The 122,550-nt window shown below is 37.9% G+C and overlaps 1 protein-coding gene, 2 non-coding genes and 1 pseudogene across 12 annotated transcripts; 2 read left to right on the top strand and 2 right to left on the bottom strand.

The window, feature by feature from the left end:
• Positions 1–8,632: 8,632 nt before the first annotated feature.
• Positions 8,633–8,738, bottom strand: LOC119041996 (U6 spliceosomal RNA). Its single transcript, XR_005081141.1, has one exon. It is a non-coding gene; the product is annotated as a U6 spliceosomal RNA (small nuclear RNA).
• Positions 8,739–42,459: 33,721 nt separating this feature from the next.
• LOC128626925 (PABIR family member 1-like) lies at positions 42,460–74,515 on the bottom strand (annotated as a pseudogene).
• Positions 74,516–79,120: 4,605 nt separating this feature from the next.
• PABIR2 (PABIR family member 2) lies at positions 79,121–102,282 on the top strand. 10 transcript variants are annotated; one of them, XM_053662380.1, is made up of 13 exons: positions 79,989–80,079; positions 81,838–82,029; positions 82,158–82,248; positions 86,520–86,576; positions 87,113–87,156; positions 87,240–87,294; positions 87,567–87,668; positions 88,193–88,278; positions 89,048–89,109; positions 92,244–92,340; positions 99,550–99,699; positions 100,245–100,401; positions 100,490–102,282. In XM_053662380.1, the coding sequence occupies exons 3-12, from the start codon at positions 82,219–82,221 to the stop codon at positions 100,390–100,392; spliced, it is 831 nt and encodes a 276-aa protein (XP_053518355.1). In that variant the 5' UTR covers positions 79,989–80,079; positions 81,838–82,029; positions 82,158–82,218; the 3' UTR covers positions 100,393–100,401; positions 100,490–102,282. The 10 variants fall into 10 exon arrangements, with proteins under 10 accessions (XP_036991421.2, XP_036991420.2, XP_036991419.2 ...); XM_037135533.2 differs by having other exon boundaries at positions 79,993–80,079; positions 81,830–82,029; XM_037135526.2 differs by lacking the exon at positions 81,838–82,029 and having other exon boundaries at positions 79,121–80,079; positions 82,158–82,236.
• Positions 95,166–95,283, top strand: LOC119041997 (small nucleolar RNA U109). Its single transcript, XR_005081142.2, has one exon. It is a non-coding gene; the product is annotated as a small nucleolar RNA U109 (small nucleolar RNA).
• Positions 102,283–122,550: the final 20,268 nt, after the last annotated feature.

Here is a 122,550-nt window from a genome sequence, read left to right as displayed (position 1 = left end):
ATCTAAAAAATTGGAAGGAGGTGGGACTTGGACCATGTAGCTACATTAGAATATTCTCTACAGAACCTACCTGTATTTCCCACAGCAGAATGTCAAGTTAGTGATTATTTCATTAGAAAAATATTTGCTACGTCTATAATCTGGAGGTGATGATAAACAACATACCACAGCACAGCATTACTCTTCAGGATTAAATACCAAACAAATGACAAGAGTTGACCCAGACTGTGGGATGAGGCCTTGTCCAGTTACCACATCAAAGGCCCTTTAAGTAAGCCATATACAGGAAAAAGAGGACTCAATTAGGATACTGCTTTGGAGAGTCTTTATATAACTAAGGGAAAAAAGTAATGCAAATCAAGCTCAAGCTGGATGTTTATTTTATTCATTCAGTTTCTCTCTGATTTGCCCCTCTCACTTGGTCAATAAAAACATGTCAAAAATTTTACAGCTACCTTGGGCTGTGTCAGCTCAGTACCTACTAAAAACTGGGCCCACTTGAAAGATAAGGGGACTGTACAGATCAAGAAGTGCATTTTTCAGTGAACTAGACAATTGTTTTGTGAATCACTGACTTTATGAACCCACAAACCAAGAAGTTTAGGATATGATCTACTTTGTAGAAATGTTCTGATTCAATGAATAAAATAATTCATGTGGATATAGACAGAGTTTAGTCCCCAAGGTAGAGAAAAACAATGCAAAATCCATCCTGACAAAATGAAGTGTGAACTGTGCTAATGTTAAGGGAAAAAATGTGCTAAGCCCTGGGATGGATGGATAAATTACCTTTGCAGAATCATGTCATGGGAAGCAAGGTTAGGAGTGGATTTATTTAGAGAATTGAAATCAAAGTGCGCGCTCTCTCTTTTTCCCTCTCCCTCTCCCTCTCCCCTAATGAACAGGTTAGGGAGCTGATCACTGTTCTAGGTAACCTGTATCTTCTGCTGTTTTCAGATTATTAGGAAACAGGTGTTTTCTGTTTGTGGGTTTTTTTAAATCCTCACCTGAGGATATGCTTATTGACTATAGAGGGAGGAAGAGAGAGAGAGACATTGACGTGAGAGAGAAACATCAGTCAGTTGCTTCCCACGTGCACCCCAACTGGGGATTGAATCCACAATCTAGGCATGTGCCCTGACCGAGAATTCAACCTGCAACAGTTTGGTATGTGGGGCAATGCTCCATCCAACTAAACAACCTGGACAAGGCTGTGGGTTTTTTAACTTTATTGCTTAGATCAGTTTGGGGTTCGTAGCAAAACTGAGCAGAAACTAGAGAGTTCCCATATATTCTCTGCCCCCTGAAACACATTCATAGCTTCCATCATTATCCACATCCCAAAGTGGTACATTTGTTACAATGGATGAACCTAGATTGACACATCACCCAAAGTCCATTGTACATTCACTGTTCACTCTTGTTGTATATTTTATGGGTTTGGAAAAATGTATAATGACATGTATCCACCATTATAGTAACATACAGAATACCTTCACTGTCCTAAATATCCTGTTAGGGTTTTCTTTTTTAACTTAAAAAGTTTATTATGGAAAATGTTAAAAAATACAAAAGCACACAGAATAGTATGAAACTCTCCCATCACCTACCTTCAGAAATTACCAACTATGGCCAGTCTCAAAGAGACATTTTGCAAAGACTATAGGAACATAGCTATAAGCAGATGGGTATTACTTTTGTGGAAAAGGTTCCTTCTCAGTAATTTTTGAGTGATTGAATTATTTTTGGGGTGACCATGTATTAAGCAGTAACTGTGCTAGGCACTTTGCAATTGATATGTAGAGCCCTGTAACTCCAAGTGTAGCCTGTGGACCAGCAGCATGGGAGCTAATTGGCAATGAAGACTGGCCTCACCCCAGGCTGACTGAATTGGGGTCAGCAGTTTAACTAGATCCCCAGGCAATCTGTATATGCATTAAAAGTTAGGAAGCACTGACTGCCTGGTCCAGAGTAGAGACAACCTCCTAACAATCCTGCAATAGCACATCAAGGCAGAAATTATCATGCCCAATTTATAGATGAGAAAACTAAAGCTCAGATATTATTGACCTAAGATCTTGTAACTAATAAACTTAGATCTGTCGGGCTTCAGAGTTTATGATTTTACCATTTGCAGCATACTATCTCTCAGCCAGTTCACTTTTGGGGCAACTCAGTTAAAAAACAAAAGGATATAGTGGGTTTTATCCAACACAAAAACAACCGGTCATCTTGACAATAACAACAACAATAACAGAAAAATGGGAAGGAGGTGGAGAGGGTTGAGGGGTGGGCTGGGGTGGGGTAAAAGGCAGAAAGCTGTACTTGAACGACAATGAAAAAAATAAAGAAGAAAAACAAACTGCTGTCATGCAAGCAATCACTTGCTCCACTGAAAGACCTCTTTGCTTTCCAAGAATTTGTTATGGTATCATGTAGATAACTAAACATTTCAGAGCAGTCAGAAAAAAAATAACCCAAAACTGGAGTGGTCATCAAAGTTACTCCCTTGACAGTTATTGTTGATCCAAATATGAACCGAACTGCCAACCACAAGCTCTCCCAGAACAAAATATTCTTCTGTAAACCAAAATGACTGATAAATGCAATAAAAAATCAGACCAGTTTGACAACTGATAGGCAGGGAGGGCAGGTAGTTGACTGCTGTTTCACTTTCCAACCAGCTGGGGGGTCTAAGCCTATAGCTCTGTTAGAGTGTGAATTGCTTAAACTCAGAAGGAAGCTTTAAATGCCTGAGCACAGCTGGGCAATGCAATAGGCCCTTTTGTTTTCTGAATAATTTTTCGAAAGGGGTATTTACAGGGAAAGGTAGAAAAATTGTAATTCCTGGAGCATATCCCCAGTTTAGCAGGAACTTCTAATTTAGATCTCAGGAACTTCTTCCCTCTAATCCTAGAAGATTGGACCATTTCCTTCTCTCTGCTGCCCTAATGATACTGGGAACCTACATTAATGGATCAGCATGGCTACTTGGTTTTGCAATGAGCTAATTTGATAATTAATTAGCCTCTAGCAGGAACCCAATGAAGTTCTCAGCTGGAAGCTCCAGAGATCTAGTTCGGGGCAATCTGCCTTCACACACACACAAAAGGCCAGTTGAAAAGGCACACAAACTGGCCTGTGATAGTCTGCCACAGGGGTTGTGATTCACTTTCTACTTTACAGTCAGGTGGCCTGGACACAACTTGCTGTTGTGAAGCTGTAATCCTACTTAAAAGTAGTAAACATACTGGCTCAATGAGGCCAATTATCTTTATGCATAAAATCAAATTGCTAGTGTATCTTCTCTGCCTTATAAAAAACTATTTGGTTCACTTTACTCCACATTCTTTTTTTTTATCTCACGTTATAAACAGATGACAAGAGGAAAATTCTGAGATGTTCTAAATTACAGCAGCTGAAGAGTAAGAAACAGAAATAGTTAAGTAGTTAAATAGCTGTGGGGCAACTAACAAGACTGCTCACATTCCTGAATGTCTGCTGGAGCTTTGAATCAACCTCCAGGCATCTATTAGCCAAACACTAGATGCCACTGCATCACGTATATGCATGAACTTTCAGGACTGGCCTGTAACCAATAAAAAGCAGTAAATATTTCTTCCTTAAGGACTATGCACCTCCCACAGAGCTGCCCCTGCTTCACCTTTTCCTGTCTTCCATATCTGTAGCCAATGTAAATTCTTTCAAAACGATTTACATCTTTCTTTCCCAAAACATAATGTATAAAACAGGCTGCAAATTCAGGACAGCGGACATGTTGTCTTTTCCATCTGACCATGCTGCTGGTGGCTTAGACTAAATGTCCCAGGACCTAGTTCTTTTCTGGATAGCATTTGGCTCCATAAAACCTTCCATTAAAAAAGGTTTGAGCTAAAACCACATGATCATATCAATATATGGGGAAAAAGCTTTTGATAAGGTACAACACCCATTTATGATAAAAATACTCAGCAAAGTGGGAATAGAGGGAGCATTCCTCAATATAATAAAGGCCATATATGAGAGACCTACAGCCAACATCATACTCAATGGGCAAATATTAAAAGCTTTTCCACTAAGATCAGGAACAAGACAAGGATGTCCACTTTCACCACTTCTATTCAATATAGTTTTGGAAGTTTTGGCCACAGCGATTAGGCAAGAAAAGGAAATAAAAGGCATTCAAATAAGAAAGGAGGAAACAAAACTGTCACTGTTTGCAGATGACATGATAGTGTACATGGAAAATCCTATAGACTCTACTAAAAAACTGCTCGAACTAATTAATGAATTTGGCAAAAGAGCAGGATACAAAGTCAATATCCAGAAATCAAAGGCATTTTTGTATACTAACAATGAATCAACAGAAGCAGAAATCAAGGAAAAAATCCCATTCGATATAGCAAAAAGAAAAATAAAATATCTGGGAATAAACCTAACCAAAGAGGTAAAAGACCTGTATGCAGAAAACTACACAGCACTGAAGAAAGAAATCAGGGAAGACACAAACAAATGGAAACATATACCGTGTTCATGGATTGGAAGAATTAATATCATCATAATGTCCATACTACCCAAAGCAATATACAGATTCAATGCAATACCTATTAAAGTACCAATGGCATATTTCACAGACATAGAACAAACACTTCGAAAATTTATATGGAACCATAAACGAGCCCGAATAGCAGCTGCTCTTTTGAGAAAGAAGAACAAAGTAGGAGGGATCACAATACCTGATATCAAACTGTATTACAAAGCCACTGTAATCAAAACAGCCTGGCACTGGCATAACAACAGGCACATAGACCAATGGAACAGAAATAAACCCAACTCTCTACAGTCAATTAATATTCGACAAAGGGGGCAGTAACATAAAATGGAGTAAAGATAGCCTCTTCAACAAATGGTGTTGGGAGAACTGGAGAGCTACATGCAAAAAAAATGAAACTTGAGCACAGACTTACACCATACACCAAAATAAATTCAAGGTGAATAAAAGACTTAAATGTAAGTCGTGACACCATTAAAGTCCTAGAGGAGAACATTGGCAAGAAAATCTCAGATATTTCACGCAGCAACTTCTTTACTGATATGTCCCCTAGAGCAAGGAATGTAAAGGAAAGAATAAACAAATGGGATCTCATCAAAATAAAAAGCTTCTGCGTGGCTAAGGAAAACAGTATTAAATTAGCAAGACAACCAACTGTATGGGAAAACATATTTGCCAATGATACCTCAGACAAAGGTTTAATCTCCAAAATATACAAAGAACTTACACGACTCCACTCTAAGAAGACATCTAACCCAATTAAAAAATGGGAAAAGGACTTGAACAGACACTTCTCCAAGGAGGACATACAGAACATCCAGAGTCACATGAAGAGATGCTCAATATTGTTAGCTATCAGAGAGATGCAAATTAAAACCACAATGAGATACCACTTTACACCAGTCAGGATGGCTATCATAAACAAAGCAACAAACAACAAATGTTGGAGGGGTTGTGGGGAAAAGGGGTCCTTAGTTCACTGTTGGTGGGAGTGCAGACTGGTACAACCATTATGGAAAACAGTATGGAATTTTCTCAGAAAAATAAAAATCGACCTGCCTTTTGACCCAGCAATTCCACTGCTGGGATTATATCCTAAGAATCCTAAAACATCAATATCAAAGAACCTATGCACCACAATGTTCATAGCAGCACAATTTACAATAGCCAAGAGTTGGAAGCAACCTAGGTGCCCATCAGTAAATGTATGGATCCGAAAATTGTGGTACATATACACAATGGAATTCTATGCTGCAGAGAGAAAGAAGGAGCTACTACCTTTTGCAACAACATGGATGGAACTGGAAAGCATTATGTTGAGTGAAATAGGCCAGGTGCTGAAAGACAAATACCATATGATCTCACCTTTAACAGGAAGCTAAACAACAAAACAAAGAAGCAAGCAGAAAAAAAACAAAGACAATGAAATAGAGAACAAGGGGATAGTGACCAGAGGGGAGAAGGAAGGGAAGTTAAGGGGAAAAGGGGGAGGGATTTGGAGGAACAAATAGGAAGGACACAGGGACGAGAACTAAGGGGGGTGGAAAGGGGAGGGAGGTGGGGAGCAAGGGGCAGGGGAGGCTGGAATGGGAAAAATAGACAAAAAGCTGTACTTGAAAAATAACTAAATAAAATTAATTATAAAAAAAAGAAAATAAAAAGTCATTCCAAGGATAAAATTCGCAAGTTTTGCATAAGAAAATTCAATGGGCAGAGTTCAAGTAATCCTAGAGGCCTAGAATAATGTTTTTCCTATTCCATGTAATCTTTTATTTATTTTTATTTTACTTTTTCAATTCCTTTGCTCAACATTTTAAAACTTTTTATTAAATTTATTGGGGTGATATTGGTTAATAAAATTATATAGGCTTCAAGTTTGCAATTTTGTAATACATCCCATGTAATTTTAATTTTTTAAATTTAATCTTTATTGTATTTTTCCATTTGTAATTTTTAAAATATATTTTATTGATTATGCCAAAAAAATGTGGTACATATACACAATGGAATTCTATGCTGCAGAGAGAAAGAAGGAGCTACTACCCTTTGCAACAACATGGATGGAACTGGAAAGCATTATGCTGAGTGAAATAGGCCAGGTGTTGAAAGACAAATACCATATGATCTCACCTTTAACAGGAAGCTAAACAACAAAACAAACAAGCAAGCAGAAAAAAAATAAAGACACTGAAATAGAGAACAAGGGGACAGTGACTAGAGGGGAGAGGGAAGAAAGTTTAAGGGGGAAGGGGGAGGGATTTGGGGGAACAAATGTGAGGGATGCAGGGACGAGGGCTGGGGGGTGGGGGGAAGTGGGGAGCGCGGTACGGGGGGGGGCTTGGATGGGAGAAATAGACAAAAAACTGTACTTAAAAATAACTAAATAAAAAATGAGGGAAAAAAAGCTTTGAGCTGTAGAAGTTTATTTTTGTTTAACACAGATTTCATGATATTTTATGACCAACATTGCCCTCATGATAGTAAATATAACGGATACTAAGAATTGACTCAAATAGGCCCGAAAAGCCACCTAAGGTAAAATAGATAACATTTTAAGCTACTTTAAGAATGTTTTCCTAAATATTAATATTTTAATTTTTTAAAAATATTTTTATGATGTTACAGTTGTCCCATTTTTCCCACTTTGCTCTCCTCCACCCAGCCTACCCCTCACTTCCATAGTCAGTCTCCAAACCATTGTCCATGTCCACGGGTCCTTATGTATGTTCTTTGACTAATCCCTTCACCTTGTTTCAGTTAGTCCCCACCTTCCCCTCCCCTCTTACAGCTGTCAGTCCATTACATGATTCTATGTCTCTGGTTCTACTTTACTCTTTAGTTTATTTTGTTCATTAGATTCCTCTTACAAGTGAGATCATATGGTATTTGTCTTTCACCAACTGGCTTATTTCACTTAGCATAATGGTCTTCAGTTCCATCCATGCCGTTAGGAACTAAAGCTAGGAGTTCTTTCTTTCTGCTGCATAGTATTCCATTGTGTAAGTGTATTACAGTTTTTTAATCCACTCATCTACTGATGGGCACTTGGGCTATTTCTAATTCTTGGCTATTGTAAACACTATGCTATGAACATAATGATGCAAAATTCTTTTGAGTTGCTGTTTCGGAATTCTTAGGATATATTCCCAGCAGCAGAATTAATGGGTCAAAAGGCAGTTCCATTTTTAATTTTTTTGAGGAAATTCCACATTGTTTTCTACAGTGGCTGCACTAGTCTGCATTCCCACCAACGGTGGACTAGGTTTACCTTTTCTCCACATCCTCACCAGCACTTGTTGTTTGCTGATTCATTGATGATGGACATTTTGGCTGGTGTGAAGTGGTATCTCATTATGGTTTTAATTTGCATCTCTCTTATGGCTAGTGATGCCGAGCATCCTTTCATATGTCTCTGGCCCTCTGTATGTCCTCCTTGGAGAAGCATGTTTGGTTTCTTTGCCCATTTTTTAAATTGGATTGTCTTCCTGATGTTGAGTCTTATAAGTTTTTTTTATAGTTTGGAGATCAAACCCATGTCCGAGGTATCATTGATAAATATGTTCTCCCACTCAGTTCCCTTTTCATTTTGATACAGTTTTTTTAGCTGTGCAGAAGCATTTTAATTTTATGTAGTCCCATTTGTTTATATTTTCCTTTATTTCATTTGCTCTAGGAGATATACCAGCAAAAACATTGTTACGTGAGATATTTGAAATTTTCCTGCATATGTTTTTCTCTAGAATTTTTATGGTATCATGATTTATATTTAAGTTTATTGTTCAGTTTGATTTTATTCTGGTGTATGGTGCAAGAAGGTGGTCTAGATTCTTCTTCTTCTTTTTTTGTCATGGACCAGTCTAGTACTCTCAACACCATTTATTTTTAGTTTTAAAATTTATTATTGTTCAGTTATAGGTGGCCTACATTTTTCTCCATTGCTGACCTCTATCCAGCTCCCCCACCCCCACAGTCAGTCCCCCCATTGTTCGTGCCCATGAGTCCTCTATTTGTGTTCCTTTGTTGAGGAGACTGTCTTTACTACATTGCATGCTCTTGCCTCCATTGCCAAATATTAATTGAAAAAATATGGAACACTTCACAGATTTGCATGTCATCCTTGCACAAGGGCCATGCTAATCTTCTTTGTATCATTCTATTTTAGTATATGTGCTGCCAAAATAAGCACTGACAAAAAATTTTAAATAGTATTTTTAATACTGTATTTGAATATTTTAATCAGTATATTTTACTTCTGAAACTTTTACAATGACTTTTCTAAGATTTGTTTAGCTAACTTTTGGAAGATGAGGAGGGCAATTATTATTTATCGCTCTTTTCCAAATGAGGAAACTGGGGCTCCGAAAATTGAAGTTACTTGTCATATACAAGAAGGCCTCTCAGTGAGGAAGAGGCAGGGCAAAATTTGACATCCAGATCATAACCTGACCCTGTTTTCTTTCCACTTACCGTAGGTTAAAGAAAAAGACAGCACAAGAGTAGCCATGCAATTATCCCCTAAAATAAAATCAAGGCAGCTGAGAATGTGTCAGGGTTATTAAATCAATTGAAAATATCTCTTCACTTTGGAAATTACAAATTACACTTGGGTTATTTGGTGAGGGGGAAAATGTTGAGACATGAGTAGCTGCATTCATCATGCATATTAAAGGCCTTTGGCCTGTGATGTGGACCCAGAGCAATGGGATTTGGAGTGGGGCACATAGCTATGTGCATTCTCTCCTTCAGTCCATCATGGCTCCTCACCTTCTCCTCATATATGGAGAAGTGATGAGTGTTCTGGAAGGAGGGACTCTGTATTCAGAAAGTAGGGAGCTGGGGCACTATTGCCCAGGCTTCAAGAAGGAAGAAGGCATTCACTGGAGTGCAGTGTTTCTTGGCCTGAAGTAAGATACACACCTCACCTCTACTTTTGGGTCTGGCTGTAGAGGTAAGCTTTAGTTTCAAGTCATTTCTTCTAAAGGGCACATCCTAAGATGTCTGAGTCTGGATTTGTGTATGTGCTGCTATCAAATTGAGAGTACAGTGTTCTTTGTGAGATAAAGAGCAAGTTAAGCTCATACACAATAGAAAGATTTCAGAAGAGTCCAGGGAAGAGGAAGATGGGGTTCCAAATTAATCCTAGCCATGGAACCTCCATGGCTTCACTTCTGTTAGCCCCCGTTGTCTTGCCATGACTTATAGATGGTATGGGCTAGATGTTATAGGCTAGAATGCCCTGTAAAGCTCTCTTTCCACAAGGGAGTCCTGAAAGTTGGGCTCCAGTTCAGATTATCTCAAGGAATGACCACTGTAGATATGTAGATAATACACTCACAATCAGCCCAGGAAATAAATTCCATGCATGAGCTACTTACATTTGAAAGGCTCAATTGTTGAATGCCAAATATTTAATCTACAGTTAAGGAAAGAATTTCTGAAATTTTCTGTGAGCTTTCCAGGTTTCGTGCATATCATGTCTCACTAGGTAAGAGGCATACGAAACGGAGATGATTTTTTTTGGATAGAACAGGGTATGATGGGAAAATCAGTACACAAGAGGACATTTTGTAACATTTAATTTAAAGATAAAAGTTTTGCTAATTATTGAATAAGTATATGGAAGGAAACAATGTCCTTGGTCTAAAATTTTTGTATCAAATAGCTTAGTACTCCCAAAATCCTGGATAAGGTTCTAGTTTGTGGTAGGGGCTAGATGGACACTTTGAAGAGATATTGTTGAGGAAATTTGGGCATAGGACAGGAGATTGGGCTGGAGAATCGTCTAATTCAAGCCTCAGAGTCTGTAAAAATTAGAGGTCAATTGACTTCTTAAGGAAATTGTACTATTTAAAGTACAAAATTATACAGATAGAGAACAAATTAATAGTTACTAGAGGTTAGGGATGGTGGGGATGGGGTGTGGGGTAGGTGTGACTATAAAGGAGTGCACCAGGGTGAATTTTTTGGTGATGGAATTGTTTCATATCTTGATTGTGGTGGTAATTCCACAAATTTATACCTGCAATAAAATAACTTTCCACACACATTGTACCTATGTCAAATTTCTGGTCTTTATATGGCACTATTATTATGTACAATATTATCATTAGGGAAGACTGTGTGAAGGGCAACTTATTGTAAATCTATAATTATTTTTTTGAGTTTTAATTTATTTTTATTGATTATGCCATTACAATTGTTCTATTTCCCCCTTCATTCCCCTCCACCCTACCCCCCCGTCCCCACAATTACCCCCCCTTTAGTTTATGACCATGTGTCTCAAGTTCTTTATATTCTATATTTCCCATACTAATCTTGCTCCCCAATCAATTTTTTATCTACTGTCTATGCTACTTATTTTCTGTACCTTCTCTCTTTCTATCTACTGTCTATGCTACTTATTTTCTGTACCTTCTCTCCCCTTCTCCTCCTCCCACTCCCCTATTGCTAACCCTCCTTGAGATCTTCATTTCTATGTTTCTGCTCCTGATCTAGCTGTCCTTTTAGTTTGCTTTTATTTTAGGTGTGGTTGTTAATAACTGTGAGTTTGCTGTCCTTTCACTGTTCATCTTTTTAACTTCTTTTTCTTAGATAAGTCCCTTTAACATTTCATATAATAAGGGCTTGGTGATGATGAACTCCTTGAATTTGATCTTATCTGAGAAGCACCTTATCTGTCCTTCCATTCTAAATGAAAGTTTTGCTGGATAGAGCAATCTTGGTTGTAGGTCTTTGGATTTCATGACTTGGAATACCTCTTTCCAGCCCCTTCTTGACTATAAAGTCTCTTTTGAGAAATCTGCTGACAGTCTGATGGGGACTCCTTTGTAGGTGACTGTCCCCTTAGCTCTTGTTGCTTCTAGGATTCTGTCCTTCATTTTAATCTTGGCTAATATAATGATGATGTGCCTTGGTGTGTTTCTTCTTGGCTCCAACTTCTTTGGGACTCTCTGAGCTTCCTGGATTTCCTGGAAGTCTATTTCCTTTGCCAGATTGGGGAAATTCTCCTTTATTATTTGTTCAAATAAGTTTTCCACTGGTGGCTGTTCCTGTCCCCCTTCTGGTACCCCTATAATTCAGATGTTGGAGCATTTAAAGATGTTCTGGAGGATCCTAAGACTCTCCTCATTTTTTTGAGTTCTTGCTTCTTGACTCTTTTCTGTTTGGCCATTATTTGCTTTCTTCTGGTCCACTCCATTGATTTGAGTCCCAGTTTCCTTTTTATTGCTATTGGTTTCCTGTGCAATTCCATTCATTTCAATTAGTTTCGCCTTCATATGTTTGTCTAATTTGTGGCTATAATCAACCAGCTCTGTGAGGATCCTGATCACCAGTGTTTTAAACTGTGCGTCTGAGAGTTTTGCTATTTCTTCATCGCTTAGATTTATAGGCTCTGGGGCTTTGAGATCTTCTTGAGCCATATTTGGTCTGTTCTCCCCCATTAAGTAGGAGGAGTGGAGCCTTGGACTCCCAGGTCGCTGGGTTGTGACTCTATATATGGGGGCGTGGTCAGAGCAGGGAAATGGCGACCCCCTCTGCTGTTTCTCCCCGCTGGTTGAGGAGCAGAGCCTTAGGTGGTTCACCAGGGTGGGGCCACTCAGGTCGCTGGGTTATGACGCTATATGTGGAGTCGGGGTCAGAGCAGGGAAATGGAGGCGCCCTTTGCTGCTGATCGCCATGGGGCCTGCTCAGTCCCATAGTCTCACCACCCACTCCCTCCCTTGTCTATCTGCGCACGAAAGCACGACCACCGTCAACCTGCAGCCCTGCTCCCTCACTGTTTCCCCCATGGTCGCTGGCTGAGTCGCTTACTAGGTCCAACCCTGCGCCTGGGTTCTGCGCGCCCGAGTTGGTCTGACCGAGTTTTTCTGTGCAACCCCGCTCCAACAGCTGCTGGTTTCACCCCTCTTACCGGTCAGGCTGAAGAATTTGTTGTTATCAGACTTCCGAAAAGTTCAATTTTCTGTGTTCTGGCTGTGTTTTCTGTTGCTAATATTTAGTTGTCTCTAAACTTGGTTGTGAGAGAAGGCACGACGTCTCCACCTATGCCTCCATCTTGGCAGAAGTCCTAAATCTATAATTATTTTAAAGTAAAAAGTTAAAACAATCTCAAGCGCAAGTCTGTGTTTTTAAAGTGCCCTACAAAAGCCTTCATTTTCCCAATTATTCTTTTGAGAGAGCCCTACCCCCACACACTGTAACTCCTTGATTCTTGAGAATTAGAACTATAGACTTAGGAGCAAACTTTTCCTTGTACCATCTTAATTTATTCATTGGGGGAAAAAGTCAGAGAACACATGTGCCCGTTTAACATCAAAAGATCTGATGTTTTGGATGCAAGTATTTGATTGGTAATGCATTGAGCACACTGGAAAGATTCTACATCTGACTAAGCCAGCTCTTCTCCCTGTCACAGAAAAAGAAAAGCAGAAATAAGTTAAATTTCTTTAATGCCTTTGATGTGAATAGAAGCATAAGGGTAGGAAGGAGAGAGAGGGGTATTATGGTTCTGAAATAAGAGGTACTGGCCACCACCCAAAGGAGAAAGGCTTCTTTCAGCTTAGAGGAAACTGTGTTTCTGGGGTTAAGAAATGTGGAGAAATTGCCCCAGACGGTCAGGCACTTGCAAGAATAACAATTCAGCTAGCTTCGGAGAGGGACAGTTTGAGTCAAATGTGGAAATGTGAACCAGCTTTCCCTCTCCACGTCCCCAAGTACAGTGAGCCAGAGCCCTTCAGTGTGAACAGGTGGTTGTAAGGGACAGGTTATAAAGGGATTTGGCATCTGGCACATGAAACTAAGCACTTGACTATAAGCTGTCTCATATTATTCTCTAATTTTGAGTCCCAGGGGCCTGGGTTCAAGTCCTATGAATGCCTTGAGAGAGTTCTTCTTTCTGTTTTCCTCCCCCTCCCCCTCTCCCCACAGTACCTAGCACAGGTTCGGGCACACAGTATGTTGTAAATGAATCCTTGCTGGCTAGGCTAAATGGAGCTTTCCTGGCTACTTCAGTGTTGTTGATGAAGACCCAGAAATAGGCATAAGGGAACATCAACATTCCATTTGAAAGATATGAAGGTAACATGCTAAATTCTTTACTTCCTTGATATATTGCTCTCATAAAACTGTCCAGGTGGTAAGGCCCATTTTTGATACAAATATAATTGTAGACAAATATTATATAGTTCAAGTAAAATTAAAGTCAGTGACTTAAATACCTTGACAAAATGGCTTCTTGATCAGCTTAGCAGGAGTTGAACAGGAAAAAATGAATTATAGACTGATGTGCTTATAAGCACAGAATTTAGAGTTATCAAATAAAGCAAAAAATCTAATTTGACCCAGTCACAACTATATTCCACTCACTGTCTTGAGACTATACTTTTATCTAGAGTAATTTGTGAGATAGTGGAAAGAGTAACAGATCAGGAAAAGAAGACCACACCTATAGTCCCAGATTTACTTATTCATTCACTCATTCAGTCAACAAGTATTTACTGAGTGCCTGCCATGGAGCCAGGCTCTATGCTTCAGAGACATGCTTCTGCTGTGCATGGAATTTTCTATCAGTAGTTGCATGATCTGTGGGAATTTACTTGACCTTTCTGGGTCTGATGCTCCCCACCTGACAAATATGGTGACAAATCTATATCATAATTATGAGAATTCTATGGTAGGGGCTAGAATCCTACAGACTGAATTGTTTTCTATTGTACTTTTTTTAATGGTTACATAAATAGTTTGTGATCATTTGAAAATTATTCCTAAAGTCTATTTCAGGGGGGCTGAGCATGTTCTTTCTGCTCAGTTTCCTTCCTTACATGTTTGGCAAAGCCAACCAAGACTAGAGTTAGCAGGAGTGACAGAGGGCCCTGTTACACTGGGCTGATGCACTATAGCAAATGGCACTCCACTTTGTATTATCAAATGAGTTGGATTTCAAACATAGTTCCTGTTGTGGGTTAAACTGACTTCCAAAAAAATATGTTCAACTCCTTGTCCTGGGTACCTGTGAATGTGACCTTATTTGGAAATAGGTTAAGATGATGTCATTTGGGTGGACCTTAATCCAACATGACTGATGTCCTTAGAAAGGAGAAATTTGGATACAGACACACACAGAGATTACATACAGAGATGCAGAGGAAAGAAGGCCATGAGAAGATGAAGACCATGTGAAAATGGAGGTCAAGGCTGAAGTTATGTAACCAGAAGCCAAAAAATGCCTGAGGCTACCAGAAGCTGGAAGAGGCAAGGAATGATCCTCCTTTGAAGGCTTCGGAGGGAACATGGCCCTGACACACCTTGATTTTAAACTTCTAGATTCTGGAACTGTTAGAGAATAAATTTCTGTTGTCTTAAGCCACCAGTTGGTAATATTTTTTAGGGCAACCTTAGGAAGCTAACACAGTCCCCAAAAGAAATAGCCTCACCACATACTTCTCTCTGCCCTCTATGCAGTCATGGTGCCCCTCCTTTTCTGTACATGAATCCACATAAAAATGATGCCTTGATCCCAGTGCTAAAATGTGAGGGTCTCCAGAATGGCAAAAGAGGTTGTGTAGAAAACGGAAATCTATTTTATGTTAGTCAAATGAGTAAAAATGGAAAGTAAGAGTACCTCTCACTCCTTTACCACTTCAGCTGCCAAGTTTGATTGAAAATAATAAAAGCAGGCAGGCATGGGGCCTACTGAGCAAAAATCATGGAGACCATCTTGGGAAATCCATGGAATTGATTTGTGGCCCTGATAAAGGCTAGTGGGGATTGCCACAGAACCGACCTCATCTAAGATTCCCAAGCACTATAAAATGTCATTGTGTTTTAGAACCAAGCTGCTAGCTTGTTTCCACCTAGATTCCATTCTTGCAGCCAATCAGAGGCTGCTGTCCCAGTTAAGGAGGTGTCCCTTTGTAGGAAATTTACTATTTGGCAACCACCATAGTAATAATTGATTCAGGCAAGAGTCATAAATGGATCCTAAAACTAATGAGTGAAAGTTTTATGGGAAGCATATTATTTATGTACTTGCAAAGTATCTTCCCACACATTAGTTATTAAGTACAAAGTGAAAAAGAGTATCTTTGCAGTGGAATGATGTGACAGACATTATCTTAACCAAGTAATCAAAGTTAACATCACCAACAATCATCACCTACCTTTTTATGTTTTACTTCTGACATAAATATATAACCTCTCATCATGAGGACACATCAGGCAAACCCAAATTAAGGGACATTCAACAAAATACCTGGCATGTCTTCTTCTAAAATGTCGATGTCATGAAAGGTAAAGAAAGGTGAAGGACTGTTCCAGATTTTAGGAGACTTCAGAGAATTAAGAGATATGACAACTAAATTCAATGCATGATCCTAGAGTGGATCATGAACCAGAAAAAAAATTAGTGGTGGAGGACATTCCTGAAACAATTAACAAAATTTGAATATGGCCTGTATATTATATAATAGTATACTGTATTGATGTTGTATTTCTTGAATTTGCTAACTTTACTGCATTTATATAACACAATGTCTTTGTTTTTAGGAAACACATCGAAGTATTAAAGGGCAAAGGGAAATAATGTCTGCAACTTACTTTTAAGTGTTTCAGAAAAAGGGTGTGTGGGAGGGTGGGGAGAGAGAACAAGATGCTAACAACATGAATCTTGGTAAAGGTATGTCAAAGTACTTTTTCCTATTTTTGTATGCAATTTTCTGCAAGTTGAAAGTATTTGAAATTTTAAAAGTTTAAATATATTATTTTGAGCATTTAGCCATATGCTGGATGACATGTTAGGTGTGAGATATTCAAAGGAGAAGACAGAGTCTCTATCCTTAATCCAGAAGTTCACATCTTAGGATAGGAGGGACCAATAAAGAGGTCAGCATAATTCATTGTGATAAAAGATGCCATGAGAGCACAGAGAAGGTATGTTAACCCCAGACTTCCAAGGGGAAGGGGGTCAGAGGAGGCACTTTAAAGAGGAAGTTATGGAGAAGCTTAACATCGAGGGAACTAATTAAGTGTGGGGTGCTAGTGGGACATGTAAGCAGAGCTTACTGACAGATTATGGGATATAGAGATGATGCCTGGGCCTGTTGACACAGGAAGAAGCCACATGCTTCCTGAGGACACAAAAAAGCATGGATTAGCATGTGTCTGGGGATCAGGCCAAAGTCACCATAGCCTCTGAGGTAACATAATCACAGACATAACAAAACAACTTGAACCCTGGCTGGTGTGGCAGAGTGGACTGAGTGTCGGTTTGTGAACTGAGGGGTCACCAGTTCAATTCCTAGTTGGGGCACATTCCCGGGTTAGGGGTGGGGCCCTGGGAAGGGGGCATGTGAGAGGAAACCAATTGATGAATGTCTCATGCAATGATGTTTCTCTCCCTCTCCTTCCCCTCTCTCTAATAGTAAATAAATCAAATCTTAAAAAAACAACAACTTGAGGCTGAAAGGCTCAACACAACTGTGCTTTCTGATGGGTTGACATGAAATTTGTGGTGCTGTATACTGAATATCATACAGATATCAGCCCTCAAATTAAACACACACACACATAAATATAAATATAAATATAAATATAAATATAAATATATATATAAATATATATATGATATATATATATGTAACTTGGATAAGGATATGACTCCAGATTAGTCAGGATTGCCAATAATAAACTGTGAGGTAGAAAGAGAATGTCACATAATCATAAGAAACTGAAGGAGTGATTTTTCAAGAACAGGTTAAGATGGCAACGTAGGCAGACAAGGCTCGCATCCTCACACAACTGCATAAAAAATACAACTAAAATATAGCTCAACCATCACTCAGAAGTGCCAGAAATTGAGTTGAATGAAAATCTGACAACTACAGAATAAAAGAAACCACATCCAGACTGGTAGGAGGGGTGCAGACAAGGAATGAGTTGGTACCACACCCACTTGTTGTGGATAAAAATTTGGGAGGGATATCTCATGAGTGAAGAGTTCCAGCCCAACACCAGGCCCCCCAGTCTAGGGTTCCAGTGGCAGGAAGATAAGTCCCCACAACTTCCGACTGCAAAAACCAGTGGGGATTGAGTCAGTGTAAGAAACTGTGGAGTCCCAAGCAGTTCCTCTTTAAAAACCCACACATGGACCCACCTACTCAGACTCATTCCTTCTGAGCTCCAGTACTGGGGTAGCAGATTGAAAGGCAGCAGTGGCATAGAAGGAGAAACTGATGTGTCTGGCATCAAGGTGAGCAGAACCCATTATCCCTTTTCTAAACCTTCCCTCCACAGAGCTACAGAGCCGGCAAGCTGGTGCCATATCTGAGACTCCATTAATATGGCTAATACTGTTTGACTTGCCTTGGAGATCTCCAGAGACTCTGCCCCATCTGACATATGAACCCACCCAATCTACTACTCTTTATAAATGGCTGGCCTTGGTTCTTGCCGCACAACTTCCTAAATGCTATCAAACATGAAACAGCTGGCCTCAGCGAGCCCCAGGCCCAGTACTAGCAGCAGCCAGACTACCTTAATAGCTTGGTTTCACTTGGGAATCTCCAAGCCCAGCAAAAATAGTAGCCATCTCAGATTGCCTTAGAGCTCAGGCAGAGTGGCCCAGGGCAAAACACAAGTGGGGACTGACCTTGGCCTGCACTACCTGGGATACCCCAGGGTCAGTGCACCCAGTAGACAATTACAGACCAGGTCAGAGCACCACCACACTGCCCCTGTACACCTGATCCTCCATGGAGGGTGGCAGTTGCTGGCAATTGGTCACAGCCAGTCCTTGTAGTTGACTGGCCTGGGCAAATCCATCCCATTGATCTGCCAACAGTGACCAACCCTCAACTACAAGAGGAGAGTGTACTCAGTCCACATGAAGGGCGTACCTCAAGTACCCAGGGTGATAGGGGAGGCTGTGCCAATGGACTCTATAGGACACCTACTACATTAGTCCACACTATCAAGATAGGGAATCAAAGAAGCGCTATCTGATATATAAAAACAAACACAGGGAGGCTGCTGAAATGAGCAGACAAAGAAAAATGGCCCAAATGAAGAACAGATCAAATCTCCAGAAAAAGAGCTAAACGAAATGGAGATAGCCAACTTGTCACATGCAGAATTCAAAACACTGGTCATAAGGAACTTAGTGAAGACCTCAGCAGCATAAAATAACCAATCATAAACCAAAGATACACTACTGGAAATAAAGAACAATTTACAGGAAAACATCAGTAGAGTGAATAAAGCTGAGAATGAAATCAATGATTTGGAACATGGGGAAGCAAAAACAACCAATCAGAACAAGAAGAAGAAAAAAGAATACAAAAAAAGAACGATAATATAAGCAGCCTCTGGGACAACTTCAAGCACTCCAACATTCTCACCACAGGGGTGCCAAAGAAGAAGAGAAAATGCAAAAAAGTGGAAATCTATTTAAAAATAATAAAAGAAAACTTCCCTAATATAATGAAGGAAATAGACATGCAAGTCCAGGAAGCACAGAGTGCCAAAGAAGATGGATGCAAAGAAGCCCACTCCAACACACATCATGATTAAAATACCAAAGGTTAAAGATAAAGAGAGGATCTTAAAAGAAACAAGAGAAAGGAGGTTAGTTACCCACAGCTGAGTTCCCATAAGACTGTCAGATGATTTCTCAAAAGAAACTTTGCAGGTTAGAAGGGATTGGCAAGAAATATTCAGTCATGAAAAGCACAGACCTACAGCCAAGGTTGCTCTACCCAGCAAAGCTATCATTTAAAATTGACAGGCAGATAAAGAGCTTCCAAGACAAGAAAAACTAAAGGAGTTCATCATCACCAAACCATTATTCTATGAAATGTTAAAGAAACTTATTTAAGCCCTGGCTGGTGTAGCTCAGTGGATTGAGCGCGGGCCTGCGAACCAGACAATCGCGGTTCGATTCCCAGTCAGGGCACATGCCTGGGTTGCAGACCAGTTCCCTGCAGGCCAGTTCCCAGCAGGGGACACACGAAAGGCAACCATACATTGATGTTTCTCTCCCTCTCTCCTTCCCTTCCCCTCTAAAGATAAATAAATAAAATATTTAAAAAAAAGAAACTTATTTAAGAATAAGATCAAAATCATGAATAATAAAATGGTAAAAATACATATATATCAACAATTGAATCTCAAAAGCAAACTAAGCAAATGAGAAGAACAAATACAGAGTCATGGATACAAAAAGCATTTTGATGATTTCCAAATGGGAGGGAGTGTAGGGAAATGGGTGAAGAAATGATGGGATTAATAAGTACAAATTGGTAGTTACAGAATAGCCATTGGGATGTAAAGTACAGTATAGGAAATAGAGTAGCCAAAGAACTTATACGCATGACCCATGGACATTAACAGTGGTGGGGGGATTGTCTGAGGGAGTGGTGGGTGCTGGGTGGAGGGGGGAAAAGGGGAAAAATCAGGACCACTTTAATAGCATAGTCAGTAAAATATAATTTAGAAAAAAGAACAGGATGAGCTTTAGTAGCAATGAGGATAAGGTAGTATCCAATTAACACAAGGTGAGGAGAGATTGTTGTTAATAGGAATAATCCTGAGAACAGTACCATAAGAAAGAGAAGTCAGTGAGGTAGGACTGCTGTTTGAGAACTTGACTGGGGAATGGGAATTTCCACTCAATTACAAGACACAAGAGCCAGGATGAATAAGTACATAAATGTTCCTAACAAGGGCCTGGTGGGAGCTCATTTTTTTCCTTTCCTTGAAAACTTATATTATGGAAAATTTACAAAAATAATGAGAACAACATTAACTTAGACCAAGTTAAATTGCCAAAATGGGACTATTTTTGACCTATAAAAATGGCAATTTCATGTTTCAGTTGAAAATGAACCTCCGTATACCCATCACCCAACCTTCAGCAATTTTTGACACATGGTTATTCTCCGTCACCCAAAACCCACCCCATTACCCTGGCAAACTGACTGCTTTGAAGCAAATTACAATGAAAGTTTTTATTTTTTTTAATTTATTTTTATTTTTTATTAAAAACTATCTTAGAGATTTTTTTAAATTTTTATTTATTTATCTTTAGAGGGGAAGGGAAGGAGAGAGGGAGAGAAACATAAATGTATGGTTGCCTTTTGTGCGTCCCCTGCTGGGAACTGGCCTGCAGGGAACTGGCCTGCAACCCTGGTATGTGCCCTGACTGGGATTCGAACTGCGATTGTCTGGTTCGCAGGCCCGCGCTCAATCCACTGAGCTACACCAGCCAGGGCGAAAGTTTTGTTTACTTAATTTTCTCAGTAGGTAATGTATTCACAGAACTCAAAATTCAAAAAGCATGTCACTTTGTACACCTTTAATATATATAATTTTTGTTAATTATACTTACATAAAGTAAACAAAAAGGCGCAAAACAAAAGGGCAAGTGAAAAGTCACCTTCCAAACCCTGCCACCTAGCAAACAGCTCTCCTCTGTTGTAGGCAACTGATATTAACGATTCTTTATGTATCCTTCTGAAGATGTTTTATGCATAAGTTAGGAAAGAAATTGCAAATTGACACTGATCTGCACCTTGCTTCTTTCACTCAACAAAATTTTGGAAATAAAAAAAAATTTGGAGATCATTCTATAACAGTGCATAAAAAGCTTTGTCTTTTATAAAGCCATACTTTATTTAACTAATCAAATCACAGCTGATGGACTTTTAGGCTGTTTTCAATGTGTTGCCATTATAGACAATGCTGCAATGACTTACCTCACATATTTATCTGGCACAAAAGCAAGCAAGTACATTTGTAGGAAAAACTCCTGAAACGCTGAATTGCTGTGTGAAAGGAAATGTGCACTTGCAATTTTAATAAATATTGCCAAATTGCCCTCCATCAGCTAGGAGTTATTTTAATGTTGTCTTCACCATTTTATCACACACAGTTTCCTTACTGCTCCTTTCTACTTACTCCCAGGGCCCCTAGGAGACCAGTTCAATACACAAATTCAGAAACACCTCTCCCTCTGACCTCAACTTCCTATGGGTCTCCTTTTACCACTCTCTGGCCTTCACAGCCACCAGCCTGAACTACCTCCCCACTCCTTTTCCAGAGGCCTTGCATGGCCTGCTGGTTTCCTTCCTCCTTCCAAGTCAGCCTCAAGATCAGCCACTTTAGCACACTAGTGTTGACCCCTGGACTTACTCTCCCCATTACCTTCTGTAGCACCTGCTCTGCCAATCCTCATCCCTGTGAAAACCTCACTATCCATTATCTTCAATCCCCACTCCCAGGCTTCTAATTTTTGCTGGAGAAGGTCATGACTGTCTCTGCTACAAAACCAGGTCAGCTAGGCTCATCAGGACTCCAAGGTCTGGGAAGCAATCTTTACATATACCTGTACTGAATTTCTCTCAGGGATTGTTCCAAACCCTCTTCCTCTCCTCAGATATTCTACCCTACCCTCATCCCTGCCCCTCAGTGCCAGGCCTAGTTTTAGATATCAATGACAGAACACAGGTCAACAAACAGAAACCCCCTGAATTACCCTCTCTTTGCCTTGCCCTTCCTTGCATGTCTGTATTTTGGCTTATACCTGCTTATCCCCTCACCCCTCAGCTTCATAGGAATGAGGGGACTTCCTCCTCAGAGTTGCTTCTTTCACCTATGCCGTTGACACCAGACTCTCTTGCCTTCTCATAAAATTGACCATAGAAACCATCCTCTTTCCAGCTGAGCAAGCTCTCCCCACCCACTGGTTGTTTCCTCCCTGTGAAAAACCTTTTCCCTCTGTGCCATTTTGAACCATACTACCATCAAACTTTTAAGATTTAGCTATTTTAAAAACTGCACAAGTAATTCATGCCTGCTAACTTCACTTCCTCCCCAGTCAGGCTCAAGATTTAACAGAAAATAATAAGCAAAAAAGAAGGAAATAAAACCACCCATAACCTCACATCCAATTGTTAATATTTTGATGCATTTCTTTCCAATATTTTTATATGCACATGTAAACACTGGTATATCTATATGTATCTTTTTCTTACAAAAGTGAATCATAGTATACACCCTTTTCATCATAATATATTTTAGACATGTCAACTTTGCTATATGAATTGTCTGACCATAGGTAAGTAATTTAACTTCCCTGAGTCCATTTCCTCCTGTGTAAAAAGAGCACTATTTTAAGTAACTACCTCGCAGGGCTGTTGAGGACTAAATGAGATCAAAATACATAAAAGCACATCACAGTGCCTGACACATAGCAAGTTGAATTAATGTTAGCTATTTTGATCTTCCCACATCAATAAATATAGCTCTACATAATAATTTAATGAGTTCTGTCACTGCTGTGTCTAATATGAGTGACTAAAGCACTGCAGTGACTCACCAACACATACTCATCTGGCACACGAGCAAGTTTATCTGTAAAATAAACTCCTAAAAGCAGAATCACTGCTTTAAAGGCTGTGTGCATTTGTAATTTTGATAGATGTTGCCATATACCCTTCATTATTTCTCTAACCTATCCATTAAGGCTGTTCCAAATTTTTCACTGATACAAACCTAGACTGTGAAGAACAATCTTACAAACTAAGTCTTTGCATAGAGCCATGATAATTTATCAGGGCAGAGATGGGGGAGCAAATGATGTGCATGGGAAACACCTAGTATCACTGACAGAGGGGAGCATGATAAAAGGTGATGCTGAAAAAGACAATGGGACCATATTCTGAAGGACTGTGAATGCCTTGGTCTTTCACTCTCGTCAATCACCAAATATTTAGTGACCACCTACATAATACTAGGCACTATTTAGTTTACTTACTGAACTAAAAACACAAAAAGGTTTCTGTTGGGGGTGCTGCTAGTAAAGAGCAACAAACAATAAAAATAAGTAAACTATTAAAAATGTTAGAAGGTGATAAGTGCTATAGAAAAAAGAAACACCCTGGCTGGCATAGCTCAGTGGATTGAGCACGGGCCTTCAAACCAAACAACCATGGTTCGATTCCCAGTCAGGGCACATGCCTGGGTTGCAGGCCAGTTCCCAGCAGGGGATGCGCAAGAGGCAACCGTACATTGATATTTCTCTCCCTCTCTCCTTCCCTTCCCCTCTAAAGATAAATAAATAAAATCTTTTAGAAAAAAGAAAGAAGAAACAGTAAGACAGGATAAAAGGGACCAGGAAGACTGGGAGTGGGGGATATTAATATTAATAATTAATACTAATATTACACAGTGCAACATTAAATAAAGTGGCCACTCCACTATGGAGTTTGAACTTATTCTAACAATGAGGTATCACTGGAGTGGGAATCCACTTACATCATCATCATCTTTGCCATATCTACATACCACCTGATACCTGATATCTAATGATTTTCTTTAAATATTTAAATTTATTTTAAAGGAAGCTTTGTAACACCAACATAAATGGAAACCTGGTATTGCATGCAATGAAGGTCTAGAAAGGAACACTGGAGGATACCTAGGACCAGCCCCTTTCTTTCAGCTTGTAAATAAGCACAATAACAGTAAACCCTATTAAAATTCTGTGTTTATTATTTCCAAAGTACCTTAGCATTTTACATGCAACAGATAATTTTATCTTCACAAAAACTCTATTATATAAGTACCATTATTGTCCCTATTTGTTTAGGAGGAAGTTTGAGCAAGTGATTAACCCTCCCAAGCCCAAGTTCTCTCCTAAATAAACGGGAACAATAATGGGGATATAGGAGAGAAGTGCCCATAGCTTCTGCCCACTCCATGTCATTCTTGGAGGACAAGAAAGGGACAGAAGTTCCCAAGTAGTTCATCCTCTGACCACTACCTCCCAAATTCCAACAATTGAGATTATAACTAAATTACTGCTTTAAAATGAAACACCTCCCCTAGAGTTAAGTTTTTATTTTTCTTCATTAGCTTTATTTTTTGAAAGTTAAACATTTTTATTGTTTATGATATTATACTTGTTCCAATTTCCCCTCTTTGTCCCCTTCTCACCATCTCACTCACCATTCCCATAGTCAATCACTGCTTCATGCTCAAGTTATTGGTCACTTTAATTTTCCTGTGAACTTTAGTCAGAATGTTCAAATTGATTTCAAACTGGCTAGGAGAGGAATTTTGATTAGAAGAAGGGAAGAAAATATACCTTTGGATAATTGGCCCTGGCATCTTTTAGAAGAGGGAAAACCTGGGCAGATTCTAGTGGGGGTCAGAGGGTTGGTACTTAGGCAGCTGGAGGGAAAGAGGCAGCAGAAAACAAGGAGGGAAGAAATGAAAGAAAGACAAACTGTATCAACTTCAGTTGTCTCTAATTCAAGTTCTTTGGGTGAAAGAACCAGAATATAAATACAATAAGTAATACAATGGTAGAAAGAGAGTGCCTAGACTCTGTTAATGTGCTTAGTCCCTCAAAGCATACTACTGCTGTTCAACTTCCTGAGAAGTGTGCTTTGTTTCTTAAAAAAAAAAAGACATTTTCATTCACAGGAAATAATGTGGGACTTCGACCACTCAACTGAAGAAATCTGAAACAGAAACATATCTTTCCCTGATTTAAGTTATCACTGAATAATGAGAATTCTACAAGTCACACACATGAATCCAGGTTCCATGAGAGGCTTACAACCAAGAAAAGTTCAATATAATGTAGTAACTCTGGAATGTGAACACTGGTACTGTCCTTCAATATTTGATTTATAAAAAGAAGACAAACCCCTGTATAGAGTAAATAATATTTTTAAATGACTTAGAGAAAATTGGAGAGTAAACTCCAATTAAAATCATGTAAACTCATGAAAACAAAAAATCTAGGAGCAATAGGTGTTAGAGTCTCTGGTGCAGAGTAAGTATTGCCTAGTGACCCCATGTAGCCCACAATGTAATGTGTTATGTGGATCCTATGTCAGAGGAAAATGGTATTGAATCTGTTTGGTGCAGACCATCAAAGAAGTTCCCAAAGGCAAGCATACAACCCCTGGTTATACAATGAAGGAAATGAGACATAAAAATCTTTCAGTTGATAGCCTAGTTGGTAGCACCACATTTTTCTAGTACACAAATGGCTTCCTTCTCCTGCCCAACATTTGAAAAATCCCAGACTCAGACATGCTGGCACTTATGTTGGAGTTCTTCTTTGATAAAGTGACATTAACAAAGCTTGTTGATTGATAACAACTGCTCCACAAACCCTTATATTTTGGGTATGGCGAAATAGACTAAGTACGTCCACTGTTTTGTTTCACCTTAAAAAAAATTCATTCTTGTCACCAAGATCCAAATGCTGATACCATTCCAGGTACTCACAGTCTCTAACCAATAAGGCACTGACAAAATTTTGTATAGTCAGACTCTTCTGCCAGTAAGTGAGGGAGTTTGGGGCCCACATGCACACAGATTCTCTTTATCAGAGTGTGATTTATCTATGAGTTTATCTTGAAGTCAACTAAAGGAAGTAGAAAGTCATATGAAGCTATTCCTAAGACTTTAGGAGCCTCTGGAAAATGGTCAGTTTATTTTCTAAATCAAATGGGATTATCTTTTGAAGGAAGCATGCATTTTAGTCAATAATGTTACTTTTTAAATATTTTATTTCTTTTTAGAGAGAGGGGAAGGGAGAGAGAGAAGGAGAGAAACATCAAAGTGTGGTTCTCTCTCAGGCGCCCCCCTAACGGGGACTAGGCCCACAACCCAGGCTTGTGCTCTGAGTGGGAATCGACCAGGCAACCATTTGATTTGCAGGCTGATACTCAATCCACTGAGCCACACCAGCCAGGGCTTATTTTAGTTTTTAATTATATTTTATTAATTATGCTATTACAGTGGTCTTGATTCCCCCCCTTTCTTTCCTCCACCCATCACCTACCACTCACTCAGGCAATGCCCCCACCATTGTTCATGTCCAGGGTCGTGCATATAAGTTCTTTGGCCACTCCATTTCCTATACTGTACTTTACATCCCTATGGCTATTCAGTTACTACTAATTTATACTTCTAAATCCCCTCACCTCTTTACCCATATCCTCACCTGCCTCCCCTTTGGCAACTATCAAAATGCTCTCCATATCCATGATTCTGTGTCTCTGTTCTTCTTGATTCCCTAGTTTGAATCTAGGCTGGCTGCTGCTAGTGCTGGGCGTGGGGCTCACTGAGGCTAGCTGTTGCTTGTTTGAGAGGATTTAGGAAGTTGTGCAGAATGAACCAGGACCAACCATTCATATGGAGTCACAGGTTGGATGGGCCCATAAGTTGGTGGGACAGAGTCTCTGGGGATCTGCAAGGCAGGTCAAACAGTGTTAGCCAGGTTGATGAGTCTTAGATATGGCAGGAGCTTGCCAGTTCTGTGGCTCAGTGGTGGGGGAGGGCGCAGAAAAGGGACAATACGTTCTTCCCTCCTTGATGCCTGGACCCTGGTTTATCCCAGTATGCCACTGGTATACTTTTCAAATTGCTATCCTGGTGCAGGAGCTCAGAGGGACAAGTCTGAATAGGTGAATCTGTGTTTGAGTTCTTTAAGAAAAACTGCTTGGGGCTCTAGAAGTTTCTACCACCAACTCAGTCCCCACTGGTTTTTGCAACCAGAAGTTTTAAGGACTTATTTTCTTGGCACTCAAACTCTGGGCTGGGGGGCCTGCTGTGGTGTTGGGACTCGTTGCTCCTGAGATATCCCTTGGGAATTTTTACCCACCACACGTGGGTGTGGGACCAGCCTATTCCATGTCTGTGCCCCTTCTACCAGCCTGGATGGATGTGGTTCCTTTTATTCTGTAGTTGTCAGACTTCCATTCAACTTGATTTCTGACAGTTCTGAATAATGGCTGTCTATATTTTAGTTGTAATTTTGATGTGGTTGGGCAGGATGCAAACCATGGCTGCTTATGCCAACATCTTGACTGGTAGTCCTCTAGCTTATCATTTTAAACAGTAATGAATAATTTCACCAAATACCAAAAATCATAAAATATAACATCAATTATTTGAATGGAAATATAATCTGATGCATTTTTTTGATAAAATAAACACATTTAAACATGTTTCCTCATTGATGGGTTTCTTATCTCAAGAAACATTTAATAATTTTATTTTTTATATATTTTTTATTTTTTTAATTTAATTTCAAGTACAGTTTTTTTGTCTATTTAATACAACAAATAATTTTAAAATGCAGAAACACAAATTTGAAACATTGCTTAAACAAATTAGTGTATGTAAACTATATAAATGAATATGTATTGCTGGTGGGAATATAAAATGTTAAAATCACTTTGAGAAACAGGCTGACAATTTCTGAAAATTTATTTATTTATCTTTAGAGGGGAAGGTGAGAGGGAGAGAAACATCAATGTATGGTTACCTCTAGTGCGTCCCCTGCTGGGAACTGGCCTGCAACCCAAGCATGTGGCCTGACTGGGAATCGAACCACGATCCTATGGTTCGCAGACCTGCGCTCAATCCACTGAGCTACACCACAGGCCGACAATTTTTTATAAAGTTAAATATGCATTCACCATATACTACAGTAATTCTACTAGGAATTTACTCAAGAATAATGAAAACACATTAACACAAAAGCTTAAACATAAATATTCATAGCAGGTTTATTCATAATAACCCCTATTGGAAACCCAAATGTCCATCAAAAGATGAATAGACAGCCCTGGCTGGTATAGCTCAGTGGATTGGGTGCAGGCTTGTAAAGCAAAGGGTCGTGGTTTGATTCCCAGTCAGGGCACATGCCTGGATTGCAGGCCAGGTCCCCAGTGGGGGACACATGAGAGGCAACCACACATTGATGTTTTTCTCCCACTCTTTCTCCTTCCCTTCCCCTCTCTCTAAAAATAAATAAATAAAATATTTTAAAAAAGATGAATGGATAAATTTTGCAATATACGTACAATGAAATACAACTCAGCAATGAAAAATAATGAACTACTGATACAGGAAGCAACATGGATGAATCTCAAGGACATTCTAAGCAAAAGTGACCAGACACAAAAAACGTATATATTGCATGATTTCTGTATAAAAGAGACATCTAATCTACAGGTATGGGAAAATGTAGATTTATAGTTGTGAGTATGTGAAACACAGAGTTTATTCTTGTATCATTAAAATCATAATCTGCATGCCTTTTTTCATATGAATAACTGTAAACCTACTTTTACCCACCCTGGTACCATGATGAAGAAAAGGAGATCAGTGTAACCTGAAGCCAGCAGTGGGGGTGAACAAGATTAACTACAAAGGGGCAGTGGACACTTTCTGTGATAATAGAAGTGGCCTATATTTTTATTGCAAGCTTATAAAGGGTACGATTTGTAAATATGTAAATTATATCTCAATAAGTTGATTTTGAAAATAGCGTAAATGGAAAACTCTTCCAAACCTCAAAATTTAAAGTTATTTATGCTTAGCAAGTATAAGCATGAAGTATGTTATGTAAGTTTTGTACCAAGATGCAGTCCTTACAATCAGAAAACTACTGTCTTGAAAAATCACACAGGCATATATGCATGCTGGAAAGGATTGGGTTTGATGCTATATGGAACTAGTATACAGGGTCCAGCAGAAGTAAGGCCTGCTTGAGTATGGTTGGTATTGTAATAATATGGCTGTAATAATTTATCGTTTTAACTTGAACATTTTACCTAAAATGTCATACTTTGAGTATGCTTGAGTGTGATGTTGTTGTGTTAAAGAATTACATGCTTATGATTTTGTAATAAAAATGGGTGTTGTTTGTGGCAGATCCTGTATACAGGTTACCAGGCTCTTTTAAATAGTGTCTACCATGTTTGAAGAATGGTAAAATGAGTAAAAGCTAAAGGCTTCATTAGGCTGGAAAGAAGACCAATGCATATAACTAGGTTGGTCAGAAATGAGATCAGATCAAGGACAAGAAATGTACTCTATAAGACCATGAACCCTGGCCTGTCACTGTCATCTTGTGGGGTGCCTTGCAAATAGACAGGCCAATCAATCTGGAGGTGACTTGATTTTGTCTAAGAAGTAATACAATAACTAAGAAAAAACATAGAAAATGTTAAAGAACAAGAGGGACTTCAGATTCTTTGGCCAAACTGCAAGGAATCTCTTGCTATCCCTATCAGAATGGAAGCTCTATCATTCTCCTTTAAGTGTTTGGTAAAAAGTTATACTAAGGTTTTAATAAATGCTGATGTGGAATATTTTATTCACCTACATAGCTTTAGAAATTTAAAGATGAGGGAAATATATAATTGAGTATCTCTCATATATAACTTCAGGATAAGATTCAGAGTACAGTTACACTGAAGTGGGAAGTATCCCGAAATTACTTTTTTATAGAGAGGAATCTAATAATATCACAATTTTTAGGGACTGATGAGATGTAAAAAAAGAATGTAGAGTATCGTGGTCATTTATGGGTGTCACACTTGAAGGATATTGACAAACTGGTAAATGATGGAAGGCCAATGGCCAGAATGGTAATATATTCTGGAAACCATCTCAGAAAAAAAGACTAGAATGGAAACCTAGAGGTGTAAAGATGTGTGGGGACATGGTAGCTGTTGGCAAATATCTGAAAGTCTATACCTATGGGAGAGGAGATGTATTTTGCATTACAGACTTTCTGTTATTTACTCACATAAAATATATATGTATGTATGTATGAGGTCTGTCCAGAAGGTATCTAGCCATGGAATATGCAAAATAGAGATATTCATTGAAGAAGATACAAAATACAAGAAACATTGTACACAGGACAATGATGTCTAAGTCCCCTTCAAAGTAGGTACCTTGGGACCTCACACAGTTCTCCCAATTGCCATCAGCTGCCCCACTGTATTTTCCTGAATCTTATGGATGGTCTGAAATCTTTTCCCTTTCCAAGGTGATTTTAGTTTTGGGAAAAGCCAGAAGCTGCAGGGCATCAAAACTGGGCTGTAGAAGGGCTGAGTCACCTGGGTGATTTGATGTTTTGACAAAATACTCTTCATGAGATGTGATGCATGAGTGGGTGCATTGTTGTGATGAAGCTGCCAATTACCAGTTGCAGCCTTCTAAATCATCCAAATAGTTTTTGTGGAGGAATGTTCAAGCTTAACCCAAAATTTGATGCAGATTTGTTGCTCTACTCACTCAGTTCTTTTGAATCGGAGGGGCACACAGTACCTATGCTTACTCAATGGTGTCTACTGCCCCTACTGACTAATACAGTAAAGTTGTCATTGTTCATGTATGCACATTCCAGTCCATTTTCCTTGGCTGCCAGGTTATATGGATATCATGCAAACCATTCTTGATATATTAATAGTGGCTGGACTTTTTCCAGACACACCTTTATACATACACATATGTGTGTGTGATTTTTAAAAACAAAAACCAAATCCCATCAATGATATTGCATTTTTACTTTACATTATAGTGTTAGCATCCTTCCATGTCAAGTAATATATGTCTGTGTCATCATTCTTAATGGGTGTAGATCCCCATGGAATGAACATACTGTAATTTATTTGACCCAATGTTTCTCAAAAGATATTCTACATAATGGCAATCCAATAAAATGACCCTCAAAAAAGAGAACTTAGATTAAAGTTTTAAAATGATCCATACCATATTCCCTTTCTTGGGTTTTCACAATGTTAAAGAAACAAGTCTAATTGAGTTTTCCAAATTTAGTTGACCATATATTGTCTGTGGCCCCCCTTATTTAATTTTTCAGGACACTTATTTACATTTTATGAAATGCTCTGAGAAATGCTGATCCTTTAGTGTTAGAGACTAGGTTTTTTTTTCCCCCACAAAACTTGCATTTTAGCCATTTTTAAGTTTACAGTTCAGTGGCATTAATTATATTCACAATATTATGCAACCATTCCCACTATCTATTTCTAAGACCTTTTCATCATCCCAAATAGAAACTCTCTAACTTCCCCTCTTTCCTCCCACCAGCCCCTAGAAACTTGTAATTTACTTTCTGTTTCTATACATTTGTCTATTCTAAATATCTCATATTACTGGAGCCTTGTGGTATTTGTCCTTTTGTGTCTGACTTATTTCACTTAGCATATGTTTTCAAGGTTCATCCATATTGTATCATGTTACAGAATTTCATTACTTTTATAGCTAAATAATATTCCATTATATGGCTATACCACATTTTTATCTTCTCGCTTGGTGATAGACATTAGATGCAGCAAGGAACATTGACACACCATTATCTGTTTGAGTCCTTGTTTTCAAGAGTAGAAGTGTTAGATCACATTATAAATCTGTTTAATATTTTGAGGAACTTCCAAACTGTTTTCCAGTCACTGCACCATTTTACATTCCAACCAGCAATGTACAAGGGTGTTAATTTCTCTATATCCTCACCAACACTTGTTATTTTTAATCTTTCTGATTACAGCCATGCTAGTGGGTGTAAGGTGGTATCTCTCTGGTTTTGATTTTCATTTCTGTAAAGACTAATAATGTTGAACATCTTTTCATGTACTTATTTAGGCATTTGTATATCTTCTTTGGAGAAATGTCTATTCACAAAGTCTTTTGCCTACATTTTAATTGAATTGTTTGTCTTTTGGTTGGTGAATTATAAGAGTTCTTTATATATTCTGGATTAAACCATTATCAAATATGATTTACAAATATTTTCTATCATTTTATATGTTGTCCTTTCACTCTCTTGTTTGTGCATCTTTTGGTGCACAGAAGTTGTTAATTTTGATAAAGTCTAATTTATCAATTTTTCCTTTTGTTGCTCATGCTTTTGGTGCTATATCTAAGAATCTATTGCTAAATCAAAGATCATAAAAATCTACCCCTGTATTTTCCTAAGAGTTTAGTGATTTAAGCTCTTAATATTTAGGTCATTGATCTATTTTGAGTTAATTTTTAAAAAATATTTTATTTATTTATCTTTAGAGGGGAAGGGAAAGAAAGAGGGAGAGAAACATCAATGTATGGTTGCCTTTTGTGGGTCCCCTGCTGGGAACTGGCCTGCAGGAAACTGGTCTGCAACCCAGGCATGTGCCCTGACTGGGAATTGAACCGCGATTGTTTGGTTCGCAGGCCTGCGCTCAATCCACTGAGCTACACCAGCCAGGGCTATTTTGAATTAATTTTTATAAGGAGTGAGGCTGGAGACCAAGTTTATTATTTGCATGTGGATATTCAGTTGTCCCAGCATTTGTTCAAAACATTAGGGTTTTCACAATTATAAATAACATTATAGTAAACATCCTTTTCTACCTGATCCATATTTTTCACTAAGAAAAATTCCTCGAAGCACTGCTATATCAAAAATGTGCACATTTTGAAGGCTTTTGATATAAACCACCACACTTCCTTCAGAAAGGACATTAGGAATCCACCACAGTGAATTCAAATACCACTTTTTTGACAGCCTTGCATATCAGAAAAACTTTTTAAGTTTCTGCTAACCCATGTGACATCGGAATGTATTCCAAATCAAGCTTAAGGGAATTTTAGTGAACTTTCCTCAACAGCCCCAACATTCTAGCCTCTGCACCTTCCTTTCCAAAGACCTCACGTTTATGAAAAGATTATCCAAGAATAGGACTCAATGTAAAACACTGCAGAGTTTAATATAAGTTTAGCTAAGGAAGCAATCTAAACACTTCTTCTCAGAAGAGAGACTAGAAATGCAAATTAGAATTAGGTTTCTCTGTTAGATAATGTAATTTCAAAGTATATTCTTCCTCAGCACAAAATCACAAACCAGCTCTTTGAAACTTTCAAATGTGTCCTTTTTTATTTTGTGTTCAGTGGGGAATTACCAAGCACAAGAGCTATTCCAAGAAATCAACTGAAGCCAGTGTTTTTGTTATAGCCACTTGCTAATTACTGAAGAAAAAGACAAAGAAAAAGAAAAAGAAAAAGCTATTTTGCTGATACTCTGTTTTTCAGTACTAGTCAGGTATTTCCAAATGCGTATTGGGACAGAGTTTTAATAGTTCATGTAGCTTTTGGTCCTCTCTCATTCACTTCTCTGAAACAAACATACCAAGTATGTCTTTATTTCATTTTGTCTCAAGCTGTAGTTACAGTAAAAGAAAAATTTTATGGTTAGTCATTTGTCAGTGGGAAGTTGTTATTAATATGGAAATCCTGAGAGGATCATTTATCCACACTAAACAAGAAACCAGGGGGAAATTAGCTTTCCACATTTCATCATAAAGCATGCATAATTCATAGAAGGGAGGAAACAATTGATGAGGCTGAACAAAATGAGTTTCTTGTTGCCAGAAAGAACAAATGTATTAGGTATAAAGCTCTCTAATTTCATAAATATTTTCTTAAACGCTTCTGAAGTTTAATGCCACCATGACTTTCACTGTCAAGCTAGCAAAGATTAAGGCAGATGTTTTTTACAGAATCAAAATTTTAAGAGACAGAAGGGAGGTTATAAATACCTGGTCCAACTGTACTTTTACAGGTTGGGAATCTGAAGCCCAGAGAGGTGATGTGACCTGCCCAAAGTCATACAGAGCTAATGACAGAGCTGGAGCTATGAGTCCGGTCTTCTGACTCCTGTACTCACTATTAGTATAATGTAGCTTGGCCACTCCCCTAAAAGGTTGACATGAAAAATTATGTTCTCAATTTACTTTGCTGTCAGTAATACACAGAGATCTCCAATTTTATACATCTATGTTATTGTTCAATGTATAAGACTCAGTTAATAACTGTATTAATTTAATGCATTTCTTGTGAGAGACCTTGGTCATTAAGTGTGCTACTGTTAAGAAAGTTCAGCAAGTTTCTGAGCCTCCAGACCCCATACCACTTGCTAAGTGGTAAATCAGGAGGCAAAGAAACATGGCCCAAATGAAAGAACATATCAAAACTCCTGAAAAAGAACTAAACAAAATGGAGATGAGAAATCTATCAGACAGAGTTCAAAACACTGTTTGTAAGGATGCTCAAGAAACTTACTGAGGACCTCAACGGCATAAAATATCCAGTCAGAAATGAAGGATACACTAATTGAAAAAAGGAACAATTTACAGGAAAACAATAGAGTGAATAAAGCTGAGAATGAAATCAATGATTTGGAACATAAGGAAGCAAAAAATAACCAATCAGAAAAACAAGAAGAAAAAAGAATCCAAAAAAATGAAGATAGTATAAGCAGCCTCTGGACAACTTCAAGCATTCCAATATTTGCATCATAGGAGTGACAAAGAAGAACAGAAAGTGTAAGAAATTAGAAATCTATTTGAAAAAATAGACTTCCGGCCAAGATGGAGCCATAGGTGGAAATACTGCACCTCCTCACACGATCAAATTTAAGGACAACAAAGATTAGAAACAAAAAACAACCAAAACACACAGAAAATTGAACTGTACCAAAGTCCAAAACAACGAACCATTCATCTAGACTGGTAAGAGGGGTGGAGTTGGCAGCCAGCAGAGAGGGGTCCCAGCAGGAAAAGGCAGTGGTTAGTGGACCAGGTGGGCACATGACAAAAAACCAGTAAGGCTCACAATGTGGTTGGCTGACAAAGGACACACATTCACGTGCAGATAAACCAGGCAGGTTTAAAAACAGTCAGTGAGACAGACCACACAACCTGGCACCCCAGCAACAGAAAATAAAGCCTAAAAGCACTGAATGGAAAAACTTTTGGGGGTTGAGGTGCTAGGAGAGGCTCCCAGCCTCACAGGAGAGTTTGTTGGAGAGACCCACAGGGTCCTAGAATGTATACAAGCCCACACACCTGGAAACCAGCACTAGAAGGGCCCAAATTTGCTTGTGGGAAGCGGCAGAGGGGACCTAAATCCAAGAGAGAGCAGAGCAAGTGCCATTGCTCCCTCTCTGACCCCACCCCCACATATAGCATCACAACCTAGCAATTGGGTAGACCCGCCCTGGTGAACACATAAGCCTCCACCCCTCATATGTAACAGGCGCAAACAGACCAAAACATTATGGCTCAAACAGAAGAACAGCTCAAAGCCCCAGACCCAATACTTATAAGCAACAAAGAGATAGCCAACCTATCAGATGCTATCAGTTCAAAACACTGGTGATCAGGACGCTCACAGAACTGGTTGATTTTAGTCACAAATTAGAAGAACAAATGAAGGCTACATGAAGGGAAATGAAGGAAAATACACAGGGAACCAATAGTGATGGAAAGGAAACTGGTACTAAAATCAATGGAGTGGACTAGAAGGAAGAAAAAAATGACCAAACAGAAAAATATGAAGAAACAAGAATTCAAAAAAAAAAATGAGGAGAGACTTAGGAACCTCCAGGCCATCTTTAAACATTCCAACATCTGAATTGTAGGGGTACCAGAAGGGGAAGAGGAACAGAAACAAGTGGAAAACTTATTTGAACAAATAATAAAGGAGAATTTCCCCAATCTGGCAGCGGCAATAGACTGCCAAGAAGTCCAGGAAGTTCAGAGAGTCCCAAAGAAGTTGGACCCAGGAAGAAACACACCAAAGCACATCATCATTACATTTGCCAAGATTAAAATGAAGGAGAGAATCCTAGAAGCAGCAAGAGATAAGGGGACAGTCACCTACAAAGGAGTTCCCATCAAACTGTCAGCGGATTTCTCAAAAGAGACTTTACAGGCAAGAAGGGCTGGAAAGAAGTATTCCAAGTCATGAAATCCAAAGACCTATATTCAAGATTGCTCTATCCAGGAAAGCTCTCATTTAGAATGGAAGAGCAGATACAGTGCTTCTCAGATAAGGTCAAGTTCAAGGAGTTCATCACCAAGCCCTTATTGTATGAAATGTTAAAGGGACTTATCTAAGAAAAAGAAGATAAAAGATACAAACAGTGAAAGGACAGCAAATTCACAGTTATTGACAACCACACCAAAAACAAAAGCAAACTAAGAGGACAGCTAGATCAAGAGTGGAGCCATAGAAATGGAGATCACATGGAAGGTTAGCAACAGGGGAGTGGGAGGAGGAGAAGGGGGGAGAAGGTACAGAGAATAAGTAGCATAGGCAGTAGGTAGAAAATAGACAGGGGAGGGCAAGAATGTTATGGGAAATGTAGAAGCTCAAGAACTTATGACACATGGACATGGACTAAAGGGGGGGATTGGGGGGAAGGGTGTGCAGGGTGGAGGGGAATGAAGGGGGGAATGGGACAACTGTAATGGCATAATCAATAAAATATATTTAAAAATAATAATAAAAGAAAACTTCTCTAATTTAGTGAAGGAAATAGACATACAAGTTCAGGAAGTACAGACAGTCCCAAACAAGATGGATGCCAAGAGGACCACTCCAAGGCACATCATAATTAAAATGCCAAAGGTTAGACATAAAGAGAGAATCTTAAAAGAAGCAAGAAAAAGAGTTACCTACAGCTGAGTTCCCATAAGACTGTCAGTGGATTTGTCTAAGGAAACTGTGCAGGTTAGAAGGGATTGGGAAGAAATATTCAAAGTCATAAAAGCACGGACTTAAAGCCAAGATTGCTCTATCCAGCAAAACTATCAATAGAAGGGTAGATAAAGAGCTTTCCAGACAAGAAAAAACTGAAGGACTTCATTATCACCAAACCATTACTATATGAGATGTTAAAGGGAATTATTTAAGAACAGAAGATCAAAACTATGAACAGTAAGATGGCAATAAATAGATACCTGTCTGTGGGGGCAACTTCTCTGCGAGTCCCCCTGGTGCCATGGACATGCGTGAATGAATAAATATGGCCAAGACAGGATGATATCTGTTTGGGGAGGAAGAATGGGCTGTGGCCAGTTTCTCAGGGGAGACAAAGGCCAGCAGTGGTCAGTTCCTCCGAGGAGAAAAAGGCCCCAAGCGCCCTCTTCCATAGCCTTTTATTGGGTTGTAATACACAGGAATACCGGGCAGCAAGGATCAAACAGTAGATAACAATTCAAAGATATCTGAGGACTTCAGACTCTGAGTCAACATCGGCCAGGAAGAGAGTTGCAGAAACTTTGGGAGACATACTCATTTCCTCTCAGAGCCTTATCACATGAATGAAAGCACTCTCAGCAGAGCAGATTCCACAGGTTTATCAGGAAGTCTTTGTGCTGCCAAATTTTCCCCCAGGACATGCTCTAGCAAGGCAAGGAGCTGCACCTCTCCCCAACAGGTATTCAGGCTTAAGGGAATTAGAGCCAGGAAGTACTTCTCCCAGAGAACATGGGGACTGGGGCTTTGTCAAAGCCAGGGGGTGAGAGCCCATTGCTCTTTGTTGCAGCCCCCCGAGTCCTTCCATGAAGGCCTCCCAAGTGATTGAGTCTGGCTTAGGTTGCCCCCTGCTGTGAGGGGTCTTACCCGTCATTGACTTCCGACCAAGCTTTGGGGGCAGGGAGAGGAACTGAGGCAGCATTTGCTACCAGAGACAGGCTTTGTCTCCTGCGGCTGGCATGCCAAAGGTCGTCTCTCACCCTTAGCCACAAGGGATAGAGATACAATTCCTAAAATCAGGCAGAGCAGTCTACTACCCCTGTCAACAATTGAACCTAAAACATAAACTAAGCAAACAAGATCAGAAACAGAATCATGGATATGGAGAGCATTGTGATGGTTACCAAATGGGAGGCAGGTGAGGGAATGGGTGAAGAGGTGAGGGGATTCAGAAGTACAAATTAGTAGTAACTGAATAGCCATAGGGATGTAAAGTACAGTATAGGAAAGGGAGTAGCCAAAGAACTTATATGCATGCCCTTGAACATGAACAATGGTGGGGGCATTGCCTGAGGGATTGGTTGGTGCTGGGTGGAGGGGAACAAAGGGGAAAAATCAGGACAACTGTAATGGAAAAATCAATAAAATTTAATTAAAAAGAACCATATTTTGAGATATCATGGTATTTAAAGGAAACAACGTGACCTTTTTTTCATATTGTTCTCTGGCCTTTTCTAAATGCATAGTTTCAACTATTTGACAGTGAAATGTACTTTATACGATCTATTTTTCAAGTGCAACTTTTAAAATTTAAAATAGTTAAAAACATTTCAGGCAAATTGTAATTTGTTTTCTTCATAGATATCCAATGTACGATACATACATTTTCATCATTGATATTTATACATAGTTGCTTCTAGTTGAATTTTAAAAATTCATTTTGGAGATGAGATTAAAAATATCCTGTAGTGAGAGTACTAATAATTCGAGCATCAGGGACAAAGATTAATGAAGAATTAGAATCTTAACTCATGAGCTTGTAATAACTCATTTCATTTGCTTGAATTCTGAAGAGCCCATAAAACAGGCTACCTACATACAAATTCTATTCCTACTCTCCCTTTTTAATGTAAGAGCTTTTCTAACAGAGTTATCCAACAATAGAATGAACTGTCATGTGAGGGAGTTGGTTCATTATTACAAGATTTAAAACTAAGGCTAAAAGATAATCTGTCTGCAGTTCTTAAAAGGATTCTTGCATTGAGAGGTAGATTAAAAGACTTCTTAAATTCAAAGATTCTGTGATTCCAATATTGTCTTTCTCTCCAGCTTTTATAGCACAAACAAAACAGAAATAGACTCATGGATACAGAGAACAAACTGATGTTTGCCAGATAGGGGGCTAGGTGGAAAAGGTGAAGGGATTAAGGAGTAAAAATTGTTCGGTACACAATAGTCATGACCACATAAAGTACAGCATAGGGAATATAGTCAATAATATAGTAATAACTATGGTGTCAGGGAATTTATCCAGGGAATCCCTTTGGAAATTATATAAATGTCTAACCACTATGCTGTACACTGGGAACTAATATAATATTGAATGTCAGCTGAATAAAAAAATAAAAAAATAAATTTTCTTAAAAAAGAAGGCCACATGAAAAGACAGAGACACAGGGAGAATTCCATGTGATGATGAAGACAGAAATTGGAGCGATGGGTCTGCAAAGCAAGGATTTCCAGCAACCACCAAAAGCTAGGACAGACACATCAACAAGTTCTCTCTCAGAGCCTTTAGTCTCTGCTGATACCTTGCTCTTTTAGTTTTAGCCTTCAGAACTCTGAGATAATCTGTTTCTATTGTTTTAGGCTACTGGTTTGTGGTACTTTTTTATGGAATCCACAGGAAGCTAATATCAAGAACTTACATGACAATTCCTTGGTATGTTTAGGATGACAAAAGATGTCTTACCATAATTTTGAAAAGTCAACCACAAAATATCATATAAAAGTTACATTTGCTTTGGTCCAAACATCATTAAATGGAAAATAATTTAAGAAATAGATCCTGCATATTCAAAAGGCAACAAAATGGAAAATCCTTGATTCTGAGCGTATTATAGTGAGTGGTGGCATCCTAAGGTACAAGTAAAATTAACTGAATAAAGTGAAAAAATTTGTCAGAGTTGGAAAAAGTATATTGAGATAGTCAGGATTACCAGGCTTTATTGATTCATGCTCCTCATACATCTGAGTAGTAGTTTCACCCCCATTGTTCACTTTCTCCATCCTTAATCTTGTTACCTGAACATTCCACAAAACTTTTTTTGTTAAAATGTCAATAATGCATGAGGACTTTTTGTTTCTCAATGATCAACATTTCAGCAAAAAACATCACTGTAAGCACATCTAATTCCATGAGGGTCTTGTTATAAGTCTACAGTTGGCCCACTAAAGGTTTGACAAGTAAAGATGCTGAGTAAAAAAGGCAATATTAATAGTTCACTTGTTCTTAGCCAAGTAGAATCCTGTCCCAGTTTCAGACCATAGTGATTCTGGTCATCTGATAAATATTCAGTTTAACTTTTTCACAAGTGAATAGAATTATTCCTTGCATATATATCCATTCTAATCAATTTATTTCATCAGGGCCATTGTCAAAACATTCTCTCTTTTAAAAAGATTTTATTTATTTTTGGAGAGGAGAAGGGAGGGAGAAAGAGAGGGAGAGAAATATCAATGTGTACTTGCATCTTGTGCACCCCCTACTGGGGACCTAGACTGCAACCCCCGGCCTGTGCCCTGACTGGGAATTGAACCAGTGACTCTTTTGGTTCACAGGCTTCCACTCAATTCACTGAGCCACACTAGCCAGGGTTCAAAAAAATTCTAGATGCCACAGTTTTTTTCCCATGTGGGGAATATCTACATCAAATTTTCATGATTATGACTATTTGAAATGACAAAGAAATACTTTTATAAATATTTTAGATAACTATTCTTATTAGTGAGAAAATATAAACAAATGATAAACTTCATTTCATGAAGATATGTTTCTATTTTTCAAAATGCTAAAACTACCCTCAATTACTTAAAGCACTTTAGATTCAAATTTTTAACATGATTTTTCTTATTTAAAAAAACCCTCACACTTTCAAATAGAAAATTAGGGTTTCAACAAATTTTTTTTAATATTAAATTTTATTTAGTTACTTTTCAAGTACATTTTTTTATCTATTTCTCCCTTCCCACCCCACCCCCCCACCCGGTCTCCCCCCTCCCTCCCATTCCTCCCCCCCAGTCCTCATCTCTGTGTCTTTCATACAAATATTTATAGCCCTTAGGGAACAAGTGGAAACACATAATTCTTCCAGAAAAGCCCTAACATATTAAGTTTGTATTTAATCAAGTCAAAAGGTAATTCATAGAAATTTAAAAGAACACAGTTTATCAATGTTGTGTTTTTCCCACATAAATGCAATGCAAAATTAACCAGGGATAATCAGGTTAAGTACAAACTGAGTAAAGCTTCAATTACATACTATTTTCTTCCTATTCAATTACCTTTCATTCATCTTGCTTCTCAACAAATTAAATATCCAAGGATCCATATGTAAAATAAGCAATCCTTGGATCTGTATGCTATAAGTAGCTTAGTTTTAAAAACTTCCTGTAATAGGTGATTTTTCCTTACTAAGTAGAAACTAATGATTACTGAAAATATTAAAAACTAACACAGGAATTCAGTATATAACCTTAAAAATAATTTTACCTGTTGGTTAACAGAACAATTATATTCCATCAGAACTTATAATTTTATTTCTTTATTCACGTAAATAAATAGAGCTCTCAATTGTTTTATTGAAAAAGTCAAGGTGCAACATGTTTCTATATATTATCAGCTTGAAGATATGTAATTGTATCTTTAATATAGTTCATATTTTAAAAACATCTTTGAAAATATTACATTATTTTCTTTTACCAGACATATTTTCTTCCTATTCTCATTTTGGACATTTGAGTTCAGAATATGTTCCAAAATATTCCAGTGGATTTACTTGTACTTTTTATTTTCTTAGTTTACATATTGAAATGCTTATCATCTTTCATCAATCTGTTTTTTAAAATATTTTATTTATTTATTTTTAGAGAGAGGGGAAGGGAAGGAGAAAGAGTGGGAGAGAAATGTCAATGTCTGGATGCCTTTCATGTGTCCCCCACTGGGGACCTGACCTGCACCCCAGGCATGTGCCCTGACTGGGAATTGAACCAGTGACCCTTTGCTTCACAGGCCTGTGCTCAATCCACTGAGCTACAGCAGCCAGGGCTCATCAATCTGTCTTTAATCTTTAATTTAAACTGATTGTGTCAAAATTGGCATTTGTATGATGATTTATGGGTAAAAGGCATTTCTTACAAATTGTGTTATCATCAATCATCTTTATAAAATCAGACATACATTTTGTAAATAAAAGGATTGGTATATGCACAATAAAAATAAAACATTACATTATTTTAAGGGTATACACAGGAATTAGACATTCAAGTTCTCAAAATAAAAAAACTCTTAGGAAAACAGATAAATAGGAAATTGTCTAAGTTATACCATACAATTCTGTTATTGCTCCAACTGTGTGTGTGTGTGTGTGTGTGTGTGTGATAGAGAGAGAAAGAGAGAGATGAAATACATGAGTGAAAGAGTGCCCATGTGTGTTTCTCCACTGGTGAAAAAATCTGGGGATGGGCAAATTACATAGTTGAAAGTTCATCTATTATAATAAATGGAGAACCAGAATCAGAAGGTCACATAGGAGAGTTTGTGACATTGCTGATATTAGCCAGTGAATTACAAGGAGATCTTATACTGCTGTTGTTTCCATCAAGAGCATCCAAACAGATAATGGACTAGGAGAAGAAAATGTTACATTTGTAAGTAACAGAATGATAACAGAATACAAGAGATCTCTGTGCACTCTGGTTTTTTTTTTTTTACAAATGAATGCAAGATATATGAATAAAAGAACTGGCACTAAACAAGAACAGTTTCACAACAGCAGGAAAAAGCCCAACAGCAACCAAATTTTAAAGATAGAGAATCTTAAAAGCAGCAAGACCAAAGCAGTTAGTTGCCTACAGGTTATCCCCCATAAGATTGTCAGCTGATATCTCAAAAGAAACTGCAGGCTACAAGAGATTGGCAAGAAATATTCAAAGTCATGAAAAGCAGGGACCTACAGGCAAGTGTGTTCTACCCAGCAAAAATATAATTTAGAATTGAATGGAAGATAAAGACCCTCCCAGACAAGGTAAAGCTGAAGGAGTTCATCATCACCAAACCATTATTATATGAAATGTTAAGGGGACCTATTGAAGAATGAGAACGTCAAAACTATGAACATTAAAGTGGCAATGAATACATATCTATCGACAATTGAATCTAAAACACAAACTATCCCTGGCTGCTGTAGCTCAGTGGATTGAGCGCAGGTCTGTGAACCAAAGGGTCGCCAGTTAGATTCCAAGTCAGAGCACAGCCTGGGTTGTGGACCAGGTCCCCAGTAGGAGGCACATAAGAAGAAACCACATACTGATTTTTCTATTCCTTTCTTTTTCCCACCCTTCCTCTCTCTCTCTAAAAATAAATAAATAAGAATCTTTAAAAAACGAAAAAGCACAAACTATGCAAGCAAGAAAAACTGACACAGAATCATGGATACAGAGAGTGTTTTGATGGTTGCCAGGTGGGAGGAGGGTGCGGGAAAATGGGCAAAGAGGCGAGGAGATTACGAAGCACAAATAAGTGGTTACAGAAGAGCCATGGGGTTGTAAAATACAGTATGGGAAATGGAGTAGCCAGAGAATTTATACACATGACCAACCCATGGACACGAACAATGGTGTGGGGATTGCCTGATGGAGTGGGGAGTGCTGGGTGGAGGGGGGCAAGGGGGGAAAATCAGGACAACTGTAATATCATAATTAATAAAATATAATTAAAAGAAAATAATCCTACCAAACAAGGTCCTTTAGAATACCTCCTCCTTCATAGATTTCTATCATAATGTTCATATGGTCCCCAGGTCAGGGTTAGGCACACAGCAGATACTCAATAATTCCAGTTGAATTGTTTTTCTCCAGAGTGACCTACATAGTTCAGGCACCTAAGGAAAAGGCATCTTTAGTGAGGAAATGGCAAGACTATATATCATTCATTAAGTGTTTTCCACTGTGCCAGGAGCCATGCTAAAGGTTTATGTTTATTGGAGTTGTCTTGTTTCACCCACATAACAACCGTGTCAATTAGGTTCTATAGCTATCTTGTTTTATTTACAGAATGAGGAAATTGAGGCACCAAGCATTTAAACAACTAATGCAAGGTCTCACAGCTGATAAGTGGCAGAGCTGCAATGTGACCTCAGACAGTCTGACTCCAAAGACCATGCTCTTTCCACTCAGCCATGTCAGGAGTGTCTGAGATTTTTGCAGCTCTAGATCTTAGTTCCCAAACGAGGAGCTGACATTCAGAGAAAGTAATATGATTTTGGAAGTGTCTGAAAAGTGCCTTCTGTCAATATTCCTTTATCAACCCTCCCAGTTGCTAGCAGATACCTGAAATTCCACTGTTAGAGATTTATCCCGTTGATTTAAGATTTTTATTTCCCAAAACCAAGGTCTAGAAATGAGCATATAAGCTGTTGTAATATTCTTTCTGGAGAGATGCTTTTATTGAACATATAGACAGCCAACATAAGATATAATGATATTCACAGAAGGAAGAAAATATGAGAGCATGAGGGCTTGGGGACTCCATGGAAGGGAAAGGAACAAGTTAGAGGGCTACAACAGACAGATGTCACTACTTTGGAGAGGACCAACCTACATCAAAATGTCACCATTTTGGAGAGAACCAACCTACATCAAATGACAGTCATTGCTCTGCAAACATCCTCACAGATGGCACTGTTTCCAAGAAGGAAAGCATTTGTGTGAGACCCTTTGGAGCTAGGTTCTTCAGGGGAAGTGGTGCTGAAAACTCCGGAGTTGTCTGTTTATCCCGGAATTCCTTGACTTATCTCGGAAATATTACTCAGCACAAATTCCTCTGATTGTCCATGGTGTTACCGAGAGACACTCCCTATCTCTAAAGCAAGAGGAAAGGGGCTAAAAAGCGGGAAGGGGGAAGAGTGGAGCAGCTTGTTTTTCCACCCAGCTGAAGCTGAGTGTCATAGAAAAAGTGTTGTTGCCTTGGCCTGGCTCTGCCCTTGATGGCTATATGATCTTGAGCAAGTCATTCTGGCTGCTGCGCTCATTCCCACTGGACTTTATTTGTCTTCTATATGCTAATGGTTTTAGTATATTCTTATACTAAACCTCCCTGCTCAGAAGGAGCTACTGTCCTCAGTAGGCTGAGGTCCCCACCTGAGCAAACTTACAAAAAATAAGCATCTCCTAATTTTATGCATCTGTCTATGATATAACGAAAGGTCCCTGACTTCAAAACCTATGTTCTATGCTACATTGTGTTTTAAATCAATTGCCAGCACTTCAGAGCTTTGAAACCTGATTAGTATGCCTGAGCCTCAATTTCCTAGTCTATTAAATGGAGATATACTTGTACTTTCCTGTCACATATTAAACATTATGCCTGGCACCTATTAAATGCTTCATATGTGTTATTAACAGTAACTAAATGAACAATGGTCACATTTGATTCCCAAATTTGTTTTCATGTCAATAGAAGATTGGGTCCTTTCTCTATTTTTTTGAGACATTTAAATCAAATGAAAGCCAGGTCAAGTTTTACAAACATGGGTAAAGCCTTTGGCCTTCTCATCTAGACTATAAGCTACCATAGGGGCCTGCCTCTAAGCTTGCAAAGGTACATGTGGTACTTCATAGATGCTGTCTACCACACTGCCAGGGTGGAGCACACAGAGTGGCGTCAGCTGACCAGAGACCCAGTGTGGTCTATTTGGTGGCAATTCTGGGGCATTTAGAAGTACACCCCCTGGCACATACCCATTTTCCTAATCCTTCCCATCTGGTGCCTGAAATACCCACACTGTCTTCTGAGGAGATGCAGTCCAGAAATATCTACCCTATCAGTTCTCAATTTAGTAGTGTAGCCTTCATCCATAGAGGCTTTTGGCCTCCTAGATACTAATATGCAAGTATGCCTATTATGCCCCAGGGTCTTATTAACTAACTTGCAGTTAATTGCTTAGCCGGGCCTGCCAGAGTGGGGTACAGAGTGATGACGTGAACTATAGGGCTGGTTGGACTAGTAGCCAGAAGGCAAGTGGTGCTAAAGGAGTTGGTGGGCTGGGAGCTTGGGGCCAGACCTTCTGACCCAACCTCATTGTAGGCAGCCCTCATATCCCTCCTTCCAGTCTGCCTAAAACGTCAGACAGAAATTATTATTTATTTAATTTTATTTTATTTTTTAACATTTTCATTGTTGTTTAAGTACAGTTTTCTGCCTTTCCTCCCCACCTCCTTCCCCTGTTTCCACTCCCACTTGTTATTGTCCATAAATCCCTTATAATTGTCCCTGTAAACCCTTCACCCTTTCCCCCCATTATCCCCTCTGGTCACTGTCAGCCTGTTCTCAATTTCAATGTCTTTGGCTATACTTTGCTTGCTTGTTTGTTTTGTTGACTAGGTTCCTGTTAAAGGTGAGATCATATGGTATTTGTCTTTCAACACCTGGCTTATTTCACTCAGCATAATACTTTCCAGTTCCATCCATGCTGTTGTAAAGGGTAGGAGCTCCTTCTTTCTTTTTCTTTTTCTTTCTTTCTTTCTTTCTTTCTTTCTTTCTTTCTTTCTTTCTTTCTTTCTTTCTTTCTTTCTTTCTTTCTTTCTTTCTTTCTTTCTTTCTTTCTTTCTTTCTTCTTTCTTTCTTCTGCATAGATTTCCATTGTGTAGATGTACCATTCTTTTTTGATCCATTCATTTACTGATGGGCACCTAGGTTGCTTTCAATACTTAGCTATTGTAAATTGTCTACTATGAACATTGGGGTGCATAGGTTTTTTTGAATTGGTGTTTCAGGGTTTTAGAATATAATCCTAGTAGTGGAATTAGTGGGTCAAAAGATAATTCCATTTTTAGTTTTCCAAGGAAATTCCATACCATTTTCCATAGTGGTTGTACCAGTCTGCAATCCCACCAACAGTGCACTAAAGTTCTCTTTTCTCCACAACCTCTCCAACACTTGTTGTTTGTTGCTTTGTTTATGATGGCCATTCTGACTGGTGTGTAGTGGTATCTCATCGTGGTTTTAATTTGCATTTCTCTGTTGGATAGTGATGTCAAGCATCCTTTAATATGTCTATGGGCCTTCTGTATGTCCTCCTTGGAGAAATGTTTGTTCAGATCCTTTGCCTATTTTTTTAAATTGGGTTGTTTGTCTTCCTGGTGTGGAGTTGTATGAGTTCTTTATATAGTTTGGAGATCAATCCCTTGTCTGAAGGGTCATTTGCAAATATATTTTCCCATACAGTTGGTTCCCTTTTCATTTTTAAAAAAATATTTATTTATCTTTAGAGGGGAAGGAGAGAGGGAGAGAAACATCAATGTATGGTTGCCTCTAGTGCTTCCCCTGCTGGGAAATAGCCTGCAGGGAACTGGCCTGCAACCCAGGCATGTGCCCTGACTGGGAATCGAACCGCGATCCTCTGGTTCGCAGGCCTGTGCTCAATCAACTGAGCTACACCAGCCAGGGCCCTTTTCATTTTTTGATGTTTCTTCAGCCATACAGAATCTATTTGATGAAGTCCCATGTTTTATTCTTTTCTTTATGTCCCTTGCTCTAGGGATATATTGGTGAAAATATTGCCACACGGAATATCTGAGATTTTCCTGCCTATACTCTCCTGTAGGACTTTTATGGTGTCATGACTTATATATAAGTATTTTATCTATCTTGAATTTATTTTTGTGTGTGGTCCAAGTTGGTGGTTGAGTTCAATTTCTTTTCCCATAGTTTTGCTCTTCTTTCCCTTCTTTTCCCTTTCCTTCTCCTTTCCCATCTGAATGATTTTTTTTACAAATATACATTTTAAAAGTTTAATCTCTTTTCTCTATCATTTTCTATCCCTATTATAGTTAAACTTGATACCAAGCCTGCAATTCAGTAGTGGTACCAACAAAAAAGGAATATGATCATAGCTTAGTGAGGCAGCATTTAGAAATGGGATCTAGGATTGTGGGAGTTAAAAATAACACTTCTGCCTTGGCTGGTATGGCTCGGTGGATTGAGTGCTAGCCTTGCAAATCAAAGGGTCACCAGTTTGATTCCCAGGCAGGGCACAGGCCTGGGTTGTGAGCCAAGTCCCCAGTGGGGGGGGGCACATGAGAGGCAAACACATATTGATGTTTCTCCCCCTCTCTTTTTCCCTCCCTTCCCATGTCTCTGAATATAAATAAATAAAATCTTTTTTTAAAGTTGTGTTTTTTTCCATTGTCCTTTTGTTATTGAATAGGTGGTAATTTTCCATGTATTTAACACAAAATAACCCCCATAAAGAAATGAAACACCAAAGAACAATAGCATGTATTTTTAGTGTTGTAAGTGGATCGAATTTGTGTCAACTTATTCATGCAGTATCAACATGTATGTGTGGTGGCAGGCTAGGGCAGGGATTGACATTCAGCAGATTACTTGATAACTGATTTAGTCTATTTTTTCCTTTGTTCATCCCCCACCTTATTTTAGAAAGTATTTAAGGCAGCTAACTTGGAGAATTACACTTATATCATGAAAATCATAATAGTTGACTAAAGGGGAATTAAATTTCTCAATTTACATTTGCATACTACTTTATAGCTTTCAAAATATCTTTACATATAGTTTTGAATAAAATAAAACACATCTTATAACTTATCAAATATATATTTTTATTTTTTCAAATATATTTTAAGTAAACAAATCCTTTAAGGCAAACTTTTGTGTAACATTTGATTTTATACAATATTTTATAAAAATAATTTAAAGTTATACTTACTTCTGCTGGTAGATAAAATACCTTTTCTTTTTAATGATCCAAGGGTACTTGGTTGAGTAGTGTTGGTGGAACTTTGACTTCTTCTAAAATAAAATTATCACAATCATTATAAGAAAAATTTTGAACAAAATCAGCTATGACTCTTTTATTATAACAGATCTAAGGACATAGATTTTAAAAGGAGACTCTATGTAGTACTCTATGTCACATCATTTTGCTGTTTTTCTCTAAATCTGGATAAAAATAGAAATGCCATGGATAGAAAACTATTTTACAATTTGTAAGGACTCATGGTTTTCCTGAGTTGTGGAAGGAAAAGGTAGAAGAACCTGCAGTTCTGGCCTTGACTCGCCTTGAATTAACTGGGAATTATGGGTGAATGAGCAGGTATGGTTGTTTAAATTTTGAGAGTTAGCTCTGATTCTTATCATCAAGTTTGGTTCATAGGAAGACTATTTTCTTTTTATTTTTTAAAGATTTCATTTATTTTTAGAGAGAGTGGAAGGGAGGGAGAAAGAGAGAGAGAAACATCAGAGTATGGTTCCCTCTCGCTCGCCCTCACTGGGGACCTGGGCCACAGCCCAGCATGTACCCTGAATGGGAATCAAACTGTGACCCTTTGGTTCGCAGGCCAGCACTCAATCCACTGAGTCACACCAGCCAGGACAGGAAGACTGTTTTCAAACAGGGTTGATAAATTACTGATTCTTCATATGTTCACATATTCTCACATGTTCTCAGTGAGTTGATTCTTTTCAATACACAAAATGACAAACCAAAACAATGACATTTTAATTTAGCTACAAAGATATATATATATCCTTTAGCTAATTACAACTAATTGTAGTTCACCTGAGCCGAGTTAGGTGTACATACGCATATACTATCTAGTTTTAACTAAACTAAGTTTCACAAAATTGACAACTGCCTTAAAAATTCCTAGAAAAACAAGCCTTGGTGAGAAGATTAGTTATACAAGTCTAAGCAAATAATAGGGAAATTACAAAGGTAAAACTTGTGCTACTCCTAGCACAGCACATCATCTGCTACAATACTATGGAAACACAATGCTGAGCTAATCTACTCTGTCATGGAGCTGGCTAAAACAATTTTAAATCATGAAGTCTATTGGAAATATGAAATCACATTCATTCTTAATAATAACCTATAGATAATAAAATAAAATGTAAATTTTTCTTTAAAAATTTTTATTTTTAATTCACCCTTTTATATTTCTATTTTGCATATATTCTATGATTCATATTACATACTAGCACAGTAGTATATGTTTCTACTGTAAATACAGTATACTTATATTGGAGTCATGTGCTCGAATATTTTTTTGCTGATGTGATCAAAAGAGTTTAAATATTATTACCTACAGTATAGACAATAAATGTTGTGGGTAGTCTGTAACAGAAGAATGGTGTGAGTTGTGTGGGATGTATTTGACCTAGGTCTTAAAGATGTTTAAAATCTGGATGAGCAAAGGATGGAGGAGATAGTATTTCAAGCAGAAGGAACCATATGAACAAGTTTAGAGGAGAGAAAATATATGGCAGGTATGAGGGTAGTGAATAGCTCGACTGAAACAGAATTTGTACTATGAAGTAATGAGAGATAAAACTGGAGAGGTAAGATAGGGCCAGATTTATAGGATTTTAAATAATAGCACAGTTGTTATAAACAGGGGCTTTGGCCCTGGTTGGTGTGGCTCGGTTGGTGGGAGTGTTGTCCCATAGACCAAAAGGTCATGGGTTAAATTCCTGATCAGGGAACATACTCAGGTTTTGGTTTTGACCCCTAGTCAGAGCACTTACGACAAGACAATCAATTGAAATTTTTTTCTCACATTAATGTTTCTTTCTTTCTCCCTTCCTCTCTCTCTGTGTAAAATGTAAAAATGTCTTTGGGTGAAGATGAAAGAAAGAAAGAGAAGAAGGAAGGAAGGAAGGAAGGAAGGAAGGAAGGAAGGAAGGAAGGAAGGAAGGAAGGAAATAAATAAATAAATAAATAAATAAATATGTGCTCTGCAGCCAAACAGAACTAAGTCAAATCTCAGTTCTGTAACTCATTACCTGTGCAACCTTAGGCAAGTAACTTAACCTGAGCCTCATTTTCCTCATCCATATGAAGATTATGGTAATATAGGACAATGAGATGGTTGCAGAGTATTCATCATAGTGTCTGGTAATCTATTACCATATTTTGCCATGTATAATGTGCATTTTTTTGCCCAATTTTTTAGGGAAAAATAAAGATGCACATTATACATGGATAGTACTAATTCTGTATCTATATGTTTTAATTATTTTATTTATGCATTTAAAGTATAACTCTAGAAAGCAATAATGATATCCATAAGCAAACTAATACCCTGGGATATAATAATCAGTTTTGTTTCCAAATATAAGTAAAGACAAATTGAATTAAAAAATTTAAATTAAAGATTTTTTTCCCTGAGAGCTTGGGCCAAAAATAAGGGTGCAGGTTATACATAGGGGTGCACTATACACAGCAAAATACAGTAAGTAATGCTCAATGTAACCCAGTTATTCTTATTCTTATTCAATAGGAAGTCATTTTAACTTTTTGCACAGAAGAGAAAGAAGTGAAAATGGTGTTTTAGGAAAGTTATCTTGGTGCTTCTTATGGAAGTCATATTAAACTGGCAGAGATAGAAAATCCATTAGAAGATTATTAGAGTAATCTGGACCCAAGGGACAAAAGGAAGTAGCAGTAGGAACAGAGAAGATGTTCCCATGGAAGAATTAATAGGATTAGATGCCTAATTAGGTATAGTAGAAAAATAAGGAAGAAGTGAAATGAACCTAGAGCTTTGAGTCTTAAAACTGTATGACTGTGATTATTTTCATGCCATTACAAAAAATGAGGGAAATCAGGAAAAATACTTGATGACTTTTTTAAAAAATTAATTTATTGGGGTAACATCAGTTAAATAACATTGCATTGATATGTTTCAGGTATACAGTTCTATAATACAACATCTGTGTATTGCATTGTGTGCTCACCTCTCAAAGTCTAGCCTCCTTCTGTCATCATATATTGACCCCCTTCACCCTCTTAATCCTCTCTGTATCCCCTTCCCCTCTGGTAACCACCATACTGTTGTCTGTGTCTATGAGTTCATTTGTTTGTTTGTTTTGTGTGTTCATTGTTTCTCTCTATTTTATATCACACATATGTGTGAAATAATATGGTTCTTGTCCTTTTCTATCTGACATTTTAGATAGAATGATATTAAGATCCATCTGTATTGTTGCAAATGGCAACATTTCATACCTTTTATGGCTGAGTAGTATCCACTGAATAATGTACTACATCTTCATCCAATCATCTGTCAAAGGGCATTTAGATTGTTTCCATATCTTCACTATTGTGAATAATGCCCCAATAAACATAGGGTTACAGATAGCTTTATGAATAAGTGTTTTCAAACTTTTTGGGTAAACACCCAGAAGAGGGCTTGCGTCAATATGATAGCTCTATTTTTCATTTCTTTTTTTTATTCAATTATTTTTCAAGTACAGTTTTCTGTCTTTTACTTCCATCCCAGCCCACCCCCCATGCTCCCCACCTCCCTCCCATTTCCACCCCCCTTAGCTGTTGTCCATGTGTCCTTTATACTAGTTCCTGTAAATCCTTCCCCTTTCCCCCCTGAAATTCCTTCCCCTCTCCCCTCTGGTCGCTGTCCCTTTGTTCTCTATTTCAGTGTCTTTGGTTGTATTTTGCTTGTTTGTTTGTTTGTTTTGTTGTTTAGCTGCCTGTTAAAGGTGAGATCATATGGTATTTGCCTTTCAACACCTGGCTTATTTCACTCAGCATAATGCTATTTTTAATTTCTTGAGGAATCTCCAATCAGTCTTTTAAAACAATGGAATAATAGTAAGTCTTTTCATCAAAATGTATTTATTAGTATAGTTCTTCCGTTTAATATTTTTTAAAGATTTTATTTATTTATCTTTAGAGGGGAAGGGAAGGAGAGGGGGAGAGAAATATCAATATATGGTTGCCTCTTGTGTGTCTCCTGCTGAGAAATGGCCTGCAACCCAGGCATATGCCCTGACTGGGAATCGAACCGCAGTTGTTTGGTTCGCAGGCCTGCACTCAATCCACTGAGCTACACCAGCCAGGGAGTTCTTCCGTTTAATATTTATGTAGATGTTCTTTTCTAGTGAGAAGCTCTAAGCACCTTGTAATTTATTCAATCAACAAGTAAAGGACAAATTTTCCCAGAACTAGGATAGAATTTTGCTTTGTGTTCCTCCAATTGAGTGTTGGAAGATTAGCTAACATCATCTATTTGTGAGTTGTTAGTAAAAGTGGGTTAAACTCTTTTATCATTTATACTTTGCTTATTTCCAAAATGCATATGAGATGGTTTATAATGAAATAAGGTTGTTAAAATAAGGATAAAAGGTCAAGAGCCATATTACTGTCAAGGGCAAAGAGTACTATATGCCAGAAACCTAGCTTAAGGAGAGTTGCTGCACTAGAGCACAAAAACTTAGCTTTTGACTTTTTAGTATCCAAGGTAAAAATGGAAACAGTCAGCAGAGTTCTCAATAAATGCTTGTTGAGAGAATGAAGCCATCTATAAATTAAGATCAAATTAAAATTATTTTTTAAAGCTAGATTATTCCCTTAAAGAACTTTTCTTCATAAAAGAGATTAGGTACTTAGTAGGTTCCAAGGAAAACTCAAAAACATATAACAGAACTCTAATATTATTGCTTTACTAGACTAGAAAATGGTAGCAAAGTCCAAAAGACAGACTAATTATGAAACCTGGACAGCAGAAGAAAAAGCTCATGTTATCTAACAGATGATACCTGAATTGTCCATATCATGCCCTGTACTCCAACTCATATAATCTATTTTAAATGGTATCACCTCACAAAGGTCCCATATGTTTGTGTCCAAACCCAGTTTAATTTACCCAAACCAGACAAGATAAAAAGAAGATGGCAATACAAGGGTGGGCAAAAGTAGGTTTACAGTTATAATACAAATAAATCATATAATTGATAAATAGTAATATAAACATAAACTCTGTTTTGTGTACTCACAACTGTAAACCTACTTGCCCACCACTGTAAGTGTTGCTAAAGTTCACATCTGTGAAGATATAAATATAAGGAATGCTAAAAATACTGAAGCAGTATGTAATTAGATAATTTTTAAAATTAATTTTACTTAAGACACTAGAGTAAAAGTCAAGTTCTTACTGGGTACCAATAATTTTATATCCTATATAACAAGTCAGGAGATAAATGTAAAGTTATAGAATAATATACTGTGAGCAAACTGTTATGGGTTGAATTATTCCCCTTGAAACCCATCTGTTGAAATCTTAACTCCCAGTGCCTGAGAATGTGACTTTATTTGGACAAAGAGTCTTTGCAGAGGTAATTAACTTAGAATGAAGTCCTTGGGGTGGGCCCTAATCCAATATGATGATGTCCTTATAGAAAGGAGAAATTTGGAGACAGACATGTGTATAGAGAAAACCATGTGAAACCATGTGGACATTATCCATATGAACATGAAGACAGCCATCTACAAACTAAGGAGAGAGGCCTGGAACAGATTCACGTCTCATGGCCCTCAGAAGGAACCAACCCTGCCAACACCTTCATTTCAGACTTCTGGCCTCCAGAATTGTGAGAAACTAAATTCCCTTTGTTTAAGCCCTCCAGTTTGCGGCACTTTGTTATGGCAACCCTAACAAATACACAAACGTATTTCTGCATTGTGGTAATTTATATTTGGAGCTTTGGGAGATAGGGAGCTAAAAGCTGAGCGCTTTCAAAACTCTTGAAATACTAGCTCAATTGTTATTAGGAGAAGAAAATTACACAAAAAGTGTAATTCCTGATGCTTAGGAATTACTATGTGTTTAAAAAATTAACTTCCATGATAATCATTTCACAATATATACACATATCAAATCACTATATTGTACACCTTAAACATACAAAATGTTATATATCGATTATATCTCAAAAAAGGGAGATGAAAATTAAATTCCAGCTTTATGTTCCCAAGCTAATACCTAGAAATCAGCTAACAACCACAGTGGAGAAAAAAATTGTTCATTAGCTACCTAATAGGAAACAGTCAATGTAACCATACACTTACTTACATGTTGACCCAGAATCCTAATATTGACTTGGGACTGCATGCTTACTTAAAAATAAAAGTGAATTTAATCAAATCAGTTTATAGAAAATACAGGGAATAAAAGAACAAATTAAGTAACACCACATGGAAACAGAATCACAATGTGAGTATTCTATAAGACAAATGGCCTTGTTTCCTCAATTAATAAGTGGCATGGAACAAAAATAGTAGAGAAGGCTGTTTTAAATAAAACAGACCTAAGAGATCATGATTGGAACATGTATGAGTCAGTAAGAAAGGTATTTTTTTTATCTTCACCCTAGGATATTTTTTTCATTTCTTTTAGAGAAGAAGGGAGAGAGAGAAATATTGATGCAAAAGAGAATCATCAATTGGTTCCTCCTCTATGGGACTGGACTGAGATCAGTGCCCAGACCAGGATCAGTGCCCGGACCATGGATCTTATGTGTCCAGACCAAGGTTTGCACACACCCATGCCCAGACCAGGGATGGAACCTGCAACCAAGGTATGTCCCCTGACCAGGAATCAAATTTGCAACCTTTGGGTTCAGGACAATGCTCTCACCAACTGAGCCACATTGGCAGGGTGTAAAGAAGGCATTTTTGAGAATCAGAAAATACTTAACATGGACTGGTTATTAGATGACATTAAGAAATTACTTTTGTTAGATGTAATGATGGCATTGTGATTATGTAAGAAAAAAATTCCTCAGAAATTCATACTGTGTTGGTAAAAAAGATATTATGGGTTTACTTTAAAGCACTCTCCTCCAATTACTATGTTGAATAGAAGGGGTGAAAGCAGACATCCTTGTCTTACTCCTGATCTTAGTGGGAAAGCTTTTGTTTTTGCCCATGAAGTATGGTGTTGGCTGTCAGTGTCTCATATATGGCCTTCATTATGTTGAGGTATGCTCCTTCTCCTCCCACTTTGCTGAGTGTTTTTATAATAAATGGGTGCTGTACCTTATCATATGCTTTTCCTGCATCTGTTGAAATGACCTCATGGTTTTCATCTCATTTTGTTTATGTGACATATTACATATATTGATTTAAGAATATTGTACCATCCTTGCATCCCTGGGATGAATCCCACTTGATTATGGTGTATAATCTTTTTAATGTATTGCTGAATATGGTTTGTCAATATTTTGTTCAGGATTGTAGCATCTATGTTCATCAGCAATATTGGCCTGTAGCTTTCTTTGTTGTGTCTTGACCTGGTTTTGGAATTAGGAAAATACTAACCTAAAATGAGTTTGGGAGTCTTCTGTTATTCTTAAAACTTTTGGAATAGTTTGAGAAGGATAGGGGTTAGCTCTTCCCTAAATATTTTCTGAAATTCTCCTATGGAGCCTTCCAGCCCAGGGCTTTTGTATACCACACGTTTTTTTATTACTGCTTCAATTTCATTAGCAGTTATTGGTCTATTCAGACTTTCTGCTTCTTCCTGATACAGTTTTGGAAGATTTTTTTTCTAGAAATTTGTCCATTTCACTTAGGTTTTCAGATTTCTTGGCACATAGTTGTTCATAGTAATTTCTGATAATCCTTTTTTTTATTTCTGTGGTATTGGTTGTAATTTCTCCTATTTCCTTTCTTATTTTATTTATTTGGGTCCTCTCTTTTTTTCTTAGGTGTGTCTGGTTAAAGGCTTGTTGATTTTATCTTTTCAAAGGACCAGCTCCTGGATTTATTGATCCTTTGAATTGTTCTTTTAGTCTCTATGTCCTTTAATTCTGCTCTGATCTTGATTATTTCCTTCCTTCTACTCACTCTGGGCTTTGTTTGTTGTTGTTCCTCTAGTTCTTGTAGATGTAGGATTAGGTTGTTTATTTGCAATTTTTCTATCTTTTTCAGGTAGGCCTGTATTGCTATATACTTCCCTATCAGGACTGCCTTCACTGTGTCCCATAGGTTTTGGGCTATTGTGTGTTCATTTTCATCTGTTTACAGAAAAAAATTTTTGATTTATTCTTTTAAACCATTTTTGACCCATTCATTGTTAAATAATATGCAATTAGTTCTCCATGAATTTGAATGTTTTGGGGTTTCTTCCTTGAGGTTGGTTTCTAGTTTTAAGCCATTGTGATCTGAGAAAATGCTTGATATGATTTCAATTTTTTTGAATTTGTTGAGACTTGTTTTGTGTCCTACCATGTGGTCTATCTTTGAAAATGTCCCATGTGCATTTGAAAAGAATGTACATTTTCCTTCTTTGTGATGAAAGGTTCTATCTATATAAGTTAAGTCCATTTGATCTAGAGCAGGGGTGTAAAACTCATTTTCACTGGGGGCCACATCAGCCTCACAGTTGCCTTCAAAGGGCTGAATGTAATTTCAACTCATTAACAGTTAAGGAGTAGTTACATTTATACAGTCCTAAAATTATTTTGGCCTTTTGAAGGCAACCACAAGGTTGATGTGGCCCCCAGTGAAAATGAGTTTGACACCCCTGATCTAGAGTGTTGTTCAATGCCACCATATTTATATTGATTCTTTATTTGGAAGATCTGCCCTTTGTTGACAGTGGGATGTTAAACTCCCCTAGTATAAGTGTGTTGCTGTCTATATCTTTCTTGAAGTTCTTCAAATTTTTCCTTACGTATTTGTTGCTCCTTTGTTGGGTGCATATGTTTACAATGGTTATATCTTCTTGATGGATTCTTCCCTTAAGTATTATGAAGTGTCATTCTCTATTTCTTTTTATTGCCTTTGTCTTGAAATCTATTTTTTTCTAATATAAGTATTGCTACCCCAGTGATCAGACAAGAAAAGGAAATAAAAGGCATCCAAATTGAAAAGGAGGAAGTAAAACTGTCATTGTTTGCAGATCACATGATACTGTACATAGAAGACCCTATAGACTACACAAAAAAATTACTCAGCCTAATAAGTGAAATTAGCAAAACAGAGGGATAGAAGTCAATATTCAGAAACAAAAGGTATTTTTGCATACCAACACTGAAATATCAGAAGCAGAAATTAGGGAAAAATCCCATTTATTATAGCAACAAGAAAAATAAAATACCTAGGAATAAATTGAATTAAGGAGGTAAAAGACCTGTTCTCAGAAAACTACAGAACACTGAAGAAAGAAATTAAGGGAGACACAAATTAGTAGAAGTATATACAGTGTTCATGGACCGGAAGAATTAACATGATCACTATGTCCATACTACCCAAAGTAATCTATAGATTCAATACAATCCCTCTTAAAATAGCAATGAGAACCCAGCTGGTGTGGCTCAGTGGATTGAATGCTAGACTGTGAACCAAATGTTCGACAGTTCAGTTCCTAATCAGGGCATATGCATGGGTTGAAGGCCAGGTCAGATCCCCAGTAGAGGGAACATGAGTGGCAACCACACATTGATGTTTTTCTCCCTCTCTTTTCCCCTCCTTTCCCCTTTGTCTAAAATAAATAAATAAAATCTTTAAAAAAAACCCAATGATATATTTTACAGATTTAGACCAAATATTTCAAAAATGTATATAGAACTATAAATGACCCCAAGTAGCTCAGCAATTTTGAGAAAGAAGAACAAAGTAGGAGGGATCACAATACCTGATATAAAACTATATTACAAGGCCATGGTAATCAAAACAATCTAGTACTGGCATAAGAACAGACACATATATCAGTGGAACAGAATAGAGAGCCCAAAGATAAATTGTGTCTCCATGGTCAATAAATATTTGACAAAGGGGGCAGGAGCATAAAATGGAGTAAAAATAGCCTCTTCAACAAATAGTGTTGGGAGATCTGGACAGCTACATGCAAAAAAATGAACTAGACCACCAAATTACACCATGCACCAAAATAAACTCAAGATAGATAAAACACTTAAATACAAGTTATAACACCATAGAGGTCCTAGAGAAAAACATAGGTTGAAAATTTTCAGATATCCCACACAGCAATATTTTTGCTGATATATCTCCTAGTGCAAGGGAAATAAAAAAAGAATAAACAAATGGGACTACATCAAATTAAAAAGCTTCTGCATAGCTAACGAAAACATCAGCAAAATGAAAAGGGAACCAAGTGTATGGGAAAACATATTTTCCAGTTATATCTCAGACAAGACTTCGATCTCCAAAATATATAAAGAACTCACATGACTCCACTCCGGAAAGACAAACAACCCAATTAAAAAATGGGCAAAGGACCTAAACAGACACTTCTCCAAGGAGGACATACAGAGGGCCCAGGGACATATGAAAGGATGCTCAGCATCACTAGCCATCTGAGAAACACAAATTAAAACCACAATGAGATACTACTTCACACTGGTCAGAATGTCCATCATAAATCAACAAACAACAAATGCTGGAGAGGTTGTGGAGAAAAGGGAACCGTAGTGCATTATTGATGGGAATGCAGACTGGTGCAGTCACTGTGGAAAACAGTATGGAATTTCTTTGGCAAACAAAAAAATAGAATTGCCTTTTGATCCGGCAACTCCACTGCTGGGATTATACCCCAAGAACCCTGAAATAATAAAATCTTTAATAAAATTAGAAAACAGGGGACCAGAGAACTTAAGCAACTTGTTCAAGGTCATACAGCTATAATTGCTAGAACTGGGATTCAAACACAGATAATCAAGGCTCATTTAACCTATTTCTCACACTTGGACATTAATATTGTTGCCATATTTTTTGCTTAATCTTCTAAATAATGCTGGGGTAACCTTTAAGCTAATCTTTGCATACATTCTTTTTTAAATTACTGTTCAAATACAGTTTTCTGTCTTTTACTCCCATCCCAGCCCACCCCCCCCAGTGCTCCCCACTTCCCTCCCATTTCCACCCCCCTTAGTTGTTGTCCATGTGACCTTTATACTAGTTCCTGTAAATCCTCCCCTTTTCCCCTGAAATTCCCTCCCCTCTTCCCCCTTATCACTGTCCACCTGTTCTCTATTTCAGTGTATTCGGTTATATCCTTAATGAATTCTTTAGGATAAATTCATAGAGTTGAAGTTCTGGGTCACCAGGCTGTTGACACACATTGCCAAACTGCCCTCCAGAAAGCTTATTCAAATTTACTTTCACACAATGTATTAGAATATCGATTTCATTGCAACTCTCCAATATTAGATATTATTGCTAATTTTAAAATATTTGTATCCCCATTCTTAAGGCATACTGTAAAGATAGTCTATTTTCCAAAGGGAGCAGAAACTGTTGTGATTTATCCACTTTTGGAATAATTTCCTCGAATGCCCTCCTTTATTAGCACTAAACACGGAGATGTTGTGCCATGGCCCATACCAAATCCGAAAAAGTTAGGTTTTCCTTAAAAAAAAAATGAAATACACACACACACCTTTGAACAAGTAGAACTTTAATACATTTAACTCATGTTACTCATGTTCATATCATCACCATTCAAATGCCCAGAAATGTGAAACATTAAGGTTTATAAGATGTATACTCTAATTGAAAAAACATACTAACACGATCATGTATATATATGCATACATATATACACACATATACATATATACTCAATATACAGAAAGTATGGTCCTTTAGCTCTATTACAATGACATGAGAGACTTCCGTCAAGATGGAGGTATAGGTGGAGATGCCGTGCTTTCTCCCACAGACAAGTTTAGAGACAACAAAATCTTAGCAACAGAAAACATAGCCAGAACACAGAAAATTGAACTTTTCCAAAGTCTGATAACAACAAATTCTTCAGCCTGTCCAGTAAGAGGGGTGAAGCCAGTAGCTGGCAGAGCGGGGTTGAACAGGAAAACTCTGTCAGAGGGACTCAGGCACACGGATCCGAGGCCTGGGGTTGCAACGGGTGGACCAAGTGAACGACCCAGTGAGTGACCAGTGTACCCAGCGAGGGTGCAGGGTGGCGGGTTGACTGTGGTCCTGCATTTGTGCGCAGATAGACCAGCGAGGGAATGGGCAGTGAGACGGGACCCAGCAGGCCCCAGCAGTGAGAGGCAGCAGAGGAGGCCACCATTTCCCTGCTCTGACCCCACCCCCACATACAGCATCACAACTCAGCGACCTCAGCAGCCCTGCCCTGGTGAACACCAAAGGCTCCACTCCTCACCCAGTGGTGGGAAATCGCAGAGGGGGCCGCCATTTCCCTGCTCTGACCCTGCCCCCAAATATAGTGTCACAACCCAGCGACCTGGGCGGCCCTGCCCTGGTAAACACCTAAGGCTCCACTCCTCATACTTAACAGGCGCGAACAGATCAAAAATGGCTCAAGAAGATCTCAAAGCCCCAGAGCCCATAAATCTAAGTGACAAAGAAATAGCCAAACTTTCAGATGCACAGTTCAAAACACTGGTGATCAGGATGCTCACAGAACTGGTTGATTTTAGTCACAAATTAGAGGAACATATGAAGGCTAAAGTAATTGAAATGAAGAGAATTGCACAGGAAACCAATAGTGATGAAGAGGAAACTGGGACTCAAATCAAGGGAGTGAACCAGAAGGAAGAAAATAATGGCCAAACAGGAAAATATGAAGAAACAAGAATTCAAAAAAATGAGAAGAGACTTAGGAACCTCCAGGACATCTTTAAACACTCCAACATCTGAATTATAGGGGTACCAGAAGGGGGGAAGGAACTGCCAGCAGTGGAAAACATATCTGAACAAATAATAAAGGAGAATTTCCCCAATCTGGCAAAGGAAACAGACTTCCAGGAAATCCAGGAAGCTCAGAGAGTCCCAAAGAAGTTGGACCCAAGAAGGAACACACCAAGGCACATCATCATTACATTAGCCAAATTAAAAGGAAGGAGAGAATCCTAGAAGCAGCAAGAGATAAGGGGACAGTCACCTACAAAGGAGTTCCCATCAGACTGTCAGCGGATTTTTCAAAAGAGACCCTACAGTCAATAAGGGGCTGGAAAGAGGTATTCCAAGTCATGAAATCCAAAGACCTACAACCAAGATTGCTCTATCCAGCAAAACTTTCATTTAGAATGGAAGGACAGATAAAGTGCTTCTCAGATAAGATCAAATTCAAGGAGTTCATCATCACCAAGCCCTTATTATATGAAATATTAAAGGGACTTACCTAAGAAAAAGAAGATAAAAAAGATGAACCGTGAAAAGACAGCAAACTCACAGTTACTAACAACTACACCTAAAACAAAAGCAAACTAAAAGGACAGCTAGATCAGGAGTGAACCATAAAAATGAAGATCTCATGGAGGGTTAGCAATAGGGGAATGGGAGAAGGAGAAGGGGGGAGAAGGTATAGAAAATAAGTAGCATAGACAGTAGGTAGAAAATAGATGGGGGGAGGGCAAGAATAGTAGGGGAAATGTGGAATCTAAAGAACTTGAGACACGTCATAAATTAAAGGGGGGAACGGTGGGGGCGGGGTGTGCAGGGTAGAGGGGAATGAAGGGGGGAATAGAACAACTGTAATGGCATAATCAATAAAATAAAAAAAATAGATTTATAATACAAAAAAAACAATGACATGAGTAAGTGAAGAGATAGGAAATTCATTTAATGAACAATTCTAATTTTTCCCAATATAACATTAGTTCATTTGTTGTTTGAATGAAAAGGGGGCTCTGAAATTAATCTGACTAGTTCAGTGACTGAAAATAATCTCACAGGGTGATGTAATCAGAAATTCCTAACTGGGAAGGTCCTGGTGGGTAGTCCTGTTCCAGGCCTGTAACAGGTTTATCTTTGCTTTAAGAAAGCCCTGTTTATTGTTCTTGTGCATCTAGGTTAAAACATCTTTGAAATGCCAAGAGTAATCCTCTTTTCCAGAACCCTCAGAGGTGTAAGCACCCTCAAGGGAGTACATAATCTTGTTTAATCTTCCTTCTTTCCCTCCTTAACTCTACATATATAAAAATAACTGCAAAACTGTCATGTGCCTCAGCATTTGAGATCTTGCTTCCCCACACATCATCAATTTGGTTCAAATAAAGTCTTTTTAAATTCTCTACAGGTTTAGCCCTGGCTGGTGTAGCTCAGTGGATTGAGCGTGGGCCTGCCAGCCAGACAATCACAGTTTGATCCCAGCCAGGGCACATACTGGGGTTGCAGGCAGGTTCCCTGCAGGCCAGTTCCCAGCAGGGGATGCATGAAAGGCAACCATACATTGATGTTTCTCTCCCTCTCTCCTTCCCTTCCCCTCTAAAGATAAATAAATTAAATCTTTAAAAAAATAAAATAAAATTCTCTACAGGTTTAGATGTTTCTTATATTGACAGTGGGAAAAATAATTGCATATCATTCTACAAAGAGAAAAATGTTCAGTTCTAAGATTAGGAGGCAATATTTTAAAATGGGTTCAAATTTATAACATTTCACTAAAATATGTTCTATATGTTCCATCACATTTAAAAAGTCATTAGAGAAGTCTATGAACAATTAATTGCATGTCAACAAATTAGATAATCTAGATCAGTGATTTTCAACTGGGGTGCCCCAAGACTGAAACCAGTGTACCACAAGAATTTTTAGCCCTGGCTGGTATAGCTCAGTGGATTGAGCGCGGGCCTGCAAAATGGAGTTTTGTGGTTCGATTCCCAGTCAGGGCACATGCCTGGGTTGCAGGCCAGTTCCCAGCAGGGGACACATGAGAGGCAACCATACATTGCTATTTCTCTCCGTATCTCCTTCCCTTCCCCTCTAAAGATAAATAAATAAAGTCTTTTAAAAAGATGAAAAAAAGAATTTTTTAAACATGCAGTACCTGACTATTTATTCAGTGTCACTGACCTCTTTTCCCTTATATTGTCAAATAAAAAAATGACAACAGCCAACACAATAGCCATCCAGTATGAATGAATAAAAATTATGCCTATTTTTTCAGATGAACAATAAATATATTTTTGGTGTGCCACAGAATTTTAGTAAATAGTTTATGTGTGCCATGAGATGAAAAAAGTTGAAAATCACTGATCTAGCTGAAATGGGACAAATTCATTAAAAACACACAATTTACCAAATTGACTCAAGAAGAAAGAAAATCTCCACCTTGAATTTATTTTGGTGTATGGTGTAAGTCTGTGCTCAAGTTTCATTTTTTTTTTTGCACGTAGCTGTCCAGTTCTCCCAACACCATTTGTTGAAGAGGCTATCTTTACTCCATTTTATGTTACTGCCCCCTTTGTCGAATATTAATTGACTGTAGAGAGTTGGGTTGATTTCTGGGCTCTCTGTTCTGTTCCATTGGTCTATGTGCGTGTTTTTATGCCAGTACCAGGCTGTTTTGATTACAGTGGCCTTGTAATACAGTTTGATATCAGGTATTGTGACCCCCCCTACTTTGTTCTTCTTTCTCAAAAGAGCAGCTGCTATTCAGGCTCATTTATGGTTCCATATAAATTTTCGAAGTGTTTGTTCTATGTCTGTGAAATACGGCATTGGTACTTTAATAGGTATTGCATTGAATCTGTATATTGCTTTGGGTAGTATGGACATTTTGATGATGTTAATTCTTCCAATCCATGAACGAGGTATATGTTTCCATTTGTTTGTGTCTTCCTTGATTTTGTTCTTCAGGGCTGTGTAGTTTTCTGCATACAGGTCTTTTACCTCCTTAGCTAGGTTTATTCCCAGATATTTTATTTTTCTTTTTGCTATATCGAATGGGATTTTTTTCTTTATTTCTGCTTCTTCTGATTCACTGTTGGTATACAAAAATGCCTTTGATTTCTGGATATTGACTTTGTAACCAGCTGTTTTGCCAAACTCATTAATTAGTTTGAGCAGTTTTTGGGTAGATGAATGGATCAAAAAATTGTGGTACATATACACAATGGAATTCTATGCTGCAGAGAGAAAGAAGGAGCTACTACCTTTTGCAACAACATGGATGGAACTGGAAAGCATTATGCTGAGTGAAATAGGCCAGGTGCTGAAAGACAAATACCATATGATCTCACCTTTAACAGGAAGCTAAACAACAAAACAAACAAGCAAGCAGAAAAAAAAACAAAGACACTGAAATGGAGAACAAGAAGATAGTGACTAGAGGGGAGAAGGAAAGGAAGTTAAGGGGAAAAAGGGGGAGGGATTTGGAGGAACAAATAGGAAGGACACAGGGAGGAGAACTAAGGGGGGTGGAAATGGGAGGGAGGTGGGGAGCAAGGGCGGGGGAGCCTGGGATGGGAAAAATAGACAAAAAACTGTACTTGAAAAAATAACAAAATAAAATTAATTATAAAAATTTTTTAAATTTTCGAGAGAAGAAAAAAAAAAAGAAGAAAGAAAATCTCAACAGACCTGTAACAAGTACTGTAAAAACCCAAATCTACTGTATGTCACCAAATATAATGTTTACTTTTTTGCCCAATTTTTTGAGGAAAAAATAAGAATGCACATTTTATATGGATAATACTAATTCTGTATCTATATAAATGCTTTTAATTCAAAAGAAGTAAATAATTTAAATAAAATTAATGCTTATATATTTAATGTGTAACTCTAGAGGGCAATAATGGTATGCAAAATAATACCTTGGAACACAATAATGCAGGGGTGTCCAGCTTGTGGCCTCCAGGCTGCATTTGGTCCAGGATGGCTATAAATGAGGCCCAACACAAAATTGTAAATTTAAAATTTTTTTTGCTCATCAGTGTTCATTAGTGTTTGTGTATTTAATGTGTGGCCCAGACACCAAAAGTTTGGACACCCCTGCCAGTTTTGTTTCTAAATATAAATAATAAAAATTGAATTAAAAAATTAAAATGAAAGTTTTTTTCCTTGAAAGTTTGAGGCAAAAATGTGGATGTGCACTATACATGGGAGCACATTATACATGGCAAAATACAGTATTTCCAAAACCTCCCAACAGAGAAAGTCTAGGATCAGATGACTTCACTGGTGAATTCTAGCAAAGATATAACGAAGAATAAACACCAATCCTCCTCAAACTCTTCCTAAAATAGGAGAAGAGGGACATTTCCTAACAAGTACTAAGAGATCAGCATTACCCAGACACAAAAGCCAGGAAAGTTACCACAAGAAAAGAAAAGTACAAACCAATATCCCTTATAAATAAATATACATGGAAAAATCCTCAACAAACCAAATCCAATAGTACAGCAGTGCCCACCTCTTTTGGCACCAGGGACCAGATTTGTGGAAGATGGTGGGGCAAGGGGGACAGAAGGTAGAGCTTTCCTTGCAGCCCAGTTCCTAACAGGCTACAGACTGGTAAGGGTCCCCAGTCCCAGGGTTTGGGATTCCTGCAATAGTACATTAAAAAGATGATACACCAGGACCAACAGGGATTTATCTCAGGAATGCAAAGGTGGTTCACCACAGGAAAATCAATGTAATACATTATATTAACAGAATGGAGGGGGAGAAATACATGATGATCTCAACAGATACAGAAAAATTATTTGACACAATTTGACATCCTTTCATGATAAAAATACACAGCAAGTAGTGAATGAAAAAATTACATTCTTTTTATTGCTAAAAAGGAACTTCCCCAACATGATGAAGGGTATTTGCCAAAACCTACATCTAACATCATATTCAATGATGAAAGGCTGAAACCTTTACACTGATGATCAGGAACATGTGTACTTTTTGGTTGGTTCACAGGCCCGCACTCAGTCCACTGAGCTACACCCGCCAGGGTTTATGTGTGCTTTTTGAAACAAGAGGGGTGGTGTTGAACAACACTATGAATGTATTAAATGCCCTGAATTGTGTACTTTAAAATAATTAACTGTATGTTATATGAATTTCAATTCAATAAAAAGATTCCTATAGTGAATCATTTACTCATGTTGGCTTACTAATCCACTAGCATTTTCCCTATATTTACAGGATAATTAGTAGATAAGAGTTATAATTTAGAGATGGCCTTATAACACCATGAAAAACAAATTTTATTTTTAATTCAAGATAAATTTGAGGTAAAATTCAAACTAAAAGCCTGAAAACTATTCTTAGGAGACTGCAAGTTTTCTTGTCAAAATTAGAATTTTCTTTAAAGAATTCGAAGCCAGATGGTCTTATATATAAAAAAAATCTCAATGTTAAGTCCAGATGAGATTTAAAACTTAATTCTGCTGCAGTTCCAGCAAAGCAATCATAACTGTAGTCAACATGTTTATCTGTCCTCCAATAATGTTTAGAGCAGTGTTTCTCAAAGTGGAAACTTGTCAGAAATTCAAATTCTCAGACCTCACTGCAGACCTCCTAAATCAGGAACTCTGAGGTTGAGGGCCAGTAGTCTATTTTAACAAGACTTTCAGGTACACACTCAAGTTTGAGGACCTCTGGTTAAGGCTAAGAGAACAATCTTGGCCAGATAGACAGCTATAAGCATTTTCTTACCAGACAGTGTCATGTCATAAATGTTGTACTGCTTCTTCTAGTTCTTAATGTGCCAGCTTGGAACACCAGTAAATTATCACTAAAAGAAAAAGAAAACATTTGTCATTTAAAATCCATTATACATTACCCAAGAGTAAAAATAAGAAGAGAATCTTGGAAGCAGCAAGAGAAAAGAAGACAGTTACCTACAAAGGAGTTCCCATCAGACTGTCAGTGGATTTCTCAAAAGACCTTACAGGCAAGAAGGGGCTGGAAAGAAGTATCCCAAGTCATGAAATCCAAAGATCTACATCCAAGATTGTTCTATCTGCAAAACTCTCATTTAGAATGGAAGGACAGATAAAGTGCTTCTCAGACAAGGTCAAGTTAAAGGAGTTTGTCACCACCACGCCCTTATAATATGAAATGTTAAAGGGCTTTATATAAGAAAAAAAGCTAAAAATATGAACAGTTAAATGACAGCAAACTCACAGTCATTAATAACCACACCTAAAACAAAAACAAAAGCAAACTAAGCAAACAACTAGAACAGGAACAGAACCACAGAAATGGAGATCACATAGAGGGTTAGCAACAGGAGATTAGAAGGGTGAGAGAAGGGAAAAAGGTACAGAGAATAAGTGGCATAAATGATAGGTAGAAAATAGACAGGGGGAGGTTAAGAATAGTATAGGAAATGTAGAAGCCAAGGAATTTATATGTATGACACATGGACATAAACTAAAGGGAGCAGGATGTGGGTGGGAGGGGGTGGGCAGGGTGGAGGGAAATAAAGGAAGGAAATGGGACAACTGTGATAGCATAATCAATAAAATATATTTCCCTGACTGGTGGATTGAGCGCAGGCCTGTAAAGCAAAGGGTCGTGGTTCGATTCCCAGTCAGGGCATATGCCTGGATTGCGGGCCCAGTCCCCAGTGGGGGCGATATGAGAGGCAACCACACATTGATGTTTCTCTCCCTCTTTTTCTTCTTCCCTTCCCCTCTCTCTAAATAAATAAATAAATAAATAAATAAATAAATAAATAAAATATTTTAAAAATAAAATAAAATGTATTTAAAAAGAAATATCCATTGGATGAATAAACATAGTAATGAGCATCTTTATTTATTTATGAGTTTTGGGATAAATTTCTAGAAGATACATTGTTTGGGCAAAGGGTAGGCACATTTTTTTTAAAGATTTTATTTATTTATCTTTTTAGAGGGGAAGGGAAGGAGAGAGGGAGAGAAACATCAATGTATGGTTGCCTTTCATGCGTCCCCTGCTGGGAACTGGCCTGCAGGGAACCGGTCTGCAACCCCAGTATGTGCCCTGACTGGGAATCAAACCGCGATTGTCTGGTTCGCAGGCCGGTGCTCAATCCACTGAGCTACACCAGCCAGGTGGGTAGGCACATTTTAAGGCTATTTTTGTGAACTGTAAAAGGCTCTCCCAAAAGACTATTATTTTGTACCTGCATCAGTGGGAGAGTACCTGGTTCTTACAAAAGTTATTTCGGCTGAGCATTATTTATATTTATACACCTATTTGCCATTTTTCCTTCTCTTTTTTACTTTGTTTATTCAAATATTATATATTGAGCACTTATTAATAAAAACAAATAAAGCCCATTATATATATTTTTAAAGAAATAAAATTTCAAATACTTAAAACAACAATGCCATTAATCTAAATGGCTTCTTTGTGGAGAGAGCTGTGCAAATGTAGAAATTAAAACACACATATATGCACACACACATACCCAAAACCTTAGTTGGCTGAGCCTAAACAAGTGTCTACATAAGGTAAGGAATTCTCAAGCATGCCACTTTACCTCTAATCATGCTGCCAAGAATAAATATAATTTACTGTGGACCTGGAAATACATCATTTTCTGTTTAAACCTGTAACTGATTAAATTTATGATTGGAGTTGCAATGTGCCAGTACCAATTCCCTCTCAACTTCCAAATTTTCACAGGAACAGGGGGGATAACCAATAGCAGGGGTTGGTAGAACTGAGATTTTCACAAGTGTGTCTCCTTTGGCCTACTCAGTGTTTAGTTTTTTAAATTAGTTATGCACATTTCAAACACTGACAGATTTCACACAAATAATCAAGATTATAGATTGCTGGATTCTATTGCAAATTTGCAAGATGTTGCCATACAGGCCACATTTCCATGTGGCAACAGTGGATTGAAGCTGAGAATCTACTGCCCACTGAAGATGGTGCTTGTGTCCTCAGCTTTGATAGTGTCCACCCTGCTGGTTGTAACCCTATTGGTGATCCTGAAAAATTTGTCTATTCCCTCCTATTTCTTCTTTTTGTTACAACTTGTATTTTTCAAACAGTTTAAGACTCAAAGAAGTTATAAAAAGAAGATAAAAGTTTCCTGTGTACCTCTCATCCACCCTATTAAAAAATCATCTCTATCTTTCTTTTTTGCCCCCTAAATCTAATCATGTGCCAGGTCTCTTAGGTTTTACCTCTATGATCTCACTTATATCTATCTTATTCTTTTCAGTCTCCTGCCAAAAACCAATTCAAAGCCATTTTACTTTTCCACAGGCTCTGTAATACTCTAATTGGTCACCTCACCTCTGTTCTTTCCCTACCATCATCTCTTTAACAGACTACAAGATCACCTTCCTAAAGAACAGCTTGCTCTTCTGCTCACTTTCAGTGACTCTCTGCATCACCTGCCAAATTCGGTTACCTTTTTACTAAGACATTCAAAGCCTTCCATAATTTAGCTTGAGACTTTTGGATTTCATGGACCAATAAAATTTCATATAAAAATCTTGGTACAAACATATAGTTCCTACAATTTTATTTTTCCAAATAGGGCTATTTAAAAAAAATTCACCAGCTATCAGTACTATCATTTCATTTAAGAAACGACGTCTTCATAGTTAAAAAAAATAAGAATAGGACTAACAATATCAGGGTGAAATATAGCCCTGTACAGGAAAGGATGATTGGCAATTACATAACAGCATATTTAATTGTGCTGTACTTAATGTTTTAAAAACATGGATTGCTGTAAACGTCACCTGGGATCAGCAATAATCAGCAGATGAACATTTGGGAGCCAGTGATGCAGGCAGAGTTGATCAGCTATCTAGAATACACCAATGCTTTTCTGCCTGCAAGCCTGTTCCATATCCTTAGACTGCTTTCCAGTTCTCCAGACCCCTCTCTTCCAGTCTGTACCCTGTCAATCCATTAGGCTCCATCTCTCCAAGAACCTTTTCCTTGCCCCTCATCAGTTCTGCTGTAATTTCCCATTCCTTTCTTTGAATTTCTCTAGCACTGTCTTTCCTTCTGTAAGCACAGGTCTAACTCTATCATACATTTAAGTCCTTTGTGCATCTATTTTTCCTATTAAATTAAAAGCTGGTTGAGCCTTGAGATGCAATTTTGCAGCATGGTAATTTGCATATAACAGGCAGTAGCTCAATATTTTATGAATACACACACACACAAATTTTTACTTCCTTTCACCATCATGTTCCCTATAAGAACAGGAATATATTCTAGCAGTCACTTATAAGGAAGTTGGAGGAAACTAATGGGTTACATATTTCAACTATCTTTTCTGTATAGGAGGAAGTAATTCTTAAGGCTGGCAATTATAGTCTCCTCTAAATTTTTGTCTGCTAATTTTATTTAATAAGACTATAACTGAGAGAAATTGAGGCAGCATATACTCAATTGGTGCAAGTCACTGAATATGAATTTTTAAAATCTTAGGTGATATCTACAACTTAGTTAAGTGCTATACTACTTACAACTTGGAAAAAGTGAAGGTAATATAACTAGATAGATGCTAATGCTCCACATCAAATGATCAGTAAGCAGCTCTGTCTAAATCACAATATATTTATGTCAATTATATTCCCCAGTGATTCCTCATGGCCACTATTCTTCTCCCAGGTTTGTAAGAGTTTACTAAACCAGATGGTTGGCAAACTTTTTCTACAAAGAGCCAGATAGTAAGTACTTTGGGTTTTGTGGACTATACAATCTCTGTTGCAACTACTCAACTCTGCCACTGTAGTGGGAAAATGGCAATAAGTAAACATTTGGGCATGACTAAGTTCCAATAAAACTTTATTTACAAAACCAAGTGGCAGGGTGAACTTGGCCCAAGGGCAATAGGTTAACTTTCAAACAGAATTGATGCAGTGAAAATGTAAAAGCAGGAGTATTTAAAGCTAGAGGTATCATATTTGCCGTATAATGTGCACTTTTCTGCCCAAGGGAAAAATAAGGAAATAAGGATGCACATTATACATGGGCAGTACTAATTCTGTATCTATATAAATGTTTTTAATTATTTTACCTATGCTTATGCATTAAAAGTGTAACTCTAAAAAGCAGTAACAATATCCATATGCAAAACAATACCCTGGAATATGATAATCAGTTTTATACACAAATGAAAAATTGAATTAAAAAATTAAATGACCCTGGCTGGCATAGCTCAGTGGATTGAGCGCGGGCCTGCGAACCAGAGTATCGCGGTTTGATTCCCAGTCAGGGCACATGCCTGGGTTGCAGGCCAGTTCCCAGCAGGGGACTCATGAGAGGCAACCATACATTGATATTTCTCTCCCACTCTTTCTCCTTCCCTTCCCCTCTCTCAAAAAATAAATAAATAAAATATTTAAAAAAATAAAATAAAATAAAAAATTAAATGAAAGATTTTTTTCCTGAAAGTTTGGGCCAAAATGTGGATGTGGCAAAATATGGTATTTAAAGTGGGAATGTACTGCCAGAAATCCAAGAACTTAATCTCTAATTCTAATAAGAGCCAGAGAAGTAGAAGGAAAAAAAACTACCTTTCAATAAAGTTATTGACACTGTAGTGAACTTATCCAACTAGAGGACTAAAAAATATGAAGAACCAAGAGGTTCAAAACTTTTGACATTGGCATTTCTATTAGTACAAGGTGTACACAAAACACTACAGGGGTGTCTTAAAAACAGTAACATATGTATTAAAGAGTGGACATTTATAGAACAAGTTCTGCAAATGCTGGTGCAAGAGACACTGAGTCTTTATACACAGGAACTATCAAGTGAAATTGGAAAATTACCTGAAAGAAATTCAACAATATTTAGCAACTTGTGAAACAGGCATGGCAACAAGAATTAGAGGCCCAATTAAGGGAAGGTGGGAAAAGTAAGCAGTGTACATGTGCAACTAAAACGAACTGAGGTGAAAATGAATTCAAGTAAGTTTCAATGTAAGTCTACTCTAACCTTTTCTTCCTTCAGTGTAACTTCACTGACCACACCCTAAAGCTTGCCACAATGGCACAAAATATGCCCATAGACCACTGGACACGTTTCGTAACCTCAGACATGTAATATGTCATTCCTATCTCACTTCTAATGTTTCATAAACAGGAGGCTCTGGACTTGGTCCACTTTGTGGTTTCTTTACCTTTAACTCCTTCTAGATAAAGATGCAATTGCCAAACACCCTTCTATACAAATTTCACTTCATGCATCAGGATCTTAAGCTATGGAATTTGACACTCCAACTATGCTCTCATTATGATAAAAATAAAAAAATTCAAGTATTTTTCAGAACAAAGTATGAAGGGGATAACTAAGATCACTCTCTTTGTTTCCAGGACTTTGGGAGATGGAGAAAGGTCCTGCCCACACCTCCCAAGCCCTGCTCCAGCACTTACTATATTAAACAGAATCCACATGTTCCTTCAAGTATATATCCTCCATCATCTACTTGCAACATGTTTTTTTTTCATTTCATAAGACTTCCAGGAAAACCAACATTCTCCCCAAGTGCTTTCTTCTACTAGCAGAGTGGATCCATAAAAATTAATTTATTCACACAACAGGGTTAGAGTAAAATCCTAAATTTGTAGGATGTTCTTGTTCTCAGCACTACATGCAGAGCCCTCATCCTTTATTTTTCTATCTGCTTGTTAAAAATGGTACTCTGTTATATTTGATCAGTCTTAGTTTGCTTTTCATATTAGAACAATATATTCTCCCTTACCTCCCTGACCAGAAAGCTGCATTTGTTTAGGCTTAATCAGCTTAGATGTTGATTAGTAGTGAAAAAAAAAAAACACTAGCTTAGGAGTTAGGAGACACAGGTTCCTAGTACTGGTTCTATTACTATGTCATTTTGGAGATTTATAGACCTCAGTTTCCTCATATATTAAACGGAAGGTAGATCTGGTCTCTGAGTTCACATTTAACTGTTGTGATTTACAACTACCAATTAGTATGATGCCAGCAAAAGGTGAGGGGCAAAGTTAATAACATATGTAGTGAATAAATTTTGGACATTTTTGCAATATTGAGAACTTTATGACACTAAGATGTGAGATTTCACTTTAAAATTCTACTTTAAGACATAAGCTTGAGTAATGCCAGATCTTTGGATGTGCAGTTAACTATCAGTTAAAGCAGTTTCTAAATAATATTTTTCATTATCAGCCCTCTAAGGAGCCTTTTTATACATCCCTCCCCATTGCACTTCCTCAAAAATCCCCACGAAATTTCCATATGTATGTGTTTTTACACACACACACACACACACACACACACACACACAAAAGAACCAAGTTGGGGACAATATCAGCCACTGAGAATGCAAAATTTAGCACAGCAACTTTCTGTGGTCCTTAGATTTTTGGGATAGCTGGTCAACTAGATAGCTGGTATTCTAGATAGCTGGTCAACTCTGCCTACATCACTGCGATGCGAACTGATGAGCACTGAGCGATGAGCACTGATGAGCACTTTTGGTTCCAACAAAAACTAGGTATAAAAAAGGCCCAAGCTTATTTCCCTGACAACCATTTTAATCTGCTGAAGGTGAAGAGCAGAGGTGAAAAAGCAGCTGAGAGAATGATAAAAATTATAGTTATCACAGAAGTGGAGGCAATGATAGAGAGTGCTGTCTCTCAAAGGAGTGAATAAAAGATGAGGTGAAATTAGAAAAAGTTGTGCTCTATATCAACTGGTTGCTGCTTTCAGATGCTGGTGGACTTTTAGAAGAGGAAGTTCAGGTTCATATGTGTCGAGGTCATGGTGGATGTGCACTGGTGGGATCCGTGGACACCAGGAACAAAGGGGATAGTTGCAGAACCTCTATGAATAAATGGATGAGAATATTTTCAGAACTCACTTTCTCCAACTCTTGCCACCCACCCTTACTTTCCTCTGCTTGTCTCCTCCAGTATCTCAATTCTGCTCACCCAAGTTCACCGATCAAAGGGGCACTGTTGGATCTTCTCAGGATGTTGCCATCTGTGATGATCAAGCTCGGCATAATTTCTACATCTAATTCCATTTTCTCCTGTGTCATATCCATGTTGAGGAAGAAGCTTAGTTCTATGATGCCAAGGTTTTCTGTTTCCCGTTCGCACAGGGAGAAAGGGGAAGAAATAGAAGAGAGGAGGAAGCTATTAGATGAGAGAGGGGCTCATTTTTGCAGTCCTACGAACCCTTACACCAGAAGGACCTAAGAGGAGCAGGACTGGCTCCGAAACCGACTCCCTCCCCTCTCCCCCAAGCTGGGGCCCACTAACGCTGGGATCTTCCACTTCCAAGCCTATAACGAAAATGAGGAATTTCTCTTAATATGTGTGCAAATCCTTCTCTTTTATTTCTCTCAGCCAAATAAAAAACAGGTATGCCTTTGGGTCTAAAGCAAAGATTACAACCTGCAGTCTTAGTGCGTCATATGGGCACCGCCCCTCTGTGCCTGCTCTTGGTGTCTGGCCCGTCGGCCTTTGCTTACTACGCAAGCGATGAGCACTGTAGGTGGGGCCTTTGGCAGTCTGGCAAGGGGCGCAGGCACACTCAGGGAGCCACCACTTTTGTGTGTGCGTGTGTGCGTGTGTGCGTGTGCGTGTGTGTGTGTGTGTGTGTGTGTGTGTGTGTGTGTGAAGCTCGGTCCTTCTTTCTTTATAGTGCGGTTTCATCCTGGTCGTTCCTTTACTCCTCTGTTAACTCTGCAATGGTTTCGTTAACAATTTTCTCAGTTTTGGTTAACCCATTAACCCCTTTTGACTGAGGCCCACAAGCTTGTTAACGCCCATGACGAATTTTTCCATCCTGTGAACAGACACACTACATCTTTGTAATTAAAAAAAAATGAAGCCTTACAGGAAAAAAAGAAAAACCACTCCTAAGTGCTTAGAGGCCACGTGCTCCCAAAGGGTCCTGGTAAGGCGCTAACCCAAATGAATCAATTGCGCAGATAAATCATTATTTTCCGTTTAGTTTCATTACTTTTTTTAGCATATTCATACAGTGCTTATTTTGACACTGAGTAAAATATAACTCTTTAAAACTATTCATCTAATAAAAACATTTGAGTTAAAGTAAGGAGGCTTATTTTCTTAAATATCTGAGAATTTAGTATTCATCCAAATCAGTGTTTCCAGGCTGTCATGGCTCAAAATATTTTCATTTTAAGAACTGCTCATTTAGAATTTTGAGTACTGAAATCTTAACTCCATGACAACAATTTTATAAAACTAAAAATTTTAGGAATTATTTAGAAAACTGGCAGAGAGGACAAGTGCAACTGGTGACATAGGAGTTATTAATTGAAATAGTCATAACATGATATAGCACTTTACAGTTTAAAAAATGATTACACATACTTGTCTCAGTTGGTTCAATCATTAACACTGTTCAACTAATCAGTGGTAAACTTAAAATAATGGGATTATCTTGAAACAGTTCAAGACAAGTTGTGACATGAAAGATCATATTCATTCTTTATTCATTCTGAGAACAGAATAAGAAAAGATTAATTACATTAAGCAGAACTATACTACCTAAATCCCAGACAGGAGGACAATTTGGAGTCATTGTTCCTGATGTAAGAGGATCCTGAGGTTAACGATCGCTACCATTTTCTGAGCACTTACTCCCAAGCACTTTAAATATGTGATTGCATTTTGTGCTTACAATAAACTCTGAGGTAGGTACCATCACAATACCCATTTTTTAAAGGAGGAAACCAAAGCCGAGAGGGGTTACTCAAATTACAACTACTAAGTGGCAAAACTTAGATTCCTCTGCCCTTCTATTTAACTGTAAAGATGGGCAAGGGTGACTCTGGATGTTTCTCTGGTCACTCTGTACTCCTAAGCACTTGATAACTACTTATTAAATTCTTCCAGGAATAAATGCAGTAGTGAATAATCTGTTCTTTACAGCTATCTTGTAAAGTAAGTAGATAACTTCTATTTTACAGTTGATAAAATTCCAGAGAGAATAATGTCACATAATTAAGTAGCAGTAGAATCTTAGCTAGTACCAAGATTTCCTAAAAGCCAATGTTAAAGTTTCCAGAACACAGAAAGTTTATGAAAGATGACAACTAACTGTGAATAAAGTGAGGGTGCATGTGGGAGGCAGTAGTTAAATACAGAAGAAAGGGTCAGAAACTGTCTAAATAGCAGGAAAATATGAATTACACCAGAGAACAAGATCTCACCTCCACTTTACTGCTTGTTATACCTTTAAAAGAGTTCGTTAACATTCTTGGTAGGTAATGAAGTTTAATGAATATATTTTGAGTGAATAAACAAAATCTCATCTTGCCCAAGTATTACAGATACCTAAGTTTAGAAAATCTTAGTATCATAACACAAAGAAAATAGATACAATAGAACAAAGAAAGAGCAGCTAAAAGACTTTCTATAAAAAGGGTAGTAATATGAAATGACTAAATACATCAGTTGGCAGTAAGTTTCCACCTATTACCAAAGAGGAGGAATTCTCTTTAACTTAAGTGCAGTTTGTAGGAATGCAAAACCTGTAAAGATAAAGACAGGACTCATAATACATACACAGGTTGGAATGTCAAAAGGAACAAGTACTATAAAACCAAAAAATTCTGTATGCTATAGTGGCAAACATATCATTTAAAGAAATTATTTTTACTATTTCCCATTTCTACCCACTTATTATTATACCAACATAGCTGTGTTTCATGATCAGCTCTCACTTTTCAATAGTAACATGCCATGATCTCAGATCACTGGTTTGTTTAGATATACCTTGACACTTATGCTGTTCTTCTCTTTATGTCCCAGTCTCCTGCTATCTGCCCCACACCTCTTACTTATAAAAGTTGTCCCATGAATATGTTATAATTAGCTCTTCATTTTACCAGTTATCATGGTAACTTTTAAGCAACATGTTAACTCACAAGAGCAAGTAGACTCCAAGTGCAAAACTCCCAAAAGTTTACATGAAGAGTAAAAGAAACTAGGTAAGCAAGGGTAATATGAATCAAATCTGGAAATGATGGCCAAGATAGCATCCATCTTCTTATATATCTCTTTTTCTAATTGATTTTTATTTATTGATTTTGAGAGAGAGAGAGAAACATTGATTTGTCATTCCATTTATTTATGTATTCATTGGTTGACTCTTGTATATGCCCTGACTAGGGTTTGAACCTGCAAACTTGGCATATCGGGATGATGCTCTAACCAACTGAGCTATCCAGCCAGGGATATGAATCCTTGAGTTCCTCCTAACTGTTAAGCTCATGAAAATTAAGGATTCTACTAAATTGTTTGATTCCTCAGAGTTAGGGCCTGGGCATGCAGTCAAAAAATGATCTTTTAGCCCTGGCTGGTGTAGCTCAGTGCACTGAGTATGGGCCTGCAAACCAAAAGATCGCAGTTCAATTCCCAGTCAGGGCACATGCCTGGGTTGCAGGCCAGTTCCCAGCAGGGGCCAGTTCCCAGCATGGGATGCATGAGAAGCGACCATACATTGATATTTCTGTCCCTCTCTCCTTCCCTTCCCTTCTAAAGATAAATAAATTAATTAATTTAAAAAATGATTGTTTAGCTGTTATGGTGAACAGTAGAAGATAGCATAATTTTTTTTATTGGATTGGGTGGGGAAGTTGCTGAGACCTTGAGATAAAGAGATACATAAATTGGTTAAAAGTACAGTTTGCATTTCTCATCCAGCTGGCAGGAAAATATAGGCAATTTAAAGTAAACTTTCCAAAAGTGCTTTAAAAAATTCTCATATTAGAAAAAGTAAACAATGAGGAATAAAATGGTGACCAGGCTTGGAAAGTTTAATATGAAACAAGTGAATTAAGGGGCAGGCAAATAGTTTTTGCTAAATTTTGAAACCAACTTCAATAGTTACAGAATTTTTTTGTACTTTCTAGATATGTATGATTAACATAATACAATGACCATCTTTATCTTAGGGTCGTTCAAGTGGTGAGGATGAAATAATTTAATATTTCTAAGGCTCTAAAATAGTGCCTAGCACACAGTAACTGCTTTGTAAATCTTTGTTAAATAAAATAAATAATTGCCAGTCTCACACATGCAGGATCATGATTGCTAGGGTCTCCATAAATGCTAGAAAGAAAAACACTTCTGCTATTTGTTCTTCAGTTTTGTTAATGCTGTTGAAGCTAATGGTACTTGTGAAAGGGAGATGGGTGCTCCTCACTATGAACAGTCATTAGATTCTTTGTTTTTACACCATTGCCTTTGTTGTTTCACTTCTGTTAGGCTAGTGCACCCCAAAAATCATCTGAAAAAATATATCGGCCCCTCCTGACCAAGACCAACAAAACTGAAGGGTTTAAAAACAACAATAAAAACATAAAAAATAAGCGGGGATCACAGAAGTCAGAGTACACAAATTGGGAATGACAGTTTCCGTTTCCCTTGAATATTGGCTCAAACTCCTCCTGAAAGATGATGCTCCAGCATCTCTAAACTACTGATTCCATTCAAAATCAGGCGCCAGTGTCCCCGGACCAATGCCATCAAGGAAAGTGCCAGGCCCCTAGGAAATGCTCCTCCTCTTTGGAGGCGGTTTGCGGGGCAGGGCTCCCACGCATGCTCCTTGCCCGCCGGTCCATTGGCAAGGCCTCCTGGCGCGTGCGCAGGACCCGTTGGGTGCCTAAACACGGAAGATACCTGCAGAGGTTCCCGCTTCTGAAGCGTGGGAAGAGTAAGAAGCGGCAAGTTTAGATTTTGGTTTTGACCCCGAGGGGTTCCCTCGGGCCATTAGAAACCAAGAGAGGAACTGAAGGCACCCGGGCCGGAGGTGGCTGAAGGGGCTGAACCTCCCACTTGTCCTCCTGGCGGGAGGGGGAAGAGAGGGGAGAAGCACCTATCACAGGGCTGAGGAGCCTCTGGGACCGGGTTCTGGAGCATGACGGGCTGGATCCAGTCCCCAAGCATGGGGAGCTGGAGCCGCAGAGGCTGTTCAGCTGGGCCCTGCCCGACTGTCAGCTCCTCGGTGATTTCGCTGTCCAGGCAGCTGGGAGATCTGTAGCCCGGCTCCGCTTGAGGTCATTGGTCAGAAGATTAGCATGAGTTCTGCCTCTGCCTAGTTTCCTCCCCCTCTTTCTTTCCTCCCCCTTTTCTCTTTCCTCTCCCCCATACACCGTCCTTCTTTTCCTACTCCCTGCTCCTCTTTGCCCTCCCCACGCTGCCCTCCTTCTTTCCCCCTATCTTTCGAGTCTCCCTTTTGTCCTCTTTCTTTTACACTGTTTTCCATCTATCCTTTCCCTTCCCTCCTGTTCTTTCCACCCTCCTGTAGTCTGTCACCCTCCATTACAACCTCCATTCTCCCCTCCCTATCATCCCTCCTCATTATCATCCTTCCCGCCTGCTACTCCTGCTTTCTCCGCCCCTTAGCCCCCGCCCCCAGCTGCCAGTCCCCGGCAGCTCAGTCCTGCGGTGAGAATGTTGGGAGTCCATAGCTAAGCACCAGGAGCTGAGCACTGACCGCTGTGCATGCCTGCAAGTATCCAGACATGGCTCAGGAGAAAATGGAACTGGACTCTGAGCCTGACACATCTGATGGGGGCAGCCTGAGGAGATTCAACAGCGCTCCCCTGATCCATGGGCCTAGGTGAGCAGTGTTGGGGAGGATGGACTGCAGGGTTAGGGTGTTCTTCGAGCTTTTGCAAGCAGTCTTCCTTCCCTAAAGTGAGAGTGGAGCTCATTTGAGCTCTCCAAACTGAGGGGGTGATGCCTTGTTTGCTTGATAGTGACTGGGGTTCCATGATGGGGTGAAAGTTTGACCCTTAAACTCTGGGCAGTGTGGGGACAACAGGACCATCTCTACCTGAGGCTTTGTTAGCTCACTCAAAAAGGAACTACAAGAAGTCTGGCTCTTTTAACAGGTTGCCTGCCCTACCTAACTTATACCAGTGAGTGTCAGACTGAAGCCCCTGGAACTAGACTTGCAATTTGACATCTGTCTCTAGGAGCTGGCATTTCTAAGCCTACTCTAGGAATCCTGATATTAACAGTTGTTTACTCTTATAAATCACAGTTTATCTAATAACTTGAAATTAAATGGCATGTTCATGTCATGTTAAGTGGTTTGGGTTTCTTGTAATGTTTTCAGATCCTAAAACTTCCTGAAATGCATTCTAGTGAATAAAAAAGAAGGGTACCTTACATTAGTGAAAACACAGGTTTTAGAAAACAATGGAGAGAATCCCCCTTCCTTGAATTTCAGTGGTAGGGTCTTGCGCTCATATGAAAAAGTCATCAGGGGGTCTATTTTAAGGTTAGGTTGGCAGACCTCCTGAACCTATTACATTCCACTTTTATAAGTAGACAATTCATCTTAGGTAGAGAGCCAATTTGCAAGGCCCCATAGAAATGGAATTAGTCCAAAAAAGGGGATGGGAGTAGTTAGCCAAAAACAGTAATCAAGCACAGGGAAGTCAAACATTTATGTTTATCAAACTGATTGTAATATCCTCATTTGGGGGAAATTTTTTAAATTAAAATTTGAAACTCTGCCCTAAATCTTTCCTCAGTTCTACATTTATTTTTAATACTATAGGAATAAACTGGACTTTTTTCATTATCTTTTAAAATCTGGTAGGCAAGCAATTGCTAGGGACTAGGGTAATCCTGTTGACCTGAATTTAGTCTACTGTAGAAATCACATACTGTTTTTTGAATCATGATTCAAGCAATTACTTGAAAAGTAGAATGCTGACAGAAGAAGAGTGAGGAGACCAGGCCTAGTCTCAACTTTCTCCCTGATTGCCTATGATTATTAATGAGTCACTTAGCCTTTTTGAGTCTCTGTTTTTTTTCACTTAAAATGTGGGAGAGCTGGATTAGGTGATACCCATATCCCCAGACCTGAAAATCCTTCACCTTTTAACACAGGCATGGCACTCTGCTGGGCACTACAAGATACTGGACAAAGATGAACAAAATACCTCCACCAAGGGGTTTAAGACACATGCAAAGTTTTCATTAATAAAAGTTAAAGTTGGTGTCTCAGGAGGCATCTGATTTCCCATTGTGCTCTTTGGGTTCAAAGGAGGCAAGGATTTCATTATGTTTGTGGAATGAAGAGGCTTCAAACACCATGCCCGTGTTTGAGATGGGTGTTGGAGGAAACGAAGGGTTTTGACAGGTGGTGGTGGGAGAGAGAGCATTTGGGTCAGAAGGGGCACCATGAGCAAAACTCCAGGTATGTTTATTTAGTTGGACAGGGGGTTCAAAGGTAGAACACATGTTTAGGTCAATAGTGGGAGATGCCGATTGGGCTCATATTATACAACAGGGCTCCCCAGTCCTTGTCACATCATGGTACACACAGAAAGCAGTACTGATCGTGGGTCTTCTAGGTAAGCAGATGAGGCTGCTAGTTTGAATCTGGCAGTAACCGGTTTGGAGGGTGATAAGTTATGAGCAGAAGCAGCCGGAGGCAACCAGTCTGGAGCTCCACCCTACATATCTTCTACCTGCTCCCCAAGCACTGAGGAGATCAGTATCTCCGCCAACCTGTAATCCACAGCACAGCACTCAGAAAGCCCTGAAGAGGACGGTGAGGAGCTTATTCATTGTACCAAATGAGGAGCCATTGAAAGTTTCATTAAGTAGTGAATTGGTATTAATACAGTTGAGGAAAATCTTAGATGAGAATCCATTAATAATTTTAATTTTTATTTTTAGTAACCTTTCACAGGTTTTTCAGCCTTACACATTTAGAACTCGAAGGAATAGTACAACCATTATGAGCAGTAATAGTCTGGTGAGTATAGAAGTAAGTATCCTTAGTGGTTTTGATTGGAGAAAACACTTTCAAATGTAGTTCCTTCTTAAAATTATGTGCTATGCACAATTTATTCACAGAAGAAAACATTATTTTACCTATCTTGTTTACTGCTTAATGATTTGGCCATTTTCAGCTTTTGATGCAAAATAGGAGACCTGATTAAAACAATTTCTTAGCTGTAGGACTTCGTATTTTTAAACATTGTTCTTTTTTGTGTGTTACTACTTGCATCATGGTTGTTAGGTAAGTCAGGATTAACTTCTAATTATAACTGAGAGTAATGGTCTTTATTTGTCCTAGGATGCTAAAATCACCTAAATGGTTGCAGGGTGTTTATTTCTGTTGGTAAGTGCTGTTTAGCCAAAGAAAGACTCCTTTAAAATGCTCGTATTTGTATTCTTAGTAGAGTTGCTGATCTATGTAACCAGAGCTATCAGGGATCACCTTATTAGTTTGCTGTGTTGGGATAAATTATGATGAAGTTTTTATATAGCAGCACTTCATATGTGGGGCCCATTTATGCTGTAGCTGCTGTGCTCTGGAAGACATCTAGGATATAAGCAAACAGACCTCTGAATGATTGAACTAGATTTCCATAGTCTATGCATAAAGGTTCATCAGTTTATTTATAGGATAGCCTCTCTGACCTCTGAATCATCTAAAATTTATGCAAAATTATAGTAAATTTCCAGCCCAGTAGTGTGTGAGAAGCAGCAAATGAGAAGAGGTACATTGTATTTGCCTTAAAGACTTACTGATAACTGCAAGCAAAGGAAGAGAGTGGAAAACTAAAAAGCAGACAGAAGTTTTCTAAAAAAATGTCTATGGCTGAGTGTAAGGGCTAAGAACCTATTAATGGATGGTGAGGTGTCAGTAGCATAGAACCATCAGGTAATTGATGCTCTTAAGGATAACTGGGTCTTCCATCTTTTCTTAAATTATAGTACTACTTACCCTTTTTGATATTTTATTTCTTTTTAAAGGCATTTTAAATGCTACCAAGTGCCTTCACACATTTAATCTCATAGCAATCCCAGTGAAGTAGTCAGGGCAGAAGATGTTTTTCCCAATTAAAAGAGGCAGCAGCCAAGACTTAGCCGATGTAAGTGGCTTGCTCAGAATCAGACAATTAGTAAGTGGCAGAGCTGGAATTAGAATAGAGATCCTCCAGTGCCATTCCATTTGGTATAATCTGTTTCACAAGGGGGGAAACATCACACTTTTAAGAAAGATTTTCAGCTGAAGTGGCTAAAAATACTTAAAGGGGAAAATGCCAGCTTTCTGGAGGTTTGATTCACTTCACCTTCTTCCCTGAGGATACTAGAAAATATAAGTACTTTTTTTTGCTGTATATATGAAACATGTTTCTGCATCAATAGCATAGCAAAGAAGGGAAAATGAACTTGCCTCTCTACACTTCACTTTCCTCTTTTCTAAGATGTAAAGATTCTTATCAACTCAGTGAAGGCTCAGTTCTCACTGCTTCCTGACAAATACCCACTCTAGGTTTTGGCTGCACTGAAATACCTAGTATGCTGAAGGAGTTTTGTTGTTCACTGCTTTGTGTTGATCCTTACACTACCCTTCACCCCATCCCCTTCTCCTTTCTAGCTATCCAGTGTGGGATTCATTCCACATCACCCTTTGGGTACTTCTATCATAATATTAGTTACACCATATACAGTATATCACAATGTACTCTATAAATCTTAATACACTTAGCTATGTGCCATATTAACCTGCAAAAAGTAAAGTATTTGTGAATGAATTCAAAAGAAGGGGACTGCTATAGGAAACATGAAGAAGTAGGAGCTTCATGATTTGACAATTGGTTAGATATAAAGGCAGGAAGGAAGACTGCAATTTTATTTCTTGGTAACCAAGGGGAAAATGCTGCCTTTATTATGAGTTGGGGAATTGAAAGGAATTGGTCATTTGAAGGGACAGAAGATAAATTCTTTCTCTGGACATGTTGGGTTCAAGGTGCCACTGGCCTCAATGCTCTTTTCCAAAAGAAATACTCTAAATCTTGAAAATAAAACCTCTGCAAGCCTCACCACCATTCACTTTCAGAAGATGGCCCTTCTAACTTCACAGAGAAGGCAGACACCTACCTTGTACACATGTCAGCTTCTCTTTAGAATGTCATTACCTTCAACCTTCACATGGAGTGTTTTCTCCAAATGGTTTATACATTTTATGAGTCCCTATCACTTTGCTTGGTCTGTTGTCTTCTCTCTATCTTGTGTCTTCAGTCTCTTCCTCATGACCTCTTTTCTTCCACTTTCTTCTCCTGACTCACACCTCTAATATCTGGAAAGTAGACTGTTTTCTTTTTTTCAGAGGGTCTCTCCCTCCCTATTTTCCTTCCCCTAAGGAACCTTTTTTAAAGCTTAATCTCCACGCCACTGTCTCTTAATTGTCTCCTAATTTCTTGTTCACTATTCAGCCAGTTTGTAATCTCATCATTCCTGCCACAACTGTTAAAAACCTGTTCTTGCAAGTCACCAACACCCACTTGATTGCCCAAGTCAGGGGCCTCTTTTTTTTTTTTTCCTCTTAGATTTTATTTATTTATCTTTTAGAGGGAAAGGGAAGGAGAGAGGGAGAGAAACATCAATGTATGGTTGCTTTTCGTGTGTCCCCTGCTGGGAATTGGCCTGCAGGGAACTGGTCTGCAACCCAGGAATGTGCCCTGACTGGGAATTGAACCGGATTATCTGATTATCTGGTTCGCAGGCCCATGCTCAATCCACTGAGCTATACCAGCCAGGGCCCAGGGGGCCTCTTTTGTTATCCCACTTGAGCTCTTTGCTTGACCTAACGCCATTAACCAGCACCTCCTTGAAGTTCCTGGCTTTTTTTCCTCAGCCTATACCTTACTCTGTTTCTGGTACTAGACATGGCTTTGCTCCTCTCTTCCTCTTTCAGGTCTACTTTCCAGTTGTAAGTAGTATGTCACATAGATATCGCATCTAAATTTCTGACTTTCTCCACAGTTGGGTTTGACAGTTGTCCTTTTGGCTCTCCTGATTATTTCCCTGCCTTTGGGGGTTCTTTTGTTCTCTGATAGACACATCCGTGCTCTTCTTCATATTATCCTGTTAGAGTCTTTCTTCCCTTATTTACTTGCCTAGTAGCTTAATGTTTTTCAAGTGACCTTATTAAGACTTCAACAGTAAATATGCATCACTTTCATAATGGAAAAAAAGTACTTTTTAAAATGATTTTACTGGTAAAGGTTTTTTCTTTTCAAAGCCCAGGAGAGGGAAAAGTGAAGGAAAGGAGTGGGTAATGAAGAGATATCTTTTGAGGTAAAATTATATTTCAGTGGGTAACTTTTAAAAATCTTACCTGAATTAGTTTTTGCCTAAACAACTTAGAGCAGTTTATCACGATTTTATACTACTCAATCACTACATTAGTATTCAAAAAATTTTAATAGGATAGGGCACCTTATAACAGGATAATTGTCTTGTTTGGTTTTATAGTATTATTTCATTTACATTTCATTAGGGGATACATAGTAGTTGTTTATGTTATGGCTATTAGGACACTGTAAAATATTAATTGTATCTTACATTTTGTAGTCAGATTGTGATTATTTTGATGGAACACAATTTGGCCCCCAAATCAATTCAGCTTTGTTATTAATAAATGGTGAGGTGGGGAAAACAACAGTTATTTTAAAAATATACCTTGCCTTCCACACTGATTTTCTTAACTAGTAAGGTTTGTAGTGATAGCATTAGTGATCAAATTTTAGAATTGATTTAGATCATGCAAACAAAATTTCCTTATTGCAGTTTCAAAGCGCTTTTGATAAACATTAATCATAGACACAATATTATACTGGGCTTCTTAGTCTGTCTTCCTCTGTTGGTGAATTGGTAATAAAAATGAATAAAATCCTTTTTTTTCCCTTTTCCTATAGTTCTTTACTTTAGATTAGTGGGGTAATGGATATTTCCAAGGGTTGGTGTCCTTTTTTTTTTACATAAATGTACACAGCTCTGCATTGATCTCGGGAAAGTGTTAAATTCAGTGCCTGTTGAACGACAGATGGTGCCTTGAGGGCGGATACCTGATATACTTTCTAAAGACTGAATGTACTGCCGTTAGTGCATTAATGTTCAATAACTTAAAGAACTAGTTTTCTAAGAAGAATATGAAACATCTAGGAAGAGGTTTTACACTGGTACTGACAACAGATTTCTTTGTGATTCAAAAGTTAGTAAATGTTTACTTTTTCTTTCCAGTTGCTATCATCCTCACCTAACCGGATTTGTAGCAGCAGACTGCATCAAATCAAAAGGGTAAATTTTACTTTCTAGCACAGATTTATAATTTTCTGAATTTTTCTTTTAAAAAATATTTATTTATTTTTTTAGAGAGGGGGAAGGGAGAGAGAAAGAAGGGAAGAGAAACACTGCCATGTGAGAGATACATCTATTGGTTGCCTCTCACATGCCCTGCAACCAGAGATCTGGCCCGCAACCCAGGCATGTGCCCTGACCAGGAATTGAACCAGTGACTTTTTGCTTTGCAGGACAACAGCCAGCCAACTGAGCCATACCAGCTAGGGCCGAATTTTACATTTTGATTTTATTTTCATTTTGAAGATTTAGATATCAAAACTGCCACAGGCTACAACTGTTTAGTTGTAAGCACATTAAAATTCTTCTGTGTGTTCAGATAAAATACAGGTGTGGTATGGGTAATGGTCTTAGAATATTATTTCTGCTGTACTGTAAATTATGTCAGGTAAGGTAGAAAAGTCTTTTTTCCTTTCTTTCAAATAAAACATTGTGTGGATAAAAACTATGTTTTCAGCCCATGTTTATCTTTGCAGGAAGAAGGCATGGATATGATCAACAGAGAAACTGCCCATGAAAGGTTAGTGCTTCATAGGAAGAGGGCACAGCCTAGTGTATGCTTATGGCTGAGCACTGATGGCCTTTCATTTTTGTTTGTTTTAGGGAAGTGCAAACAGCAATGCAGATAAGCCAATCATGGGACGAGTGCTTGAGCCTGGTAAAGTTTTCATATTTGATTGTTTTATTTTTATTGTTATTTATAGAATCCTTTGTATTGTTCATTGGCTTTATTAATTTTCCATACATTTTTGTCCCTTCTGTTTGCAAACTTGGATTCATTTTTGATCCCTGCTTTTCCACTGAAATACCATATTGCAACTTTTTAGCATACATTTCTACCCTAAAAAACACAGGCATGTGTATGTAGTAAGGAAGAGCTGTGATGTGCTGAACTGTGAATTGTGAGGAAATAACACTTTATATTTACAGAGTAATAGTGATTTTGACAAGCGAGAAAAATTGTATTCTCCTAAAAGGATTGACTTCACTCCAGTTTCTCCAGCACCATCACCCACCAGAGGATTTGGAAAGGTAGGCTCACTGACAATATATTACCTCTCTTTCACTCACTGAGCTGTTTACTGTCTATAACACACATACAAGTTGCCTCACTTTTATTTTTTTAAAGATTTTCATTTATTTATTTATTTATTTTTAGAGAAGGGAAGGGAGGGAGAAAGAGAGGGAGAGAAACATTAATGTGTGGTTGCCTCTCACATGCCCCCTACTGGGGACCTAGCCCACAACCCAGGCATGTGCCCTGACTGATAATCGAACCTGCGACCCTTTGGTTCACAGCCCATGCTCAATCCACTGAGCTACTCCAGCCAGGGCCAAATTGACTCACTTTTAAAGAGTCCAATGACTGAAAGAAAGATCAAAAAAGTCTGTGGTAGTAATTTGGAAAAAATATATATATATTCTCATTTATATAGAGAGAAATACATAGACAACTAAACAATTCTAAGGATATTGTTTCTGTCATTTTGAGAAGAATCTCTTGAAAACTGAAGCATTAGAACTAACTATTTTTATATTAAATATATTTTTTCTAGCAATGTTTTTCACCATCCTTACAAATGTTTGTGAGCAGCAGTGGTCTACCACCAAGTCCCATTCCTAGTCCAAGACATTTTTCCAGGTAGGTGAACCTGCTTTTTAAATGTGGGTGGAATGCTACTTTTTAAAATTGTCTCTCTGATGACATTTCCCCCCCAGCATTTTATTATGGTAAATTTCCAAGTGAAAACAAAATCGAAATAATTGCAAAGTGCACAGCCATGTATCTGTTACCTATATTTTACTATTAACATTTTACCAGATTCATTTTTTTAGATTTAGTACCAGTTTATAGTCAGTGGACACACATGTGTGCACAGGATAATGTCTTTTATAAGGAAAAAATTTGTTTAAGATTGTAGATTAGTTAAATTCAGATAACTTTTTAATGAGGTTTCTATTTTTTAAATATTTTAAATTTATTTTTAGAGAGAGGGGAAGAGAGGGAGAGAAATATCAATGTGTGTTTGCTTCTTATGCTCCCCCTACTGGGGACCTGGCCCACAACTCAGGCATGTGCCCTGACTAGGAATTGAACCAGTGACCCTTTGGTTTGCAGTCCATGCTCAATCCACTGAGCTACACCTGCCAAGTCAGCTTCTATTTTTTAAAAGAAACTGTTGTGAATATTTTGTGTTGCAGAATGATTTTAAAAGATAGCTTAAAACACCAGATTGCCATATGCCAGGTTAGATCATGTACTGGTATTTGAGTTACTCAACCTACAACACAAGCATTTTCTATTTCTCCCTCTATGAATGTCAATTTTACTGACTTAGTTGGTGGACTGTAATGTTTATCTTGCATCTTAGAAGTACTTACACTTCATCCAGTTTATTTATTCTTTGAAGCAGGAGTCAGAGTCCAGTCAAGTGCATTAGGCCCAGTGCTCTTGGTCCTCTTAAGAGAAAAGGTAAGTGTCACATTTCTGATATGAAACCTAGTTGAACTTAAATTATATATTAGAACTTTAGTCTGAAATTAGTTTCAAGGCTGGACTCCTTTTTTCTAAAGAAATATGCAATAGGTGGGTGGGATGGGGTAAGGTGGTCGTGGGAAAATGCAGACAAACATACTTGAACAACAGTAAAGATAAAAATATGTAATACTCTTCCCCATGCATGCTTTACTAATTCTAACTTTTGTAAATTAGTTATTTCAATACTGTCTATAGTTTTATATTTCATAACAGAATCTCATTCATATTATCAATATATATATTCCAAAACTTTGGCCTCGGTGATCTGAATATAAAAGATACAAATCGATATGTTGCAGAGATATATGCTTATGTCACAGCAAATAGGTCTATAGGTCTATAATACAAGCTGTATTTTCAGATATAATCTACCACCAAGTTACACCTTGGCAATGGCAAAGAGATAATTATTGCCTCATATTCAGGTCTTTCAGGCTTTTGCTGTAATTGGGGTGCTCTCTTAATTACCTTATTTTGAACCAGTGAACACTAAACTAACATGATCTCACTCAATGTTTTAGATGCTTATGGGCCCCTGATGGAATCTATTTTAAAAAAGACAAAGAAATTTAACACAGTTTTAGTCATTATTCACAGGGATATGACCACATGATTGCAAGGGCTGGATGCCATTTTAAACAAGAGTTTTAGCAGTAATTTTAAAAAACAATTTAGTAAGTGGTTTCTTTGTGCAGATCACCTTCAAGGCCAGTAAACAAATCAATTCTCCTCATGGTAGGTAAATGATACTTACCAGCTGTGGTGAAAATTTTCCAGTTAGAGTAGCACACACAGATTCAAAAAGTGCTATATTTCAGACAACTTAAAATTAAAGGTAGTAATATTCTGAAAAATAGAGCCTTATACAGTGACAATATTTGTATTAGTGAATGAAATTTATTTTATAAATGATTATTCTTTTTCCTTAATTCTTTAAGGAATTATTTACAATCCTAAGAATCATCTCAGGAGTTATTATGTGAAAATGACATGTAGAAATTAAAGCTATTGTTGTTATTAATTTTAAATTTGTTGTGGGAAATTGATGGACTTAGTATGGTTGTTTAGTTTCAAAGCTATTCCAAAATAAACCAGCAGATGGAGGAATTCTTTGCTACAAAGGGCTGAAGTGTTTTGCTAAGGAAGTGTTGAAAGCCAGGCGGCAGCTTTTAAAAACTGCAAATCAAAGTATGGAAAAAGAGCCCTGGTCTGGTAACTCAGTTGGTTAGAGAATCCTCCCCTTATGCCAAGGTCCTTGGTAAGGGCACATGCAAGAATCAAACAATGGATGCATAAATAAGTGGAACAACAGATTGATGTTTCTCTCTCTCTTTCTTTCCTTTCCTTCTTCTCTTTCTCTAAAACCAATAAATAAATATAAATAAGGTATGGAAAAAGCAAATAAAAATATAACCTTTCTTCCATTTTAGTAATACTCAGAATAGCTCCAGAGGAAGGAAAATATAAATTGATTGATAAATATAAAAATTGAATATTGTATTTGTTTTTGCTTGCTGTTTTTCCATTATAAGAATCTTGCACAGGTTTAACTTTATAGCTACTAATTTTCTACTGGAGCATAGATAAACCCATGATTTAAATTTTTCATACTATTCTATTTTAAAACTCAGATTAAAAGCTTCAAAACCAAATTTATGTTTATGTTTTATTTAATTTATTTATTTAAAGATTTTATTTATTTATTTTTTAGAGAGAGGAAGGGAGGAAGAAGAGGAGGGAAAGAAACATCAGTGTGTGGTTGCATCTCATGTGCCCCCTACTAGGGACCTGGCCCACAACCCAGGCATGTGCCCTGACTGAGAATTGAACCAGGCACCCCTTGCTTTGCAGGCTGGCACTCAATCCACTGAACCATACTAGCCAGGGCTATATGCATGTTTTAAATCATAGCTTATTTGGAAAGGGTTTTTTTTCTGCATAACTTAGGGTCATTACTGTTTGCCCTCCTAGTGGCAAAATGTTAAGCGCTACTCCTTTGATGCAAAGTTTTTCTGTTACACAAAGTTTTTTTTTGTGAAAAAATCTGTAGGATTGAGGTAGCCAGTATAATACCATTTTCGTGAATTAATAATTGCTTTTGGATACAAGTGTGCTTTCAAACTTACACAGTTATACGTCCCTTAACAATGGAGGTATGTTCTGAGAAATGGAGCATCAGGTGATTTCATCACTGTATGAACAACTTAGAGTGCACTTACATGAACCTAGGTGATGTAGCGTATTATACACCTAGGCCATATGGCGCATCCTATTGCTCCTAGTGTACAATCCTGTACTGCATGTTATTCTGAAAAACAGCATGAGATCAAATCAAGCACAAAGGAAAGTGATACAATCAAGACACATGGTAAACACGAGATGTATAAGGCTGCCACTGGTATAACAACATACTGTTTTATGGCAAACATTTTTTGTAAGTACAAAGAAGATACTCTAAAATAATGATAAACATTATACAAATACATAAAACTAACATAATCATTTTCAAGTTTTATGTACTGTACATAATTGTGTGTGCTATATTTTTATACAACTGGCAGTATAGTAGGCTTGTTTGTACCATACCAGCATGGAGAAAAAGGTGCAGGGATTAAGAAGTACAGATTGGTAGGTAGAATAGACAGGGGGAGGTTAAGAACAGTATAGGAAATGGAGAAGCCAAAGAACTTATATGCATGACCCATGGACATGAAGTAAAGCAGTGCTAGCCAGAGAGAATGGGCATACTGGGTGGAGGGGAGCAAAGGGGGAAAATTGGAACAACTGTAATATCATAATCAATAAAGTATATTTTAAAAAGAATATGACTTATGCCTATCCATAGCATGATGCATTTAATAAATGAGAAGGTGTTTTTTTTTAGAGCTGCTGACTTTTTGGTTAAGGTTATGTGAAAGTGTATTTCTTATATGTTAAACACATGGAAAAATATCTTTCAAGTAACAGCTTCAAGAAGTATGCTGATCTTTGTTTAAATAATGATCACCCTATTTTAGCACTAAGCCTGTATAATTGTTTTACAGTGGTATTATCTCTTTTTGTTTTAGGTGAAATGGAGACCGAAAGCCAGCCCAAGAGGCTCTTCCAAGGCACTACCAATATGCTGTCTCCAGAAACTGCACAATTGTCTGATCTCAGTTCATGGTAAAAAAAAAAAATGAAATAAAATCAAAACGATATTAGGGTATAATCTATTTAAAAAGAAGCACATCAAAAGTATATTGGGATCATTTAAAATGTATTCAGCTTTTTATCCATGTTCCGTAGAGGAGAAATCTCCTAAAGGTATAGATAATGTGGAAAAGCAGATCATTTGAAAGTCATAGTACTTTTTTGGAAGTGTGTATCTTTTTGGCACCTTCCACTTTATTCCTAGCTTCTGTTGTTAAGTAATCCTCTTTCAATAGGTGCTGATGGTGTGGGGAAGTGTTAGCACCTGGATGGTGTGTTTCTGGGTTGCTCTGGGTAATGGTCCACTGATTATAGCTGTTCTGCCTGCATTTTGTATTATATCCTTTTGTCTTAGCAGAGAATACCAGTATTCTCTTCAGCATGTCATTTTCTTTTTTTTTCCTGATTCAAATTCCTTTTATTTATTTTTTTAAAGATTTTATTTATTTATCTTTAGAGGGGAAGGGAAGGAGAGAGGGAGAGAAACATCAATGTATGGTTGCCTTTCATGCGTCCCCTGCTGGGAATTGGTCTGCAAGGAACTGGTCTGCAACCCAGGCATGTGCCCTGACTGGGAATCGAACTGCGATTGTCTGGTTCGCAGGCACTGAGCTACACCAGCCAGGGCTACCATGTCATTTTCTAAATAGCATTGTCTGTTGTTATAAAATACTTTTCAAGGTTTGGGGTATTTCATCCTAATGCTAACTAAGGTTTCATTTTTATGGTAATGCATCCTGATTCCTATGGCCCACTCACATATTTTTTTAGCCTTACCCATCCTAGTTTAGATGTCTAACTTAAGGCCCTTTAATGTTTTTATGCTAAAGTTAACTTATTTTCCTGTACCTGAAGTTGAGCACTTGGATACTGACGTACTTATTGGAAGGAAAGGGAAGGAATACTAGCAGTAGCCAGGTCATAATTTGAAATTTTTAAGTACATTCTAATCAACACACAATACATAATCTTGTTCTAGACATGATTATGTATTGCCTTTCAGAACTTTCTGTTTCACAAAGTTTATGGCTGGGGATCTTTTATAAAGAGCCCACGAGGGAATTCGATGTAAAAGGATGGTGTTCTCTAAATGAAAGATTTGTGTAAGCCACTTACAAGGTATAAGGATCAATAATTCCTTTCTTCCAAATCACTTACTCCGTGTTTTATAGAAGATAACCTGTACTTCTAGTTGACCAAGAAGTCAGATTATTCTAATTTATTAGACTCATTGATAAGTACTGTTCTAACCTTGGAATAAATACCTTTTAGATTGTTCTAGCTATTTTCGGCCCCACAATTTTTCTCTCATCTCTGTCTGCCCTTGGTAGCTCAGTGTGCTAATTTTGGTACAGAGTGCCTTTCCAGGTGTGTAGATGATCACAAAGAGAAAACCCCTCAAGTTTATCAAGATGACTAGTTGGTGGAACTCTATGCTTAGTGGATGGAATCTGCATATCACTTTTATGGTAAATTGTGTTTTAATATGGGCACACAACGTTACAGATCTGCTTACCCAGTTACTAACCAAGTAACGAAGTTAGGTAAAAGACATGAAAGCTTTTTGCCAAGCTAAAAACATTAGATAGGGTAAGGGGATTTATTAAAAAATTGTCATAGGCTTACTGTGCAAGATGCCATAAAACAGGTTCATGCAAATAAATAAGAAAGGAAAGACAAGATGTGGTATTTACTGAGTCCTCTCCCCTTATCCCACCCATTTATTCCTCTGGGCAGCACAACCTAAGCTGTAGTTAATGGTGACTGTTATGAGGTTTCTATTTCTCTCGATACTACTCCCATTCTCCAAAGACCTGTAACTGGCTATGAGAGCCCTGGGAATGTGGACATTGGTGATGAAGGGTACTTTTGATCCATAAACACTAAAAGCATTCCCTCACACTGTAGAGATTTGCTTCATTTGCGGCCCCTCATAGAGCACTAACAAGCCAACATGTGGCTCAAATAATATGTTAAAAACAAAACAAATGTATTACTCAAAATTCACAAAACTAAATGTCAAAAATATTTAGGTAATTAAAATTTTAAGTGACATTTTAGTGAGTTTGTAGCATCTAGAATCCCAAGGATATTAAAACTTAAGTTTGCACTAAGATTTTTGGGACACCTTGTATACTAATAATGTAGACATTGATGTGTACAACTAAGAGATTTCAAATATGAGCTATTCCCGATATACAAAAATGGGATCCTGCCCTTGTAAAAACTTTTTTCTATCTCTTTAATGCCTTTTCATTGATCAGACATCCATATTCTTAGAAATGGGGACAAAGACAGAAAGTAGTGGTGTTCTGGTTTTTATTGCCAAATATAACAATCTACTTGATAATGAAACTAAGGAAGCAATCTTTATACCTTTTAGGGAGTAGAAAAAATATCAGCTCTTTAGTAAATGATCGTTTAAATTGTTGTAGTTCATCCCCTGTCCTACTCTGCAAAGAAAAAATGGGTTTTAACACTTTAAATTAAAGTTTATATACTAGATAATAGCATTTAAAATCTGACATCTTTGAAGTATAAATTAAGTGTGAAGTTTGAGTGCAGACCCATATTGGAATCGCTGTCCAGTATGCCAACTGCTGCCCAAAGAAATAGTAAGCTTGTTCTTAATATTATATTTTTTTACTAACTGAAAATTCTAAAACCTCTGCCAATCATATCTGAGGAACATTGTCACCACAAAACAAGAATTATGTCACTCTGCATTTAAGTCTTCATGAACATGAAGAGTTTGATCACAACTTGGAAATACACCTTTGCATGGTGCATTGATTCTTTTGCGTGGGCTCCTCATTCTTTTGGGAATAAGATTATCTGTGGCACAAAAATAAAGGAATTTTCAGGGCCTCTAGCCATGTAGTGAAGATTAAGTGGTAGTCTGTTTTGCCTACAGAAAAGGAAAAAGTCTTCTGTGAATTTTTTTGCCCATTGCATTAGTGTTAATGTGACTGCTACTTTAGCCTTTATAGTTTTATGTTAACATTTTTATTAGACTAATCTTAGTGACTTTAACATTATTTTTAATATTATATGTGTCATGACAAGAAAATTTCATAGTGAATATGTGACATACAAAGAATAAGATTTAATCATGATTTATTTAATAATAGAAATGTATACATACACTTTGAAGATATTTATGTGAGCAGTTTAGACATCTGTGCAGATACTTTTAAACTCTTATCCCCAGGGTAACTGTGGAAGTGATCATATTTAAATGTGTGATCTTAAAACGTAAAAGTTACACAGGAAGATAATGTTGGTCCTTCCTAAGGTAAAATAGTAGAGAACAGAGAACATGCCCCATGGACCAGTTTAACCCACATCAAGGGGTAAGGGACAGACACCCTGTAGTCTTACCTTATACCAAGATCTGCTGGCTTTATAGGGCTGTGACTGATTTTTAGTGCATTTACCTGTCTGCCTTTAACCTGATAGAACCCAGTTTGTTGAATAGACAAGACTAAGTGGGTCCAACTTGAATGGGGTGAGAGTATGGATGACACCGGACATCCTAGTTTTGTTGTTTGAATGTTTTAATGATTCTGTTACAGTTTTACCCTTAGTTTTGTTTGTTTGTTTGTTTGTTTGTTTTTAGACAGAGGGCACTACTTTAATAGTCATAAGTATTTTTGGCTGCGTGGTTCAGATGTTGCCTCAAAATGTATATTCAGTGACTGGAAAGAAACAGTTCACTTTTTTCTTTTTTTTCAGTTTTTTTTTTACTTTATTGTTTATGCTGTTACAGTTGTCCACACTTTTTTCCCCTTCACCCACCTCCACTCAGCCCCACCTTCTCCCTTCCCACAATCCATCCCCATATTTTTGTCCGTGTCCATGAGTCATGCATAAATGTTCTGTGTTCAGTTTGAATTGTGTAGGTCCTTTGCTTTCCTGCCATTGTCTGGCTTTTGGCCATTAGTCTAAGGCTCATTAACATCTCCATCAGAGCTTAAGCTAGGAAAGAAAGAAGAGGGAAACTCAAATTGGACCATATTTTGTTGCTTTTGGAAACCCTGGTAGAATGTTTAATAGTGGACACTGTGAAAATCACTTTTGTTTAGTGATCTATGGATTAAAATATGTAAGTCTTGCTTTATGCAGATCTACTGACAGTGGGTAATTTGTGACTTGTGGTCTGTGCTTCCAGACCATGGGTAGTAGTGCCAGATTAATTAGAACAGAAAGTAGGTTTTAGTTTAGTGAAAATATGTGGTTAAAGGTTTACTACTAAGTTCGGGATGTGAATTGCACTGGCGACTAAATATAAGTATGCTATTTTTCTGTTAATGAACAAAATTTTATATATGTTTATATTTAATAATAGAGAAGAAATTCTTCAAAGATATTAAATGAAATGTTCAGATTTATTTTTGTCTTGGTAACTTCCCCATTAGCTTGTTTCTCTTAAAGTAATCAACAGTGTTAAATGACAGATTTCTCTGCATGAGTCATGTTCTGTGTTTTTTTAAGTTAAATTTATTGGGGTGACGTTGGTTAATAAAATTATATAGGTTTCAAGTGTACAGTTCTATAATAATACATCATCTGTATACTGCATTGTGTGTTCACCACCCTCGTGTTCTGTGTTTTTGAATGAATACAAGATTCACCTAAGCGAGCAGGTCTTGTTACAAATGGAATCTTTTAACCCAGGGCTCACTGTAAGTTTGGTGGTTGGAATAATAAAATCTTTATTTATATTCATATTATCTGCTTGGTGGCCAGATTTTCATCCAAACCTGTTTCTTCCTGCCAACAAGCACAGAGCATGTCCTTCAGCTGCCCAGCCAATATGTGCTTTAGGAAAGCAAATTCATTTTAATATTAGTCTAGGCCAAATGCTTCAGGAGGAAAAAACATCACATATATTTTGATTTTCCAATGTCTCAGATTATCTGTGCAACTTTCTTTCAGTAGTTTGAATAGTTCATATTTTAGACCCATTTTGCCTTTTGGTTCAAAAAATATCTGAGCCAGCTAAATTATCCAAACTTCTTTCTTAAAAGTGGTTTATTAATGATGCACTTGAAAGCAGTGAGCATAGAGTAGGAGTACCATGGAACATACTGTTTCCATTTTTATTTTTACTTTTCCGAAGTCTCTTTGTATTCTGTCTCCACCTAAAAACAATTCAGTGGCAATAGAAAGAAATGACATTTTGAAGAAAAATAGGAAAGTAGAGGAAGCGGGTGGGGGGAGTTGTATTTTATTGAGGGTGGTATAGGTCCCAGAAACTTCCAAATGTAGCACAGGTTGCATAACACTGGAGATCTATTAACTTAGAAATCATTAAAATGATAATATTAAAGACTCACAATACTTAGCCTTAGAGCACATTAGATTAGGATGGGTATTTGCAAAGGAGCTAGTGACCAGATTTAAACTTAGAACCTATGTTTCCTAATTCATAATTACTTCTCCAATTTTATGTTTTATTTCTTTTTCAAAAATAGAAGGCATGTCTCTGTAAATCCTAACACTGCCCGACCACCTCTCCAGCTTTGTTTCTCGTCATGTTCTTACTGTCTGTACTACAGCCACACTAACCTGCTTTTGGCTTCTAGAACTACCCTTGCTTCCTCCCAAACCTTTTCTAGTTCATGCCTACCCATCTTTCAGATGACAGCTCAAATACCACTTTTAGGAAGCCTTGTTCTTCCCTGTTCCTCCAAATTAGATAAGGTCACCCATGTTATATACTCTCAGAGCCCCTTGTATCTTTCCTTTATTGCTTTGATCACAGGTTATAATTATATGCTTATTAGCATAATTATTTCTATGTCTGTGTTCTGCACTCCTGTTAATTCAATGAGGGCAGGGACCATGTTCATCTTATACACCATTGTTTTTCTAATATCTAGCACACTTCCTGTACTTGGCAGGACATCAATAGTATTAGAATAAATGAATGAGTAAATTTGGGCCAAATATAGAGCATAGAGCTAATATGTGGGATTGATGGGAATCAGTCAGAAATGCATCCTGATGCCAAATTGTGAAGGCTCTTGATTATGAATGGTGAAGTATAAAGACACATTTGTGGGGCAAATCAGATTGGTTGGTGGGAGCCATGAGGGCTTGGGCTGAATGGGTAAGGTATCCCTGTGCTGGACTGTGGAGGGAGGCTCTTGATGCCCAGGCCAGGAGTTTAGTGGAAGGGTAGGAGCAGAAGCCCATTGTCAGGATTAAAGAGGTGAGTGGACTGTGGGGTTATTGGGTCCGTGGATATAAAAAAAACATTCCTTCTAGAAGCTTAACTGGATAGTCATAGAAGGAATCAAAGAAAGGAGTCTTTTAGAGATCGTAGGGAGACCTTTGGATTTTGAAAGCAAGAGGAAAGGAAGTGGTGTAAGAAATTCATGAAATTAGAAGAATATAAAAGGCAAATAATGAAGGAAACTAGAAAAAATGTTAGAATCAAAAACCTCTAGCCCTGGCTGGCATAGCTCAGTGGATTGAGCGTGGTCCTGCGAACCACACGATCGAGGTTCGATTCCGAGTCAGGGCACATGCCTGGGTTGCAGGCCAGTTCCCAGCAGGGGACTCACGAGAGGCAACCACACATTGATGTTTCTCTCCTTCTCTCCTTTCCTTCCTCTCTAAAGATAAATAAATAAAATCTTTTTAAAAATTAAAAAAAAACCCTCTTAGGAGTGGGGAAGTGGTAAAATCTAGGGCAATTGAAAGACTTTGTTGTGGAATAGAAGGACCATGGAGCAATGCACTTGATAGACTACTTCATAGATTTCAGGGCAGCTACCTCAATGAGTAACCATTCCTTTTACTGTATAAGGCTGATGGGAAGGTAAGAAGATAAATAGAAGGATAGAAATCTCTTGAGCTGAAGGTAAGGGAACTACCTCATGAAAACCATGATCTGTCAAGAAAAATGTTTATTGTATGTTGGACATTCTGGTACCTCTGAGAGAGCACTAAAATGATACAGAACCCCGAGTGTCTTATTTTCCATTGCCGTGACTTTGTGCTTTTACAGGTATCTGAATAGAGTACTTGATGTAGTTCATTGCTATTGCTTTTATACTTATTATTTACAGACGCTCTACTGACTTGTGAATTCTCAAAACTGTTGTTGCATGTTATGTTTACTTTTACCCTAATAAATGCATCTGCTTATAATTCTTTTTGCTTTGTCCTCAGTTCAGATATTTTGGATGACAGTAGTAGCGGCAGTAGCAACAGTGGCTTATCCTCAGACTCAATGGCTAAAGGCAGCACAACTGCAGAGTCTCCAGTAGCATGCTCCAATCCGTGCCCTCTGCTCATCTTGGTGGATGATCTCTCACCCAAGTGATTTATCTATTTCTGATTCAGTGTTTTAACTGCTGTTTCCTACATAAAGCATTCAGTGAGGAATGCAGAGAACTTTGATCCATAATGAGGATTAAAGTATCACCATTTTTTTTTTTTTTGCATCTCTCTTCTGTAAAGTTCAGTTTTACAAATACAGTGACCCTACTTGTGACTCTTTTTGCTGATCACATTTTGGACCTAGTGACTAAACCTCAAATACCCATTTTTCATTGCATAGAGTATGTATATATAAATACAACTATATACATATTTCTCAGTGCTTCAAAGAGCCCCCATTTAAAGTCTATGCTTAAGGAAGGCCCTGATGGGTATTTTCCAGAATGGTTCCTTTTCCCAGCAGTAGTGTGACAGCTAGAGTTGATCAGAAATTCTCTTGCTTGAGAGATTTTTTTTGTCTTCTGTTCACTACATAGTTTCAAATCTCTTTATTTCACAATAGATGAATTGGTTTTGATTATATTATTTTTTATTTTTCTGCATCAGCTTAAACTACATTATTTTGTTTCCCTTTCCTGTTTCAGCTGCTTACTTGCCATTTCTCACAGAGCAGAAAAAGCACGTAGTTGCTTTTGTTACTACCCATATCGCTTCTTTGCTGTTGGACTGTATGACATGAGGATTGATTTTAGTGCGGAGAATGTAAATGTACTTACAGGACACCTGGAATAGTCGCCACAGGTTCTTATGACTTAGCTACCATAGTTGATATTTTTCTCCCCAAATCTGTTACCCTAAGGAGTGTATAAAATATTGTTAATGTTTCTAGGTGGTGTTGTCAAGGAGAAGAAATTCCTGCTTTGACCAGATGTGTGGAGCATCTACGAATGAATGAGTAATGTTATTTACACACAAACCACTGTCTAGAAAAGCATATGTGAAGCTTGACAGCTTGTTTTGCATGGTATTATGAGGCTTGAGGTGCCTTGAGATGCAGTGCTGTGTTATAAACATGTATATCATAAGATAGAGTAGAAAAAGGGTCCTTATGTGACTGATTGCCCCATACTGTCTCAGTTGCTGCTTTTTTCCTGATTATTATTTTGTCATTGGATTTGTTTGTTTTCTCTTGTGGTGAGCGATGCTGCTGACTATGGTTTGGTCATTGCGTTGTCACCAAAATCAGAGTTCAGTTCTTGCGCATGCTGTCTTATAGGAAAGACAGCTTAATATCTATGAGGAAGCCTTCAGGAGCCAGAAAAAATAAAAAAACAATGTTATTGTGACTTCAGCTTTTAAGAAGGTATTTGAGCTGTGAACATTCTACATGATAATCAGTCTGAGGTACCGGAAGTTAATATTTAAAGGGAAAATCCTGAACAAAGCTCATTAAAAAATGAGTGTAGTCTTTTGTTCTGTTATTTATTATTTAAAGCTGTGTAAAAATGTCTGTCATGATAGATTTCTCTTAATGTTCAGATATCATGGGTGGATTGTGTGTGTTTAATATGTAAATCTGCCTGCTAGGATCATGGTATTCCAGTTTTGAATGTATATGAGAAACAAAGACTACTGCACTTGTGTCTTTTGAAGACAAAGATCTTTGACTCTTAAAGGAAGATGTTGCATTTTGCCAGTACTCACAAACTAGTAATACTGTATGGTTTGAAGGAAAACATATTCTCTTTGAATTATAAGAAAGCATCACTTACCTAGCCCTAAGTAGTTCTGTAATAACATCAGGTGTATTGTTTACTTTAAATTGTAATGACCACCATAGTGTCCATTGATGTCTTAAATTTTCATATTGCCTTCATCTGTGCAAAGGCCATGATCCTTCAAACCTAACAGAAACGGGTATATTATGAAGATTGTTCCCTAATATGCCAGTTTACTATACTTGACCTTAGCTAAAAAGCTGAGAAGTGATCCTAGCATGCAATTTTAAAGGAACATTACTTTGATGGTATTTAGAGTATTTACTCTGTTTGTGAAAGAACCATGTTAAGATGTTTCTACCTATATCATACAGAGAGATGGTTTTGTCTTATAGGATACTTATCTACATTCATTCTATGGTCATTTTGCCTTAAAGGGACACTTTTGGCCATTTTTGGCTGTAATTTAGAACTCCTAAGAAATAACCTTTGGAATGTGATATTTATTTTTGAAAGTCAGTAGTGGGGTAGAATTAGGGCAGGAAAATGAAATTATTCCAATGATATGAGAACTAGCAAGCAAGATGGTTCACTTTACTGTTTAAACCAAGGTTTGATTTTATTTTTTAAATGGACTAGAAAGTTAAGTTTGTGCAGGGATTGTTTTGAGATAAATGAAAGAGATGCTAATCTTCAGATGAGCTTGATTGACGGTACCCCTTTATTTTTATATATTTTTAATATTTTAAAGTGATCATTGTTATAAATTAAAATTATTTATATTCTATATTATATCATATTTCAGACTGATATTTGAAAATAAGTACATGAGATGATATGCTAAGAAACTTCCATAGATGATGCTGTTTTTGCTTGACTGATTTATATAATCACTGTACTTCAAGATAACTGCTTTTGGAATAATAGGAAGTTTTGTGAAATGCTGACTTTGTGTGTATCTACAATACAGATTTAATAAAGTGTGTACACACGCATGAAATTCTGTGAAATTTTCAATGTGTATTTCTTTTGTTCTTTTTAATAATGATTTTCTGCTTCTGTTGCCCAGTATTGCATTCTCTGTGTCTAACTGCAGTCAAGTTTTGAATAAAAAGGTATCAGGGACACAAAGGAACTAATAGCTATACTGAAGTTTGGGCTGTTTCCCAAAACAAAGAGAAACCTCTCCCCATAATCTGTCAAATCTTCAAGAGCATTTTGTAGAATTTTACAATTTAGAAGATTCTTGCCAAGACCACATGTATTTACTTATTTTAATTTACTGTGTCTTGTTTGTTTTTTATATATTCATATGATTAAATTATTTTTAGAACTAGATGGAGGAGTAGATAGGCAAAAATACAGTCCTTTTATATATGACTCAGGTTACAAAAACTTGAATTTCTTTTCAGAAGGGTGTGGGGGGATAAATGGTGATGGAAGGAGACTTGACTTGGGGTGGTGAACAGAGTACAGTGTACAGGTGATGTGCTGTAGAACTGTGTACCTGAAACCCGAATAATTTTGTTAACCAGTGCCACCCCATTAAATTCAATAAAAAGGAAATGAACATAAAAATAGATATGAACTATTTTATTTCATACTTAGAGAAAAATTAAATATCTCAAAGAACTGCCACATATCCTTCATCCAGGTTTCCCAGTTATGGATATCTGACCACATTTGCTTTATCATTCTCTATCTCTCATATGTGTATATTTTCGTATATGTGTATATATGTATATGCATATGTATATGTATATGTATATACAGACACACATTTTCTGAACCATCTAAGTTGTAGACATGATATACCCCCTTTAAATGTGTCAGTGAAATTTTTCTCAAGACTTGGACATTCTACTTAACCATATTACAACTATCAAAATTAGGAAATTAACTTTGATGCCATTTAATCAACAGACCCCATTCAAATTTTGCTTATGGTCCCAATAATGCTCTTTTAGTAAAAGGAAAAAAATCTTTTATCTGGTCCAGGTTTCATGCCATTATTATGTGTTACACTTAATCATTATGTGTTACACTTAATCATTATGTGCCTGTAGTTTGTGATTTTTCTCAATCTGGAAGTCCCCTAGTCTTTCTTTGTCTTTTGTGACCTTCATATTTCTGAAAAGTGCTGGCCAGTTATTTTGAAAAATGTCTTTTAATTTAGGTTTGATTGTATTTCCTAGTTATTAAATTCAGGTTTTTATTTTAGACAGAAAGACCACATAAGTGATGCTGTGTTTTCAATGTATCATTGCAGGAAGCACATGGAGTCACTGTCCTATTGCTGGTTATGGTAACCTAGATTCTTTGGTTAAGTTGGTGTCTATAATGTTATTCCACTGAACAGTTAGTATTTTTCCTTTGAAAGTAAAATATTTTGTGTGGAGGTACTTTGAAAGTATATAAATATTCCGTTTCCTCATCAAAGTTTCACTTAGTATTATTAGTATCCACTGATCTTTCTTCCCTCATGGTACTATGGCTACCTAATGGTGATTCTGATTCTATCAGTTCTATTACATTTATTAATTGGCATTGTACTATAAGGAAAAAATTTCTCTACCATTAACATCTGTGTGGATTCATGGACTCCTTCCTATTTTAGTCAATGGGTTTTAATCCATTACCATGATTTTGTTATTCACCTCTCAGATTTGGACTGTGAGAGCCCCTCCAGACCAGCTCCTATGTTCTGTTGAGAAATTCCTATAATTTTTTGAGCAGAGTTTTACTTTCTGGCATAAGATGTCCCAGATTCATACATTCCTTGCCCCAGCCCTAGGATCAGCCATTTCTTTAAGGAGCCCTGATTCCTTTTAATGAAGAATGATACTTCAAAATCAAGGTATAGGCTAGGCACTAGGTATAATCATTGCCTCTAGGCATCATGGTTTAAAGGCCTTCTAAGCACAGATGTACAGACTCATACATATTTATATCTGTTCATCTACTTAACAATCATGAATTCATACTTGTACCTCCTGTTCCAGTTCAATAGTACAGGGTTCATTCCAGCATCTACCCTACCCAGATTTATAATTCCATTCTTGGATAGTGGAAAAACTGGTTCTCTTTATCCTCCAAATAATTGCTCATTTCTCCTGTATGTAACCAATTTCCAGCTCTGCCACCCTGGCTGCCTCATCAGCCCACCCATCTTTTTGGCTTTGACCCTCATGCCCCTCCAGCCCCACCAACCCTGGCTGCCTCTATGAGTGGAAAGAAAAGACGATCTAAATACTAAAGTTTTAACTATCCCTGGCTTATACTATCTCTGAGCTCTTTGTGTTCAACTGTTCACAGCTCAGGGGTTTCTTTTCTCTCTCTTTTTTTGGCAATTTTTTTTACATTCAGTATTACTTTGTATTAGTTTCAGGTGTACAACACAGTGGTCAAACAATCATATACTTCACAAAGTGCCCACCCCCTGTATTTCCAGTATCCAGCTGGAAGTGCCATACATAGGTATTACAATATTATCAACTACATTCCCTATGCTGTACTTTACAAGGGATTGCTTATATTTATCAATTTAACAAATATTTATTGAGCCCTGTGTTGGGAACTGAGTGCAGATTAAGTTCATGCCTTCAAAGAAGATCAGCCTAGTGGAAGAAACTGAAGTACACTGACGATTAGAAGCACAGATTTGAGTGCTGGGTGAACACAAAGGGAGAATACCCATCATGGACTATGCTATACTTCTGGAGTGCTTCCCAGAAGAGGTAGCACAAGCTGAATCTTGAGGAACAAAAATGGTGGAGGTGGGAGTCTGGCAGAGGAAATAGGAAACAGGCAAGAACAGACCAAGGTGCTATCACAGAAATACAGTAATTTGACAATTATGAGAAGTGAGGCTGCATTAACTGTTACCTCAAATTAAAATAAAAATGAGTCTAGAGAAACAGGCTACATCTAGTCTTTTAGGATTTGAGAGTGCTAGTTTATGTAGGTGGAAGTCTTTATGCCTATGTGTATAGGCATGAGCAGGGAGATTGTGTGGAGAAGAGGGTTAAGGACAAAATCCTGACGAGCACCAACATTTAAAAGGAGGCTGAAGGAAATATGAGGCAAGAAAGGTGAAAAACAATGAAAGCAGCTATCTGTATCAATGAAGCTAGGGAGGGAGTTGTCTCCAGGGTCATAAGATGAGAGCCGAAAACTTCCTATTGGATCTACTAATTAGGAGGTCCCCCAGGTGCTTTCACATGTATACTTTTGGTGAAGTATAAGGGTAAAAGTCAGATTGCAGAAGCTAAAGTGAATGAGAGGTTACTATCTCTTTACTCTAACCAATCTGGTAACTACACTGAGGTCTGAGGTGAAAGGCCAAGCTTGTAAAGTAGTTCTTTGTCTGAATCTGTCCTTCAAGCATTTATCTCCCCACAGGACCTGTGGGGTTGGGGTAGGAGGAAGAGAACTGTGGCTGTTGTATGTAGTAATTCAAGAATTCTAGGATTTGTTATCCAAAGCTGTGGTCAGAATGTAATCCACAGAGAAGAGCTTCTAGTTTGAGTCACTGACACCTGACTACTTTGGACAAAAGGTATCTATATCCAAAAATTTTAACTTCTTCCTTTCCCAGCCCTTGTTTATTACATACAATATTGCTCCCGTTTTCTCCTCTGTACCCTCAGCAGCTAGCACTGTATCTGAAACATAATAGTTGCAGCACAATTTACAATAGTCAAGTGCTATCCATCAGTAAATGAGTGAATCAAAAAACTATGGTACATTTACACAATGGAACACCGTGCAGCAGAAAGAAAGAAAGAAGGAGCTCCTACCCTTTGCAACAGCATGGATGGAACTGGAAAGTATTATGCTGAGTGAAATAAGCCAGGTGTTGAAAGACAAATACCATATGATCTCACCTTTAACAGGAACCTAGTCAACAAAACAAACAAGCAAGCAAAGTATAGCCAAAGACATTGAAATTGAGAACAGGCTGACAGTGACCAGAGGGGAGGTGAGAGGGGATAATGGGGGTGTTGAAGGGGGAAAGGGTTTTAATGAACAACTATAAAGGACACACGGACAAAACCAAGAGGGGTGGAATCAGGGGAGGGAGGTGGAGATGGCTGGGGTGAGGAAGGAGTGGTGGGGGGTAAATGCAGGCAATTGTACTTGAACAACAATAAAATAATTTTTTAAAAAAGTATTCATATTAAAAAAAATAGTTGCTCGATAAAGTTTTGTTGAATAACTTCACTCTCTAGCCAACAGAGGGAGCTGAAGGAATATCACAAGGGAGTGTTAACCTATAGGTTCTAGAAGGAGCTGGAAGAAAGCCACACTCTGCCACCTAAGAGGAAGCATCAAGCTTCTTGTCTTCCACGCATGAGGAAACTTGCATGAGGAGTCTTTCTACCTCTAGGTAATATTTTTAATATATACTTAATATGTACCTTCTCTTTGTGGTATGTGATACCAATTTTCCACTTGAGAGTGATATGAAATTTTCTGTTAGAACAAATTTAGCAAATAACATTTAAATATATATATATATTAAAATAAGTATAACAAAGAAAAAAGTGAGTTCATTTAAAGAAACATCTTAAGTAAACAATAATATAAGTGACAGATATCTATATATGGCCAAAATCTTCAAAGTAAAATATAAACTAGAACTCAGATTAAGAAAAGTATTGGGTCACAGTGGTGTGAGGAACTGTCTGTTGAATCTGTTGAATGCTTTTTTGGGGGTGCATCTTTGGATTCTGTCTTTTTTCTTCTGTGAAGTATGATAAGAAGTCTGGTAATTCTCCTTTAACTTTTGAGAAGACACATTCCCACCTTGAAGGTCAAGAGGAGAACCTTTCAGGGGCTCAGGGAAAAGGGTCTTAAAGAGCATTTGAGCCCTAGTTTGTGAGGTCCTGGTTCTTTTGGAATTGATGGTTTTCCTGGGGACTTGTAGTGTTAAAACAAGGAAAGTCCCAGGCAAACTGGGACCAATTTGTCACCCTTAAAGTTTTCTTGCCTCTTCAGGTGTAGTTTTTCTTCACTTTGTGTTCTATTATCTATCTTTTTTTTTTTTTATCTAGAGAAGTGGTTAGAACTTCAAAGCCAAGGTCAGAATGTAGCCCTCAGAGAAAGGAACTACTGAGGCCTGCCTATTTTGGATGAAAGGAATTTTTAGTCTAACCTATCTGGTGATTACACTGAGGTCTGAGGTGAAAGCCCAAGCTAGTAAAGTAGTTCGTTGTCTGAATCTGTCCTTCAAGCATTTATCTCCCCACAGGACCTATGGGGTGGGGGTAAGAGGAGAACTGTGGCTATTGTATGTGATAGTTCAAGAATTCTAGGATTTATTAACCTGACTGTGTATATTTCCTCCTCAAAGGCAAGACTAACATCTCATAGCAGTGTTCAAAATTACCTTCTCTTTTATTGTTTTTCTTCATTATTTTTCTTCATTTCATAAGTTATGCAGAAAAAAAGCTCTTGAAGTTCAAACCTTATTAAAGTATGCAAAGTTATTAAACTCCCTGTATAGCCTTCATTTTTATAATAGGATACATATGCATAATTTAACACTTTTTATTGACTTGTAACATATACACAAAAAAGTGTACAGCTTATGGAATTATTACAAACTGGATGTTTTAGGAATGTTCTGGAATGTGGTATGTGACCTGGGTGATGGTTACATGGGTTTATTCTGTTTCTGATCTTTAATAGTGGGTAAGTGGCTGAAGTGGGCACTAAGGAGTGCTTCAGGAGTTCAGAAATGTTCTATGTTCATCCGGGTGACAGTTTATGGGTTTATTTTTAGCAACTGTATAGTATTCCATTGTATGAATATTTCATAATATATTTAAGTAATCCTTAGCTTGAACTGATGGCCATTTAGGTTCTTTATACTGCATTAGTATATATAAGTAATAGCATACATTTATTTTGCTTCTGTGAGTATTTCTGTAGAAGAGTCTTAGAAGTGATAAATGCTGTGTCAGAGTATGTACATTTTATTCATTAATTTCCTTTTGAAAAGGTTAATACAAGTTCTCTGTAAAAAAGTTCAAACAGTAAAAAGGGCATATAAGAAAAAGTCAGGGGGGGAGTCCAAGATGGCATGGAGTAGGTGAAAGCTACACTCACCTCCTCCCAGGACCAAACTGGAATTACAACTAAATTATAGAAAAATTATCCTGAATAACCAACTGAAGACTATCTGAACAGCAGTCTTATAACCAAGGATTTATAGAAGAAGCCACATTGAGACTGGTGGGAAGGCTGGAGATGCAAAAAATACTAGCCCTGCTCCCACCGGCAGTGGTTAAGGTTCCGGAGGGATATCTCAGCTGCAAAGATTTCCGATAAGAAGCGAGGGATCTCAAGCCAAAGCTTGATTCCCCGGGGCCAGAACATCAGAGCCTGGAAGAGGTGCCCACATGACATCTGGCTGTGAAAAGCATCGGGGTTTCTATTACCAGGGAGAGACAGTAGTCTGCTAGAAACTCAGACACTCTGTTAAAGGGCTAACACACAAAATCTTTTTCACAGCCACTCACCCTGGGCTCCAGTGTAGGGAAGGTAGAGTAGTAAGAGTTATATGAGAAGATACTGGGGTTTGTGGCTCTAGGGAGACAGCTCAGGGGACAACCTTAAGGACCCCTGTGCTGAGGCACTGCGCACCATTGTCTTTCTCTGGTGGAGAATGACCTTCCATGTGGCATCAGCCGGGGGGGGAAGAAATTGCTCCACCTCTGATGTCCTTGACCACCTACTCTGCAGAGCTTCTACCCTGATGAGAAGTCAGTAACCTGGGCTGGGATATCAGTGACTGAGTTGTGGGTTTAGGGGAGGGGAGCCATTTCCCCCACTTTTCCGTGAACCTGATTGGTGCCTCTTCCTCATGGTATATCTGCTAGCCCATTCACCAAGCTCCTGGTGGCCCCACACTCCTGACTCTTGGTGGCTCCACCCTGCCCAGGTCTAGGCAGAAATTGGGACACTCTGAGTTGTGTGGCCCTAAAGTGGGGACCATGCCTCCTCCAATCTTCTCCCAAAACTGAACAGCGCCTCAACTCCCACTGGCCTCTTCCTGCTGAGATTCAGCTCCTGGTGGAATCTGAGGTAGACTGAGTTGTGTGGCTCTAGGAGAGGGGAAATTTTTCCCTCACACACTCTACTGGTGTGGAGTCTTTCCTTCACACAGCCAAATATTCATCTGTTTAGGTCTGATAAACTCCGCTGACATCACCATGACAACTTCCTCAGACCCTGCCCTACCACAAAGTGTTTGGGCACCCAATGGTGGGCAGCTAGACTTGGTATACCCTGGTACATTTGCCTGGTACATAGGTTTGGACCTGGCACACCATAACTTCTGTTATATTCCATTAACCAAAGCAAGTCACAAGGCTAGCCCAGATTCAAGGGATGTGAGTAGCTGCAAAGTCACATTGCAAGTGGTGTGGGATTAGGGAAGGGAAGAGGTAGGGTCATTTATTCCTTCAAACACAATGCTATAGGAATTGTTCTGTACCTTACCTTTTCCCCCCCTAACATTATATCTTGGAGATAATTTCATGTTAGGTCTCAAAGAGCTTCTTCAGCTTTTTAACTATTTTATTTTGCTATTCCCCTGTTGAAGGAAATTTCTATCGCTCCCAGTCTTTTGCTATCATCTAACAATACTGCAGTGAATAACATTAATCATATATTAGATAAATTCCTAGAAGTAGAACTGCCACTTCAAAGGGTTGGTGTATTTGTAATTTTGATAGATGTTTCCAAACTTAACTAAAATATTTCAACTTTTTCCCTGGCCAGTGTGACTCAGTTGGTTAGAGCATCACCCTGTACACCAAAAGGTTAGGGGTTCAATTCTGGTCAGGGCACATACTTAAGTTGAGGGTTTGATCCCCAGTCAGGGTCCATGTTTTCTTTTGTTCCCTCTCCCCTCTCTGTTTCAATTCTTACTCAGTTTTCATAGCAAAATCTTTCTCCTAATTTTTCTCCTCTAATTTTCATCTTATGTCCATTCATTAACTAAAGTAAAACATGAAGCATAACCCATAAGCATAAAGCAAAAATAAGAAAATCTGCAAGTTTGGAAGAGCAATTAGGTGTTATCTAAAGTGCTTGAAAGGATCCCACTTTCTTATCTTTCTGTAGTTATTTTCTCATGTATGAAAACAAAAAAACTGAAAAATAATTTATTGTTAAAATTATTCCAATATTTGTTTGATTTTATTGATAACTTCTTTCTATAGTTTTATTTGAAACCTAAAATCTTATTTATCTATCTACTATCTATCTACTATCTATCTATTCCTCACCTGAGGATATTTTTTTATTGCTTAGAGAGAGAGATAAACATCTATGTGAGAGAGAAACATCAACCAGGTGCATCCCTCATGTGCTTCTACCAAAGAGAGAACCAGCAACCTAGGTATGTGTGCTGACTGGGAATCAAACCCACAACCTTTCAGTTTATGGGACAACACTCCAACCAAGCCACACTGGCCAGGGGGAAAACCTACAGTATTCTAGCTTTACTTTTGTGAATTATCTTGGGACCCTCACTACCATAACTTTGCTTCTTTAAAAAACTACATTTCCTGGGCACCAAAAAATAAATGTACCAATAAATGTTTGAAATGTAACACATTTGTAAGTCAGGGTACTACATGTTTATAAGTTCTTATTGATTGTTTCTTAATGAACCTTTAAGCAGTTGTACGTTTTTATCCTACAACTAGAAATCCTTGATGTATTTTTTTATTGCACTCAATTTTCAACATGTAGAATAAGGGTTTCTTCAAACATTGATTTTTTTTACCTCAGAACTTGAATGAGTCACTTGATTTTGCAAGCCTAGAAAAATAGGCTTTCCTTCAGGCAGTCATTGTAAAAGGAGCCTCTTGGTAGTACCTATTTTCTCTAATACTGTAATTATAGATTGATCCAATAAATGTTACTTTGAAATTTCTCTCAGTTGAAAGCACCATAGAAAAACCACATGTCTTAGACTAAAGGAGCTTGAGTCTGCTACAAATCTGTTTTATCCTTATTTTTGTATGTATTTAGAAGTTTTGATAATCTGTATAAACCAACATGCTGCTTAACAGTTTACTACAGGAAAACAATATTTTTGCAGGGTGTTTTTTAAAAGGTTTTGATGAATGGGAATACAAATTTAATTGGGACAACTAAAGGTTTCGGGTTAAAATTTAGGTAGCAAGGTTTAAATTACTTATTATAAAAGTAATATATGTTCATTGGAGAATATGTAAAAAGTAATGGAAAGTAGAAAAAAGTTTAAAGTGAAAATGAAACACCATAATTACACCAGGCAGAAATAGTTACAGGTTTCTGTTTTTTTTCTATGTAATTGAGCTCATATTCTTTGTGCAATATATTAATCTATGGAAGCACTTAAACATTGATAGTATTTTTTAAAGAAATTAATCATCTTTCAAGGTATTTAAGTGTTATGTGTTTGCACACTACTGTGATGACTGGTTTGAGGGCCCCATGTCTAGAAATCAATTCTCATAGAAGTCCTGTTTCAATTACCTGCAGATGTCAGTGTGGATCTGAGTGTGGTTCAGTAATTTGTTCCAAGATGTGGTGGAGCAGTAGAAGTCCAGTTGTGAACCAGTGCTTATTAAACAAATATCAGTTTAGTTTGGATGAGAAACATGAGCTGCAAGGGCTTTAAGTTGCTGAAATTTTCTTTTTACAAAATTTTATTAAGCATGGATATATTCTCTAGTTACAGAGGTTCTCAGAAGATTATACCCTCTTGTTCCCAGCCTTTCTTAAATTTTATCATGCTAAAGAGGTGGAGTCAATGTAGCTGGACTTAAATCTGACTTTAACCCAGATTGCAAGTCTGAGGGATATATTATTAGCTTTGTTGGTTTACTTTCTGCTGTTACTGCATATTTATAAACAAAGTTTGAAACCAATAATTCCAACTATCTCAAAGGGCATTATTTTTGTAATTCCTTTCAACTCTTCCTTTCTTTTCTACATGATTCCATTCTCATCCAACTTCACAACATAAAAAGTCAGAGCGTTTATTAGGCTAGGAAATTGTCAGAGAGACTTGCAGTGGCTCATCGTGGAAAAACCCGGTTTTTCTTGGGCAACAACATAAATCTACCATCTGTTTCATAAACTAGCAAGCTTCCTCTCAGCTATAATTTGCTGTGTATATTGGTACATGAATTGTTGGTAGCTTATGTTTACCTAGCAACAGAATCTGTTTGGCAGAAGGCTGTGGGAAAGGAGACTCTTCCTTCCTTCCTTCCTTTTTCTTTCTTTCTTTCTAAACAATTTATTCATCTACAAATTTTCTTCAAGTGCAAGAAAGACAGATGTACTGGCTGAAACAATCTTCCTTTTATATTATTTTAACACAAGGCGCCTAGTAAATGCCCACTTTGGAGATTATTTTTGCTACTTTGATTACCTTGCATATAAGTGAATACTCTCTCTTAAGTTTGTTTTTCTTTTATATAAAAAAATCTTCTTACAAATCATTGTGAAAAAGTGTCTTGACCTTGTAACTCCCAAAGATCACTGAGTTTTGGTACTGCCCACATCTGTCCAGTATAAATTTCCCCTGCTTTCCCCAATGTTCTCAGTGTCACTTGTGGGTTTTGGGTGTTAAGTTTACATTTCAAGAACATTGGTCAGGAAACAGAAGGACAAATACTGTATTGTTGACTTACATGTCAATTTGATAAAAAGTCAGATTCATACAAACAGAGTAAATAGTGATGACCAGGGGCTGGGAGGTAGAGGAAATGGGGAAATGTTGGTCAAGGGGTTCAAACTTCCAGTTAGAAGATGGATTATTTCTGAGGATCTAATATACAGCATGGTGACTATAGGTAATAATAGTGTTGTGTAAAAAAAAAGGGTAACTTTATGAGGTCATGGATATGTTCATTAACTTGACTGTAGTAATCATTTCGCTATGTATATGTAATCAAATTATCATGTTGTGCACTTTAAATATATTACAATTTTGTCAACTATCTCAGTAAAGCTAGGGGTGGGGTACATTGATCAGGACCCAGTAGTTTTTAAGTTTAAGTGTAACAGAATCAAGCATCATGCACTGTGTTGTCTGAGATGCTTTAATTTTCCTACAGCTTAATGAGTTGCACATTTTTAGGTATTTACTTTTTTAGCTTTCTAATCAGCAGAGCAATATTTATGCTAAAAGGTAAAAAAACAAAGGAAGAAAAAAGTTCTGACTTTCCTTCCTGTTAGTTACAGACATCATATGCTTTTCAAGGTCAGATGGACTTTGTGCCTTCATTTTAAAAAGGGAAGGAGGTGTTGTCCTGTCAGCTTCCTTCACACAACACCAGGGTGTAATTTTCTGTGGGTTTATTGCACTGCTATTGCCTTTGAGCAAGTGGCTGGTTTTACGTTTTGATCTACAACTGTTGTGTAGTTTGCTGTGAAGAGGCAATGTGGAGAGCACTAACCCAATCCTCCCTCCAAAAAATTTTTTTAAATAAAAAAATTAATAGGAAAAAAACTTCTATCCTGGAACTTCGAAACTAGTCATAGAAAGACCATAACAGAATTATTATATAGACAGTGTCTTTGACCAGAGCCTTCCCATATCTTTCATTTTGCAGTCTTTGTTTCTGTCCCCTTCAATTCCTGACTGTTCACAGTATTGCAAGGGACATGGGTATTAACTGGGATGGTGAGATAAATTTCTCTGCATTCCTTAGTAACTGGGGGCATTCATTGATAATACAAGCACTTTTTCTTGGTAATTCCAGGCATGTAAATGAGCATTAGCATCTTTTAAAAATGTTTACTTTTTATTTAATTTTTTTTCAATTGCAGTTTACATTCAATATTAGTTTGTATTAGTTTCAGGTGTGCAGCATAGTGGTTAGACAATCATATACTTTGCAGTGTTCTCCTTGATATTTCCAGTACCCACCTGACGCCATACATGGTTATTACAATATTATCAACTATATTTCCTTTGCTTTACATCCCTATGTCTATTTTGTAACTACCAGTAAGCACTTCTCAATTCCTTCACCTTTTTCACCCTGTTACCCAACCACTCTCCCCTCTGGCAACCATCAGTCTATTCTCTGTATCTATGAGTCCGATTTTGAGAAATTAGCATCCTGACCCATGAGATCAAGACCCATTTTCATAGAGCAGATAGTTAAAGGTAAAGGAGGAAAGATGAGCTTGACAGAGAAGGGCTGGCAAAAGAAAAGCAGAGGACTGGGTTTTCAGGACAGCAGGGAGACATAGCTTGAGGACTAAGTGATCAAGGACGAAAGTTCATTGTCCCAGTGAACCAACACTTCTTCAGCAATGATTATGTACCAGGGGCGGGATGTGGGAGAAAACAGGTTAGAGAGGATAAATTTTAGGAGGATGAAAACTGGTAAAGAATGGTGGAGGATGCCCAAAAGTTTTTTGTGGCTTTATTTCTGTAAAGAAGATACAGAAGTCAGATTGCAAAGGACTAAGGAAGGAATGTAGGTGTGAAAGCATATTCTCATTCTAAAACTTTGGCAGCATTTAGAGACTGGTAGCTAGCTACAAGAGTAGAAGTGTTACTAGTAGGATAGTTGTTGCTGTTGTTGATGATGATGAGACTGAAGAGCCCATGGGCTAGGTAAGAAATCAAAGGACACTACTGGAAATTGCTACCCAGTAGAACTTTCTGTGATGACTGAGATTTTCTGTATCTGCACTATCCCTTAGAGTAGCCACTGGCCACATGTGGCTGTTGAGTGCTTGAAATGTGGCTAGTGTAATTGCAGAACTGAATTTTTATTTTATTTTATTTTAATTCATTTACATTTAAATAGCAGCATGTGGCTAGTAGCTACCTTATAGAATGGTGCAAGTCTAGAGGGAGAGGATAAACGTGGGAGTAGAAAAGTGAGAAGGGAAAATAAATGAAAACAAATACTAAGCAAACAAGTAGAACAGGAACAGAATCACATAAATGGCCATCATATGGAGGGTTTTCAGTGGGGAGGGGTAGGGGAATAATAGGGAGGGAAAGGTATAGGGAATAAGAAGCATAATTGGTAGGCATAAAATAGATGGGAAGGAGGTTAAGAATGGTATAGGAAACAGAGAAGTCAAAGAACTTACATGTACAACCCATGAACATGAGGTAAGGGTGGGGGAGTGCTGGAGGGTTGGAGCGTGCAGAGAAGAGGGGAGATAAAGAGGAGAAAATTGGGAAAATGTAATAGCATAATTAATAAAATATACTTTAAAAAAGAAAAGTAAGAAGGGATAAATTCTAGAGCAGAGAAGAAAGAAATAAAGAGTATTCAGAAAAAAACTTTATCTGATGTGAGAGATATTCTAACATCTCCAATAGCTAAGAGAGTTTGAACCCATAGTTTCAGTTTTTCAGCAACATCTATAAGAGATTTGTAAGCAAGCTCATCTAAGAATGGGGTGTTTGGAAGGAGCAAACTTGGGAGACTGGAGAGAAACACTGGAATACTCACAGTATAAGGTGTATAAGGAACAACTGGGCAATGGTGGGAACCAAGCTGGACTTGACAGCATGAATTTGTGGTGGGCCAAGTCTAAGGGGCTTGATATGAGCCAAAGTTACACTGGGCCAAATGTGTGCAATTTTATATTAGGTTCTTTTTGGAATAAAAACATGAACTAAAAGGATCTGGAAAAGATTATTATTCATTTTAAGCTTAGAAAGTTATGTTTAAGTGTATCTCAGCAGCTCTATTATTCTACCTTAAACATTTCCTGGTACATTTCATTGTCCTTTTTTTCTGGTGAATTTAAGCCTTGATAGTATAAAATGTATTTGAAAGAATCTTGCCAGACAAGTTAGGCCCTTCTACCTTAGTGTTGTTTGATTAGGACGATCTGCTGGATTCCATTGCTTGTTCTCACAAAAGACTTTTAGGGCAGCTCACCCATCCCTGGTGTAGAGGTGGCAGTGGCAGGTAGCTTACCTTTAGCTATAAAAATTATAATACTGTACAAACCTATTGCTATTTAACTAACACCCTTTCCAGAAGTCTTTGGAGGGCAGGAGCATGAGATGCTTATTTCAATATGGATCTTATTTGTGGGAAAGGAGAAAAATTAAGGGAATGAGCTGATAGGAATGGAAACTTATGAGCTAGGGTTTTTCTGTATGTCAAAAAACACACAAAAAATTATGAACTAAAGAGAGGGTTTTTTTTAAGTCTAGGTATAGACAGCAGTTTAAATCTTGATATTTTAAAAATAGAAATATCTCACCAAGTTCCAAATTTTAGCTTCAGAAATTTCTGAGTGCACATTTGGTTAACCAGTGACCCTTGTGGATATTTCTGTGTAAATCCTTGATGCTTGTTTTCATTGTAGCCTAATACACTTGGAAGAGGCTAGTTTATGTTGAAAGCCCATGACAAATAACTATGATTAGAACTCTTCTTCTAACAGCAAGATATAAAATGAGCACAATACATCTCATTCAATATGCCCCAATGGCCAGAAATGGGCAACACAACTTTTCCATTCTAGAGTTCCAGCCAGGACTTTACAGAGAAATAAAATACATGTTGAATTCTCAACTTTCCAATATCAGACCTAGATAATGGCCTTGCCAGTTGTCTTATTGATCAAAAAAGGCAATCTGCTATATGATATCAAGACATTTCCCCCATTTAAGCCCTGATACCAAAATATTTCAACCTAGTAGCTACAACCAAATGAACTTTTCAAAGATGTGGATAAAATCATAGAAAGTACAACATGGAATGTCTCTAAAGTATAAGGAATAATTCAGATATTTTAGAATTTCAATTTGTTCATAAAGAGATTTTTTGTGTATCTTCCAAGAACCCATAACATTGGTGGTGAGCAAGGGAGAGGATGGAGATTCAAAGACAATATGCACTATGATGTGTTCCTTCTTGGGTCCACCTTCTTTGGGACTCTCTGAGCTTCCTGGATTTCCTGGAAGTCTATTTCCTTTGCCAGACTGGGGAAGTTCTCCTTTATTATTTGTTCAAATAAGTTTTCCACTTGTTGCTGTTTCCCCCTCCCCTTCTGGTACCCATACAATTCAGATGTTGGGACATTTAAAGATGTCCTGGAGGTTCCTAAGCCTCTCCTCATGTTTTTGAATTCTTGTTTCTTCATCCTTTTCTGTTTGGTCATTTTTTTCTTCCTTCTTGTCCACTCCCTTGATTTGAGTCCCAGTTTCCTTTCCATCACTATTGGTTTCCTGTGCATTTCCCTTCAGTTCAATTACTTTTGCCTTCATTTGTTCCTCTCATTTGTGACTAAAATCAACCAGTTCTGTGAGCATGCTGATCATCAGTGTTTTGAACTGTACATTTGATAGGTTGGCTATCTCTTGGTTACTTAGAATTATTGGCTCTGGGGCTTTGAGCTGTTCTTGAGCCATAATGATTTGGTCTGTTTGCACCTGTTACATATGAGGGGCAGAGCCCTAGGTGTTCACAAGGGTGGGGCGACCCAGTCGCTGGGTTGTGACGCTGTATGGGGCAGGGTCAGAGAGGGGCAGTGGCTTTTGTTCTGCTCTCTCTCAGATTTCTGTCCCCTCTGCCGCTTCCCACAAGCAAATTGGGCCCTTCTGGTACTGGTTCCCAGATGTGTGGGTTTGTGTACACTCCAGGACCCTGTGGGTCTCTCCAACAAACTCTCTGTGAGCCTGGGATCTTCTCCCAGCACCTCAACCCCGAAACATTTTCCAATTGGTGCTTTCAGGCTTTAATTCCTAATGCTGGGGCCCTAGCCTGCTCAGTTTGTCTCACTGCTTTCTCCTTCACCTGGTTTATCTGTGCACGAATGTGTGACCACGGTCAGCCAGCTGCCTTGCACCCTCACTGGGTCCACCCGTTGCTACCCCACACCTGGGATCTGCCAACCACCAACTGTGCTCCTGGGTCAGTCTGGCTGATTTTTCCTGCTCGACCCCGCTCTGCCAGCTGCTGACTCTGCCCCTCTTACCAGTCTGGCTGAACAGTTAGAAGCAGCAAGAGATAAGGGTACAGTCACCTACAAAGGAGTTCCCATCAGACTGTCAGCTGATTTCTCAAAAGAGACCTTACAGGCAAGAAGGGGCTGGAAAGAAGAAGTATTCCAAGTCATGAAATCCAAAAACCTACATCCAAGACTGCTGTATCCAGCAAAGCTTTCATTTAGAATGGAAGGACAAATAAAGTGCTTCTCAGATAAGATCAAATTCAAGGAGTTCATCCTCACCAAGGCCTTATTATACGAAATGTTAAAGGGACTTACCTAAGAAAAAGAAGATAAAAAATATGAACAGTGAAAAGACAGCAAACTCACAGTTATTAACAACCACACCTAAAACAAAAGCAAACTAAGAGGACAGCTAGATCAGGAGCAAAACCATAGAAAAGATCACATGGAGGGTTAGCAACAGTGCAGTGGGAGGAGGAGAAGGGGGGAGAAGGTACAGAGAATAAGTAGCATAGATGGTAGGTAGAAAATAGATGGGGGAGGGCAAGAGTAGTATGAGAAATATAGAATCTAAAGAACTTGGGACACATGGACATAAAAAAAAGAAGCATAAATATTAGATACAAATAGACAGGGGGAGGTTAAGAATAGTATAGGAAATGGAGAAGCTAAGGAACTTATATGTATGACACATGGACATGAACTAATGGGGGATGGAGAATGCCAGTGGGAGGGGTGGTGCAGGGCAAAGGGTAATAAAGGGGAGAAAAAAATGGGACAAGTGTAATGGCATAATCAATAAAATGTAGTTCTAAAAAAAACAAAAAATATGCACTATGAAATATGAAACCGGCCCTCAAAGATCTTGTACTCTAGTTGGGGTAACAGATCTGAAACTTCTAAAGCTCTTAAAAATAATTAGGTGCTAAATTACATAGTAAGAACCACAAAGGTGACTAGAACCCATCCTCTTAAAAAAAGAGAGAGAGACATATGATAGAAGGTAAAGAATCTGGGACTGGCAAATGTGCCTATGGCCAGTTTTTATCACTAATTAACTGCAACATCTTGGCCTGAAACTCTCTAAGTCTTTAGTTGGTTTTTCTCTGAGATAAAAGTGGTGTGACTTGCTAAGCTGGTTTCCACAGAGGACTTCTTTGAAAATTAAATGAGAGGGATATTGTAGGTGAGTCTTGCCTGGAGTGAGCAGCCATACTGGATAATTCCTAAAGTAATTTTCCACTCTTAAGATTCTATGATTTTGTAGTAGTAAGTGTGAAAATGCTTTGAAAGTGTAAGGATGTATATAAATGCGACATTTGTGTCATTATCATCATTGTAAATGCTCCTTGTGGATTTCCAGTGGCTGATGTTCTCCCTATATCTGCTAATGGGTTCAACCCACAGCATATTTCTTGACATCTAGGATAGGGTTCTCTTCTTGACCCCAGAATGTCTTTTAAAAATGAATAAACTCAGTGACCATCAGAGATTTTCCCAAGGAGGCCCCTACTATTTCCCCACTCCTACAGACTTAATTTCTCTTCCTTGGCAGAGTACAAAGTTCACTCACTACAGGCCACTGAATAAAATGTCTTTCAAAATCATTAAGCTGAGTGACAAGGCAACTTACAATACAGCAGGGTGTTTTTCAGAGAATCCTTCCACATGTATCTTTCCTTCAGTATCAGAATGCAAACTGCCACACAGACCACTGGACAGACACTGTTTTGCCCTTCTGGATAGGGCAACTTTAGCCACAGGAAGAAAGCAAGTTAAAAGGGTGCTCTTGCTGAAGGTTGGTAATGGGTTAATGACAGCTTTCATTTAACTCTAAATCATGTTTCACCCCACTTCTCCCAAAGTATATCATTGTTCTGAATGAAAGACCCAAGGGCAATGCTTAGAAATGAGTTTAAAGTGTCATACAACTAAGGATAAAATCCTCTGTGCTTCTGTTGCACTTATAGCTTGCTATATACCATTCCCTTTGACTTACTTAGCATATACTACTTTGAATTGTTTGTAATTTTTCCAAAATGTATGGCATGTATTCCTTACTAAAACCCTCGTAGTCCCTTGAACTTTGAACACGATGTTCTGTACACAATATTCACTTGATTTGAAAAACAAATTTCAAGTAATGTAGAAAATACAATCTTTCAAAGTTATCTACAGTCCAAAAGAAATTATACTGATACTACTCCAAGAAACTTGGAAGTCTGTTTGCTTCCACCCTTTCACTTCAAATAATGTAGATTGGTTTAACAGCCCACTGCGTCTTACTAATGTCAATGTATGCTTACCTCTGGCAGTTGGTGCTAGGATCTAGGAGTGGAGTTTGGGCATTAGTTAGCTTTGCCAATGACTGTGATGTATCATCTATAATATACGATACATGATACAGCCAGCAGAGCCAAACAAGTCACTTTGAGAGTAAGTTATTGGCTTTCTGAACAGAAAAGGAATTGGGTCAAGTTCAAAACCAGCACTGAATTTTTCCTACTCTGTGAGCAGCAAGAAAAATGAGGGCCAAGAAGACCACAATCCTATCTAGATTCTACATCTATATTTACCAAGATGTTTTCAAAGTCACTGATGTTAACTCCAGAGAAGCAGTAAAAATGGACCCAAGCTGGAGAGATGTAAAGGGTGCCTTCCTGTCTCTTGGGACAATTAGGCACAACTAGCCTCACCGGCTGAGGGAGAACAAGGCAACCTGCCCAGGGAGACCATGCAGAAGTCAGGCAAGGAGCCAAAAACGCCTACAAGAGGGGTGAGAGTTCTGAAAAATTAAACCCAGGTCAAGGAGGAAGCCAATGGTAGGAACTGAACCCTGAAGCACAGGCCTGTGGCTCTACATGTTTTAAGACAGGGTGCCACAATAAGATGTGCAAGTAGTCCAGCCTTGCCTGTGTCAGTCCTCAGCCTTGTCTAGGATGAAGCTTTGTTTCTCAGGCTGATTCATTTTATAGTCAACACAAACAGTAGGAAGATGAAGAGGGGAATGGATTTTGAGACCTCCTTACTTCCCTCTGAAACTGCAACTAGTGTTTTTTAACCCAGCACCTTCAAACTAAGGGAGAGCCATGTTAGCTTCCTTCTGGGAAAGGAAGGAACCAAGCTAACTGTGGTTTGGTTCATGCTTGCTACTGAGTTATTAATCAAGGTCCTGACATAGCTGGAAAGGGCTTGTTTCCTCTTCATGTATAGAATCATAAAGGGGGTACAACATTCAAACAAAAGGCCAAGGAAACCTCTCCCTAAGATCCTATCAACTGTAGTTATGGGCCACAGAGTCTGGCCAGAAGGGAAAGCCCATTTTAGAAAAGGACCCTATTTTTCTAGGCAGTGACATTCCTATTACTCCGGATATGACTATAATTCCAAAGAGGTCACTGGGGTACACCTTAAGTTCAACTTGCTTCCAGGGAGTGACTAATTATTTGTGGTAAGGTTATTTTTCATGATCTCCAGCATTAAGGAGCACAGATAGCCTACACTTAAAGTAGTGGCCATTGTGGACTTAAAATATTCTACCTTCTATTCTACCTGTCTCACATTGTTTAACACGAGTGTAGTTTGAGGATCGCTTCTAGCTTTAGTGCTTGAAGGCTAATTAGTCTAACCCAGTCTTGGTAATGCCATGCCCTTGGATATTTCAGATATACCTGACTACAAGGATTAGTTTGGGAGCAGGCCTGTGATCCAGTACACATTAATGAGAGATGAAGGAAGGTTTGCTGTGGGCTTCTGAGAATGTTATCTCATTGTTAAGAAAGTAGTCTCTTCCCCTCTAATGTTATTTAGATATGAGCTATAAAACTGCTGTAGACATCTCAGTCAAGCTTGAGGATAAAGTCAACTCATGGAGGAAGTCAGGACAAAGAGAAGAATGGGGAAAAGGATCTGGGTCTACCATACTGTGTTAGCCCTGAAGCCACCTGCTTCTGAACTTAGTTTCTTGAGCCAAAAGTTTCTTATTTTGGGGAGTAGATGGTAATAAGAGAGGCTGGTTGGTCACTGAAACAGGAACTCCCTTCATTCTACAAGAACTCTGGAGGGCTGATAGACACTAACTAAACTCAGGGTAGAATGTACTCCAGAAGACCAGCTTACTCATTGAAAATGGAAGGTATGCCTTTTCAGTTTCTTGAACATTTGTGTCCTCTAACTTCCTTTCCCAGTATCAAGGTACCTGGGAAACCAACTTGGCAGTAATAATAGGTACAACAGCCAATAATAATAATAACAGCCTAATTTGCCCAAAATG

The sequence above is a fragment of the Artibeus jamaicensis genome, unplaced genomic scaffold (genome assembly GCF_021234435.1).
Source record: "Artibeus jamaicensis isolate MK-2021 breed Jamaican fruit bat unplaced genomic scaffold, CSHL_Jam_final contig_240, whole genome shotgun sequence".
Lineage (NCBI taxonomy): Eukaryota > Metazoa > Chordata > Mammalia > Chiroptera > Phyllostomidae > Artibeus > Artibeus jamaicensis.
The sequence above is the reverse complement of the archived record's forward strand: the minus strand, read 5'-3'. Positions and strand labels throughout refer to the sequence as shown.

Excerpts from the sequence above, each read along its gene's own strand:
- PABIR2 (XM_037135524.2), top strand. The coding sequence starts at position 79,982 with ATGGCTCAGGAGAAAATGGAACTGGACTCTGAGCCTGACACATCTGAT. Across the intron at positions 82,249-86,519 it reads ATAGTCTGGTGAGTATAGAA|TTGCTATCATCCTCACCTAA; the intron begins GTAAGTATCCTT and ends TTTTCTTTCCAG. Across the intron at positions 99,700-100,244 it reads GTGGATGATCTCTCACCCAA|CTGCTTACTTGCCATTTCTC; the intron begins GTGATTTATCTA and ends TTCCTGTTTCAG.